The sequence below is a fragment of the Mobula birostris genome, chromosome 10, assembly GCF_030028105.1.
Source record: "Mobula birostris isolate sMobBir1 chromosome 10, sMobBir1.hap1, whole genome shotgun sequence".
Taxonomy (NCBI): Eukaryota; Metazoa; Chordata; class Chondrichthyes; order Myliobatiformes; family Myliobatidae; genus Mobula; species Mobula birostris.
The window spans coordinates 124,877,378-125,021,556 of record NC_092379.1 but is presented as its reverse complement, the minus strand read 5'-3'; the positions used below and the strand labels follow the sequence as shown (position 1 = coordinate 125,021,556).

Below are 144,179 nucleotides of genomic sequence, written 5' to 3'. Positions count from 1 at the left end.
AGGAAGCAATTTGATTAATGTTTTTACTGCCACTAAATTTAAGCCTTGTTCTTTTGATTCAGTACATAAATTTGAAATTTCGTCACTGGTGTTTTTAACTTGTATTAAAGTATTCATGTTACATGTTAGATTTTTCACTTATCAATGACGCAATCAAAGGTACTGCGTTTATCAGGAAGGGCAATATTTAAATCTTGTTTAATGAAAGCAGAATTAAAAGAAATACATAAAAGCACATTGTCCCCTTACAAATAGTCCCAAAATCATAAAATGTGATTGTCTGATGATTAATCTGAGCGATTTTAGAGGATCTTTTAAAAATAAAGATGAATCTTAGGTAAGGAATTACGTTTTTAGTAAGTATAGAGTAAGGAGAATAATTTACTGCCTCGGAGCTGAAAGCAAGTTTAATCAATTTATTCGAAAACTTGATGTTAGTTGATGTACAGTGAATGTAAATAAACTGAATGGGAAAGTACTAAATTGTGTTCTGCTGAGTGCATCATTCATATTACTTGCCCCTTTGATATGTTTATATATGTTATTTGGACACAATATGAACTACAGACGTGGTTATGGTCCTTGTTTAATGGATAATCCTTGTGCAGCAGCATTTACTAGCCATCGCCTTTTGCCCTGAGAATATTACGAATTGTCTCATTGTCTAGAGTGACGCAGGTTTTCTTCCCAGTAATTGACCAGTTAAGTTTATGCAGTTATTCAACAATTTTGTGCTTTGTTTTTCTTACATATTGGCAGCTAACAGAAATCTTAATAAAGTCCCATTCACAATTTACACTTACCAAATCAGGTTAACTGCCATCAATAATTAATGTGTTTAGTGAATTATAGAACAGAATGCTATAGAGCTAATATTTCATTGTCGTAATGTATTGGGTTAGCAAATTGTTCCCTAAAATGAATGTAGAACAATTTTTTTTGAAACTGCATATTGCATTCTTTGCTATTAGTTACAGCATTGTCACTCCAATGACTTGTGTTATTCTCTAGATCTTCTTAATGGTCAGAATGGGTTGAGAATGATGCCTACAAAGAGTTGAATATTCTATCAGCAATATTGAGATACTGAAGCATACTGCAGTGTTGTATGACTTCCTGGATATAAAACATTTGATTAAAATTTGTAAGAATAATTCAGGTTTCTTTAAACTACCAAGGAAACGCAAGCAGGATGGCAGGATGGTAGGGTAGGTGGGGGAGGGGGAAGATGGGTGGCTGGAGGAGGGGTGGTGACAGGATGTTGGGTTGGGGACAGGGGAATATTATTCAAAAGCAAGCACTGAAAAAAGCATAAAGCAATTCTTAAAAAAAGAAAATCTGCAGAAGGGTTTCAGCCTGAAACGCAGCCTGTTTACACTTCCATAGACGTTGCCTGACCTGCTAAGTTCCCCCATCATTTTGTGCGTCTTACTTAAAAAAATTCTTGTAGTTGAGGTTCTCCTTGTGCTTCAAGTCCATGCAGGATTGTTTAATTAACTGAAAAATTGCTTCAGTACATTATGAAAGTACATTATCTGTGGATATATATCAGAGTTAGGCATAGGGGCGTAGATTGCTACAGTACAGAAATAGACCCTTCTAGCCTATGCTGAACTATTATTCTGCTGAGTCCCATCAACTTGTACCTGGACCATAGCCCTCCATATCTCTCCCATCCATGTACTTATCCAAATTTATATGAGTCACGAGATTATTTTCTTTTGAACAGAGGAGACGGAAAGAAGGCATAAACGATTCTTACAAAATTATGAGACATGCAGAACAAGGAAGAGATTGGTAGACACTGTTAATTGGGGTTGTAAAAATTGGCAAGGAAAATTGCTTGTTGAGTGTTCATTGACTGGAGGCCGTAGATCTATGTAATTAAAAGCAAGGGGGTGGGGTGCGGTGCAGTAGTAAAGAAAACATCTTTCACCCAAGGAGTGGAGAGGGTCTAAAAAATTTATTTGAGAAATTCTTGGATGACCACCTGGTACGATGTAACCTACAATGCTACAGGCTGAGAAATGGAAAGCAGAATTAATCTCATTATCTTCCCCTTGGCTGCAATAGATATGATGAGCTAAGTAGCTCCCTTATATGAAGTAAATTTCCATGACTCTATGCTGGGGTTTAAGAGGCGGCAATGCATCTACACACAGGAAGCATGCTTCACTCAAGCCATTAGAGTACGAAGTATCGAATGTGATAAGACAAATGATAAAGTTGCACCTAACATTTTATTGATCTATAGATGAACAAAGTAGAAGCCAATAAGTAGGTCACTGCTTAGAACTCTAACTAAATATTTGTTTTTGTTGAGTTATTGGGGGATCTTATCAAGGGAACCACGATCTAGCAGAAGCCAGTTGGCATCTCCAAGACCCCTCCTCTTCCCATGCACCAGGACCCCACCAATGATACTGTGGCACGTATCATCACATACCTCACCACCTCTGTGAATCACCCCACCACAGTCTCCAACTTTACTGTTCCCCAAATGCGCACTGCCCATGTCTACCGCCTGTAACCACAAAAAGGCATTACACCAGCCCCTACATGTCCTCCTTCACCACCATACAGCACCTCAAGCAGCCCTTCCAGATGTGGCCAGAACTAACGAATATACCGAGGGATATTGAAAGTCCTAGGTAGAGAGGGCAATGAGAGGATGTTTCCAATAGTGGGGGAGTCTGGGACCAGAGGGTTCAGCCTCAGAATAGAAAGATGCCCCATTAGAACAGAGATGTGGAAGAATTTCTGTAGCCAGGGGGAGATGAATCAATGGAATTCATTGCCACAGATGGTCGTGGAAGCCAAGTGTATATTTAAAACGGAGGTTGAAAGGTTCCTGATTAATTAGGGTGTGGAATGTTATAGGGAGAAGCCAAGGTTGAGAAGGAAAATAAACTGGCCGTGATGTAATGGCAGAGCAGGCTTGATGACCTGAATAGCCTTTCCTCCAGTGCTTTGCGGTTTGCTCCAGATTCCGCGTCTGAGGGCTCTTGTGCCTCTTCTTTGTGGAGTTAGTGGGTTAACATCCCCAGTATTGACTGGGACTGCCTTAGTGTAACGGCAACATGCACAAAATGCTGGGGGAACTCAGCAGGTCAGGCAGCATCAAAGGAGGGAAGGGGGGGTGGGGAGGAGGTGGAGTTTATAAACTGTCCTAAAGAGGGGTGTAAAAGCAGTAGGTTTACAGTTCTACTAGTGACAGGGATTTACTGGATCTTGTTCTGGGGAAGGAGAATGGACAAGTTGCAGCAGTGTCTGTGGCAGAACCCTTCCCTTCGGGAACGGCAATTAGAGTTCGGCAAGTTACAAGGTATCCTGGAAACAGGTAAAGTTGGTCCGACATTGTGGGGGAGGGAGGGGTTGATATTAACAGTAAATGATAGGATCTGGCAGCAATAAATTAGGGCCAGTGCTAGAGGGAAAAGCAACATCTGATAACTAGGTGTAGACAAGATTGTAAGAACCCCGAGGCAGCATGTCCCTGTAAGATGCAAAGATGGTAAGATTAGGGAACTTTGGTTAACAAGGGAAATTGAATGCTCGACTAGCAAAAGGAGGTCAACATATCGGTTAACAACAGGAATTATGCAGATGCTGGAAATTCAAGCAACACACATCAAAGTTGCTGGTGAAAGCAGCAGGCCAGGCAGCATCTGTAGGAAGTCCTGACGAAGGGTCTCGGCCTGAAACGTCGACTGCACCTCTTCCTACAGATGCTGCCCGGTCTGCTGCGTTCACCAGCAACTTTGATGTGTGTTGCTTCAACATATCAGTTATAAGCGTTCAGTATGGAGCAAATCTTTTGATGCTTTTTGGGGATGCAGGAGAGAACGTGAGAAATTAGGAGGGCATGGTTAGGATATGAAATGGCTCCAACAACCATGATTAAAGAGAATTCAAAGCAAGGAGATGGCCAGGGAAGGTGTAGGCCAAAAGGAAAACCTTGCATAGAGCCAGAAGATATGAATGGGATTTTAAAGGCATGCTTCTAATCACCATTCACCAGGGAGAAGGATGTGGTGGGTGAAGAAGGAATGCTGATATTTTGGAGTTTATCTCCATCAGGAAATATGAAGCATTGGAGATATTGATCCAGATAGAACCTGGCAGGATCTATTCCAGAAAGCTATAGAAAGCAAGGGAGAAAGCTGCTGACACTCTTAACAGAGATTTTTTTGACCTTCATTGGCCATTGGTCAGGTACCAGAATACTAGAGGATACCTGATGTCAATCTCTTATTCAAAAAGGGCAATGGGGATTAGCCAGGAAACTACAGGCCAGTGAGTCCTTAGCTTCATATCAGGGAAATTGTTGGGGTAAAAGATGTCTGGGACAGGATTTATGTTCACTTGGAAAGGCAGGGACTGAGTGAGAGGAGTAAACCTGAGGCTTTAGTAAGCAGCAGAAGGATTGCACTGCCACACAAAACTGCCCAATAACTACCCCAGCAAATATCACTTGCCCCTTATGTGTTGGAGCCTGTGGTTTCTGTGTTGGCCTCATTAGCCACCTCAGAACCCACAAAACCAGAGTGAAAGTATGTCAGCCTCAGTCCTGAGCACCTCCCTAAGAAGAAGAACAAGGGAAATTTCTTTAATGATCCCCTTGAATCTGGACCACCATTGTGACAGACAACATGGAAAGCTTTCACTGCTTCATAGGTTGGAAGTGATATAGTTATGTGTTACAACAAATGGGATAAAATGTGTCCTATGAAAGAAAAACTATAGGATTAGGTCCAGCTTACGTAATCACGTGAAAATGATTACCCTCTCCAATCATTGCTCTCATCATGACAGTGAAATATTTGCGCAGAGTCAGAATCAGAACCACACTCAATATCACCAGCTTATGTCGTGAAATCTGTTGTCTTTGCAACAGCAGTACAATGCAATGCATAATGATAGAAAAAAGTGAATTGCAATAAGCATGTATAGATATTAAATAGTTAGATAGAACCATAGAACATTACAGCACAGAAGCAGGCCTTTTGGCCCTTCTTGGCTGTGCCAAACCATTTTTCTGCCTAGTCCCACTGACCTGCACCTGGACCATATTCCTCCATACACCTCTCATCCATGTACCTGTCCAAGTTTTTCTTAAACGTTAAAAGCATTTACCACTTCATCTGGCAGCTCATTCCACACTCCCACCATTCTCTGTGTGAAGAAGCCCCCCCCTAATGTTCCCTTTAAACTTTTCCCCCTTCACCTTTAACCCATGTCCTCTGGTTTTTTTCTCCCCTAGCCTCAGTGGAAAAAGCCTGCTTGCATTCACTCTATCTATACCCATCATAATTTTATATACCTCTTTCAAATCTCCCCTCATTCTTCTACACTGAAGGGAATAATGTCCTAACCTATTCAAACTTTCTCTGTAACTCAGTTTCTCCAGTCTCGGCAACATCCTTGTAAACCTTCTCTGCACTCTTTCAACCTTATTAATATCCTTCCTGTAATTTGGTGACCAAAATTGTACACAATACTCCAAATTCGGCCTCACCAATGCTTTATACAACCTCACCATAACATTCCAACTCTTATACTCAATACTTTGATTTATAAAGACCAATGTACCAAAAGCTCTCTTTATGACCATATATACCTGTGATGCCACTTTTAGGGAATTTTGTATCTGTATTCCCAGATCCTTCTGTTCTACTGCACTCCTCAGTGCCTTACAATTAACCCTGTATGTTCTACACTTCTTCCAAAGTGCAATACCTCACACTTGTCTGTATTAAACTCCATGTGCCATTTTTCAGCCCATTTTTCCAGCTGGTCCAAATCCCTCTGCAAGCTTTGAAAACCTTCCTCAGTGTCCACTACAGCTCCAATCTTTGTACCATCAGCAAATTTGCTGATCCAATTTACCACATTATTATCCAGATCATTGATATAGATGATAATAACAATGGACCCAGCACTGATCCCTGTGGCACACCACAAGTCACAGGCCTCCACTCAGAGAAGCAATCCTCCACTACCAGTCTCTGGCTTCTTCCATTGAGCCAATGTCAAATCCAATTTACTACCTCTCCATGTATACCTAGTGACTGAATTTTCCTAATTAAATAAGCGAGTGGAACTTAATTAAATTAGTGCAAAAATGGAAATAAATAAAGTAGTGAGGTAGTGTTTGTGGGTTCAATGTCCATTTAGGAGTCGGATGGCAGAGGGGAAGAAGCTATTTCTGAATCACTGAGTGTGTGCCTTCAGGCTTCTGTACCTCATTCCTGATGGTAACAGTGAGAACAAGTCACATCCTCGGTGATAGGGGTCCTTAATGATGGAGGCCACCTTTTTGAGGCATCACTCTTTGAAGATGTCCTGGGTACTACTGATAATACCAAAAAGGCTTAATTTCTGTCTGATGCAAAACTACAGATAAGGGAGAACATAGAACATAGAATACCACAGTACAGTACACCCCATAATGTTGTGCTCATCCTATCACTTCCTCTAAGATCAATCTAACCCTTTCTCTTAGATAACCCTCCATTCTTCTATTATCCATGTGCCTATCTAAGAATTTATTAAATGTCCCTAATGTATCTGCCTCTACCACCTTCCCGGTGCAGTGTTCCACTTGCTCAGCACTCTCTGTGTGAAAAAGTTACATCTGACATCCCCCCCCCGCCCGATACTTTCCTCCGATCACCTTAACATTATGCCTTTTCATAAGGGCCACATCCACCATGAGAAAAAGCCTCTCGTTATCCACTCGATCCGTGCCTCATCATCTTGACCACCACTATCAAGTCACCTCTCATCCTCCTTCACTCCAAAGAGAAATTTGGAGACGTTATAGATAAACTGAATGCATCTTTTCTAATGACTAGCAAGGCTGCTTGTGAAATAAATCTTTTCCTCACACTTTACATGTGTTTTGGAATAGAACCTAATATTTGGTCAACTGACTAGGATTTAGAAAGTTAATATCAAAATTAGCTTGACTTTTCTCTAAATAAGTAAATTGATTTCACACTCAAAGTATCACTTTATTTCAGCCTAATGAGAAACTCTGAGCAGATCTGATTTAAATAATAATAATAAATTAATTTTTGTCTTTTTGTCTTAATAGGCCAATTCACCGTAGCTTCATAGAACATACAGACTGCAAGGTCCTGATTTGATAGAAAGTCTATGCTGACTTAGCTGATTTTAACAGAAAGGATTTTAAACAACAAATCTAAAGCTAGCACTGATTCTTGAGTAATTTTGCATTGGTTTAGAGGGTTTCATGTTTTGTTAAGTGACAGCTATTTTTCAATGGTCAATTGTTAATTGTTCCTGATTAAACTGAAGTTAAGCATGTTGCAGTCACTCATTCACAACATCATGGCTCAAACGGTTCGTACTGTGTAATGCTCTACGTTCTTTGTTCATTATTCAGTTACAATATCATTAAACTTCAACCAAATGTTTAACATTTAACAAATGTCCAAGATAGAAATTACTGAGAGTCTATTTTAGCAAAACTGTATGTTAAGAGTCAAGGGACGGGAAACCTGGTTAACAGAAACTTGGAAACTAGGTGCTGCTATTTTTTCATTGCTGAAGACATTCAAACATTCCCACACAGCAAGTGCAGCATAACTTATTTTAATATTGTTGGAAAGAACCTTTTCATCGCCCGAACGAAACAGAGGCTTGAATCGGAAAAGGGACACATTCCCTAGTTGAAATGCAAGCTCTAAATGACATGGGAGAAAAGGGGACAGAAGGGAAAAGAGGAGGAAGTTCATATTGGATTGTACAACCTCTGAAGAGACAAGCATGTTAGACAGCCTATGGGTCACCTGAAAGCCAATGTGAAGATTTAAAAATATAGAATAATGTACAAAATGGTAAGGAGACAGAAGGCCTGCACTGAGATCTGGAATTAAATAAGAAAATGCTAGAAAGTCACTGTTGAAGAAAAAAGGAAAAATAATAAATATTGGAGAACAAAAGCCCAGGTGGAATTGTGCCTTGGTGATAGATCCACATTGATCAGCTTACCTTTGCTGTTCTGCCATGACAACAGACCTGTTCCCTGTCTCCTGAACTTCCTGGGGAAAGCAAACACTACAATTACGTCAGAAGGCAGATGAATAGCTAAACAATATCAGTAATCATGCAATTTCCTCGCAATAAATGCCCACTTCTCCTGCATTCCTTTTCATCCTTTTCCTTTTGACAAACCAAATGGCATTTTAAGTATTGTGTGTCCCTTGTACATCCACTAATGTTTTATTGAAAAGGTGCATGAGAAAGTTCATACCTCTCTGTCTTCCAGTCTTCAAATCATGTACCCCATTCATTCCCTTTGGTGATAGGGGCATCTGAAACCAATTTTCTTTTCTCTTTGTTTTCCTGATGTATTTGTTTTCTTTTCTTTTTTTTCTGATTGGAGCATGGATCAAGCTAATGGGATATTAACCCCTTTACAGTTACTAAATGGCCTGCTGTGCACTAGTTTCTCTCCATGCTTTTATATTCAGTTCTCAGTGATTTCCATTTCTCAGGATTTACTTTTTGTAGAATCTACTGTTCTTTTGAATGGTTATATTATTAATTGGAGCTACTTTTCTGATTCTCTGCAAATTGTTAATGTTTTCCATGGGCTTAGAAATATTTCCATGACTGACATAATAAGTGGTTCGTAAAAGAGTCTGTATTTATTATCAGAAATAATAATAAAACCACCAAAACTATCTGCAGTTGAAGAACTAAGTGTTTAAGGACACTGTCTTAAGGTTTGATGGAATGTGGCTTTAGACAGAGGATGGAGAGTCCCTGCCTTTACTATATAGAGAAAGGCTTTTGTTCCAAAGGAAGGAAATGGGGGTGGGGATTACTTTGCGTTCCTCTTCTTGACAAAGGTCTATAATTGTTTTTATAACGTTTATCTCAACTAGAATGAGAAAAAAAAATCAAAGAAGCAGTATGGAAAAAATAATGGAACATTTATGAGAAACTTTAAGTAATTCTTTTGACAATGTCCCGCTAAGATAGGAGCTTCTAATACCTTCAAATATTGATAATGGGTTAAAAGGCTGACACAACATTGCACGCCGAAGCGCCCGTGTTATAATGTCCTATGTTCTAAAATAAATCCAACCTCAGATGGAATGTATAAAAATATGGAGAAGGAAAAAGTGAAGTGTGATCTGATTCTGTTTGCAGTGAGCTCCAATAATTCTTGAACATGTTTTAGTTCATGATGTTTTTCAAAATATACATATTTGGATAAGAATAATCAAAATCATAAATAGTAATCTTTTATGATGTTAAGCACGTTAAGAGTGTGGTGACTGCAGTGCACCAGGTTTGATTCCTCCTATGGCGTGAGTACTGCAGAAAATGTGCTTTTTTAATGTCAACTTCTTGTGGTAATTATTTTTAAAAATATTTCAAACTTTTTATAAAACCACAGAAGAATTGAAACTTACTGACTGGGACTATACACTCTTAAAAAGAATGGGTAAAAATATCCCCTGATGTTGCTAAATGTGTAATGAGAATTTCCATTGATTATCAACTGAAAGATTACAATCTTATGACAGATATGCCCGTGAACAAAGATCAGATGAATAACACAGACGAAATATACACGCATTGAGAGTTGGACCGCAAAGATAAACTTTTTGCTAATCTGAAATAAAAAGAATGTTTCATCAGTTTTGATGGAAGCTTGTCAACTTGTAAAGTTATCTCTCTCTCCCTCTCCCTCCCCTCTGTCTCTCTCCATCTCTCTCTATCCCTTTCCCCCTCTCTCTCCCACTCTTCCTCTTGTCTCCCTTCCTCCCTTTCTCCCTCTCCCTATGTCTCTTTCCCTCCTTCCCCCTCCCTCCCCTCCCTCCCCCTCTCTCTCTTTTCTCTCTCTCTTCCTCCATCTGTCTCCCTCTCCCTCCCTTTATCTCTCTCCTCCTTCCTCTGTCCCTCCCCACCCCCACCCCCAACCACAGACACTGGCTGACTTTGTGAGCATTTTCAGCACGTTCTGCTTTAGATACCCAGCACATGCAGTCTTTTGTTCTGCATTCTTTTTCATCCTCCTGCTCAAGGAGAGTAACTACTACTTCAAAAATAACTTGCTTTGTGGGATACAAAGCAAGTTATTTTAGATTCCTTTAGCATACATTGGGGTATGAGACCATGAGTTCAAAGTCAGAATCAGAATCATGTTTATTATCACTGACCTTGTTGTTTTGCAGCAGCAGTACAATGCAGTAAACAAAAAATTAAGATACAATAAGAAATATCAAAAATAAATAGTGTAAAAAGAGAGTAAAATAATGAGGTAGGATTCATCCAGAAATCTGATGGCAGGAGGAAAGATGTTCCTAAAACTTTGAATGTGTGTGTTCAGGTTCCCGTATCTCCTCCCTGGTGGTAATAAGGAGAAGAAACCATGTTCTGTATGGTGAGGGTCCTTAGTGGTGGATACCTCCTTTCTGAGGCACCATCTTTTGGTGATGTCCTCGGTGGCAGGAAGGCTAGAGCTCATGATGTACTGGCTGAGTTTACAACCATCTGTGGCTTTTTCCAAATCCTGTGCGTTGGTGCCTCGCCTCCATACCAGACATACCAGCCAGAATGCCCTCTAGAAATTTGCTAGAATCTTTGGTGACATACCAAATCTCCGCAAACTCCTAATGAAACATAGCCGCTGGCATGGCTTTCCATAATTGCGTCAATATGTTGGGCCCAAGGTAGATCTTCAGAGATGTTGACATCCAGAAACTTAAAGCTGCTCACTCTTTCCACTGCTGACCCCTCGATGAGGGATGGTATGTGTTCCTCCTTACTTCTCCTTCCTGAAGTCCACAATCAATTCCTTCGTCTTGCTGACATTGAATGCAAGGCTGCTATTGTGACACCACTCAACCAACTGACCTGTCGCTCTCCTATGTGGCAGCTCGTCACCAACTAAATTTTGCCAACACCAGTTGTGTCATTGGTGAATTTATAGATGGCGTTTGAGCTATGCCTAGTCACACAGTCATGAGTGTATATGTGTATATATATATATATATATATATATATATATATATATATATATAGAGAGAGAGAGAGAGAGAGAGAGAGAGAGAGAGAGAGAGTAGAGCCGTAGGCTAAGTACACAAATTTGAGGTGTGGCCATGTTGATTGTCAGTGAGGAGGAGATGTTACTTCCACTCTGTACTAACTGTTGTCTTCTGATGAGGAAATCGAGGATTGAGTTGCAGATGGAAGTACAGAGCCCGGGTTTTGAGGCTTGTTGATTAGTACTGAGGGGAAGATGATGCTGAATGCTGAGCTGTAATCAATAAACATGGTATTGCTATTGCCCAGGTGTTCCATGGATGAGCGGACAAGGAGACAAATTGGGGCCAGAATGCACATTGCTAGGAATTGATCAGATTCCCTATGTGATAACTGTAACTTCTTAGAGCATAATCCAGGATAGATAATGAAAAGCTATCTAGCAGAAGTGGTTGAGGCAGGTTCGATGTTGTTATTTAAAGTTACATTGGATGGATATATGGACAGGAAAGGAATGGAGGGTTATGGGCTGAGTGCGGGTCAGTGGGACTAGGTGAGAGTAAGAGTTCAGCATGGACTAGAAGGACCGAGATGGCCTATTTCCATGCTGTAATTGTTATATGGTTATAGCTTTATGTGTCACTTGTACATTGAAATGTACGATGGAATGTCGTCTACATCAACGACTACCACAGACTGAGAATAAGCAGGGGATGGGCAGCCCACAATGCTTCTGGCACCAACATAGCGTGTCCACATCATTACTAATCCAAATCCATATGTTTTTGGGACGTAGGAGTTCTCTGGAGCACCTGGAGAAAACCCATACAGTCATAGGGAGAACTTATAAACTCCTTAAAGACTCTGATGGAATTGAACCCAGTTTTCTGTGCTCCTGTGCCACACTACATGAACTCTAGCCCCTTCAATTCTTTCCTTCAGTGAGTTCCTGATTTTTTTCTGGTGTTCCATTGATGACCCTATCATTAATTACCTAGTCAGCTTTCTTAGTTTCTTGCTGTGCCTGCACAGGAGCACCAATCCCGCTGAATTTTAGAGATCTGCAAACTCTCAGCATTAGCATGGAAGGTTCAACATAGAACAGTGCAGCACAAAAGCAGGCCTTTCAGCCCACGATGTTGTGCCAAACCAATAAAACTGTTAAATGTCTAACAGTTAAATCTTCCTGCCCTGGCAATGGTTATGTCCCTCCATTCCCTGCACATGCATGTGCCTTTCTGAGAGCTTCCTAAATGCCTCTTTGATATACGTCACCAACACCATCACCCCTGGCAATGTATTCCAGGCACCCAAAACACTCTGTGTAAAAAAATCTTGTCTTACACATCTGATTTGAATTTAAATGTATGCATTCAAGTATTCAGACAATCTGACCCTGGGAAAATGATATTGGCTATCTACACTATCGATATCTCTCATAATCTTCTAAACTTTTATCAGGTCTTCTCTCAGCCTCCACTATTCCAGGAACAGCAACCCCAGCTTGTCCAACCTCCCCTTAGAGCATGCACCCTCTAATCCAAACAGCAAACATCTACCTCACCCTCTCTGAAGCCTTCACATTCTTCCTATAATGGAGCAACCGGAACAGAATGCAATACTGCAAATGCAGCCAAAATAGGGTTTTATAAAGCTGCAACAAAACACCTTTTCCCTTTGCTTTTTCCGTCACCTCCCATAATCAAAGATGGAATAGGACTAAAAGAGGTGTGGTTCAGCATGTCTTTCAAAAGAGGTCTACACAGAGAGAACTGAAGAACAAAGAAATAGATTGCAATAAATAAATGCAGCAGTCACATTGAACTTCTGAATTATAATAGTTTTTTGAAAAAGTTGTCTGGAAATCTTTAGTTTCAAATTTTACTGGTAAATGGTTAACAATTTGATGATGTTTCCTATTGAAAAAATGTAGGCGTTATTCTGTTGATTGCAGATCTGCTAATTTCCCCTTATTCTAGGAGAAATTAATATGATGCTGAATCTTTGCCTCATACTTCATTAGTAGGCAGGAAAGTGAGTCGGAGTGTTATTACCAGGAGATATTTATACTCACCCTTCCTTAAAGTGAAAGACAACAGACACTATTTAATCCATGTGGCAAATGGAACCTAAAGAGGGTGTGTTGAGGAATAGAGCTCAGGGTTGAGGAATGGGGCACTTCATATTCTGAAACCAAGGGCACTATTCTAACTCTGTCAGTCATTCAACAGAATTTCCGATTATAAATCTTGATCTGGACTCGGACTGTGACCCAACTAAGGAAAAGTCAGTGTCTAATTTATTCCGGCACCCAGATCCTCTTCTGTTTTGCTAAGTGGCCAGGGGCCAAGTCTGAGACAAGTCACTTGACTGCCTTCTGAGTGACAGAATATACTTGGACAAGAGAGGGGTAAGAACCATATTTGTGACCATCATCATTTCAACTAGGCTGTTTCCATTTGGGGGGATGGTGTCCATCAGAAGGAAATGGAGCCTTTATTAGTATTAAACCCAAGAGGTTCTGCAAATGCTGGAAATCTTGAGCAACACACATAAAATATTGGAGGAAACCAGTAAGTCAGGCAGCATCTCTGGAGGGGAAAAGACAGTTGATGTTTTGGGTCAAGACTCTTCAGGACTCAGCCAGAAAGGTCTACTGTTTATCCCCCTCCATAGATGCTGCTTGACTTGCTGAACTTATTAGTATTAAATCTTCTGATCCAATTATTTCATTTAGATGTGATGATAACACAGGTTACTGCCAGTATTAATCCTGTCATTGAATTCTGGTAGCAGATGGTATTGTGGCCTGAAGAGGTCATGTTATCAATATCTAGCTTCACTTACAGTAAGTCTCTCTCCAAGCCTGAAGGAAGAGTTGTTCCTTGGAGGTCACATGCTAAACCTGGGAACTTGGGCTTCCCTCTTTGTTAGTCACCTGTTAACTCATGAGAATCCTTACTCAGGTGAGTTTCTGTGTTTCTGGGTGATTCCTTGCACCTGGTCATTCCGGCAGAGTTTGGGTCAAAGATGATCTTACGACAAGGATTACAAATTAAACTGGCCAGCCCACTTGCTAACACTGTCAAGGGTGTCCCCCTCTCTCCTCAACTCATACACTCAACTCACCCTCTAGTGGTAATCCTAGCTCTAATTTCCAGGTGAGTTGTAGCATAACTTAGTACACTATATTCTTCATCCCATTCTCTCCAAGTACTGTGCCTCAGATCTAATATAAGGAGGTGTGTGACATTTCTGAAATCCTGTTCTGTTGTGTTATCATTATTGCATGAAGCATTGCCAAAATAGAGACCATTTATTATGTGTGTAGCTGTGTGTAGCACACCACTACAATACCTCCATTCAGACTGAAGTCACTCAGTCTGATTTCATTTGGGACCTTGAAACCAATGAAGATTCTGATCTTTTTTTTCCTTGGCTTGCATTTGTTCCATGTTCCTACTCATGAAAAGTTACTATCCAAAAGTTGCTATCAGGACTTTGCAGGGTCCTGATGTAGGGTTTCGATTTGAACCATCAACATTTCTTTATCCCCCCAATAGAAGCTGCTTGACCATATGAGTTCCTCTACCTTCCAGCATCAACAGTTTTCTTGCTTTTTGCTCCAGATTCCAGCATCTGCAATCTCCCATGTGTCTGAATCCCTTTCAGGGGCTTTCTTCGGAAGGTATGCAGGGTGCAACAGTGAGAATAGGTTAGTTGTTTAGCTTCCTGGTGAATGAATGGATTCAGGAAAGAATTATTAACAAATAGAATAATAAAACAAATTAAAACTTCAGAAGAAACTTCATAACCTCGAGAAGTTAAGAGGTAAAACTTACTACTTCAAAGAGTAGTTATGGTGGATACTACAAAGCCCTTGAAGGCAACATTAAAGGAAAAAGCACCAGAACCCTATTCTTTTGGGGTTAGATTAATTAAGTTGAGAGAAGGCTTGAGTGGAGCGTAGTCACCAATTTTGATCAAATTGGCTGATCGGCATACTTGTGGTCTGTAAATTCTAAGCTGACGTAAAGCCTCTGTTGAAAAAATGTCTGACTATTTGATAATAGGAAAAGATAGTTTCACTAATAATTAGTTAAAAAAGACTGAAACTCAAGTGCCACCTTGTATTTTTATTGAAATAGCTATACTACTTGGCTAGATATACTGTGCATCTGTGTTACAAAACAGGTTATCATTTAAGATAACCTTTAACATATCCTTTCTTTTAACTACGTATGGAATATACGGTAAAAGTAAGGTGGGTTTTCCCCTTAACAATCTTTTTACTGTAATGGGAAATAACCAGTTACATTGGTACTCAAAGGAGCAGTTGTTTTAATATGTAAGCTATTAAAACTACGGTAAAATCTTGCAGCATCTATCTCTTTTCTGCATTTAGCAGAACAGAACAAGTGTCTTTCTGTCAACATCCCAATTCTATGTTAAGTGGATTTTCCATAATACAGCCACATGGTTGTTTTCCTGTAACGTATATTCACACCTACGTGAAACACTGTTGCAAGAAAGCATCGTCCATCATCAAGGACCCTCACCACACTCACTTCTTGCTGCTGCCATCAGGAAGGAGGTACAGGAGGCTTAAGTCTAAATCACCAGGTTCAGGAACAGTTATTACCCCTCGACCATCAGAGCCAGAGTGGATAACTTCGCTCAATCCAAAACTGGACTGATTTCACAACGTATGGACTCATTTTCAAGCACTCCACAGCACATGTTCTAATATTTATCTTTTACTTATTTATCTTTTCTTTCTTTTTGTATTTCCACAATTTTTTGACTTTTGAGATTGATTGTCCATCTTTCTTTGTGTGCAATTTTGTGGGAATATTAGCAGTAAATACAGACACCAGATGTGCCCATGAGAAATGCAACATTACATTTCCAGATTAATCTTAAAATCACCCACTATTAACTGCAGGCCGCATTCTCCTATTTTGGGCAAACGTATTCTGATCCCTTTACAGTCTTCGTGTAGCCATCAGTTGTTTTTCAACCCTCTTTATTTCCAGTGTTGCTGACTTCAAAATTAGGCTGGTTGGAAATTCAAGGATCTGTAGAGAATCTGGTTTATCAGTTCTGTAATTAAAAATTTTGTTATACTTTGCTTAGGTTTGGATAGTTTGAGTATAATGAGTAAGCCCCTCTTCTACTTCCATTCTAGATGTGAATTGTGTTGTCTACAATGAAGAATATATGACGTGTACATGGAACCTCACTGGAGGGAAGATAAATTACAGGATGTACTTCTGGTGAGTATGCCAACCACCTGAAGTCATCTGGGGCCTTCCATGAATTCATTCTGGGAGTATTTAATGTGGAAGTACTTTGGTAATCTTTGGGCATTAAGGATCACAGAATTAAAGATTAAAGAATGGAAGGAAGCTGGCCCATCAAATCTATACTCCCCCTCTAAGTAAGAACAATCCACCTTATCTCACTCCCTGCCTCCAAACCATCCCATCTTACCCCAACAGCCTTTCAAATTCTATTTTCTAACGAAATATTTATCCAGCTTCCTTTTGAAAACTACAAGTGAATCTGCTTCCAGGATCACCTCTGGCAATGCATGTCAGACCCTACCATGTCGCTTTTGGATTCTTGGCTAATCACCTTCAATGAAAGCAGGCTCTCCCCATCCACGCCCTTTATGCCCCTTCATCGCTTTAAATACCACTATCAAATCTCCTTGCAACTTTCCTGTCCAAGAAGAACAACTCCAACTTCTTTTGCCAATTCACAGAACTGAAGTTCCTCATTGCTAGAGTCTAGACAGAATGTTCCACAACTTTTCCAGGGCCTTTATATCTTTGTTATAATGTGGCTTCCACAGCTACATAGTTGTAGCCAAACCAATGCCTTATATAGGTTCAGCGGGCTTCCTTGCTGTTCTACTCTGCCCCTATTTATAAAATCCCAATATTCTTTATTTTTTTCTTTTTAACTGCTTCTTGGACCTTCCTTACCTCTTACAAAATATAATGCACCTCCTTCCAGGTCCCACTATTCCTGCAACCATTTTAGAACTGTGCCCTCTAGATTACAATACTTCATCTCATTCCTCCTACCAAAACATAATGTGTCATATTTGTCAGCATTATAAGAGAGTCAAGCAAGGTGGACATCATGATGAATTGTCCACGAACTGCTCAATACCAGGATGAGTTCCAGGGGCTTTCATCTTTATTTAAAAAAAAAATTTACATATATGTGTGAGATAGTGAGAAAGGTGCCTGCTTCTAGTTATACAGACCATGGTGAGATCACATCTAGACCATGTGTAAAGATATGCGCTCCCTGTCTAAGGAAGAAGACACCTGTGATTAAGGAGGCACACTTTTCACCTGACTGCTTCCTGAGAAGGCATGTTTTTCATAATGAGTAGAGATTAAATGGACAGGGCCTTACGCTCTGGAGTTTAGAAGAATGAGATGAGATTTTGGGGCTTGATAGCATGCATACAGGGTTGATATTTCCTTTGGCTGAGATGTTTAGAACTAATGGATACATGTCAGAATAAGGATTTGACCAGCCAGGACAGAGATGAAAAGGAATTCTTTCACCCAGATGTAGAGAATCCTTAGAATCCCCAAGCCAAAGGAGAATGAGGAACATTGATTAGGTATTCTTAGATAGTGGCATTGGAGAGGGATCAGAGAACGATTCTGGGAATGAAAGGGTTATCATACGAGGAACATTTGATGGCTCTGGGTCTGTACTCATTGGAATTTAGAAGGATGAGGTGGTATCTCATTGAAACCTTTAGAATATTGAAAGGCCTAGACAGAGTAGATGTGGAAAGGATGTTTCCTGTGGTGGGGGAGTCCAGGACAAGAGGGCACAGTCTCAGGATAGAAATTTGTCCATTTAAAACAAAGATGTGGAGAAATTTCTTTAGCCAGAGGGTGGTGAATTTGTGGAATTTGTTACCACCGGCAGCTGTGGAGGCCAGCTCACTGGGTGTATTTGAGGCAGAGCTTGATAGGTTCCTCATTGGACATGGCATCAAAGTTTACGGGGAGAAGGCTGGGGAGTGGGTTGAGGAGGGGGAAAAAAGGATCAGCCATGATTGAATGGCGGAGCAGACTTGATGGACCAAATGGCCTAATTCTGCTCCCTTGTCTTATAGTCTTATGGGTGTGGTGCAGTCACAGTCCTACTGAATGTTGGAGCAGTGATAATAGACTGTATGGTCTAATACTGCTTCTGTTTCTGACGTTCTCATGCCCTCCAAAATGACTGAGCAAGTCACTCAGTTAAAGGATTCGCAAAGGAAATGCTGATATTGCCAATATCTTGAACAGGAGCATGGTCTTAAACCCTCAACTTCATGAGTCAGAAGTAGAGTGCAACTAATTAAACCACCTAATGCATGGCTGACGCAAAATGAAATATGGTGGGAGGAAATGAATTAAAGGCGTGAAACATGTGGGGCAAGGTATCTATTTCAATGTTGTAATAATTCTCTATAACTGTTTTGATGCCACATTGTGAGAAAAATTTGGATTATTAAAAATATTTTCATTTTTGTCAAGTATTAGGTATTCTTAGATAAGGTACAGTGCAAACTTTGATGTAATTTATAGAGCTCCTTTCACGGCAGAACACAGAAGATTTAGACAACAACTAAAGGACAGATTTGGTTTGGAATAAATCTTCCTTAATACCAACTAAAGGTGATTTCCATGCAGTTTAAGAAGCAATCTTTCATGATAGAGTGATTTCTCTTGCTCAGTATTAATCACATTTGATCAACTGGAACTATCTCACCTCCTACACAAGTATATCTTAGTAATTAGCCCAGTTTTGCTCTGCACAATGATTTAGAATTCCATATATTAATCTTGTTAAAATGATTCATTCATAAAAGGTGGACAACACCAAGAGAAACAGCATTTATCACCCATTCCTTAGAGTTCAGAGGACAGACAAGAATCAGCCATATTGCAATGTCTGGAATCACAAGGTCTATGGTGAACGAGGTGGAAAGGTGGAGATACATCTCCACCAAGGGAGGTGTAAGGCACTCCTTCCCTCCGCTGGCCTGCAGGTTACCTTTGGCCAAGGTGTAGTACCTGCTTAGCCCCCACAATCGGGGTCACATGAAGCCATGGGAGCAAGTGGTGGATGGTCGTATGAGCAGCTGGTGCAGGTCACAAGTCATGTTATGCCTCTACTGACGCCAGGCAGATAATCTCTGAAATATATTGATACTGACTGGGGTCACCCATCTTGTAAAGACACTGCCCAGAGTAAGCGACTTCTGTAGAAAAATTTGCCAGGATCAACCACAGTCATGGAAAGACCGTGATTGGCCATGTCATGTCACATGGCACATAATCATGATGACGATTATGAACTAATTCTATGGTTACCATAACTAACAAATATTTTTATTCATTTATTTACTTAGAGACAGTTGAATTTAATTTCTTCAACTTTTAAAGTTGAAGTTATTCCTTTCCTGGTGCATTGGGTGACAACCTTGCCGTTTCTTTAGCATTTATCTGTCTTTTATGAGGCCGAGTTGCCAGCTCGATGCTCAACCCAGCACGGATGGAAAGCGTGCAAGGAACCAACCTGATTAGAACCCGGGACCAGTCGTCTCGAAGTCCAGTGCTAATGCCACTACACCAGCAGGTTTAAAGATTAGCTTTAATAACTTTATTTCTCACATGTACAGTACATTGAAATATACAATGAAATACATCATTAGCGTCAACGACCAGCATATGTGAGGACTCTTCCGCAATGTCGCCATGCTTCCGGTGCCAACACAGCATTCCCGCAACTTACTAACCTGTTCTGCTTTGGAATGTGGGTGGAAACCAGAGCACCCAGTGAAGACTGTCATGGTCATGGGGAAAGCATTCCAGCTCCTTACAGACAGCAGAGGGAATAGAATCTCATTCTCTGGCACTATAAAGCTGCATGCAAACCACTACGTTACTGTGTTGTCCTGATATATATACACACACACACACACACACACACACAACCAAACAAAACAATGTTCCTCTGGAGCACGGTGCAGCCACAAAACATATAACACACAAGCACATAAAACAAAATATCACCACAAATAAATTAATAAAATATCATTAAAAATGCACGAGAAGTCCACAGCACAGCTAAACAGTAAACAGCTCACTGTCCTATTGACCAGACCTTAGTGGTGGCAGGGTATTCGTTAGTCTCACAGCCTGAGGGACTAAGCTGTTGCCCAGTCTGGCAGTCCTAGGCTCGATGCATCTGTAGTTTCTGCCTGATGGTAGTGGGTCGAGGAGATTGAGCGATAAGGGGTACTGATCCTCAACAATACAACACTCCTGGTAAATGGCACAAATAGTGGGAAGGATACACCCTGATAATCCTCTTGTTTGTACTAACCTCTCTAGGATCTTGCGTTCTGATGCCTTGCAGTTTTTGTACCACACAATGATGCAGCCAGACAGGACACTCTCGAGATGCTCCTGTGGAAAGTTGTTAGAATAGGGGCGAGGAGCTTTGCACACCTCACTCGCCTCAGAAATTGCACCTTCTTGACTAATGAGGAGGTGTTGTGGGTCCAGGTGTGATCATCTCTTATGTACACGTGAAGGAGCTTTGTGCTCTTCACTCTCTCCACAGTAGAATCATTGATTGCATTGGAGAGAGCTGACCTGAGCCTCACTGAAGTCCACAATCATCACTTTTGTCTTGTCTACTTTGAAACTCAGGTCATTGTTCCCACACCATTTGACAAGTTTCCCTACCTCCTTTCTCTATGCTAACCCATCGTTGTTACCGATGAGGACAACCACTGTCGTATTACCTGCAAACTTGATGATACAGTTCGAGCTGGATTTGGCAATGTAGACGTGAGTGAACAGTGGGCTGAGCACCAGCCCTGGGGGACGCCAGTGCTCAATGTGATGGAGCCTGAGATGTTGCTACCAGCTTGGACATACTGGAGTGTATCCATCAAGAAGTCCTAGATCCAGTTACAGAGTGTTGTTGAGCCCAATGAGGACAGTTTACCCACCAGTCTCTGAGGGATGATTGTGTTAAATGCCGATCTGCAGTCGATGAACAACATCCCGTCATATGTTGCATTGTTTTCTAGCTGCAACAGGATGGAGTGGAGGGCCGAGGCAATGGCTTCGTCAGTAAGCAAGTTTGAGAGGTAGGTGTACTGGAAAGGGTCCAGTGTAGCTAGAAGTTAGGATTTTAAATGATCTATTACCAGCCAATCAAAGCTCGTCATGATTGTTGAGGTCAGTGGCATTGGGCAGTAATCATTTAAGACAGTTGCCATCACCCTTGGGCTCTGGAATAATGGTGACTACCTTGAAGCCTGCAGGGACAGTGGACTATTGCGAAGAGAAGAATCTCTCCTTCAACTTTTGGCCTATGGGTAATAGACTAGTGACTATGACAGCATGCTGCTGCACTCTGTTGGTGCTTTGGGTTAACATATTGGACTGTTTACTCTGGATGGCACCACCAAACAGTGCGACCAATGGTGACTATCCTGCAGACAGTTCATGAAACTACTTCTATTATTTCTTCTTTCAAATACGATTCTATTCCTAAATGATTGTAATACGTAATTTACATTTTGATGGTGTGTTGTTGGACCGATTGAGTGATCTGGCGATTTGCTGTCTCTGAGCAAGTTTGGTGAGGTTTGGAGTGGAGCGTACGGTCTGGAGGCACGGAACCCTGCAGCCCATGATCTACTCCATTGTTTTTTACTGATTGAGGTGTCGAGGGAACGAGCCCATGATCTACTCCATTGCTTTTCTTGGGTTGAGGCATTGAGCAAGGTTGAAGTGAACAAGGGTGAAAGCAGAGGAGGGGCGTGTGTTCAACGCCATTTGCCTATATTCGATCGGTCTTCCTCTTGCTCTTGCTAGCTGCTGCTGGACGAAAGTGCAGGAATCTTAGGATCCACATTGCAAGGATCAATTAGAGAGGCTGTGGACTCATTTTGGGGGACTTTGAGGTTCATGTTGCATATGTTCCTAGATTTTGGTTACTCTTTTTTTTGCAGTTTTTGGACAGTTTGATCAGGGTAATCAATGCATTTTGGAGTCTTTAGAGAAGAATGCTTTATCCTGTGGCCTGAGTGGGCTAGCAGCGCAACGCTGAACTGAGCTAAACTGAGCACTACTTTGCTCCTGGTTTGATGTTCGATATTTTATGTTGTTCATTTGCTTTTTGTCATTTGTGCAATTTATTCTTTTCTTGCGCGTTGGATGTTTGATGTTTTCTTGAACAAGTTCCATGGTGTTTCTTTGTTTCTTTGTTTGCAGGGAGATAAATCTGTATTCTATATACATGCTTTGATAGTAAATGTACTTTGAATCTTTGGAAGAGTTGAACAGACTGGTTGACTATCCATTCAAACATTTGGCAGTCAATTCTTTTCTATCTAGAAATTACAAAATGCACCCTATGCTATTTCAGTTGAGGAGTTGAACACAACATGTTCCAGCAAAAGTGTCTATTCTTCATTGTATTTCATCATTGTATTTCTGTAGCAATCTAATAAATTAATGGTTGGATCTTCCATTCTTGCAAGTCCAAATGGGAAAAGGGCCCCACAGACAGCAGTTCAACGTTTGCTCCCATGCTGTATAAAACAGATGGAATTTTCTGAAGACTGTGCAAACACATTAAAATGTGGCAATGCAAAGCTGCTTTCAGTAATCTCCCGCAATTAGTGTAAACTCAAAGCAAGAGCACTGAATTGACATGAACTTGAACTTTCACTGCAGTTCATTTAGGATGAAATAACCAATAATAATATTACATCTCTGAATCCTAATTAAGATGCTAATGCCACACTCCAGAATTGTTTCCGTTCAACCTCCTCTCTTGTCCTGAGAAACTGTGGCACAGAGTCATAGATCCATATATCATGGAAACACAATATTTGATACATCAAGTCAAACATCCATTGACATAACACCTACACAGATCCTATTTTATTCTCCCCATTTTCCCATCAACTCCCCCCAAATTCTATCGTTCACCTACTCACTGGCTGCACCTTAAGAGGAGTCAACTATGGTACCAGGCTGCACATCTTTGGGGCTGATGGAGGAAATGGGAGCATCTTGGGGAAAGCCAAAAGGGGAATATACAAACTGCACACACACAGCACCTGGATCATTGTAACTCTAGATCTGCAGCTCTACCAGCTGTGTGCTTTGCTACCTACTACTTATCAGAAGACCATAAGATATAGGAGCAGAATTAGGCCATTTGGCCCATCGAGTCTGCTCTGCCATTTCATCATGGCTGATCCATTTCCTTCTCAATCCTATTCTCCAGCCTTCTCCTCATAACTGACTAACCAAGAACCTATCAACTTCCACCTTAAATTCACCCAGTGACTTGGCCTCCACAGACACCAGTGGCAATGAATTTGACAGGTTCACCACTGTCTGGCTAAAGAAGTTCCTCCTCATCTCCATTCTAAAGGAACGTCCCTCTATCTGAAGCTGTGTCTTCTGGTCTTAGACTCCCCATAAGGACATAAGAAGATAGAAATGTAAGAAATAGGAGCAGGAGTAGGCCACCTGGCCCATCAAGCCTGCTCTGCCATTCAATAAGATTATGACTGATCTAGCCATGGACTCATCTCCACCTACCTGCCTTTTCCCCATAACTCTTAATTCCCCCTACTATGCAAAAATCTACCCAACCTTGTCTTAAATATATCTACTGAGGTAGCCTCCACCGCTTCATTGGCCAGAGAATTCCACAAATTCACCAACCTCTGGGAAAAGCAGTTCTTCCTCATTCCAGTGAATACAGGCCCAAAGACACTAGAATCTCTTCATATGACAATTCTTTCAATCCTGGAATCATTTTCATGAACCTCCTTTGAACATTCTTCCATGTCAGTACATCCTTTCTTAGATAAAGGTCTCAAAACTGCTCACAATACTCCAAGTGAGGCTTCACCAGTGCTTAATTAAGCCTCAGCATTACGTCCTTGCTTTCATATTCTAGTCCTCTTGAAAATAATGCTAACATTGTATTTACCTTCCTCACCACCAATTCAACCTACAAATTAACCCTTAAGGAACCCAGCCTGAGCATGAGTATTCAATCCACAATGATCCATATATTTCCTATTCTCATATTTCATATTTCTTTCTGTTGTAGAAGGAGGCCATTCTTCCCATCAAGTCCATGGAAATTATCAGATCAATCCCATTAATCCCACAAGGCCATCTAATTCCCTATAAACTATTCTGTTCACAAGTAAAATAGACACAATGAGAATTCCTGATGTAGCCACTTCAAACATCACAAAGGACCCATTATTTTGGATTGAACATCTAGTACTATTTTGTATAAGGTCAGGATTACTTTTCCATAGATCTCGAGGAGTATTTATGCCAAGAACCAAGTCACAAATAAGAATTGTATGTGAGTATTAGATTCATAGAGGTTGGAAATAGGCTGCTCAACTCAACAGGTCCATGCTGACCAATGATCACCCATCTGTATCAATCCCACCTTTCAGCATTTAGCCCAGGGCTTTTAATGCCCAGGCAATTTAAACACTCATCTTGACACCTCCTTAATGCTGTTAGTGGCTCTGCTTCCACCACTCTCCCTCGTAGTGTGTCCTAGGTGTTCATCACTCTTGGCAAAAAAGCTTCCTCTCAAATCCCCTCTAAATCTCTGACACAAATGTATGTCTTATCCACCTCCAAAAGGGGAAAATATTCCTGCAGTCTGTCCTTTCTATACCGTTCATAATGTTAATTTCAGTGGATTCCAGTTAATTGGGACATATTGGGATCAGTTATTTTGGCCCAATAAAGTGGCTGCCCCAATTAGCGGAAGTTTCATGGAAATAGTTTAAAAGGTATAAAAAAGACAAACTACCATTTACCTGAGTAAAAATTTATATATTTAAATGAAATACAGAGCAAGTTAGAAGACTATCAATACCTCTACACTACTATAAAACTGTGCATTAGTTCCTAATAGTTTTAGTGGGGGGAATTCATCCAGTGAATGCTGTTGTGTTCTTATGACTTCTTGTAAATGAAGTTTGCTCCAATAGACAGAGCAGATGAGATCTACAATGTGATCTAACGGCCAAGAAGGCAGTTCTGCAATGCCCCACAGAGAGCAAAGGGCATGACGTGACACAGAAGGAGTTTATGGTCAACTTCTGCAACCAAGGAAGATCCCAGTTGTGAATCTACTCATAGCATTGGATCCGGACTTCTAAAGTCAAGAGGGTGGAACTGCCCCAGTGCAGCAGCTTTTCCACTTTAAAAACTCTCCTGCTCAGGTTTTCCTGTCATCATCGGATATGTACAACCACCACCAAATGAACAAAATCAGTGTAGCCACCTAGGACGCCTTCATAGAATGCTATTGATTATTGCATTCTCAAAATCTTAATTTTCATTGTGACATTCAAGACGTTTGTCCATACCTTCAAATTCTTCATCGTGCCTAACTCGTTGAAGTGGAGAAATCCTTTTATTTTCATTCCCAGCTGTTCCTGACATCTTAAAACCTGAATGCTTCCGAATTATATTACTGCCTATATCTTGCCAACTGTCAGTGACAAAAATCACTGCTTTTTAAGACAAACAAATGCTACTGATGACAGATAGAAACTGTTCAGCAACAGTATCCTATCCCAATTAAGCGGCATAGTGTTCCAAATTACTGAAGGGAATCCCGACTATTGTTTTGATTTCTTTTTGTTCTTTAAGAGTTGATCCAAATAAGTGGCTGCCTCAATTAGCTAATGGCCCAAGTAACTGGAATCCACTGTACCTGAATCATGTACCCCATTAAACTCCTCCACTCCAGTTAAAACAGGCCTAGTTTGTCTAGACTCCCCTCATGAATAAATTGGTCCATCCCAGGCAAAATCCTGGTAATCTCCTGTGTCCCATCTCCAGCATGGTCACATCCTTCCTATGTGGGGTGACCAGAAATATATCTGGTACTCCAGCTGAGGTCAGAGCAAGGTTTTATAAATTTGGAACATAACCCCCTAATCTTGTATTAATGAAGGCCAGCAAACCATATGCATTCCTCACAACTTTATCTTCCTGTGCAGCCACTTTCAAAAATCTATGGACATCCACACCAAAGTCCCTCTGTTCATCAATATACTCTAGGAGCTTAACTTTTATGTTTTTTAACCACATTCTCCCACATTCTCACATGGGAGGCATTGATAACTTGGATGTGAATGCAGGAAATATGATTGGCAATTCTGCCTTTGACACAAAGTTGATGGTGTTGTGGACAGTGAGGAATGCTACAGCAGGATTCAGACCAGAGGGAGAGCTGGATGTGGCGTTGGCAGATTGACTTTAAACCCAACAAGTATGAGCTGATGCATTTTGAGAAGTGAAGTGGGTTAGGACACATACAGTAAATGGCAACACTGAAGAGTCCAGATGAACTGAAAGACCTTGACGTTCAATCCATTATTCTCTGAAGTGTCAATACAGACAGCAGAGTGGTGAAAAGGCATAGGGCATGTGTGCTCTTGTAGATCAGGGCATAGAATATAAAGATCCGGGACATTATGTTGAAGATTTACAATACTCTGGTTTGTCTGATTGGTGCTAAATTCCAAGAGAGGGAATTTGTTGAATGTCTTTGAGATGGATTTTTAGAGCAGCATGTGGTTGAGCCCACTAGGGGAAAGACAATTCTGGACTGGGTGTTGTGAAATGAACCAGATTTGGTTAGGGAGCCTAAGGTAAAGGAACCCTTAGGAGACAGTGATTATAATATGATAGAATTCACTCTGTAGTTTGAGAGGGAGAAGATAAAGTTAGATGTATCAGTATTACAGTGGAATAAGGGGAACTACACAAGCATGAGAGAAGAGCTGGCCAAACTTGGTTGGATGACGGCAGAACAGCAGTAGCTGGAGTTTCTGGGGCCAATGCTGAAGAGGCAGGATGAATACATCCCAAAGACGAAGAAGTATTATAAAGGGAGGATGAGGCACCCATAGCTGACAAGGGAAGTCAAAGATAGAATAAAAGCAAATGAGAGGGCATATCATAGAGCAAATATTAGTGGGAAGTTAAAAGATTAGGACACTTTTAAAAATCAACAGAAGACAACTAAAGTACATAAGGAGAAAAATATGAAATATGACGGTAACTTAGCCAAAATACAAAAGAGGATACCAAAAGTTCTTTCATATATGAAAAGAGTATAAGTGAGATGAGAGTGGACATTAAACTGCAGAAAAATGATGCTGGAGAAGTAGTAATTGGGGACAAAGAAATAGTGGATGAACTCAATAAATATTTTGTCTCGGTCTTCACTGTGGTAGATAGGTCCCCTAAAGTACACTCCAGGGTTTTGAAAGAGATGGCTGAAGAGATTGCGGAGGCATTAGTAATGATTCTGGAATGGTTCTGGAGAACTGGTAATTGTAAATGTCAGTGTACTCTGTAAGAAGAGAGAGAGGCAGAAGAAAAAACATTATAGGCAAGTTAGCCTGACTTCAGTGTTTGGGATGATATTCATTATTAAGGATGAGGCTTCAGGGTACTTGGAAGTGCATGATAAGGTAGGCCAAAGTCAGCATGGTTTCCTTAAGGGTAAATCTTGCCTGACAAATCTGTTGGAATTATTTGAGGAAATAACAAACAGATTAGCAAAAGAGAGTCAGTAGATGTTGTTTACTTGGAAGTGAGATTGCTTAATAAGAGAAGAGCCATGGTATTACAGTAAAGATACTACCATAGAAAGAAGAGTTGCTGAGGCGGCAGACGGAATATAGTGTAGGGAAGAGTATGGTCATGCACCTTGGTAAAAGGAATAAAGGCATACACTATTTTTGAAGTAGAGAGAAAATTAAAAAGCTGGAAAGGGAAATGAGAGTGCATGTACAGGATTACCTAGAGGTTAACTTGGCTGTTTGAATCAGTGACAAGGAAGGCAAATGCAATGTTAAGATTCATTTCAAGCAGACTAGAATATAAGAGCAAGATTATGATGCTGAGGCTTTATAAGGCATTGGCGAGACCGCACATGGAATATTGTCAGCAGTTTTGGGCCCCCTATCTAAAAAATGATGTGTTGGCATTGGAGAGGACTAGAGCAGGTTCATGAGAATGATCCCAGGAAGGAAAGGGTTAATGTATAGGAGCATTTGATTGCTCTGGGCCTGTACTCACCGGAATTTAGCAGAATGAGTGGGATCTCTTTGCAACCTAGCATATATTGAAAGGCCTAGATAGAGAGGATGTAGAGAGGATATTTCCTATCATGGGTGAGTCTAGGATGAAAGGGCACAACCATAGAAGAGAGAGATCTCCATTTAGAACAGAAATTAGGAGGAGTTTATTCAACCAGCGGGTGAGGAATCTGTGGAATTCATTGCCACAGTCGACTATGGAGGCTAGGTCATTGAATATATTTAAAGCGGAGATTGACAGGTTCTTGATTAGTCAGGGTGTCAAAGATTAAAGGGAGAATGCAAGAGAATGAAGTCGAGAGGGATAATAAATGAACAATGATGGAAAGGCGGAACAGGCTCAATGGGCCGAGTGGCCTAACTCTGCACCTGTGTCGTCAGGTCTCATTGTCTTATTGACTGGACTTGGAGTGCTGTGTACAGTATGGTTGCCACCCTACGGGAATGGCATGGATACAGTGGAGATTCACCAAGATATTGCGTGGTCTGGGGGACTATAGATATAGGGAGAAGTCTGCTGAGAGGTAACTTTTCCACAAGTTCAAAGTTCAAAGTAAATTTATTTTGAAATTACATATATGTACTTTCAGAATTAGAATCAGAATCAGAATCAAGTTTATTATCACCAACATGTGTCATGAAATTTGTTAACTGAGCAGCAGCAGTTCAATGCATTGCATAATATAGGAGAAGATGAATAGATCAATCAATCAATCAATCAATCAATTTACAGTATATGTACATTAAATAGATTAAAATCATGCAAAAACAGAAATAATATATAGTAAAGAAGTGAGGTAGTGTTCGTGGGTTCAATGTCCATTTAGAAATTGGATGGCGGAGGGGAAGAAGCTGTTCCTGAATCGCTGAGTGTGTGCCTTCAGGCTTCTGAGATTTGTTTTCTTGAAGGTATTCACAGTAAAAAGAAGAAACAATAGAATCAATGAAAGACCACACCCAACAGGACAAACAGCCAATGTGCAAAGAAAACAAACTGTGCAAATACAAAAAAAATAAGTCAGTCATTCAATTAATCAATCAATCAATCAATCAATCAATCAGCAATAAAGGTCATGGACATGAGGTGAAGGTGAAAGTGAGTCCATAGGTTGTGGGATCAGTTCAGTGATGGGACTAGTGAAGTTATCCCCACTGGTTCAACAGCATGATGGTTGAGGGCTAATAACTGTTACTCAACCGAGTTGTGTGGGTCCTGAGGCTCTTGTACATGCTTCCTGATGGGAGCAGCAAGAAGGGAGCATGGCCTGGATGGTGCGGTCCTTGGTGCTGGATGCTGCTTTCCTGCAATGGCACTCCATGTAGATGTGCTCAATGGTTGGAAGGGCAGTATCCACTACGTTTTGTAGGCTTTTCCATTCAGGAGCATTAGTGTTTCCATACCAGGCTGTGATGCAATCAGTCAATATACTCTCCACTACACATCTATAGAAGTTTATCAAAGTTATGGATAACATGCCAAATCTTTGCAAACTTCTATGATAGTGGAGGTGCTGGCATGCTTTCTTTATAACAACAGCTATGTGCTGGACCCAGGACAATACCTCGGAAGTGATAACACTGAGGAACTTAAAGTTGCTGAGCCTCTCCACCTCTGATCATCTGATGAGGACTGGCTCATGGACCTCCGGTTCCCTCCTCCTGAAGTCAATTATCAGCTTCTTGGCCTTGTGGAACTGAATGAGATGATGTTGTTGTGGCACCATTCAGCCAGATTTTCAATCTTCCTCCTATATGCTGATTCTTCACCACCTTTGATTCAGTCAATGAGAATGGTGTCGTCACCAAACTTAAATGTGGAATTGGAGCCGTAATTAGCCTCACGGTCATAAGTGTAAATCAAGTAGAGCAGGGGGCTAAGCACACACCCTTGTGATGCACCCAAACTGATGAGATTGTGGAGGGGATTTTGTTGTCAATCCGAACTGATTGATGTCTGTAAGTGAGAAAATCGAGAATCCATCTGCTCAAAGGGGTATAGAGGCCAAGGTCTTGGAGCTTATTGGTTAGTTTGGAGGGGGTGATGGTATTGAATGCTGATCTGTAGTCAATGAACAGCATCCTGATGTATGCATGTTCACTGTCCAGATGTTCCATGGTTGAGTGAAGAGCCAACGAAATGGCACCTGCTGTTGCCTTGTTGTGATGGTAGGATAATTGGAGCAGATCAAAGTCACTTCTCAGGCAGGAGTTGATATATTTCATCATCAACCTCTCAAAGCACTTCATCACTGTGGATGTAAGTGCTATAGGCATTTCAGGCAAGCTACCACATTCTTCTTAGACATCAGTATAATTCAAGCCTTCTTGAAGCAGGTGTCAAGCCTTCTAGACAGTCAAAGCGAGAAGTTAAAGATATTGGTGAACACTCCAGCCAGCTGATCAGCTCAGGTCTTCAGTACTCGGCTAAGTACCCTGTCTGGGCCAGATGCTTTCCGTGGATTCAACCTCCTGAAGGATTCTTTCACATCAGCCACAGAGACTGAAGTAACAGGGTCATTGGGGCCTGTGGGAGTTAGTTCGTGAAGTTTCCTCCATGGTCAAGGCAAGCATAAAAAGGCATGTCGCTAGGAAGAGGACAGCCAAGTGATCAGATTTCCCGAAATACACTCTAGGCATGGAACGGTAGTCATTCTTTATCGTAGTATAGCAGTGGTCAACCATGTTCAGACCCCTGGTGCTGCGGGTAATATGTTGTCCAGATTGGTAAAGTACTTGGTAAGTAAGTGCTCCAGCATTGACCTTCTTGATCAACCATGGGTCACAGACTTTCAATTGCAAAGACAACCCCTTATCCCCTATCACCCAACTAATTTTAAATTCAATGCACTAAATTGCCCTGGATGAGATAGGTTCCTCCCATGCAGGACCTTACTAAAGCCCACATAGACTCCGTCAACTGCAATATCCTCATCAACGTACTAAATTATCTCTTCCAAAAATTCAAATCAGGAATGCCAATTTGACAAAGCTATTTTAACTGTCCTTGAAAAAAATCCCAAATCTCCAAGTACAGATTAATCTTGATACAAAAATCCGGAAAGATGATGATGTTCTTGGACACATTGGCCAAACCGGACCCAATCAAAGGTGCATTTGTTCGTCCCTTACGTCTTTTTTACAATCGCAAGTTAGTGTGGATGGTATTAATGCAAGTGCTGCAGTACTATCCCATCAGTGAGTTGCTCAATAGTGATGGAGCTGGATTTATTGCATACAGTTGTTGTGTTGTCGCCATGGTGCTGAGAAGATACGCGGTCCAATAAAGATAGCGAGTGATTGTCTTGGAATTTTTTTTATTGGTATCAAGACCCCGATGGACATGGGTAATTCACAATGCCACATGTCCAGTTCACTGGTTCATTGACGAAAGCAATGGCAGGGGAGCTGCGTTGCCACGGTGACACCAGTTGCAGCTGAATAGGAGACAAGATGCCGAGGCAGTCTGCGAGAGTCTCTGTGGTACACACTAGAATCCTTGCAGGGTAGAGAGCTGGCCACTCCTGTTGGTCCAGCCCTCCAGTGTTCACCCAGAGGATGAACGAGCTGGACCAGGACCATCTACAGGCATGCCACTCAGGGCCTTGGTCTAGATTTGTTTTTCTTTGTGGCTGTATGTTTTTTTCTGAAATCATAACTATATTTGCTATTTGTGCTTTGTGCAGTTAGTAATGTGTTTGGTACTTGGTCCTGACGGAACGCTGTTTCATTTGGCTATATTTATGTATTGTTGAATAATAATTAACCTTGAACTTGAATTTGAAGAGACTGAAGACACTGGAATCTGGAGCAACAATATTGTGCCACAGAAACTCAGTAAGCCAAGCAGTGTCTGTGGAGAATAAAAAATTTTCAACATTTCAGGTTGAAACCTTGCATCACAACTGAGATTAACCCATAGTAACACATACAGAATGCTGGAGAAACTCAGCCGGTCAGGTTGCATCTATGGAGCAGCAGAAAGAGCTAATGTTTCGGGATGAAGCCTTTCCTCAGGACTGTGAAAGGGGGGGGACGAAGTCAGAATAAGCAGGTGGGGCCAGTGGAAGGAGTACAAGCCAGAAGGTGATCAGTGAAACCAGGCGAGGGGGAAGGCAGATGGGTGAGGGAGAGGAGATGATGTGAGAGCTGCGAGGTGATCAGTGGAAAAGGTGAATGGCTGAAGAAGATGCATCTGCAGGAACTCTTGTGTTTCAGATTAATCAATTTCTTCAGAATGTTATCAGATAATCAGATGCTGAATTCTCATTATCAATATGGAATAGATCATGATCAGATGCTTTCAGTTAATGCTTCAAAGTGGCGATGATTCAACATGGAATTTATCTTATCAAGTTCCATTCTGAAAATACTTGTTTTTCAAACAAGTAGCACTGATTAAAAAAAACAGTACTATGTGTATGAATCTTTAAACTATCTTTCTTTCTTTTTATCATTTCATAAGTATAACTTTTACAATGTTTAATTTCCCACTCATAACAGAAAATATGGCTACTTGGTTTTCTTTGCAGGTATTTCTCACAACAACCACAGGAATGTAGGAACTACATTCAGCAGGGTGGCTATAACATTGGATGCAATTTCTCGGCCGATGGCATTATACAATTCAAAGACTTTCACATTTTCATAAATGGATCCAGTGATTCAGGAAACATTATAACAAAAACCAAAAAGTTTCAGCTCCAGGACCAAGGTAAGAGTATTTGTTAACAAAGCACTGGCTGAGATTGGTAAAGCCAAAATCACACAAGAAGTTGACTTTGGAGAAGATTATTCTATTTATTTATATTAATGTCCAGTGACTGAAGAAGTGTGTCAAAAAAAAGTTCCAGCTCAGGTCAATGCTGAGAGAACTCAGAACTAGTATAACACTTGGAGCCAGTGATGTCAATGTAAGTTAACTGATGGGTTTCCGTAAAGTACTTAGGTCCTGGCAGTATTATTCTTGTAGGGCATGGTGCTGTTAAAGATATCGTAGATTGAGTTAATTGGGCATATTACACATAAATCTTCAAAGGTGATCATAGATGTTGTTGACTTGCGTGTCATCACATTAATTTCTGCTGATAGCATTCTATTATGTAATGGTTTGCTTTGAATTTTAAGGCAATCTATCCTCAAATGATCAATGGTGAGCTCAGTTGCAAAACTAGAGTTTTTGCTGGTTTGGATTTCAATATTTGGCTGATTTGCCAGTTATCTTTATTCTACCCAATTCTCTTAATTTTATCAATGGTTTCTGATTTGTTATTGTGACTCTGAATTGCTGCACTAGGTCCGACCCCAGCAATGACCATGGCGTTAAAACCATTAATTTACATTCAAAAAGTAAGTCTGTTATTTATTTAGTAAGAAAATAATTCAATATAAATGATGAACTAATAGTTACACATACTTTAATAATCATATGAAGAAATGAATCTTTGAGAAAAAGCTTCAAAGAGATGTTTTAGGCAAGTTAATTTTGAGTTTTAAATCTCTGATCAAAGAGAGACCAACATTTAGTTTGAAAGTTTCAGGTGGGATGGTAGAGTAGTGCTCAGCGTAACACTTTAGAGGGCAAACAACCCACATATAATTTCCTCCACTGTCTGTAAGGGTTTGTACATTGTCTCTGTGGCTGTTTGGGTTTCCTCCAGGTGCTCTGCTTTCCTCCCACATTCCAGAGACATGTGGTTAGTGTTAGTGAGCTGTGGGCATGCTAGCTTGGCACCAGAATCATGGTGACACTTGCAGGCTGCCCAGAACAATCCTCGCTGATTTGATTTGATGAAAAGTATGCATTTCACTTTGTGTTCGTTGTACAGGTGACAAATAAAGCTAATCTTTTATCTTTTGAACGTTTCATGATCACCATTGTTGACTCCAGCTTTTTATTTCAGATTAATTCATATCATCTGGACAGTATGCAATCAAACACGTCTACAGATCTGTAACCAATGTGTCTAGATACTTAATAACGTAGCAAATTTTCTTCCATATCCTACAGATGAGGAAATTGCAATATGCAATCTTTGAATTGAATTTGAACTGATGCCCAAATTCTTCTGAAGAAGCTCCACTGTGATAAGCTTGGATTAAGCTCCTTTTCTAACAGGACTAAAATTCTTTGCTACCTTTCAGTGCAACCCTTTCCACCTGCAAACCTGACAGTGAATACTACAGAAAACAATGGTCTCCTCTTGGAATGGGATGCTCCAATGGGAACAGCGAGATGTTTGGAATATGAAATCAGGCACCAGAATAATAAGGACAAGGAGTGGCAGGTACAGAGTGGCAGTGACTACACGATGAACATGAGTTTCCTATCGAGGCTAATAACTAACTTTTAAGAGTGGGTTAGAGCAGCAGAAGTGGTGTAACACCTGCCACTGTCAATTAAGATGAAGGATTCCTCCCTCTGGCAACTTGAGTGGATCAAGCTCCCCTCTGTTGGTCTTTCCTCACACTGAAGGAAATCTGGTTTTCAGCTGGTAAAATAGACATAGAGCTATAGGATAATGCACATAAATCAGCCATGATGGAATGGCAGAGCAGATTCAATGGGTGAATGTTCCTATGTCTTATAGTCTTATGGCTCAGCTTGTACATGGCAACCAAGATATCTTCCTAAGCTGGTTCCATATGCCTTATTTTGGTCATATGCCTTTGCAACTTTCCTATACAAGTATCAACCTGTCCAAACGTTGATACATCCAGATGCTGGAAATTCAAGCAACACACATCAAGGTTGCTGGTGAATGCAGCAGGTCAATATACCCTGAGGTGTTGGAGCCGGCGAGATCAATGGCAGAGGCTTCAATCTGAAGTTCAATGCCTGCTAGCACCCGGGCCAGCAGGCTCTGGGGTCTGCAGATGTAGGATCTTGCGATCTTTGCCTAACATGACAAAGTCAAAAAAACGGCGATTGCAGGCATGGATCCGACATCTGCAATCTGAAATTCATGCCTGCTAGCATCTGGGCCAGGCCGCAATCTGAAGTTGACCTGCTGCGTTCACCAGCAACTCTGATGTGTGTTGAAGGAGAGAAAAGAAGTTTGTTAAGCTGCGGGAAAGAGAGGGGATGGAAGATGTCTCCAATTGGGTAAAACTAGGGTGGCCATGGAGTTAAGCTGTAAACAGGGTATCTAGTTAATGAGTGAATAGTTTTCTGGTCACTCATTGACCGTTTTCTGCATTTGGTGATAATAATGTGGCTTTCTCTAACTTACTGAAACCAAGTATAAACTAAGCAACTGTTCTGCAGAGCCCCTGTGCTTTGCAATGGGCATCTTGAGTTCCTGACTGCATACAATTTCAGCTCCCCTACTCACTCCCATGTTGCCCTAGTGTTCTTGTCCCATGCACACTCATGCATCCATGATGAAGGTTCTCGAATTGAAACATCAGTTGTCCATTTTCATCCATACATGTTGCCTGACTTGATGAGTCCTTCCAGCATTTTATGTGTTGTGTCCATCCACCTTAATTTTCCACTTCTTTTTTTCACCTTTCCTAGTCCCCTCAATCACCTGATCCCCCCTGCCCATCATCCAATCCCCACCTGGTTCAACCAGCTTCTATCCCTTGCACTAACCAATCATCTCTCCATTCCATCCCTCTTATGGTTATACACTGGCAGTCTTTCCTCTTCCATCCCAGAGCTGATGTAGGATCTTGATCCTAAATATCAGCTTTTACCTTTTGCCTCCACAGATGCTACCTGACCTGCTGAGTTCTTCCAGCATTCTGTTCTTTGTCCTAGGTTTCAGCAGTCTCATTTGTCTTCAGACTATAACTGATAACATCAGAATCAGGTTTATTATCACCGGCATGTGACGTGAAATTTGTTAACTTAGCAGCAGCAGTTCAATGCAATACATAATATAGAAGAGAAAAAAATAATAATAATAAATGAATAAGTAAGTCAATTACAGTATACTTATATTGAATAGATTAAAAATGTGCAAAAAAAACAGAAATACTGCATGTTAAAAAAAGTGAGGTAGTGTTCGTGGGTTCAATGTCCATTGAGGAATCAGATGGCAGAGGAGAAGAAGCTGTTCCTGAATCACTGAGTGTGTGCCTTCGGGCTTCTGTACCTCCTACCTGATGGTAACAGTGAGAAAAGGGCATGCCCTGGGTGCTGGAGGTCCTTAACAATGGATGCTGCCTTTCTGAGACACTGCTCCCTGAAGATGTCCTGGGTACTTTGTAGGCTAGTGCCCAAGATGGAGCTGACTAGATTTACAACCCACTGCAGCTTCTTTCAGTCCTGTGCAGTAGCAACCCCCCCCCCCCCACCATACCAGACAGTGATGCAGCCTGTCAGAATGCTCTCCACAGTACATCTATCGGAGTTTTTGATTGTATTTGTTGACATGCTAAATCTCTTCAATCTCCTAATGAAGTAAAGCCACTGCCTTGCCTTCTTTATAACTACATTGATATGTTGGGACCAGGTTAGTTCCTCAGAGATCTTGACACACAGGAACTTGAAACTGCTCACTGTCTCTACTTCTGATCCCTCTATGAGAATTGGTATGTGTACCTTCGTTTTACCCTTCCTGAAGTCCACAATCAGTTCTTTCCTCTTAGTGACGTTATGCCAGGTTGTTGCTGTGGCACCACTCCACTAGTTGGCATATCACCACCTGAGATGGTTGTATTGTCAGCAAATTTATAGATGGTATTTGAGCTATGCCTAGCCACACAGTCATGTGTATATAGAGAGCAGAGCAGTGGGCTAAGCACACACCCCTGAGGTGTGCCAGTGTTGATCGTCAGCGAGGAGGAGATGCCATCACCAAACCGCACCGATTGTGGTCCAGTTAGGAAGTCAAGGATCCAACTGCAGAGGGAGGTACAGAGGCCCAGGTTCTGCAACTTCTCAGTGGGGATTGTGGGAATGATGATATTAAATGCTGAGCTATAGTCGATGAACAGCATCCTGACGTAGGTGTTTTTGTTGTCCAGGTGGTCTAAAGCCATGCGGAGAGCCATTGAGATTGCATCATTGAGACTGAGAACACATTGTTAAGTTCTGTATTTTGATATTAAACTCATCATCACATTTGACTACATTCCACTTTTTCATGATTCCTCCATGTAGAAAGCATCGGTCACTGTACAGACAAAGTTTAATTTGGCTAGTGTGGATCCAGAGAAGTTCTACACCTTTCAAGTGAGAAGCAAGATTAACATGTATTGTGGCACAACTCAACTGTGGAGTGAGTGGAGCTTCCCGGTTCACTGGGGTAAAAGTGATACCCAAACAGGTAAATTAAACATGCAAGTAAAACCATTGACAAGATCTTCATAAAACGTGTCTTAAGGATGTTCTATTCTAAAGTTGCTTCTGATGACGTGGGCTTTCCACCTGCTGGGAGCCAATAGCAAGTGTTATTTGGAGTTGGAATGCTTGGGAGGAAAGGTATGCAACTTTTAGAGCCAAAGAGCACTGCAGCACATAGACAGAACTTTCAGCCCATCTAGTCAGTGCCACCCTGATCTTTTGCCTCATAGAATTGCCTGGACGCAGACTATAGACCTTCACACCTCTCTTATCCATGTACCTATCCAAACTTCTCTTAAATGTTACAATTGAACCCACCATCTACTGGTTAAATGAATGGTACTAAATGAGATGAAAGAAACCCCTCCTCCAAAAAAAAAATCATTCCAGGCGCTCCTCTCCATTTCATTATAGTGTGAACAAACTTAACAAAATCCAAGATTCCAAGACAGTTCATCATGGTGATTCTCAATGAGTGAATCTAGCAAGGCAGATAATTCTCACATGGTGATGGAAGTTTGTTCTGAGTAGGTAGAGGTCCACTGGCCCAGCTCTAAAAATCCCTTCATTAACAATAGTGCTCAGATCTCCCAATATCTCCCAAAGCCTGTCCAACTGGATAAACCAGCAGGTGGCATTAGTGATACCAATTCAGAACTCTCAATTAGTACTATACACCTTCTAAAGTTTCTTAATTTCACATGAGAAGCTCACATGGTGTGGCAGTAAGAATTGTTAGCATACAGAACAGACGCAGACAGGGAGAAAACATAAGTGTTTCCTGGTGAAATGTATAGTCGATCAAATAGTGATCAACAAATGGGGCAAAATACTTATTTAGGGATGGAGCTAAAGCATTGTAGGTGGCAGGGAATTTTAAAGATAATAACAGAATTATAAAGAAAATATGAAATAATGAAAAGTATGTGTTGTTTTATCTTGCAGAAAATTCAAAAGAGACTTTCAAAACCTACATCACCGTGGTTTCCCTATCGGTATTAATTTTACTTGTAATCTGTCTCATAAGGATAGAAAGGTAAGGTCCCAAAGATTAGCATACATATAAAATACTACCTCATGCTGTGCTGCATTCCTCTGCTATTTGTACATTAACAGGGGCATGCTGCTCCACGATAGGCCACAGAATGCACACAATATTATAGCCACCTTACCTGGCATAGAGTCCATTTCTATGAAGGGCTGCTCTTAGAAACACAGTCAGTGAAGCTCAATAGATAGGCGTGACTCTACAGTTCCTTTGGATCAAAGCTATGTAATTTTCTGATGTGATTGAGGGGAGGTCAAGTGGTGGGATGATGTTACACCAGGCTAGGAGCCTATGTAGTAATATCCTACTGGTCGGGACCAAAATCTGAAGAAACATGAACTTTCAAAGATGAAGATTTAAAGATTACTTTATTTGTCACATGTACACTGGGTAGGAAGATGGAGGTATGTCTCTACCAAAGGAGGTGTAAGACGTTCCTTCCCTCCGTAGCCTGCAAGTCGTTTTTGGGCAAGATGTAGCACCTGCTTAGCCCCCCCCGATCAAGGTCAGGTGAAGTCATGGGAGCAGCTGGTGCACATCACAAGTCCTGGCTAGGATCAGTTGTCTTGTAAAGACACTGCCCAGAATGGGAAGCCACTTCTGTAGCAAAATTTGACAAGAACAATCATAGTCATGGAAAGTTCATTTTCGCCAACATCACATGACATGGCACGTAATGAACGAATGAATGTACACTGGAACATTGAAGCAAACCTAATTGAACTAGACAAAATTCAAACTTCAAAGAAAGATTTGAATTTCTGCTGTGTGCCTTTTTTAAAATCTCAGAATGTTCCAAGTATCGTTGTGGCCAAGGATACTGTGTTTGGAAGTACAATCTTTGCTGTCATCTAAAGGATGTTCAAAGTTCAAATTAAATTTATTATCAAAGTGTGTATATATATATTGCCAAATGTCTCCTTGAGACTTATTTGCTTGCTGGCATTTACAATAGAACAAAGAAGTACAATAGAATCAGTGAAAAACTGCACATTCCAAAGACTGACAAGCAACATGTACAAAATAAATTTTGCCAACACACAAAAGAAACAAACAAATAAATAAATAATAGAGGTTGGTTTGTACATTAACTAGATAACCTACTATAATGACGTTGATTATTTATTAATGTTATGCTTCAGTTTGTGGTTCCCACATTGGCCTCACCAGATACATCAGAATCAACAAAACCAGAATGGAAGCATCCTCCCTGATTCCATGAGACTGTTAAAGAAGAAAAATAATCTCATCACAACCCAGTCCATCACAGGAAAAGCCTTCCCCACTATTGACCACATCTACACAGAGCACTGCTGCGGAAAAGCAGCATTCAGCATCAGGAGCTTACACCATCCAGAGGCAAGCTCTCTTCTCACTGCTGCCATCAGGAAGGAGGTACAGGAGTCTTAAGTCCCACACCACCAGTTTCAGAGATAGTTATTATCCCTCAACCATCAGGCTCCTGAATCAATGTGGATAGCTTCACTCACCACAACACATCACCCATGGACTCACTTTAAAGGATTCACATTCTCAGTACTTATTTATTTATTTGCACAGTTTGTGTTCTTTTGCATATTGGCTGTTTGCCAGTCTTTGAGTGCAGCTTTTCATTGATTCTACTGTATTTCTTTGTTCTACTGTCAATGCCTGCAAGAAAGGTTGCACATGGTGCACACTGTATAAGAACTTTGTTAATAAATTTACTTTGAACTTTGGGATGGCGTGGGTCTCCAGGCACAAAGCAAGAGGAAACACGAGGAAATCTGCAGATGCTGGGAATTCAAGCAACACACAAAAAATGGTGGTGGAACGCAGCAGGCCAGGCAGCATCTCTAGGAAGAGGTACAGTCGACATTACAGGCCGAGACCCTTCGTCAGGACACTAGGATAACTACACAGTTCTTCAAAAGAAGTTCAAAAACAGGTTATAGCTGGCACTGGTCACAGTTTATCATCTAGGTCAAAGCATGTTATCTCAGGAAATGAAAATGTGTAGCTTTGCAGTTAATTTAATTGTTCCACTCCCTTACAGGATCAAATATTCTACTACTGGGGTCATTTAGTAAGCCCAACTGAAAAATAGTTGATAGTTGCATTTTGACCATCAGTTTGGTACCAAAATTAACAATGGCATTGCCTATTCAGTGTCTGATTGTCTGCTCTGGGCAATGTATGATAATGTCCATTTTTATTTTTTTATTTGCAGGTTTAAGGTGATTATCATCCCAAAAATTCCAAATCCAGGCAGAAACTTTGACCCTCTTTTCAACAATCACAATGGAAATTTCCAGGTAAGCAAGAAAAGAAATTGTTTTCCATTCATGGAAGCAAAATCATTTTCAATCTCTTGGCATTTTGGCCAGTAGCGATTGGATGCATAGCTGACAGTGATGAAGAAAGAAACAGTGGAGCAACCATCCTAATCAACTCCCAGCTCTCCACTGAGAATTAGGGTAGATCCTGTTCACTCTCTAAAGTACAAAATAGTGAATAGATTCGATGAGTATTGGGTGGAAATGTAGGGATAGGTTAGGAGCAACGCCTGAACAGATGGAAGCAATGGTAACAAGAAACAGTGGTAATCTGTTCATTAGTCACGTAAAAGTCTGCAACACACACAAAATGCTGGAGGAACTCAACAGGCCAGGCAGTATCAATGGAAGGAAATTAACAGTCAATATCTCAGGCTAAGGCTCTCAACTGTTGTTTCCCTCCATAAATCCTACCTGATTTGTGTGTGTGTGTGTGTGTGTGTGTGTGTGTGTGTGTGTGGCAGAATCCCTTGTGTCTCAGGTTTGATTTTATAATTGGAAGCATGATACGGGTGTTATTGTGATCTGGTGTAGAGTTAGTTAAGTTAACCTAAGGCTGCAGTGTTGAATGCCTGAAAGCTCTTAAGGTCAGTAAGAGGCTGATTAGTCTTAGGATGATTGGTTAGACTATAGCCTAGAAGGCCACAGATCTAATGTAGGTTACTGTGATTAGTACAGCTAGGTAAAATGGTCATAGTAGGCCAAAGAGACGTTTCCGCATGATACAACTTTATGGCTTTGTAGCTTTCTTAATGTATGCTGAGCTTAGAATGTGACATAGGAGTGTTGTTGTGGATATACTGTAGCTTTAAACCCCTTCGTCTTTTCTTAACTTTTGAAGATGATGATTTATCCTGAGGAATGATTCCTTAAGTTCATCATAATTCCTCTCAGATGAGCAGAGGACAGTTTGTGCCATATACAGTTCTGACCTCAACATCTTCTACTGAGAGAAATTATAGTGACTGCAGCAGAAATTATCATTACTATTCAGGGATGTTAAGGCCAGTGGTAATCAATCTGCCATCATCAGTCTTTTTCGCAGTGAGTATCAGAGATCAAAGCTGGGATGGTCAAGATGGGAAGAATAGTTGTCAAATAGTCTTTGAAAAGTTTATAAACTGAACCAGTAAATAACAGTTTCAATTGGTAGAAGTTTGAGTAGCAAAGCAAAATTGGACAAAAGGAAAAAGGAAATAGTTGATAGTAGTTTAACACGTGGTTTGGTAGGCTGGGAGAAGTGCTCAAGGAAGCATGGTAGGCAGATGAAAGGAAAGCAAGCAGGCTTACTCTCCAAGGATTCAATTCCCTCACTAGTCTGGCATTCTGACAGATGTTCTCCATCCCAAACATCATCTCAGCACCTCGATTCCCAAAAGCAAGTCCATTCTGTATTGTAAGTTCTATCCTGTTTAGAAAGTAAATCATAATTAAGATTGGAAGTTATGAAGATTAACATCAGGGCAAGAATCACAAATTGCTTGGGATTCATTGGAAAGTTGCCAAAGGCTGGACTGGAGGTAGAGAAATAATCTCTAGATCATAGCCGTAGTGTTGAAAGCTGGCCCTTTGGCTTACCAGTCTGTGCTGAGCAACAACTACCCATTTAAGTGAATCCTACGATAGTCCCTTTTTTATTCGTATCAGCTCACTTACAAGCTAAGCACAATTTACAATGACCTACAATGTTGGATGGTGGTGTAGTGGTATCAGCACCAGACTTCGAGACGAATGGTCCCAGGTTTGAATCTGGCTGGCCCCTTGCAGACTTTCCCTTGCTAGCGACTCAGTCTTGTAAAAAACAGATAACTGCTAACGAAACGGCAAAAAAAAGGCCCCCAATGCACGACAAGGCTGAAAAGGAACAACAACAATAATAATTAGTCTACAAAGCTGCAGGAATATGGGAGGGAGCCACAGCACCCAGGAGTAACCCATGTAGTCACAGGGAGAATGTATAAACTCCACAATGTCAACACCAGAGATCAAGATTAAACCCATGTCACTGAAGCTGTAACACAGCAGCTCTGTTAGCTGTGCCATTATGTCACAGGGGGTAAGTGATACAAATCATAGTGTGACTTGTGGGTGTGACAGAGGTGTCAATGAATCAGCATTCAGTTTTCCCAAGTGTGCACAGTGACAAAAAAAAATGTGTAGTCTGACGCAAAATGAAATTCTGCTTGGAATTTCCTTCACTTATAGCAAATACGTCCTCCCCAAACCTCAGCTGAATGCAACCACTGTATGTGGTTTTGGTACTAGACAATATGAATGTCAGATGCTTTTACAGACAAGATTCTGTGGACGTGATAGAGACACCCAGAGAGTATGTTGCCTCCCAGGTGCCAGGGTCAGGGACATCTCGGATCAGGTCTACAGAATTCTAAAGGGAGAAGGTGAGCAGCCTTGGTACATATTACATAGGTAGGAAAAGGGAGGAGGTCCTGAAGAGAGAATTTAGGGAGCCAGGTAGAAAGCTGAAAAGCAGGACCTCCAGAGTAGTAACGTGGTTGAGGAACTGGTGCAATGGGTAGGGTTTCAGATTTCTGGGTCATTGAGATCTCTTCTGGAGAAGAAATTACCTTTACAAAAGGGACAGGTTACACTAGATTCTGAGGGGGACCAATACCTTGTGGGAAGGTTACCAAGGGCTGCTAGGCAGCATTTAAACTAAGTTGGCAGGGGATGAGAGTGTATGTGATGGGGCTGAGTATGGGGCACTTCCCATACAAGTACAGGTAGCGTGTTGTGGAACTGTCAGGAAGGACAGGCAGATGATGAGGCAAAATTGCAGGCAGTGGGATGAGTTGCCATGCAACGTGGGGACAAAATCAAAAATGGTGATGAATACCTACTGAAGGTGTTATATTCAAATGCACGCAGTATACAGAATAAAGTAGATAACCTTGCAGCACAGTTAGTGATTGTCAGGTAAGATGCTGGAGGCATCACTAAGTTGTGGCTCAAAGAAGATCATAGCTGGGAGCTTAACATCCAAGGATACATGTTGTATCAAAAGGACAGAAGGGTACCCAGGGGAGGGGTGGTGACTCTGTTGGTAAAAAAAATTGAAGTAAAATCCTTAGAAAGAGATGAATAGGACTGGAAGATGTAGAGTCCTTGTGGGTATAGTTAAGGAACTGCAAGGGCATAAAGACTTTGATGGGAGTTATATACAGACCTTTGAACAGTAGCACGGATGTGGGCTACAAATTACAGCAGAAGATAGAAAATGCACGTCAAATAGGCAATGTTAAAATAACCATGGGGGAGTTTCAATATGCAGGTGAATTGGGAAAATTAATTTGGTGCTCGATCTCGAGAGAGGGAATTTGGAGAATGACTGCGAGATGGCTTTTTAGACTAGCCCACTTGGAGATCAGCTATTCTGGACTGGATGTTGTGTAATGAATTGGATTTGATTAGGGAGTTTAAGGTAAAGGAACTCTTAGGAGACAGTAATCTTAAAATGACACGACACGACCCACCCAGTCAACACAATTTTCGTCCCTCTTCCCTCCGGGAGAAGACTCGGGAGCTTGAAGACTCATACGGCCAGATTTGGGAACAGCTTCTTTCCAACTGTGATAAGACTGCTGAACGGATCCTGACCGGATCTGGGCCGTACCCTCCAAATATCCGGACCTGCCTCTCGGTTTTTTTTGCACTAGTTTACTTTCCCTTTTCTATTTTCTATTTACGATTTATAATTTAAATTTTTACTATTTACTATCGATTTGTACTCCAGGGAGCGCGAAGCGCAGAATCAAATATCACTGTGATGATTGTACACTCTAGTATCAATTGTTTGACAACAATAAAGTAATAATAATGATAAAATTCACCCTGAAAATTGAGAAGGAGAAGCCAAAGTCAAATGTATCTGTATTGCAGTGGAATAAAGGGAACTACTGAGGCACGAGAGAGGAGTTGGCCAAAATTGACTGAAAAAAAAACACTGGCAGGGATGATGGCAGAGCAGCAATGGGTGTAGTTTCTGGAAGCAATTCGGAAGGCATCAGATATATACATCTCAAAGAGGGAAAAGTATTCTAAATGCAAGATGACATAACTGTGGCTAACGAGAGGAGTCAAAGCCAACGTAAAAAGCCAAAGAGAGGACATAAAATAGAGCAGAAATAAGTGGGAAGTCTGAGGATTGGGAAGCTGTTAAAAACCAACTAAAGGCAACTATAAAAGCCATAAGAAAGGAAAAGATGAGATATGAAGGTAAGCTAGCCAATAAAATCAAAGAGGATACAAAAGGTCTTTTCAGATATGATATACAGTATAAAGAGTAAAAGGGAGGCAAGAGCAGAGATTGGACCGCTGGAAAATGATACTGCAGGGATAGTAATTGGGGACAAGAAAATGTCAGAAGAACTGAATTAGTATTTTCCATTAGTCTTCACTGTGGCAAACACTAACAGTAAGCCAGAAGTTCGAGAGAGTCAGGGGGCAGAAGTGATGGCAGTTGCTATTACTAGGGAGGAGGTGCTCGGGAAGCTCAAAGATCTGAAGGTAGATAAGTCACGTCGTCCAGATGGACTACTCCTGAGGGTTCTCAAAGAGGTAGCTGAAAAGATTGTGGAGGCACTAGTAATGATCTTTTAAAATCATTAGGTTCTGTCACTGTTCCAGAGGACTGAAAAATTGCAAGTGTCACTCCACTCTTCAAAAAGGGAGAGAAGCAGAAGGAAGGAAACTATAAGCCAGTTAGTCTGACCTCAGTGGTTGGGAAGGTGTTACAGTCGATTATTAAGGATGAGGTCTCAGGGTACTTGGAGGCACATGATAAAATAGGTCATAGTCAGCATAGTTTCTTTAAGGGAAAATCTTGCCTGACCAATCTGTTGGAATTCTTTGAGGAAATAACAAGCAGGATTGACAAAGGTGAATCAGCGTTTGTTGTGTACTTGAATTTTCAGAAGGCTTTTGACAAGGTGTAATGTTGAGGCTTTATAAGGCACTGGTGAGACCTCACTTAGAGTATTATGAGCAGTTTTGGGCCCCTCATCAGAGGAAGTTCACGAAAATTATTCCAGGATTGAAAGGCTTATCATATGAGGAGCGCTTGATGACTCTTGGCCTGTACTCACTGGAATTTCAAGAAATGATATGGATCTCATTGAAACCTATCAAATGTTGAAAGGCCAAGGCAGAATGGATGTGGAGCGAATGTTTCCTACAGTGGGGGAATCTAGGACCAGAGGGTACAACCTCAAAATAGAAGAATGTCCATTTTGAAAGGAGATGAGCAGGAATTTCTTTAACCAGAGAGTGGTGAACCTGTGGAATTCATTGCCACAGGTGGCTGTGGAGGCCAAGTCATTGGGTGTATTTAAGGTGGAGGTTGATAGGTTCCTGGTAGGACAGGGTGTGAGAAGGTATGGTGAGAAGGCAGGAGAATGGAGTTGAATGGGTCAGCTGTGATCACATGGGGAAACAGATTCAATAGACCAGGTGGCCTAATTCTATTCCTAAGCCTTATAGTCTTATGGTCTAAAACAAATAATTCAAAGTGATATACAATCCTTCCCCTTTTCCCTCTCTGCCATTAACTCAGGATTTCTAATATTGCATTGAACTGGTGAAAAACTTTCTCAAAGATACATTTTGCAAATGCCTGTGGAGTTAATAGAATGCACTTTGTCTTTATTTGATTGGACATCCTTGACACTCTGGACATCAGGTCTCAATTGGGGTATTTCCAAGGGACAATAATTGCTTTTAAAAGTACAGATGATGGTCAAAAGGTTATGCGTTGGTCTTTCCAAATGGTCTTAAGGGATTTTAGAGGAGATAATAGCTCCCTTCCTCCAGATAAGGATGGGATCAAAATGGGGGATTACTATTTAGCTTATCACTTCTGATCCCTATTTTTGCAGTGGCTCTCTGTTGGTAGCCTAGATTTCTATCTGAATCAGTCCAATTCTTGCCAGACTCAATAATCAAACCAAAATGGGACCTAAAAGTTAGCCTCAAAACCCTCCCATAATTTTAATTGTCCATGGAGCAGACGAATGTTATACATTGAAAGACCCTAGATTAGGGCCAATGGATTAAATTACATTATTAATTGCCAAATCTCTGGATTTACAAACGGAAACATCTTGAGCCCAAAACTCCATTGGCCGGTCTATCTATTTCCAGCTGGAATGGGCTTCTGTCTTCCTGCTGTTAATTTAGCCTGAAGCAACTGCTCTGGGACGCCCATTTATTTGGAATGACAATATCCACAGGTTAGGTTTCTTTAGGACGTATTTTATTTATTGATTTTTTGGGATAGGAATGTCACTGACAAGGCAAATAAATATTCTTATCATTACTTGGAGTACTGTGTCCAGTTACTTGGAGTACTGTGTCCAGTTCTGGTCGCCTCACTATAGGAAGGATGTGGAAGCATTGGAAAGGGTACAAAGGAGATTTACCAGGATGGTGCCTGGTTTAGAGAGTATGCATTATGATCAGAGATTAAGGGAGCTAGGGCTTTACTCTTTGGAGAGAAGGAGGATGAGAGGAGACATGATAGAGGTACAAGATATTAAGAGGACTAGATAGAGTGGATAGCCAGCGCCTTTTCCCCAGAGCACCACTGCTCAATACAAGAGGACATGAATTTAAGGTAAGGGGTGGGAAGTTCAAGGGGGATATTAGAGGAAGGTTTTTTACTCGGAGAGTGTTTGGTGCATGGGATGCACTGCCTGAGTCAGTGGTGGAGGCAGATACACTAGTGAAGTTTAAGAGACTACAAGACAGGTATATGGAGGAAATTAAAGTGGGGGGTTATATGGGAGGCAGGGTTTGAGGGTTGGCACAACATTGTGGGCCGAAGGGCCTGTAATGTGCCGTTCTATTCTATGATCTTTCATCATGTGCTGTGTTGTATGACATCATCATTATGTGCCAAGTCATTTGACGAAAGCGATCATGGTCTATCCATGTCCCTGATTGTTCTTGGCAAATTTTTCTAAAGGAGTAGTTTACCATTGCCTTCTTCTGGGCAGTGTCTTTCCAAGATGGGTGACCACGGCCATTAACCAATTTCCCCCGGGATCAATAAAGTGTGACTATGACTATTACTACTATCAACACTCTTCAGAGATTTTCTGCCTGACATCAGTGGTCACAAAACCAGGACTTGTGATAGACACCAACTGGTCATATGACCTTCCACCACCTGCCCCCATGGCTTCATGTGACCCTGATCAGGAGGCTAAGCAGGTGCTACACCTTTCCCAATGGTAACCTGCAGGCTAGTAGTGGGAAGGAGAACATTACCTCTCCTTTGGTAGAGACATATCTCCACCCACCACCCAAAAACACATGTTGCCCATCCCAAGATGCCTCAGAGAGTGGTACTGAGCTACCTTTTGGAACCATTGCAGACCACCTGACAAAGATCTTCCTACTGTGCTAATGGGCAGGAAGTTATAGGATTTATACTTCACAACAGAAAATGGATAGTATGTGACTTGGAGTAGAATCTGCAGATGTTATGGCTCCCAGTCACCTGTGAGGCTTTTCTTTCTCTTGGGTTAGAGGTCACAGATTTGGGAAGTGAGAATGTAATAACCAAGGCAAGTAATTTCAGAGTATTTTGCAGACGATACACACTGCAGTCAGAATGTACTGGTGCTGGAAGCAATGAAACTTTACAGTGAGCCAATCAAGCAACCTCAGCATCTTCCTTTGTGAAAGTACATTCCAAACCTTGGAGTATCTTCACTTTGATGTCCATTGACTCAAGTTTTACCAGTGCTCATGGAATATTTTATTTAGGGTTTCAGTCTAATAAGACTGAAAATTAGACATGGGTTGCTAGACAGTGTTTCAGGATACTTAACCATGGATTTGAAAAAAACTTGCAGCGAAGATAAAGCAAACATATTGGAGCAATATACACAATATTTTGGAGGAATTCAGCAGGTCAGGCAGCATCTATGGAGAAGAATAAACAGTCAGTGCTTGGAGCTGAAATCCTTCACTAGGACCGGAAAGGAAGAGGGGAAGAAGACAGGTGGAGAGAGGGGAAGGTGGAGAGAGGGGAAGGTGGAGAGAGGGGAAGGTGGAGAGAGGGGAAGGAATACAAGCTGGCAAGAATATTGGATGAGTATCGTACCAGCTGTTAGGAACTGTAACCCAAGCAGCTGGAGTTTCAATATTCCATGAGCAAGCTAATTGGTTTTTACTGTGCTGTGATCATCTAGTTATCCTACCACTCAAAAGCAAAGAATGTAAGCACTTTACATGGTCTGCGATCTCTCATTCATTATAGGATTGGCTTGGCGTCTCAAAGGACACACTGGACGGCTTCAAATCAAGCTACTATGAGAACGTGTGCATTGTGAGTGAATCCCCACCTGATTCCATCCCGAGTAGCATGCACGATGGGTCCTATGAGCATCTTGGAAGGACAGAGATCCCGGGAAAGACCTTCAATCCTGACAACAAGGGAGACGCTCTTCCGAAATTCACCTCTCCTGCAACGATGTTTTCTGATATTACCGATTTTGTAGAGAATAGTAGGTATGACATTAATGAAAACATTTACGTGAGGGTCTAGTCCTTGTGATGTTACAACATGGGGAAATTCCCAATTATAGCAGAGAAAGGTCTATCGTTCAGGAATAAAGTTAACACGATTATCAATTTTCCAGCAAACTCCCTAAAAAATTAAAAGGATATATCTTAATAAGTTCAGTTTGTATCTGGAAGAGAAAGCTGCCAATATTTTATCTTAGAGATCTTATGGTCCCTTTTGTTCTTTCCCAAGATTTTATACTTATGCTTTAGATTTCTGACAAAGTATGTATTTTCTATCAGTCTCTCAAGTACACATAATACTCAGAGAGATGGACAAGATTAAAATACTTTGTGTGTCAGGGGACAACTTTTCCCTTCCTCAGATACTTAACATTTTTAGGATTTTTTTGTCTTTATGTTTGCATTCCCAGGCTTAGCAGCATTTTGATTCTGGACAAATTAAATACCATTTTACTTTCCATTTTGCAGTTGAAGGTTGAGTTGCAAACTGAAGGCTGTTGAGAGGAAAGGAACAATGGTCTTGGGATCTGTTGATCCAGAATTGCTAGGCCCAAAGCCTCAAAAGCCTTCAACTATTTATTTAGATAGTCTGCTGGCCAGTGACCGATTGCTCACTGTTCTCTGTGACTACCATCAATTGCTAAAAGTTACCTAGTGGGAAATCTGCCATTTGCCTTCAAAATATTGAATGAGTATTTTATTGTCTCTTAATAGACATAAGTATAGAATAGACACTTTAATGGAGAGACTTATACTTCATCTTTCCTGTTATAAAAACATGGAAAGTGGGACCATAGTGGATTAAATATAAAGTAGCAAATAGTATGCTTCTAGGCTACACCATATCTCACTATTTGAGCAACCTTCTAAGCTATGTGAAGCTGTCAAATATTTGGTTTGATTCATGAAATGTGTCACAACCTCAACGCATATTGGTACCGTACTGTCATAGTGTTTGTATGTAACGCTTATACAAAACTGATCTGAGAGTGTTGTTTTTGCTTTATTTCATTCTTTGTTGAGGCTATAGCAACACCAGGTCTGGCTGAGGAGCAAAAGAGTGAGCAAGAACTGGCCGAAGGCAGAGAGAGAAAGAGAGAGTGAGAGGGAGAAAGACAAAAAGAGTGACCAGCAGCCTGAACATTTATAGCATGAGAGTCATTTGATTGTTACTGTGTTGTGGTGTCACAAGTGACTTACAATGGGCTGTTGCAGCTTTTAACATATAATTTGATGTTAAATTAAGAAAGCTTTTGTTTTGCATTTTTTATTTTTCTGTATTCATTATACTTTAAAAATGATTATGCATTTGAATATAATTTAATTTCCGCCTGAGCTGTGATCGTAATACTTTTAAAAATTTGCTTTTGAATAAGCCATTAGTTGATGCGTTGTCGCTAATTTCCATGTGACATAGATGTTAGCTTATAGAATGGGAAACAGTGAGAAATTTTTATTTGCATTGACTTCAGGAAAGTTTATAGCTTAAAGCCCAAAGTAAACTTATTATCAAAGTACATATATGTCACTATATACTGTACTGCCCTGAACTTTATTTTCTTGCAGGCATTCACAGTAAATACAAAGAAACACACTAGGATCAATGAAATACTGCTCACAACATACCAAATTAGCAATCTTGATCAAGTATAGGGAGAATTCAGATCAAGAAAACTGAATTTGTTAAAATAATGATTGTAAATAGAAGCAATCATTTTAAAAGTTGATTGTCATCATAAATCACTAAAAATTACACTATTTTCCTCACCTATATCACCTTCATTGAATTGGAAAAATTGCTTGAAATTACTGGAGTCCAGATTTCGAGTTTGTACTTAAATCTCACAGGCACGCCATATCACTGAGTAAAGCTGAGTAATGAGGCAGATTTGTTCTACGTTTCCACAATCAGCTTAAGGAAGAGGTTTGGAGAGTCATAACACACACCAACCAGGCAGGCAGCCAACAATGTTCCATATATTAAATTACTCTTTCCCTTCCAATAGTCACCTTCCATAGACTTTACCTGGCATAGTACAGAAAGAGAAGTCGGTGTGTATTGACAAGAGGGTATGAATGACATGCTTAAGCTGAAAAGAAAGCAATAGAACCTGCTGACTAAACAAATTTTCAAATGCCTATAATGACAAAGGATAGGTTGAGAAAATGTGTTGACGTACTATTAATGAAAAGCCCTTGTCAGAAGTCTTACTTTTCCTATGACTGTGTATTTTTACCTAACACAGAGAACAGAACTCTGTTATGATCAGAAGAATAATTCTTTAGATGTCATCTTCCTTTTGCGGTGATTATTTTCTGCATTTTGGATTTCCCCTGCCCTGTGTCTTTCTAACTGTGATCATGGTAATTGACTAATTCAATACTGTGGTGAACGGAAGGACTTATGCTTATATAATTTTGATGTAGGGTTTCAACCCAAAGCATCAACAATTCCTTCCCTCTCAAAGATGCTGCTTAATCTCAAAGTCAAAAGTTCAAACGTTGATCTTTTTAGTCCATCCACCAAACCTCTTTTTACATTTATATATCACCCTTTATATCTTTCAAAGAAATTTCACAACAAAACGTGTGATGAAGTATTTATGTGCTTGCAGTTCCAAGAAGTTGTGTGTGGGTAGATCACTCTTTCTTTCTACGTCACTACCATTCTACTTTCTAAGCTGTTCAAAGCACTAGGGTCATTTATTGTCACTCCTTGTTAACAAATGTTGAGCTTTAACCATTCATTTTCTGGGAAATCACCTTTGAGAACCACATTCCGTTGAAGCTAAAAGCTGCTGCCTCACCACACCTCTTCTTTTGGACTGCCAGCTGCACTATATGTTTTTCCGCTATTGCGTTAACAAATTAATTCAAGTATTGTGATCTAGATTTTTTAATCACATAAACTGTGTTTGTGTTATGGCTTGAGAGAAGGTTATGAATTTTTAAATAGATTCCACATCCAAATCAAGCCCCTGTCAAGGTGCCAAACCTTCAACTGCCCCAGATATCACAGAATCCGCTTGCAGACACTGCTCAGTTGTTTCAACTGGATCGGGGCAAGGGCTGAGATGAGGAAAGCCAACTTGACTCTTCCAGACTGAAATATGACCATGATAGTTCTGTTTTTGCTCCAGGCTATATTTTTGAGCATATCCTATAGACATTGACAATTACATTAATGAATTCAATTGCAAATGCCTATGATTATTTTCTGGTGTTTCTCTCCTTGAGGTAAATCAAGGATTACACTAGTTCACTGCTCTGCGTTGTACTTGGATTATACTGTATTCTGTAATGAATAAATAAATAAAGACACACAAAATACCAAAGTCTTGCTTATTGGTTTGCTACTCACCCACAGGGATTACAACTGATCAGGAAGACAGGATCTTTTTTTTACCTTATTCAGAAATACATTGGGGATCAGGCCCTTCTGTCCCAAAGAACAGCGTCGCCCAACCAGCAGTCCAACTACTTAACACTAGCCTAGTCACAAGACAATTTACAATAACCTATTAATCAATACGTCTTTGGACTGTAGGAGGGAACTAGGACACCCAGAGGATAACCACGTGATTATGGGGAGAATGTACAAATCCTTACAGACGGCTCTGGAATCGAACTCTGAACTCCGATGCCCGGAGCTGGGATAGCGTCATGCTAACCTCTACACTACCATAGCACCAGAGGGATGGTGCAGACAAGGATAGATAATACATTTCCACATAAAAATAATGGAAAGGGAACATGCAGGGAAGTTTCATAATTGAAAACGTTAGCTTATAGTTCAGCAGAGCACTAGGTTAACAGAGGCAGCTTTGGCAGCATTGGAGATAAGGAGCTGCCGGGATTTGGCTGAGTGGTGTAACATGGAGCTGAATGGTCTGGTATTGTTTATGTCTGATGTGCCTCGGGAATTATAAAGCTTAGTAGCCTTTGTTGGACTTAACATCAACCTTCCTAAACTTATAAAGCAGGAACTGAAATGATCTGTATGAAACATTTTTTCACTATACCTCAAAACATGTAACAATAAAAAACTAATGCCAGTTCCAATTTCTGCAGAACGTATTTTCTTATCAAAAGCATCCAAAAAAAAAAGGAAAACCCTGCATTATAAACACAAAGGATTCTACAAATGCTGGAAATCCAGAGCAACACACGCAAAATGCTCAGTAGGTCAGGCAGCATCTATGGAGGGGAATAGTCAACTCTGCATTATGGTCTTTTTCATGATTTCCGAAATGCTTTACAACCAAAGTTTATAATGAGTCCTGATGAAGGGTCTTGGCACAAAATGCTGACTGTTTATTCCCCTCCATTGATGCTGCCTGACTTGCTGAGTTGCTCCAGCATTGTCAAGGTTTCCAGCATCTGCAGAACCTTTTGTGCCAATGGTTATAACCATTGACGTGATGTAGGAACTGCAGCAATTAAACACAGTGCAACAATGCCCCTAGTAATGTCGTAAAGACCAGTTAGCATGATGCTAATACAGCTCAGGGCATTCCGGAGTTTGGAATTCAGTTCCGGCACCATTCTGTGAGGAGTCCCTGCAGAATGTGTGGGTTTTCTCCCGGTCCTCCAGTTTCCTCCTACAGTCCAAAGATGTACCATGTAAGTTAAATGGTCATTGTAAATTGTCTCATGATTAGTTTAGATTAAATTGGGTTTGCTGGGCTGGCGTGGTTTGAAAAGCCAACTCTGTGCTGTATTGCTAAATGAAATAAATTAAATTAAATTAAATTAAAACTAGGAACTAAAATAGGCTTGAACTTTGTGAAGTGTTCCTCTACTTTTTGTCCAAATAGAGCCAGGCGGAATGACAAACAGGTTTATTACCTTTGATGATGCATCTCTCCCTCACGACAATACACATTATGGAGATTGCCTCTCTGGGCAAGTCTCTGAGGTGAGATCTGAACCCAGAACTTCAGCTTTGAAGGCAGAACAGGCAATCAGAATCAGTCAGAGGAAATAGTCTCAATTTATAGATTGGATGACAATATTCAATTCCAATCAATTTAATGGTGGAAAAATATCTGAGATTAACTTCCCTTTGCCAATACTTACAATGTATGAGAAAGCTCAGAAAATGACAGCTTCTTGTTTCAGAAGAATTGGAATGAGTGTTATAGAGGTTAAGTGCAAGCAAGCCACATCACTGATGCCAATGTCAACGTAAAATAAGTGGCACAAAGGGGTGCACAATAACACTGATGGGCCCATTACATGTTTTGTTCAAAAGATTATCAGATAGAACAACTGCTGATTTAACTTAATGCCACAGGAAGTTTGAGGGACTTGAGGTCTGTTCACAGTTGTGAAATCGAAGATCTCACAATCCCGTTGGTTAGTACACCTGTATCGTTCACTTCTTTAAAATGTTCTTTATTCTTGTTAGAGACCTAGCTAAGGGGGGCAGTTACTCTTTACGGCAGAGATTGGCTCATTATTGGAAAGAGTTACAGGACCAGTTTGCAAGCAATGGGAATGCCACTGAACAGGGTGCACTATATATACCAACAACATTTCATATACATTTTCATTCCCTGCCAGAGCTCCTCTGTGCCATATCAATTTGGCTTACTTTTATAACTGAAGAGGTGGCTGTCCATCGTGTCTGACGATGACAGGAAAGCTATGCAGGAGAGGCTTTAAAGTGGAAAAGCCATTGCACTAGGGTAGTTCCACCCTTTTGACCTCAGAAGTCCAGGAACAGACGTCACAAGCTGGGGTCTTCCTTAGTTGCAGTGGATGACCATGACACCTTCTGTGGCTTGCATTGCCCTTCGCTGTCCACAGAGCATGGCAGTATCACCTTCCTAGCCACTGGATTTCACTGTAGATCTCAACTGCCCAGTCTGCTGGAACCAACTTCACTAGCTGGGACAGGCATGTCCCCATCTCACCAGGGCATGAGGCCGCCGGCTACCCTCACCCAGTTTAGCCCACCCGTCAAAGCGGTGTACCGGGGTGTGGCCGCTGTTGCATGCAGACACCGACTTGGAGCCACAGGTGAGAGCTGAGTGTGTGGTGGGGACCAAAGGTGAGTGAACTGCCCAGGTATGGACACGAGAAGCCCCCTCCCTGGACACCCCATGCATCCCATAACTGAACTACTATATTATTAAAATATGGTGAAAACTTGCTGCTGTCTTTTGTCCAAACCTCAGATATGCCATAAGACAAGGAGGGCATTCACTTTGCATTTTCCTATCCATTCTACACTCTATTCAGATGAACGAAAAACATTTGCCTTAACATAATTACAAAAATGTTATTCCAACCCTTAGATATCAGTCTTAAAGCCTCAAGCAGTTTTTCCTCTACAACTAACCACAAGCTCCATATCCTGTCATGCAAAACACAATTAGCTGCAGCTCGAGGTTGATAACCATCTTTGAAACAAAACTATTGCATGTTTGTGCCTCGGTGTCAAGTTCTCATGGAGGAATTACTTTAATCAACTCCCACTAACTTCACATATCAGATCTCTGACCCTAAAACATCCCAGACCCAAAACATTAACTGTTTCTCTTTCCACAGATGCCGCCTGACTGGCTGGGTATTTCCAGCAGCGTTTTCTGCTGTTATTTCAAAATCAGGTTTACTATTACTGACATACGTTGTGAAGTTTGCTGTTTTGTGGCAGCAGTACAGTACAATACATCAAAAACACTGTAAGCTTCAATAAACATGAAAAAAGCTAAGTAGTACAAAAAGAGAGCGAAAAGAGAGGTAGTGGTTCAGATTCCCAGCATCTGTGGTTTGTCTGATTTTCTTTCTACATCTCAATAACTCTTTCCTATGAAGCAGCTTCATTCAGCCATTTTATGTACTTGTGTACTCCTGACTGGTGCCCTTTGTCCATCAAATTGTTACCACGGTAACTTCCAGCTCTTCATCCTTCTGAGCACCACTGGGTCATGAGATAAGGGAAAAATAAGACACTAGAGTGAGGTGACTCTTCAAGCTGCTGCTTACTTCTATTATAAACATTCTACACTTCTAAATCTAAATTTAAAAGGCCCAGCACGTAAGTGCAATTACAAAGAAAGCAAGGCAAGCCCCTCTACTTCCTTAGGAGTTTGCAAAGATTCAGCATGACATCTAAAACTTCGACAAACTTCTATAGATGTGCAGTGAGTATATCGACTGGCTGCATCGCAGCCTAATATAGAAACACCAATGCCCTTGAATGGAACATCCCACAAAAAGTAGTGAAATCGGATGACCTAGTCCATCTCAGGAAAAGACCTCCCCACCACTGAGCACATCTACATGAAATGCTGTTGCAGGAAAGCAGCATCCATCATCAGGGACCCCCACCACCCAGGACATGCTCTGTTCCCACTGCTGCCATCAGGAAGAAGGTACAGGACTCTCAGGACTCACACTACCAGGTTCAGGAGCAATTATTACCCCTAAACCTTGAACCAAAGGGGATAACTTCACTCAACTTCACTTGCTCCATCATTGAAATGTTCCCACTACCTATAGACTCTCTTTCAAGGATCCTTCATCTCATGTTCTCAATATTTATTGCTTATTTATTTATTAATATTATTTCTTTCTCTTTGTGTTTGCACAGTCCATGTGTTTTGCACTCTTGTTGAACGTACAAGTTGGAGCACCTTTCACTGATTCTATTATGGTTACTATTCTAGTATAGATTTATTGAGTATGCCCAGAAGAAAATGAATCTCAGGGTTGTATATGGCAACTTATATGGAATAAATTTACTTTGAACTTTAAATTCTCTGTCTCAAAGGATACACTTTATTCTGCACTGTTATTGCTTTAACTTGTTCTACCTAAATACACTGTGTAATGACCTGATCTCTATTAACAGTGTGGAAGACAATCTTTTCACTGTATCTCAGCACATGTGACAATAATAAACTAATTCGGATCCCATTTCCAAATTCACCCAGTTAACCACCTCGACTCTAAACACTAATCAGCCATTATTCCTGCTGTGATTACCAATAGGGTAACAGTTCCACCATCCTGTAGGCTTCAGTATTTATCCATGACTAGATATTGCTTATTTATCTATTTTTTATTATTAAGGTACAGTGTGGAAGAGGCCTTTCCAGCCCTTCCAGCCATGTCATCCCAGTAACCCCAGCCTAATCAGGGGACAATTTACAATGAACAATTGTGTGGGAGGAAACCAGAGCACCCGGAGGAAACCACACAATCGTGGGGAGGACCTACAAACTCCTTACAGGAGGCGACGGGAATTGAACCTGGGTCATCTGTACTGTAAAGCATTGTGCTAACCACTATGCCTCTGTGCCGCCCAGGAGCCATCAGAAATCATTGTTCTTTCTCCACGTCCAACACTTAACACTTACTGTTGCAAAAACGCAAGGCTGAGGCTGATTCCGCTGATCAACTCACTTCTACTCTTTCAGGGACTGCACCCCATCACTACAACACCACATGGCAGACTTTCCTTTGGTTATTGACACAGGGTGGAGATGAGGGTCTCAAACACTGACTGTACATTCTGCTCACTGTGCATTTAATTCCATGTTGGTTACTGTCATATGAATACTGTCTATTGAAGTGAATGAACATGAAATGACTGCTCCTTCAAGGACTTTGCATTGGAAACCAGTGAAGAATTCTCCCAGCACACAGGTTTGCAGGCAATCATACAAAATTATAATATGCTTATCCATTGCTTTGTAATTTCTCGACAGGGAATGTAGGAAGTGCTCAGCAGATTAGGCAGCATCTATGGAGAGAAATTAAACACTTCAAACTCAGAAATACAAGAGATTCTACAGATGCTGGAAATCTAGATGAACAAACACAAAATGCTGGAAGATCTCAGCAGGTCAGGCTGTATCTACGGAAAGGAATAAGCAGTTGAGGTTTCAGGCCGAGCCCCTTCATCAGGACCGTCCGTTCATTGGCACTGACCATTTCCCAGAATTTTCTGTTGTTACTTCAGGTTTGAAACAAATGTAGCATTTTGTTTTGATGTCCATCATCATCACATGTCCTGGGTTGCTGAATATTTATCTAGCAAGGCTAGTCTGGCATCATTCTTCAACTGAGCTGGTTTCTCCTGAACATTCCTTAACATTTGCTGAGTTAATCAATGGACCACATACACACAGTGACACCTGTTGTAATGCTTGGTTATTTAAGTTACAGTCACCTTTCTTGTCAGTTTGAAACAGTCTGGTCATTCTCCTCTGATCTCTCTCATTGACAAGGCATTTCTGCCCACAGAACTGCCACTGACTGGATGTTTTTATTTTTCTCACCACCCTCTGTAAACTCTTGGGGCTGTTGTAATGTAATTCCTACGAGGAATATCATTCCTACCATTTAGAGAAGAGACGAGAGCACAGCTTTTTTGGAATTAAAGACATTTACTTCACCCAGCTGAAGTCTTCTTACCCTGGTTTTGAAACTAGGGTGAATGGTGGTTAAGGCTCAAGGTTCAAAAAAGCTGAAGGTAAGAGTCAAGACCACATCGCAGTTGTGTTTTTCCAGTGTGATGTGCTTTGTCAACAAACAGGAAACCTCAAAAGTAATTTGATTACACTTATTTTTGCAGCCTTGCAGGCTAAACACCACAGGGTTTGTGCTAGAAACTACAGCACATGTTATCCTTTTTCCAGTATGCTACACAGAAATTGGAGTAACCTGGCCATTTGGCCCCTCAGGGGCTTGCTCTACCATTCAGCATTTTCTAATCCTCCTTGAACGGGATCCTGGTGCTGACTGGAATGATTGGTCAATTAATTCACTACCCTGCTCCTGGCATCTCTTAATGTCCATTAATCCCTTTAGCATTACAAAATAGATCTACTGTGTTGCTGAATATAGTGCCCTTAATTACTTGGCCTCCATTGCCATCTCAGATAGAGGTTTGTACAGATGCACTATGCCCTGGACGAAGAAATTTCTCATAAAAGGCATTTTCAATATCTTGAGACTGTGACCCATGGTTCAAAACTCTGCAACCCTCAGGAACATCTTCCCACCTTCAGGAACATCTTCCCAGTATCTTGTCTGAATGGTTCTGTTTGAATTTTATAGATTTCTGTGTGATGCCATCTCCTTCTGGTAAATTGCACCAACTATAGGTCTAAACAACCCAATTAGTGGAATAAGTCCTCAGAGAATGAACCAATAAGTGCGCTCAAAACTCCAGTCCTGATGAAGGGTCTTGGCCCGAAATGTCAGCTGTTTCATAGGTACTGCCTGACCTGCTGATTTCTTCCTGCATTTTGTGTGCATTGCTTTGGATTTCAAAGATTTCAAAGGTTTCAAAGGTACATTTCATGTCAGAGAAATGTATACAACATACATCCTGAAATACTTTTTCTTCGCAACTATCACAGTGGAGCACCTCAAAAAACGAATGACAGTTAAATGTTAGAGCCCGAAAGCACCCCACAGCTCCCCCCTCCCATGCATAAGCAACAGCAAAGCAATGATCCCCCCTTCCCCACCAGCAAAAAAAGTATCGGTGCCCCCACCGAGCACTCAAGCATGCAGCAAAGCATCAATAAAGACACAGACTTGCAGTACCCCAAAGACTACTTGTTCACCCAGTATTCGACACACCACAGGCTCAGAACCCTGAAAAGGAAAAATAGAGATATGAAAGATAGAAATAGAGTTGTTTCCAAAGATGCAAGCAAAGGAATCTCCATTAGGCGCCATTGTCTCTCCTGAGCTCCAGTATCTGGATGGATCTCACCAAAGCCCTGTACAGTTGCAGCCAGATGTGCAGCTTCTGTACTCAAATCCTCTTGCAGTGAAGACCAACTTGTATAAACTGTTGCAAGAGCTACAAATCAAAAAAAGCTGCTGATGCAGTTTAAACCAACTTGATTTTCTCTTTCCCATTTCTAACAAAGGGACTGTAAACTAAAATGTTCATCTCCACAGATGTTGCCTGATCAGCTGAGTGTATTCAGCATTTTCTGTTTTTAACTCATTAGACCATAAGACATAGGAGCAGAATTAGGCCTATCTATCGAGTCTGCTCTGCCATTCCATCATGGCTTATTTATTATCCCTCTCAAACCTATTCTCCTGCCCTTCTCCCCATAACCATTGACATCCTTACTAATCAAGAACATAAGACCATAAGACAAAGGAGCAGAAGTCAGCCATCCGGCCCATCGAGTCTGCTCCGCCATTTTATCATGAGCTGGTCCATTCTCCCATTTAGTTCCCCCCCCCCCACCTTCTCACCATAACCTTTGATGCCCTGGCTACTCAGATACCTATCAATCTCTGCCTTAAATACACCCAGTGACTTGGCCTCCACTGCTGCCCGTGGCAATAAAATTCCATAGATTCATCACCCTCTGACTAAAAAAATATCTCCACATCTCTGTTCTGAATGGGCGCTCTTCAATCCTTAAGTCATGCCCTCTCGTACTAGACTCCCCCACCATGGGAAACAACTTTGCCACATCCACTCTGTCTATGCCTTCAACATTCGAAATGTTTCTTTGAGGTCCCCCCTCATTCTTCTAAACTCCAAGGAGTACAGTCCAAGAGCGGACAAACGTTCCTCATATGTTAACCCTCTCATTCCTGGAATCATTCTAGTGAATCTTCTCTGAACCCTCTTCAACGTCAGCACATCCTTTCTTAAATAAGATTCCCAAAACTGCACACAGTACTCCAAGTGAGGTCTTACCAGCGCCTCATAGAGCCTCAACATCACATCCCTGCTCCTGTACTCTATTCCTCTATAAATGAATGTCAACATTGCATTCGCCTTCTTCACCACCAACTCAACCTGGAGGTTAACCTTAAGGGTATCCTGCACGAGGACTCCCAAGTCCCGTTGCATCCCAGAACTTTGAATTCTCTCCCCACTTAAATGATAGTCTTCCCGTTTATTTCTTCTACCAAAGTGCATGACCATACACTTTCCAACATTGTATTACATTTGTCACTTCTTTGCCCATTCTCCCAATCTATCCAAGTCTCTCTGCAGACTCTCTGTTTCCTCAGCACTACTGGCCCCTCCACCTATCTTTGTATCATCAGCAAATTTAGCCACAAAGCCATCCATTCCATAATCCAAATCGTTGATGTACAATGTAAAAAGAAGCAGCCCCAACACTGATCCCTGTGGAACACCACTAGTAACTGGCAGCCAACCAGAATGGAATCCCTTTTCAAGATTCAAGATTCAAGATTCAAAAAACTTTATTGTCGCTCTAATCCTACATCAGCTCTGCAGGGCAGAATGAGACAGCGTTTCTCAGGGGCAGTGCAATCATAACATAACAAATGCAACGCTAAATAATAAACATAACAATAAATAGTAAAACACAACAGCCACAAGTCAGTTAAATCAGTTATAAGTGTCCAGTGCAAGTTAAAAGTGTCCAAAGCAGAGTCAGGTGGAGCAGCTATTTAGCAGTCTGACTGCTTGTGGGAGGAAGCTGTTTAGTAGCCTTGTGGTTTTAGCTTTGATGCTCCTGTAACGTTTGCCTGATGGCAGAAGAAGGAACAGTTCATGGAGAGGGTGTGAGGGGTCTTTATTTCCATTCTCTGTTTCCTGCCAATCAGCCAATGCTCTATCCACGTATGTAACCTTCCCGTAATTCCATGGGCTCTTATCTTGTTTAGCAGCCTCATGTGCGGCACCTTGTCAAAGGCCTTCTGAAAATCCAAATACACAACATCCACTGCATCTCCCTTGTCTAGCCTACTTGTAATTTCCTCAAAAAATTGCAATAGGTTTGTCAGGCAGGATTTTCCTTTAAGGAAACCATGCTGAGTTCTGCCCATCTTGTCATAAGCCTCCAGGTATTCCGTAGCCTCATCCTTGACAATCAACTCCACACTTCCCAACCATGGATGTCAAGCTAACAGGTCTATAGTTTCCTTTTTGCTTCCTTGCTCCCTTCTTAAATAGCAGATTGACATTTGCAATCTTCCATTCCTCTGGAACCATGCCAGAATCTATTGACTTTTGAAAGATCATCACCAATGCCTCCGCAATCTCCACAGCTACTTCCTTCAGAACATGCGGGTGCATTCCATCTGGTCCAGGAGATTTATCTACCCTTAGACTATTCAGCTTCCTGAGTACTTTCTCTGTCGTAATTATGACTGTGCACACTTCTCTTCCTGCCACCCTTGAGTGTCCGGTATACTGCTGATGTCTTCCTCAGTGAAGACTGATGCAAAATACTCGTTCAGTTCCTCCGCCATCTCCTTATCTCCCATTACAATTTCTCCAGAATCATTTTCTATCGGTCCTATATCTACTCTCACCTGTTTTTTACTCTTTATATACTTGAAAAAGCTTTTAGTATCCTCTTTGATATTATTTTCTAGTTTCCTTTCATAGTTAATCTTTTCTCTCTTAATGACCTTCTTAGTTTCCTTTTGTAAGGTTTTAAAGACTTCCCAATCCTCTGTCTTCCCACTAATTTTTGCTTCCTTATATGCCCTCTCCTTTGCTTTTACTTTGGCTTTGACTTCTCTTGTCAGCCACGGTTGCATCCTTTTTCCATTCGAAAATTTCTTCTTTTTTGGAATATATCTGTCTTGCACCTTCCTCACATCTCGCATAAACTCCAGCCACAGCTGCTCCGTCGTCCTTCCTGCGAGTGTCCCTTTCCAGTCAACTTTGGCCAGTTCCTCTCTCATGCCACTGTAATTTCCTTTACTGCACTGAAATACCAACACATCAGATTTCGGCTTCTCTTTCTCAAATTTCACAGTGAACTCAATCATGTTATGATCACTGCCTCCAAAGGGTTCCTTCACCTCAATCTTTCTAATCACCTCCGGTTCATTACACAATACCCAATCCAGTACAGCCGATCCCCTAGTGGGCTCAACAACAAGCTGTTCTAAAAAGCCATCTCGCAGACATTCTACAAATTCTCTCTCTTGAGATCCAGTGCTGACCTGATTTTCCCAATCCACCAGCATGTTAAAATCCCCCACAATTATCATAACACTGCCCTTCTGACAAGACCTTTCTATTTCCTGTTGTAATTTGTAGTCCACATCCCTGCAGCTGTTTGGAGGCCTATAAATAACTGCCATCAGGGTCATTTTACCCCTGCTATTTCTTAGCTCAACCCATAAAGATTCTGCACCTTCCGATCCTATGTCACCTCTTTCTAATGATTTAATATTATTTCTTACCAATAAAGCCACGCCAAACCCTCTGTCTACCTGCTTACCCTTCCAATACACTGTGTATCCTTGGACATTCAGTTCCCAGAGACATGCATCCTTTAGCCAGGTCTCAGTGATGGCCACAATATCATACCTGCCAATCTGTAGCTGTACGACAAGATTATCCACCTTATTCCTTATGCTTCGTGCGTTTAAGTATAACACCTTAAGTCCCGTATTTGGTACTTTTTGTTTTGATTGCACTGCAACTCATCCCCATGGCTGCAAATTTGCTGCATCACCTGCCTGTCTTTCCTGACATCTTTACTGCTCACTATCTTAGATTTATTTCTGTTTTCCCCTTCCTCCGCTCTATCATTCCAGTTCCCATCCCCCTGCCAAATTAGTTTAAACCCTCCTTAACAGCTCTATTAAACCTCCCCATCAGGATATTGGTCCCCTTTGGGTTCAGGTGTAACCCATCATTTTTGAACAGGTCATATTTCCCCCAGAAGAGATCCCAATGATCCAAGAATCTGAAGCCCTGCCCCCTGCACCAGTCTCTCAGCCATGCATTCGTCTGCCTGATCCTACTATTCTTGCCCTCACTAGCACGTGGCACAGGTAGCAATCCTGAGATTGCTACCCTGGAGGTCCTGCTTCTTAGCTTCCTTCCTGTTGTAACTATATGTTATAATTATGTGGTTTTGTTAGTTTTCTCAGTCTTGGTTTGTCCTGTGTTTTGTGATATCACACCGGAGGAAATATTGTATCATTTCTTAATGCATGCATTACTAAATGACAATAAAAGAGGACTGCGTGTCTTCGTAATCTAAAAAAAACTCCCGAAAATCTCTCTTCAGAACCTTCTCCCTTTTCCTATCTATGTCATTGGTACCAACATGTACCAAGACAACTGGCTGCTCGTCCTCTCCCTTCAGAATATCCTGGACCCGATCCGAGACATCCCGTACCCTGGCACCTGGGAGGCAACACACCATGTGGGTATTTCTATCAGGCTCACAGAATCTCCTGTCTGTTCCCCTGACTATGGAATCCCCTATGACTACAGCATTCCTCTTCTCCCTCCTTCCCTCCTGCACCACAGCGCCAGGCTCAGTGCCAGAGACCTGGTCACCGTGGCCATCCCCTGTCAGGTCATCCCCCTCAACGGCATCCAAAATGGGATACTTTTGCTGAGGGGGACAGCCACAGGGGTGCTCTCCACTATCCGGGCATATCAACCTTTGCTTTAAATATACTCAATGATGACCTCCACAGCCATCTGTGGCCATGAATTCCACAAATTCATCACCCTCTGGCTAAACAAATTCCTCCTCACCTCTGTTTTAAATTGGCATCCCTCTTTTCTGAGTCTGTGTCCTCTGGTCCTAGACACACCCAGTGTAAGAAACATCCTCTTCACATCCACTCTATCCAGGACTTTCAATATTTGTATAGTCCTGATGAAGGGTCTCGGCCTGAGACGTCAAATGTACCTCTTCCTACAGATGCTGCTTGTCCTGCTGCGTTCACCAGCAACTTTGATGTGTGTTGCTTGAATTTCCAGCAACTACAGAATTCCTGTTGTTTGCTTTTCAATATTTGGTAGGTTTCAATGAGATCCTCCCTTCATTCGCCTGAAATTCGGTAAGTACAGACCCACACAGCCACCAAATGCTCCTCATATGTTAACCCTTTCATTCCCAGGATCATTCTCATGAACCTTCTATGAACCCTTTCAAATGCCTGCACATCCTTCCTTGGATAAGGGAGCCTTTTTTGTTGTACTTTTGATCTAGAGACTTGAGTTCCAAAAGGATTAGCCAACGAGTGCCAATAATGTGACAGACAATGGCTATAGCCCCTGGTCAGCCTTACCTTATGTTGTTTTATATCCTAAAGCTTCAAAACCTGCGAGTGGAAAGTTCTTGTGTTTTCTGTAATGACATCGTGATGCTCATTTCGAGAGGACTAAAATTCAAAATCAAAGATATAATGCTGAAACTTTATAGTGTACTTGTCAGACTGCACTTGAATATTGTGAGCAGTTTTGAGCCTCTTAAAGTATGTGCTGGCTTTGGAGAGGGTGCAGACGAGGTTCCCATGAATGATCCCAGAAGTGATAGGGTTAATACATGAGGGGCATTTGGTGGCTCTATGCTGGTACTCAGTGGAGTTTAGAAGAATGGGAAGGGTTTGAGCTGAGATAAGTAGCTTTGTTATTCAGCTTAGGAATGTGGTGTCAGCCAATCAGGATGGTAGATTTGGGAGGAGGTTCTAGAAGACGCCAGCGGCGAGATCTCTGTTGGCAGGAGCTGGAAGAGGAGAGAGGGAAAAAGATGGCTGAGGATGCTGACCCTGTTGCACAAGGTGCTTTGTGCAGATGAATGGCTTCAAGAAGAAAGAACCAGTACTCCCGTGGGAGACCTGTTTGATCAAGATGGATTTCAAGCAACGTTCGGAAGGTGGTGTGTACTTTCATGCAGACCGAGTGAGTGACAGACAAGTTCAAGATGAGCTTCAACTTAAGTGTACATTTGACTGCTGAAGAGCAATGGGCCCTTTTTTTCCCTTTCTTTCATTAAATAACTTAAATTAACATTATTAAATAATACTTCTTTTTAATCAATCTGTTGCATCTTGCCGGGGGCAGTAAATCACACAGCATTCACAATAACCGGGGTTTGGGTGGGCGAGACATCGTAACCCCACGGGTTTAGCGGGACCAAAGTTGTACACACCCTAGATGTATGAAACCAGAGAAAGGTGGGTTTATCGGCGCGGAACCCAGAGGCTGTTAGTGAGGGGCTAACAAGCCAGTTTTCCAGAGACGCCCAGTATAAGGGGGTTTCACTATCAAACATTTAAAGACCTAGTGCAACGGTCCCCAACTACCGGGCCGCGAGGAAAACTATATGATTTGGCGATACGAGTCAGCTGCACCTTTCCTCATTCCCTGTCACGGCCACTGTTGAGCTTGAACGCACGCGAGGTCAACCCGCACGTCATCGCGGGAAGGAGATCAACTCCTCGAGTTTGCAAATGACGGCAGGCTGAAAATTATGTTTGCCATAACATCTCTGCCGGCATTCTGGATCAAAGTCAAGGGCGAATATCCTGAGATAGCCACGGAAGCACTGAAAACGTTGCTTCCATTTCCAACTTATCTCTGCGATGAATGCAACAAAAACTAAATTGCGGAGTAGACTGGACATAAGGAACCCATTCGAGTATCGCTGTCTCCCGTCACCCCCAGGGCTCCCACTGATTCAGCGATATTGGTGCGTTGCAATGACTTTATATGTTCATACGGGGAAAATATGCGCTGCGTGTTTAATATCCAAACATTACTTAAAATGTTATGATGCTATTGACTTACTTATATAACCATATAACAATTACAGCACGGAAACAGGCCATCTCTGCCCTTCGAGTCCGTGCTGGACGCTACTCTCACCAAGTCCCACCGACCTGCACCATAACCCCCCATTCCTTTCCTGTCCATATACCTATCCAATTTAACTTTAAATGATAATATCGAACCTGCTTCTGCCACTTCTACTGGGAGTTCGTTCAACACGTATTTCAAGCCCCCCTGTCCTCCCCTGATAATTGACTTATCGCTATATTCATGCGAGGAAAATATGCGTTGTGTGTTTAATATTAAATTCTTTAGATAAACCCTTTTAGAAACGAAACTGAGTGTATTAGCCACTTATCACCAATATTCCGGTCGTGATTAACACCCCACCCCCACCGAACAGAATCGCCAAAAACGATTTCTAGCAAAAAAAAGGCACGTGCGCGCTTACGCAATCACGCATGCGCCCTGTGCCCGCGCAAGGCTTCATGGTCACTGTAGTCTTTTGGTAAACAACGTGTTTGGCTTCTACTGTACTCTTGTCCGTTGGCAACCATCCCCCCCCCCCCACCCCCCCGGTCGGCCGGTCCGCAAGAATATTGTCAATATGAAACTGGTCCGCCCTGCAAAAAAGGTTGGGGACCCCTGACCTAGTGCACGTATACAGAGGATATTTCTTATAGTGGGGGAGTCCAGGACCAGTGGGCGCGGCTTCAGAGTACAAGAATGTCCCTTTAGAAAACAGATGAGGTGGAACTTCTTTAGCAGGAGGATGGTGACTCTGTGGAATCAATTGCCCTGGATGGCAGGATATCGGGTATAATTAAAGTAGAGTTTGAAAGGTATTAAAGATTATGGGGAGAAGACAGGAGAATTTGGATGTGTTGGATAATAGAACATCCATATTGGAATGGCGGAGCAGACACAGCAAGCCATATGGTCCAATTCGGCTCCTATGTCTTACGGTCTTATGGTTCTGTTCAAAATGTCCTGTCCCCATGTGTTCTGTCACTGGAGCAGAAGTCAAAAGTCAAGTTTACTGTCATCTGCCCATATATACTTATGCACAGGTGCAATGAAAAATTTACTTACAGCAGCATCACAGGCACATAGCATCAGAAATGCAACATGCACATTTTATTTTCAAGAAACAACACAATGAGAACAAAACCAAATACAGAAATTTTTCCAGTCATCATCATCATTGTGTGCCATGTCTTGTGACGTACGCGATCATGGTCCTACGACCATGGTTGCTCTTGGAAAATTTTTCTCCAGAGCTGGCTTGCCATTGCCTTATGGGCAGTGTCCTTACAATTCAGGTGACCCCAGCCATTATCGATACTCTTCCAAGATTGTCTGCCTAGGGTAATGGTCACATAACCAGGACGTGCGATATATACCAGCTGCTCATATGACCATCCACCACCTGCTCCCATGGCTTCACATGACCCTGATGCAGGGGGGGATAAGTAAGTGCTACTCCTTGCCCAAGGGTGGCCTGCAGGCTAGTGGAGGGAAGAAGCACCTTACACCTCCTTTGATAGAGACATATCTTCACCCCACCTCCCCTTTTTCCCATTGTTTCCATATTATTGCTGATCTCCTGATGTAAGCCTGGGCTCCTGGATTATCACTCCCACAATGAAACAAAGGACGTGACTGCATCATGGTTAAATGTCATTGACAGTAGACTCTTATCTTCACTCCTGTCACACTGGTCGCTCACCAATATGCTTACCGATAGAATTGCTGTACAGCAGATGCCATAGCATTTGTCCTGCTCCTGGCCCTGATGCACCTAGAAAACAAGGACACTTATGAATTGCTGTTTCTGGATTTCAGTTCGACATTCGCACTATTGTCCCACGGACCATGGTGAACAAACTCCTACTCCTAAATACACCACTGTGTCGGACTCCCTAACCAGCTGACCTCAGGCAGTCAGGATGCAAAACTGATCCTCCCTCCCCATCATCCTCAACACGGGCGCCCTCCATGGTGGTGTGCTGAGCCCAATGCTGTACACTCTGCTCATACGTGACTGCACGGCTAGACACCTGAGCAGTCACATTGTAACGTCTGCTGGTGACACGACAGTGGTGAGGTTCATCACCAGACCCGCTCATAGCCATCCTTGGAGCAACAAGCTCCCTACCTTCAGCCAGTATGTATGAAAAAATGGCTGTATTGTTTGGAATGGTGATTGCTAAGAAGTTAATCCTGCAAATATGGAAAATGGACTCTGTGCCTACGGTACGATCTGTGGCTGAGAGAACTGGCAAATACTTTACTTTTGGAGAGACTGAGACTATGTAATGAGGACAGAGGGGACATCTTTGAAAGGATATGGGCCCCTGTATTGGACTTTCTCACGGGGTGAGGACTGAGGTTTTCTGGTGCGGTGAACCTCTGCTGTGTATGTTTACTTTTGCCCTTATATTTTTCTCCCTTTTGCTGCTCAATATTTAATCTGATTTTGTTATGGTTGTGGTTTTTGATGTGCTGCATTTTTTTTGTTTTTTTGTTTGTTTGTCATAAATAAATAAAAATGTGATTAAAAAAATATATAAAAAACCAATCAGATGGCCAATAGAAAGGAAATGGAAGAGCTTGAGGCCTGGTGCTGGGCAAATAACCTCTTCCTTAACGTCAACAAGACAAAGGAGATGGTTATCGACTTCAGGACAACTCGCATCACTCACGCCCCCCTTTACATTGGGCGGCTCAGTAGTGGAAACTGCAAGCCGTTTCAAACTCCTGGAAATGCACATTATATACAACGTCTCATGGTCTCACAACACATCCTACACAGTCAAGAAAGCTCATTAATGCCTCTATTTTCCAAGAAGGCTGAGAGAGCCGGATTTTGCACATCCATTGTCATGAAATTCTATAGATGCACAGTAGAGGGCATCTTAACAAGCTGGGTCATTGTTCAGTATGGAAACTGCACTGTGGCAGACAGGAAGCCTCTACAACAGGTAGTCAAAACTGCCCAACACATCACTGACACCAGCCTAACCACTATCAAGGGCATATATACAGAAAGGTGCCAGAAAAGGGCCAGTAACATCATGAAGGATCCCTCACACCCTACTCATGGACAGTTTGTCCCACTCCTATCAGGGAGGAGGCTACATAGCATTCACGTCAGGACCACCAAACTCAAAAGCAGTTACTTTCACCAAGCAGTAAGGCTGATCAACACCCCACACACTACTTTATCATTTCCTGCCAGTCACCTTCCACCCTAGTGTTGCTTCATGGGCGCAGAATCAGTCTATGTAGAAAAGCTATCTTATGTATTTATATTTATTACCTTTTTCATTATTCCTGATGTTTTGTAGGTTTTTTGGTGTTGCATTGGATCCAGAGTAACAATTATTTCATTTTCCTGTACACTTGTGTGCAGGAAATGACATTAAACAATCTTGAATCTTATTCTCCCACTATAATGGAAGAAAATGTAATTTGCATTTGCTGCCATCTACAGGTAATGCTCATACTGCAGCTTGCAACATTAATGAGGACTGAGAGTGATGCGGTATAGGGGGACAGACTAGGAAGAATGGGGAATAGGCTAATGAGGGGAAACAAAAATGAAGGTGTGCTTGTCAACTTGTGTGTCCTCAGGTGGGTCCGTCCTCAACTGAGTGCGACGACTTTGTTTGCATAAGACCATGAGGCAGAGGAGCAGGATGAGGCCATTTGCTCTAGCGAGTGTGCCCTGCCATTCCATGCTTGCATATGCGTGTGTGCACACACTGGATATGTGTGCATCTGTGTATGTTGGGGGTACCTTCATGTGTGATGTCTACTAAGGCCATGTAGATGGGCCAGATCTGTGTACATCTTGGAACCTTCTCCCTTTGGGCCCTGACCTTACTCTGTTAAGTACCTGTGGTAGGCGGCATACAGTGATCACCTCAGTCTGGAAGCACAAACAAGTAATGAACCCCACGGGATTGCCTAAGATGAGATTCTTTTGTTGCATGATTTAAGGTGAGAATTTTGATAGAGTATCAGCCTACAGTTCTGAAACGCTGACATTTAGGATGATCGACTTATTTTCACATTTTTTGGTTCTAAGTGTGCGGCTCATAAGAACCATTTTGTAATAAAAGATTAGGTCAGAAACTAAAGTGATAATGTGGCAAAATAGAAATGCTATGTACTCAAAAAAAGTCCTTAATATAGGAGTTCAAAGTTCAAAGTAAATTTATTATCAAAGTATGCATATGTCACCAGAAACAGCAAAACAGAGACAAAAGCATTTGATTTATTTAAATTCTGTTACTAGTTAATTGTTACATTAATACATTTTAGATCAACTTTAATCACCACATCCATTTACATGTATTAGTAATTTGCTGTGACATTGTAAACACAAGAGATTCTGCAGATGCTGGAATTCCAGAGCAACAGGCACAAAATTCTGGAGGAACTCAGCAGGTCAGGCAACAACAATAGAAAGGAATAAGCAGCCAGCATTACGATGATGGTAATCATCAGGTCGATGATGCGTCTTGGCCCAAAACTTCGACTCTTCATACCTCTCCAGAGATGCTGCCTGAACTGCCAAGTTCGTCCAACATTTTGTGTGTGTCACTCTGTGACATTGTGTCCTTTTCATTTTTGAAGTGTATATGCTTGTGGCTGGAGAATATTGACCCCCATCATGTGAATGCACTACTTGGATAAAAATCACCAAAAGATATAAGATAAGCAATGTTAGAACTTTCAACTTCAGCTGCCTGTAAAGGATAAACACCAGCAAGTTTCAGTCAGACCAAAAAAAAGTTGTGATCATGGTCTGTGCAGGTGTGTTAAAAATACAAGGATTCATCACAGTGATTACAGAAATAAAGTCAATTGTGCTGAGAGAAATGCCAGCTTTGTTTTTAGTTGCTAATATCTATCATGTGAAGCAATGGCCTTCTGAACTGTAAATGCAGAGAGATGGTTGTTCTTTAATACCAACATCCATTATCCTTTGGAAGCCTGTTGAAGTGATGCCCTTTGAAACCCTTCAGGTGCGAGATTGGATCATTTCTCAAGGTTCCTGTGGGAAACGACACAAGAAACGTTGAGTTAGTAACAAAGTGGTGTGGGATTCATCTCAAGATGGCATCCTGGCTCCAGGATTCTATCGCAATTTCTTTAAATTCTAGTTTTCACTTCAGAATAGTTTTGGCGAATCTTGAAGCTTAAAGATCCACTTTATTTGTCACACGTACATTGAAACATACTGCAAAATACGTCATTTGTGTCAATGACCTACACAGCCCGAGGATGTGCTGTGGGCAACCCATGAATGTCACTATGCTTTTGGCTTCAACATACAGTGTCCACAACTTACTAATCCGTATACTTTGCAACGTGGGCAAAAACCAGAGTCCCCAGAGGAAACCCATGCAGTCACAGGGAGAATGTACAAGTACCTTACAGGCAGCATCAGGAATTGAGCCCTGATTGCTGGTACTGTAAAGCATTATGCTAACATCTCTGCTATTGTGCTGCCTATGTATCTTACCTGAACCAATAAAGCAGCTTTGTTCCAAAATTTGCATTTGAGTGCTTGTAAGTTCAATGGGGAGTGTGCAGAAAAAGAACAACCCTTTTTGGAGAGAATGGAAGGATGAAAATAGACCCATCAGAGCATGGAAGCAAGCTCTTCAGCCCAGCAGGCTGCTGCTGACCCAGGTGCCCCATTTCACCCATATTCTAAGCCTTTCCTACCCATGTCCCAACCACTTCATCTGGCTCATTCCATATAAACACTGCACTTTGCATTAAAAAATTGCTCAAATTCTTATTAAAATTTTCCACTCTCGCCTTAAAACAATGCCCTGTAGTTCTTGATTCCCTAATCCTGGGATAAAGACACTGAATTGACCCTAGTTATGTCCTTCATGATTCTAAGATTATCTCAGACTCCTATAGTACAAGAAAGAACAGGCCTAGCTTATCTAACCTCCCTATAGCTTAATCCTTCAAGTACTGATAACATCATTATAAATCTCTTCTCTACTCTTTCTAGAGAAGGGGTTCCCAACCTTCTTTATACCGTGGACCAAAACCATTAAGCAAGAAGTCCATGGACCCCAGGTTGGGAACCCCTGTTCTTGATAAATAAATACTCCATGTACAGCCTTGCCTGTGCCCTGTACAGCTGCACCACAATCTCTCAAATTTATACTCAATGCCCTGATCACTGATTCACCTTCTACCTAATTTTTAACATTCAAGAGAAAACGGTCCTAGACACAATTGTTCACAATGGTTCTTGGGGTCCAAGTCCATGGGGTGCATGCAAGTAGAAAGGGTGGCAATGAAGGTTTATGGCATATTTCCCTTCATTGGTTGGGTCAATCTGAGAGTCAGAGCAAGGAAATCATGTCACAACTATATAAAACATTGGTCAGGCCACACTTTGAGTATTATGTGCGGTTCTGCTGGCCCTATAACAGGAAGGATGTGGACGCTTTGCAAAATGTCCAGAAGAGGTTTTGCCAAGATGCTGCCTCAGTGAGAGGGCATTAGCTATAAAAAGAGGTTGGACAATACTGGGATGTTTTCTCTGGACCATCATAGGCTGAGGGAAGAAATGATCATTTATAGAATTATCTGAGGCATAGATAGTGTAGACCAGGGATCCCCAACCTTTTTATACCATGGATCCCCTACCATGGACCTCAGGTTGGGAACCCCTGGTGCAGACAGTCAGAATCTTACCCCCAACCCATGTCAAGTTCCAGAGGACATACATTTAGGTGAGAAGAGGGAAGTTCAACTGAGATCCACGTTGTTGTTCTTTATTTAGGAACTGGTGCCTGGAGCAGGTCGCCAGGGGCAGTGGTGGAAACAGATATGAAAATGGCAAGTAAGAGGCTGTTACATAGACAACATGAATATGCAAGGAGTGGAGGGATGTGGGTTGTCCAAGCAGAAGGGATTTAGTTTAATTCAGCAGAATCAGAGCACTACAGCCAAGAAGCAGGCCCTTTGGCCCATCTAGTCTGAGCTGAAATATTGATCTGCCTAGTCCCATCGACTGGCACCCGGACCATACCCCTCCATACCCCTCCTATCCACGTACCTGTTGAAATTTTTCTTAAATTTTGAATTTGAACCCACATCCACCTCTTCTACTGGCAGCTCATTTCACACTCTCACCACCCTCGGAGTGAAAAAGTTTCCCCTCAAGTTCCCCTTAAGCAGTTTACCTTTCACCCTTAACCAATGACCTCTGGTTTTAGGCTCACCTAACCTCTGTGGAAAATACCTGCTTGCATTTACCCCATCTATCCCACTCATAATTTTGTATACCTCTATCAAATTTCCCCTCAATCTTCTATACTGTAGGGAACAAAACCCTAACCAATTCAGACTTTCCCAGGAACTCAAGTCCTAAAGTCCCAACAACATCCTTGTAAATTTTCTCTGCACTCTTTCAATCACATTGATATCTTTCCTGTAGGTAGGAGACCAGAAGTGGACAGAACACTCCAAACTGAGCTTCACCAACATTTTATACAACTTTAACGTAGTTCAGAGTAGTCATTGCTCTGAATATTCTAAGGTATGAAGAGGGCATATCACATTTGCAAAAGATCTATACACGCTGCCAGATATAAGAAGGCTGGAAAATCATTGATATTATTAAAATTTCCAAAATATTTTTCGGAATTACTAATGTCACTCAGACCTTGAGATCCAACTTCTTAACTTTACCATAGGCAGCTGTAAGGGTGAACCGAACCAAACTAACCTCTACTCCTCTGGAATTAAGAAAGATGGATTTATAGTGAGTCACATGAATAGATGGTGACACTAGATACTGCTATCCGTTGTGAACATCCTTGACTGAGTAAGAACTGTTCTATTGACAGATCAATAGCCAGTCATCACAGATTTAAGGTAAATCACTAAATTTAGGAGGCACTTAAACAGACAAGGCCTAGATAGATAGTGCCACGATGTTAGCAAATGGGATTAGTGTGCCTGGGTATAAAAGCCCGTACAAATGTGATGGGCCCAAAGCCCTGTCTCTGTGGTATATGATCCTATGACTCTGTGACAAAAGAACCAGAGTGATGAACTACAACCTCAGTTCCCCAATCCCACATCAAAAGGCCGAAGCCTGTGAGCCAAAAGACCACCCCACTTAAACTTGGTAACATACACAGAACGCCCGAGGAACTCAGCTGGTCCTGCAGGATCTATAGGAAGGAATAAAGAAGTGACATTTCAGGCTAAGACCTCCATAAGTCCCGCTGAAGGATCATGGGCCAAAACATTCTCTCTTTATTCCTTTTCATTAATGCTGCCTGACCTGCTGAGTCCCTCCAGGTGTTACTGTTACTCTGGATTTCCAGGATCTGCAAGAGTCTCTTGTGTTCACTTAACCTTGCCTGACTTTTTATTGGACAAAATTCCCTCCGATTATCCAATCAGTGAGACTGGTCTTTTCAAAGTCCCCGCTCTCTCCCCAAGAAACTGGGCCGTTAACCCAACCTTTACACTGAATCCTCTCCACTCCTAAACTGGTCCAGTCCAAAGTGACCACTCCAGCTGATCCAGCCTTCTTTCTATAGGCTGCTAATAATTAATTAGCCAATAACCTATTAACTAACAATTAGTTTCTTGCTGCTTTTAAAGTCCCATATAGTGAAAATCGTAAGCAAGCATCGGGACTCACCATTTTTAAAAACCTGTCCGGTTTCTGCTGGAAACACCTGCAAAGAGAAACTCAGAATTAAGTTTATTTGAGCAAATAAAATATGAATATTTCAGTCTTTGGGGAGTTATGCTTTAAATCAGAAAACAAAACTTTCTGAACTTGTGAGAAAATTCAGTTTAAAAAAAAGTTAAATCATATTCAGTAAAACAAAGCAGACACCCTTCATTCCCCAAAACGTTGACTGTACTTTTTTCCATAGATGCTGCCTGGCCTGCTGAGTTCCTCCAGCATTTTGTGTGTGTTGCTCAGATTTCCAGCATCTGCAGATTTTCTGTTCTTTGTGACCCTTCATTACATATTTAAATATGTCAAAGGTTTCAAAACATGCTTGTACTGGAGGGCAGGAAACCATAAACAGATTGACCACAGTGGTTAGTATATAATCTTAGCTGGGTCATCTTTTTAAAAAGGAAATGTCAAAGGTCTAGCTGACACAGAAGATTCAACCACAGGTCCTTCATCACACAATGTTGTGCTGACATTTTAACCTACTTCAAGATCAATCTAACTCTTCCCTCCCACACAACTCTCCATTTGTGTTTCATCCATGTGCCAGGTGTTAAATGTCATTAATTTTATGAAGGTGAATTGTAAAGTGATTATGTGCCACTGAAGCAAATGCTGTAATTCTCACCTTCTTGGGGAGAAGGGTTCCTTAGCCATGAAGGAAACAAATACAGACATATAGAAGAATTAAATTGGAGCAGATATTAAAGAAAGATGTAATTAATTAACATTAGAAGAGGAAGAGTGTGCTATTAGACAGAGGGAGCAGTGGAAGTATATCAGTATTTCAACACCTTTAAAGAGCAGGAATGAAAGATAGCAAATGGAATATAGTGCAGGGAAGCGTAAAGTCATGCACTTTGGTTGAAGGAGTGAAGGCGTAGACTATTTTCTCTATAAGAAGAAAATTCGGAAATCAGAGGTGCAAAAAAAACTTGGGAGTCCTTGTGCAGGATCCCCTAAAGGTTAACTTGTAGTTGAGTCGGTGGTAAGGAAGGCAAATGCTATGTTAGCATTCATTTCAAGAGGACTAGAACATAAAAACAGAGATGTAATGCAGAGGCTTCATAAGGCATTGGTCAGACCACACTTCAGAATCAGGTTTACTATTACTGACATGTAATGAGAAATTTGTTAACTTAGCAACAGCAGTTCAATGCAATACGTAAGTATGAGTATACTTATACATGAGTATAAGAGCAAAGAGGTCCTTCTGCAGCTGTACAGGGCCCTGGTGAGACCACACCTGGAGTACTGTGTGCAGTTTTGGTCTCCAAATTCGAGGAAGGACATTCTTGCTATTGAGGGAGTGCAGCGTGGGTTCACAAGGTTAATTCCCAGGATGGCGGGACTGTCATATGTCGAAAGATTGGAGCGACTGGGCTTGTATACTCCGGAATTTAGAAGGCTGAGAGGGGATCTTATTGAAACATATAAGATTATTATGGGATCGGACACACTGAAGGCAGGAAGCATGTTCCCGCTGATGGGTGAGTCCAGAACCAGAGGCCACAGTTTAAGAATAAGGGGTAGGCCATTTAGAACGGAGTTGAGGAAAAACTTTTTCACCCAGAGAGTGGTGGATATATGGAATGCTCTGCCCCAGAAGGCTGTGGAGGCCAAGTCTCTGGATGCTTTCAAGAAAGAGATGGATAGAGCTCTTAAAGATAGCGGAATCAAAGGTAATGGGGGTAAGGCAGAAACTGGATACTGATTGTGGATGATCAGCCATGATCACAGTGAATGGCAGTTCTGGCTCGAAGGGCCAAATGGCCTACTCCTGCACCTATTGTCTATTGTCTATAATATAGCAAAAAGAAAAAAAAATAAAATTTAAAAAATAAATCCATAAAATTAAAAAAAAATAATAAATAAACAAGTAAATCAATTACGTATATTGAATAGATTAAAAAAGCGTAAAAACAGAAATACTATATATTAAAAATAAACTGAGGTAGTGTCCAAAGATTCAATGTCCATTTCGGAATCGGATGGCAGAGGGGAAGAAGCTGTTCCTGAATCGCTGAGTGTGTTGTGAGCAGCTTTGGGCCCATTGTATGAGAAAGGAGAGGGTTCATAGGAGATTCACAAGAATGATCTCGGGAGTGAAAGGATTAACATATGAGAGTGTCTAATGGCTCTGAGCCTCTACTTGCTGGAGGTTAGAAGAATGAAGGGGGATCTCATTGAAACCTACCAAATATTGAAAGGCCTAGAAAAAAATGGACGTGAGGAAGTTATTTCCAAAAGTGAGGGACTCTAGGACCAAAGGGCACAGTCTCAGAATAGAGGGGCGTCCAGTGAATACAAATGAGGAGGAATTTCTTTAGCCAGGGGAATTTATTGCCACGGAAGGCTGCGGAGGTTACGCCATTTAGTATATTTAAAGTGGAGGTAGATAAATTCTCGATTAATAAGGGCATTAAAGGTTATGGGGACAAGGCAAGCAAAAGGGGCCGAGAGGGATATTAAATCAGCCACGATTGAATGGTGGAGTAGGCTTGATTGGTTGACTGGCCTAATTCTGCTCCTATGTCCTATGGTGTTATGGTCTTATATAAGCAGTTCTTGGTCTCAGGAAATCATTACAAGCTCATTTGCCGTGTAAGCATTTTAAGCAACCAATTTGTGCATAGCAAGAAATCACATCAGTATCAGTATTAGAATCAAATCAACAGTAGCAATAACAAAGTTTTAATTTGTTTATACAGCATTGATTGAAGGATAAATATTGGCCAAGTTCCGTAAGGGTGTCCCTTGGCATCTCCTCTCTACAGATGTTAATGTTTGCTTTGAAATATGTCCAATGTGTGTTTTATGATTTAACTCAGCACTAAGCATTTCCATCACTATTTTGGAGCTGTAGTATAGAACTGTTGTAAAACAAATTCAACATTGTGGAATGCAAGCAATTTCAGTAAACTTCATATTCTTGGCACTGATGTGTTTGGTCACCTCTCCCTTGAGAGTGAGTGGGGTTAGAAGTAGCCCATAAAGGATAAAATGTAAAAGCCTGGACAGTGAAGGGGCCTGTACATGAATTGTTGGTTCCCTTGTCCTCCTCACATCTATCAAACTGAAGTGCTGACTTTATTTTAGCTACTGTATTTTAGATGAATTTGTTCAGTGTTTCAAGTGCTTCCATTCCCAGATTTCTTATGTTCTGTTCTAACATTTAGTTACTAACACCAACAGTTTTTCTGAACTCTCACTAACTCTGTCTATTCACTGAAACTTTCAGAGTTTATTGGAATAAATAGAATGATTCTATTCTTTGAAGCGCATCAAGAGATTGGGTCCTCTAATGCTTGAAATCTCAAAAGTTCAAAGTTTAAAGTAAACTTATCATCAAAGTACACATATGCCACCATATTCATTTTCTTGTAGGCATTCACAGTAGATACAAAGAAACACAATAGAATCAATGAAAAATTACACACAAAGACAGACAAGCAACGAATGTGCATAAGACAAACTGCAATGACAAAAAAGAACAAATAATAATACCAATAAATAAATATGTAATAAATACTATTGAGAACACGAGTTGAGTCCTTGAAAGTGAGTCTATATGTTGTGGAACAGTTCAGTGCCAAGGTGAGTGAAGTTATCCACTCTGGCTGAAGTGATTGCTGAAGTGTAAAAACTGTTCCTGAACCTGGTGGTGTGGGACCCAAGGCTCCTGTACCTCCTTCCCAATGGCAGCAGTGAGAAGAGAGTATGGACTGGATGGTAGGGTCCTTTGATGATAGATGCTGCTTTCTTGTGGCAGTACTCCTTGTAGATGTGGCCAGGTTATGAATTTTACATGATTAATACAATTCTTAGAGATCCAACTAAGATGGAGGCAAAGGACAAAGTGCTTTGCTGTTAGGCCTTGCATTTTCAATTTCCCTTTCCTTATTTTTTTTTAAGAATTATACTGGTCTAGGAAAAAAGTTGAGCAGGACTTAATCAAAACAGACTTAACATATTGTGAAAAAATGCTGAAAACAAAATATTCAAGGATCAAGAATAAACGTTATTTGCGGTATACATTTACATGTGTTAGAAATTTGCTGGAGTGTTTTGGGGTAACATGCAACATCAAGCCACATTCAACACTTACAAAGAATTATATAAAAAATAAAGTTTGAGGTTAAAATACGGATATGAAATAAAATATGATTATATTCAGCAACTTCCAAGAGGACCACAAATGTCGTATGGTTTGGAGGCTTGCTTGCCTCAATGGCCCGGAGAGCTAGGGCCTTGTGCTTTGGATCTTGGTAGGGTTACCCATGCCAAACGGGTGAAAAGGTAGAGGCCAGAGTGGTCACATAGATAACAGCACATGCAAGAGAAAACTCAGTACCTCTGGTGAACAGGGTGGACTCAGAGTCAGCCAGGTAGAGACCGGGACCATGACCCTCAATGTAGAATCTCCTTCTCCCATCAAGGCACATGGTGTTGACAACCAGCACCAGCAGGTTCACCTGCCTGGGCAGCATCATTCGGCAGGATGGTGCGACCAAGAACAACATGCAGAGCAGACTCAGCAAGGCGAGAAACTTCTTCAGATCAATGAGCAACATATGGGGATCGACCAAGTACAGTGTCCACACCAAGGAGAAGCTGTACCAGAGCTGTGTTATGTCCATACCCTTGCATGACAGAGAGTGACCTCGTCAAGCTGATGTCATTTCACACTATGAGTCTCTGGAAGATCCTCCATACTTTCTGGCCAAGGAAGATCTAACCGTACCCTACTCCTTCAGTGTCGTCAAGAAGACATGGCCATGATCACCATGAGGAAACATTGAAAATGGATTGGGCACATGATGAGAGGAGAGGCCGACTCCATCATCAAAACAGCACTTCATTGGACGCCTGAAGGGCAGAGGAAATATTGGAGGCCAATGGCAACTTGGTGCTGTGCCGTAGAGGCAGAAATGGAGACGCCTGGGTCACAAAAGAGAAGATGGCTAAGGACAGACAAAGGTGGAAAAATTTCATTGCTGCCCTAAATGCCAGCGGCATAAGTAAATTCAGCAAGGTAGGTATCACCTATGAAAAGAAAAACAGAGTCAGTGCTTCTGATCTAAGGCCCTTTGACAGAACTGAGCGAGTGAGAGCTTGTTTTAAGTTGCAAAGTGTACGGGATGAGATAGGACAAAGGAGATACCACCAAAAGGGTGAAATCAGGATTACCACGGTGATGCAGTTGATGAAGCCATCTGATAGATGGGTTAATGAGAATGTGTCAAAAGAGAAGGCAGAGGAACATGTAAACACTGTGAAATGTAGATCAAACATTAGGAAATATAAAGCAGATCAGAGAGAAGAGAGGAACTGCATTAATATGGTACAGATTTGATGGACCATATGGCCTAATTCTGCTCCTATGTCTTTTGTTCTAATATCACTGATAGATGACCACAGGCAGAAATGGCCAATTCTGAGATGAAAAAAGAAAGTGAGTTACCCAAAAATGTTGATATTTATTTTAGATCCAGAAAGCTGAAACATATCCAGATGGAAGATGACAAGATGCTTCTTGAGCTTGTGCTGTGCTTTGTTATGCAAACCCATGTCCTCCTTTTGCTATTGTAACTTGTATTAACATTGCATATCTTGTACTGTACTGCTGCCACAAAACAACAAATATGTTAGCGATAATAATCCTGATTTGATACTGCTTCTGACATCCTTTTAAACCTTTTCTATCCATGTATCTGCTCGAACGTCCTTTAAATGTGGTAACCCATCAGTTCTGCAGTAGGTTATTGATCTGTAATACTAACTGTTTGTCTTTCCACTGAACTGATCTGCCAGGCATTTCTTCCCCATCCCCCTTCACCTCCCCAGTCAAATATTTTGTTTTCACTCGAGCATAGATTGAGCTGATTGAAGCAAAAAGCATCTCACCATGAATCACAGAGCAAAACAACTTGGCACATTAAGTAGTAAACTAGTGCATTGTATCACATGAGGAAGCATCACAATATGTAACTATAGTACTAAATCAAACTAAACTAGCACATACCTTTTACATATTAGGTATGTTGTCAATATGAATAAAACCAAAACTGGTACAGTGGCAAGTAATTCCAATGGATTGAAATTTCTTTGCTTAACTTCTGAAAAATAAAAGAGTCATCCATTCTTTTACAGTTTCAACCTAAGATTCTACCTCAATATGTCTGAATTGAAAACATCAAAATCAAGGTCTGAGTCGAGTTGATTTTTTATGCATATGTGTGTACAGATGCAATGAAACTCTTTACTTGTAACTCTTTCACAGGCTCTTTCACAGCATCATATAAGCAGCATACATACTGTATGTTAAATATAAACTGTACTCAATCATTACAAGACAAAACAGTTCATTTTAATCCAATTTGATCAAAGTAGTCCTAATATTGCTAAACTGTACAGATTAGGGATTTAAAAACGCAAACACGAGGAAATCTGCAGATGCTGGAAATTCAAGCGACACACACAAAATGCAGGTGGAACGCAACAGGCCAGGCAGCATCTATAGGAAGAGGTACAGTCGACGTTTCCGACCGAGACCCTTCGTCAGGACTAATTGAAAGAAGAGACAGTAAGGGATTTGAAAGATTAGAGATTTTCTGGCTGGTTGGAGAATGGACTGGTCTCGGCCTGAAACGTCGACTGTACCTCTTCCTAGAGATGCTGCCTGGCCTGCTGCGTTCACCAGCAACTTTGATGTGTGTTGCTTGAATTTCCAGCATCTGCAGAATTCCTCTTGTTTGTGGTTGAAGGCAAGAAGCTATTCTTAAACCTGGTGGTGTGGGACCACAGGCTTCTGTTCCTCCTGACTGTTGGAAGCTGCAGGTCCGGATGGTGAGGATCTTTAATGATCCTTTGCTGTTGCTGGGTCTAAATCCTGGAAATCCTTACCAAACAACACCATGCATCGGATTGGGATGAGAGGCTGGCCATGGCTCCTACAAGACAGCAGAAAGCCTTCCAAAAGCGGGAAGTGAACCGTGGCCCACGGCCAGACACCATGTCTTGAGGGGCGCTGTGGAGCCTGAACACATGTTGACCCATGAGTGTGACAGTTTCACGAGCAGATGGGAGCTTAGGGAGGACAATGAAGTGGACAGCCTTGGAGAATCGATCCACAATGACTAAAATGGTGGTGTTTCCATCAGACAGGGGCAGCCCAGTGATGAAATCTACTGAGAGGTGGTACCAGGGCAGTGGAACACAGGCAGTGGATACAGCGGACCCTCAGGATGTTAGCATGACATCATGTTCCAAGCGCAGGTGGGACTGGCAGATACAAAGTCATGGAGATCCTGGGACATAGATGGCCATCAAAATTGTCTCTTTATAAACTTTTGGGTCCGTTGAATTCCTGGATGTCCAGCCAGATGGAAGAGTGACCCCATTCCAACGCTTTGGAAAGCACCGCTGCAGGGACAAACAGCCGATTGGGAGGTCCCCCAACTGGGACTAGGTCTGACCCGGGTTGGGCAGCCCTCACCTCTGCCTTTTTTCTCCAGATCAAAGGAGCAGCAATAAACGAGCGAGGAAGAATGGGCTCTGAATTGGCAATGTCCTCAGACCCGTCGAACTACTGGGAGAGAGCCCCGGCCTTCATATTCTTGCTGCCGGGACGATAAGTGGGGATGAAATTGAACTGTGTGAAGAAGAGAGCTCGCTGGGCTTGACGTGAGTTGAGTCTTTTTACAACTTGAATGTAGGAGAGGTTCTTGTGATCTGTCCAGACCAAGAAAGGATGCTCTGCTCCCTCCAGCCAGTGTCGCTATTCCTCCAGGGCCTCCTTGACTGCCAGAAGTTCTCAGTTCCCAACATCGTAATTCCTTTCGGCTGGAGTCAAGCAATGGGAAAGAAAGGCACAAGGGGAGAGCACTGAGAGAGGACAGCTCCAATGCCAACATTGGATGCATCCACCTTGACTATGAATGGCTATGATGGGTCTGGGTGTTGCAGTAATGGGGCAGTGGTGAAACATCTCTTTAACTCCAAAAATGCTTGGTCCGCACCCTCTGTCCAATGCAATCCAACAGAGACCGTTCTGGTGAGTGCATTTATGGGAGCCGCGATAGAGCCGAAATTCCAGATGAAACAGTGATAGAAGTTTGCAAACCTCATGAAGCGATGTACCTCTTTGACTGTAGATGGTTTGCGCCACTCTGAAACTGTCTGAACTTTACTAGGGGCCATTTGAATGTTGGATGGGGCAAGCATATAGCCTAAAATGACACCTGGTCTTTATGGAACCCACATTTATTTGAGCTTGACGTACAGGTTATTTTCGAGGAGCTGCCTGAGAACTCTCCGGACATGCTGGACGTGTTCCTGATGAGAGCAGGAATAGATAAGTACGTCACCTAAGTACACAAACACAAACTGGTTCAACATGGACCTGAGCACATTGTTAACCAAGGCCTGGAATACAGCCAGACCTAAAGGCATCACCAGCTACTCATAGTGGCCATTAGAGGTGTTGAAAGCTGTCTTCCACTCATGCCCTTCTCTCATGTGAACCGGATTGTAAGCATTGCTCAGATCAATTTTGGAAAACATGGTTGCTCCCTGGAGATGTTTGCATGCAGACACCAATAAGGGAAGAGGGTAGCGGTTCTTCACAGTGAAGTTGTTCGAGGGCCGATAATCGATGCAGGGATGGAGCTTGCAATATTTCCTGCTCACAAAAAAAAACAAGCCTGCTCCTGCCAGCGAGGTTGATGGATGGATAAACCCCATGGTCAATACCTCCTTGATGTATTCTCCATGGCCACCGGTCAGGACGAGAGAGGGAAAAGAGCCGGCCCCGGGAGGACTAGTTACAGGTAAGAGGTCTATGGCACAGTCATAAGGCCGGTGTGGAGGCAGGGTGGTGCTTCCTTTTACTGAAAACATATTCAGACAGAATCCCAGACAGGCAGACAGGTCCACATCCTTAGCTGGCACAGGAGGTGATACATGGGATGGAGCTTGAGCTGGACCCAGGCGGGTAGACAGGAATGCCAGTCCCCATACTGGGAGTGCTTTCAGAGACCAATTGATCCGTGGGTTATGTCGTGATAACCAGTGGAGACCAAGTACCAGTGGCAGTTCAGGCGACTCAACCAGGTAAAAGGAGATTTCTTCACTATGGTTGCCTTTGAGCACCAGTTGGAGGGGTTGGGTGGAAAGATGGATCTGGCCAGAGCCCAGAGTTCGACCATCCTGCACCTTGAAGTTGATATTTTCGTTTAATTCCCAAGTCAGAATTCCCCATCTTTGAGCTAGAGAGATGCCCATGAGATTCCCAGCTGCACCAGAGTCAATAAACACCTTAAGTTCATGGGTCGGAGACCTCCACGATAAGGAAGCTGTGAGCATTACACAATTAGGAGAAGCTGACTGAAGAGAGAACCGACCTGTCAGGATTCCCCTCCCTGCTGACGAGTACCCTCTTTCACTGGATGCTTGGGACATGCCGCCCAGAAGTGTCCTGGATCGCCACAATAGAGGCAGGAACTTATTCTCCTGTACCACTCTCGTACCTCCTGAGACAGGTACATGCGCCCTGCTTGCATAAGCCCCTCCAACGACTGGGTGCTGAGGGAGGGGGAGGGGGTGAGGAAAGACAGCAATTAGAAAGCGCGTAGGAAGTTTGAGACATTCTTTCCCTGCGCCACTCAGTCACCCGGTCATCAACTTGAATAGCCAGATTAATCAGGTCATCCAGATTTTATTTTTTCCTTTTCTTTAACTTTGTTGTACTTTCAAACCTGTGGATGATCTAATGTGTTTTCTTTTCATTCTGTAAAAGCAATAAAGAGATGTTTTTAAAAAAAATATTATTCTCAAGTGGAAAACGAAGCCAACCCTGCAGCTGAAAGGAATAACTAAATATAGCATGAATACCACTCGTCTTCAGAGTTAGTTGACTTGACAGTCTCATTTCTCAGGCAAGGCTGAGTGTAAGTAGGCAGCAAAACGTTGCTATGTTTTGCTCAAGTCTCGACAAGTGTTACGTTGAAAAGAATGGAGTTAAATACCATCACAATGAAATAATTAATTTGCTGACACGTGCATTTTCATGAGGCAATTGCCGTACCTGCTGTGCTGCCGAATCCATGGTTGTGACAGCTTCTTTCAGAATCCCTATTTCCTGCAAGTTCCCATAGGTTACAGAGTTTTATATCAAGAGGCTTATGATTCCCCTGAACTTAACAACCTCACCAACTGGTCGCCTGTGACTCTCAATCTGTGAACTCAACCTTCCTGCAAGAACACCAATCACTGTCACCAAGCCGTTGCAGAAGGGCCAGTAACAAACCAGTGTGGACTTACAGGAGTTGCAAAGAGGTAAAGGGAAAGGATATTTTTCTACATACCATTCTGGAACCTGGGCCTCTGTACCTTCCTCTGCAACTGGATCTTCAACTTCCTAACCGGAAGACCACAATCTCTACAGATTGGTGATAATATCTCCTCCTCACTGACAATTAACACTGGTGCACCTCAGGGGTGTGTGCTTAGCCCACTGCTCTTCTCTCGTTATACCCGTGACTGTGTGGCTAGGCATAGCTCAAATACAATCCATAAAATTGCAGATGATGCAACCATTGTTGGTAGAATCTTGGATGGATACAAGAGGGTGTACAGGTGTGAGATGTGCCAACTAGTGGAGTGGTGCCGCAGCAACAACCTGGCACTCAACGTCAGTAAGATGAAAGAGCTGATTGTGGACTTCAGGAAGGGTAAGATGTAGGAACACATACCAATCCTCACAGAGGGATCAGAAGTGGAGAGAGTGAGCAGCGTCAAGTTCCTGGGTGTCAAGATCTCTGAAGACCGAACCTGTCTTGCCTTCTTTATAGCTGCATTGATATGTTGGGACCTAACCTGGTCCTAACGTTATCGTGCAGCTATAAAGAAGGCAAGACAGTGGCTATACTTTATTAGGAGTCTGAAGAGATTTGGCATGTCAACAAATACACTCAAAAAATTCTGTAGATGTATCACAAAGAGCATTCTGACAGGATGCATCACTATCTGGTATGGAGGGGCTACTGCAAAGGACCAAAAGAAGCTGCAGAGGGTTGTAAATTTAGTCGGCTCCATCTTGGGTACTAGCCTACAAAGGACCCAGGACATCTTTAGGGAGCAGTGTCTCAGAAAGGCAGCACCTATTATTAAGGACCTCCAGCACCCAGGGCATGCCTTTTTCTCACTGTTACCATCAGGTAGGAGATACAGAAGCCTGAAGACACACACTCAGCGATTCAGGAACAGCTTCTTCCCCTCTGCCGTCCGATTCCTAAATGGACATTGAACCCTTGAACACTACCTCACTTTTTAAATATATATATTCATTCTGTTTTTGCATGACTTTTAATCTCCAATATTCATATACTGTAATTTATTTATTTATGCTATATTATGTATTGCATTGAACTGCTGCTACTAAGTTAACAAATTCCACGACACATGCTGGTGATAATAAAACTGATTCTGATTCTGAATGCACTATCTGATTGCAGACTGCAGACCTACCAAAAGGATTTGACCAAACAAATAAAGGACAGAACAGGCAAATGAACAGGGTTGTACGTTTCTAAGATTCCAAGATTATACGGTAATGTTGCTTACCTGTGTTAAATTTTCCCCAGTAAACAGGGAGGCTCCACTCACTCCACAGTTGAGTTGTGCCACAATACATGTTAATCTTGCTTCTCACTTGAAAGATGTAGAACTCGTCTGGATCCACACTCACCAAACTAAACTTTGTCTGCACCGTGACCGATGCTTTCTACATGGAGAAATCATGAAAAAGTGGAATGTAGTCAAATGTGATGATGAGTTTAAAATCAAAATACAGAACTTAACAATGTGTCCTCAATCTCAACGACGCAATCGCAATGGCTCCCCACACGGCTTTAGACCACCTGGACAACACAAACACCTACGTCAGGATGCTGTTCATCCACTACAGCTCAGCATTTAATATCATCATTCCCACAATCCTGATTGAGAAGTTGCAGAACCTGGGCCTCTGTACCTCCCTCTGCAATTGGATCCTTGACTTCCTAACTGGAAGACCACAGTCTGTGTGGATTGGTGATAACATCTCCTCCTCACTGACGATCAACACTGGCACACCTCAGGGGTGTGTGCTTAGCCCACTGCTCTACTCTCTATATACACATGACTGTGTGGCTAGGCATAGCTCAAATACCATCTATAAATTTGCTGACAATACAACCATCTCAGGTGGTGACGAGAGGGCATACTGGAGTGAGATATGACAACTAGTGGAGTGGTGCTGCAGCAACAACCTGGCACTCAACGTCAGTAAGATGGAAGAGCTGATTGTGGACCTCAGGAAGGGTAAGACGAAGCAACACATACCAATCCTCATAGAGGGATCAGAAGTGGAGAGAGTGAGCAGTTTCAAGTTCCTGGGTGTCAAGATCTCTGAGGATCTAATCTGGTCCCAACATATCGACGTAGTTATAAAGAAGGCAAGACAGTGGTTATACTTCATTAGGAGTTTGAAGAGATTTAGCATGTCAACAAATACAATCAAAAACTCCTATAGATGTACTGTGGAGAGCATTCTGACAGGCTGCATCACTGTCTGGTATGGCGGTTGGGGGGGGGGGGTTGCTACTGCACAGGACTGAAAGAAGCTGCAGAGGGTTGTAAATCTAGTCAGCTCCATCTTGGGTACTAGCCTACAAAGTACCCAGGATATCTTCAGGGAGCGGTATCTACCTCACTTGGACACTACCTCACTTCTTTTAATATACAGTATTTCTGGGTTTTTTTGCACATTTTTAATCTATTCAATATAAGTCTACTGTAATTGATTTACTTATTCATATATTATTATTATTTTTATTTTATTTTTTCTCTTCTATATTATGTATTGCATTGAATGGCTGCTGCTAGGTTAACAAATTTCACGTCACATGCCGGTGATAATAAACCTGATTCTGATGTTATCAGTTATAGTCTGAAGACAAATGAGACTGCTGAAACCTAGGACAAAGAACAGAATGCTGGAAGAACTCAGCAGGTCAGGTAGCATCTGTGGAGGCAAAAGGTAAAAGCTGATATTTAGGATCAAGATCCTACATCAGCTCTGGGATGGAAGAGGAAAGACTGCCAGTGTATAACCATAAGAGGGATGGAATGGAGAGATGATTGGTTAGTGCAAGGGATAGAAGCTGGTTGAACCAGGTGGGGATTGGATGATGGGCAGGGGGGATCAGGTGATTGAGGGGACTAGGAAAGGTGAAAAAAAGAAGTGGAAAATTAAGGTGGATGGACACAACACATAAAATGCTGGAAGGACTCATCAAGTCAGGCAACATGTATGGATGAAAATGGACAACTGATGTTTCAATTCGAGAACCTTCATCATGGATGCATGAGTGTGCATGGGACAAGAACACTAGGGCAACATGGGAGTGAGTAGGGGAGCTGAAATTGTATGCAGTCAGGAACTCAAGATGCCCATTGCAAAGCACAGGGGCTCTGCAGAGCAGTTGCTTAGTTTATACTTGGTTTCAGTAAGTTAGAGAAAGCCACATTATTATCACCAAATGCAGAAAACGGTCAATGAGTGACCAGAAAACTATTCACTCATTAACTAGATACCCTGTTTACAGCTTAACTCCATGGCCACCCTAGATTTACCCTATTGGAGACATCTTCCATCCCCTCTCTTTCCCGCAGCTTAACAAACTTCTTTTCTCTCCTTCAACACACATCAGAGTTGCTGGTGAACGCAGCAGGTCAACTTCAGATTGCGGCCTGGCCCAGACGCTAGCAGGCATGAATTTCAGATTGCAGCTGTCGGATCCATGCCTGCAATCGCCGTTTTTTTGACTTTGTCATGTTAGGCAAAGATCGCAAGATCCTACATCTGCAGACCCCAGAGCCTGCTGGCCCGGGTGCTAGCAGGCATTGAACTTCAGATTGAAGCCTCTGCCATTGATCTCGCCGGCTCCAACACCTCAGGGTATATTGACCTGCTGCGTTCACCAGCAACCTTGATGTGTGTTGCTTGAATTTCCAGCATCTGCAGAATTCCTGGTGTTTGCGTCTTTTCTCTCCTTCCCAGGTCTAAGGCAAGGACTTCTTTGTGAAACGTTTCCACGGTGACAGACTGACCTTCTAAGAAGTTCCAGAATTTTCTTTTATTTTAATTTCCAGCTCATACAGTTTTGTTTTTAATTTTCATTAAATCAGTCAAATTTTGTTTAATAACATTTATGTCACATGTCTTAATGGCATTATGCAATGACAAGCTGCTGAAAGAAAGTTAATAATCAGGTGCTCCAAGTGAAATTGGGAAGCTGGATGTAGAATAAATCTCCCTTCACTCAAACTCAACGTTGGGAGTATTCTTACTTGCATTTTGAAAATAATCTGAAAATCCTTCATTTTCTAAACCCTTATGACTGAGCAGATAATGATATTGTGGAAATGCATTGTCTTTGAGGATGAATGACACTTAGGGAAGTGATAAAATAGTATTGAGAACTACTGAAAACTCATTCAATCCATATGTGGTGTATAAGAAAATAGAAAACGCTACTGAAAATAGCACAAGGAAATATGAAAAAAAAAATCAATCATGAACAGGTGAAATGTTAAGATGGACAACCAGTTCAGATGTATATAGATGCAGATGTTCCTTTCAGTTTCATGGGGTAATGTGGTGATTCCAGGCAGAGAGACCAGGATATCAAGATCTTTCCCCAAGTCTTTTTTTTCCATGAAACAGCTTTAAACTGATATCATTTCAGTTGGAATAGGGACAAGATTTTCACACAGAGGGTGGTGGATATATGGAATGAGCTTCCACAGAAGGTGAGGGAGGCAGGAACAATGACAACATTTGAAAGACATTTGGACAGGTTGATACATGTATAGGAAAGTTGCAAAGGCATATGACCAAAATAAGGCATACGGAACCAGCTTAGGAAGATATCTTGGCGGAACCAGCTTAGGAAGATATCTTGGTTGCCATGTACAAGTTGAGCCATAAGACTATAAGACATAGGAACATTCACCCATTGAATCTGCTCTGCCATTCCATCATGGCTGATTTATGTGCATTATCCTATAGCTCTATGTCTATTTTACCAGCTGAAAACCAGATTTCCTTCAGTGTGAGGAAAGACCAACAGAGGGGAGCTTGATCCACTCAAGTTGCCAGAGGGAGGAATCCTTCATCTTAATTGACAGTGGCAGGTGTTACACCACTTCTGCTGCTCTAACCCACTCTTAAAAGTTAGTTATTAGCCTTGATAGGAAACTCATGTTCATCGTGTAGTCACTGCCACTCTGTACCTGCCACTCCTTGTCCTTATTATTCTGGTGCCTGATTTCATATGCCAAACATCTCGCTGTTCCCATTGGAGCATCCCATTCCAGGAGGAGACCATTGTTTTCTGTAGTATTCACTGTCAGGTTTGCAGGTGGAAAGGGTTGCACTGAAAGGTAGCAAAGAATTTTAGTCCTGTTAGAAAAGGAGCTTAATCCAAGCTTATCACAGTGGAGCTTCTTCAGAAGAATTTGGGCATCAGTTCAAATTCAATTCAAAGATTGCATATTGCAATTTCCTCATCTGTAGGATATGGAAGAAAATTTGCTACGTTATTAAGTATCTAGACACATTGGTTACAGATCTGTAGACGTGTTTGATTGCATACTGTCCAGATGATATGAATTAATCTGAAATAAAAAGCTGGAGTCAACAATGGTGATCATGAAACGTTCAAAAGATAAAAGATTAGCTTTATTTGTCACCTGTACAACGAACACAAAGTGAAATGCATACTTTTCATCAAATCAAATCAGCGAGGATTGTTCTGGGCAGCCTGCAAGTGTCACCATGATTCTGGTGCCAAGCTAGCATGCCCACAGCTCACTAACACTAACCACATGTCTCTGGAATGTGGGAGGAAAGCAGAGCACCTGGAAGAAACCCAAACAGCCACAGAGACAATGTACAAACCCTTACAGACAGTGGAGGAAATTATATGTGGGTTGTTTGCCCTCTAAAGTGTTACGCTGAGCACTACTCTACCATCCCACCTGAAACTTTCAAACTAAATGTTGGTCTCTATTTGATCAGAGATTTAAAACTCAAAATTAACTTGCCTAAAACATCTCTTTGAAGCTTTTTCTCAAAGATTCATTTCTTCATCTGATTATTAAAGTATGTGTAACTATTAGTTCATCATTTATATTGAATTATTTTCTTACTAAATAAATAACAGACTTACCTTTTGAATGTAAATTAATGGTTTTAACGCCATGGTCATTGCTGGGGTCGGACCTAGTGCAGCAATTCAGAGTCACAATAACAAATCAGAAACCATTGATAAAATTAAGAGAATTGGGTAGAATAAAGGTAACTGGCAAATCAGCCAAATATTGAAATCCAAACCAGCAGAAACTCTAGTTTTGCAACTGAGCTCACCATTGATCATTTGAGGATAGATTGCCTTAAAATTCAAAGCAAACCATTACATAATAGAATGCTATCAGCAGAAATTAATGTGATGACACGCAAGTCAACAACATCTATGATCACCTTTGAAGATTTATGTGTAATATGCCCAATTAACTCAATCTATGATATCTTTAACAGCACCATGCCCTACAAGAATAATACTGCCAGGACCTAAGTACTTTACGGAAACCCATCAGTTAACTTACATTGACATCACTGGCTCCAAGTGTTATACTAGTTCTGAGTTCTCTCAGCATTGACCTGAGCTGGAACTTTTTTTTGACACACTTCTTCAGTCACTGGACATTAATATAAATAAATAGAATAATCTTCTCCAAAGTCAACTTCTTGTGTGATTTTGGCTTTACCAATCTCAGCCAGTGCTTTGTTAACAAATACTCTTACCTTGGTCCTGGAGCTGAAACTTTTTGGTTTTTGTTATAATGTTTCCTGAATCACTGGATCCATTTATGAAAATGTGAAAGTCTTTGAATTGTATAATGCCATCGGCCGAGAAATTGCATCCAATGTTATAGCCACCCTGCTGAATGTAGTTCCTACATTCCTGTGGTTGTTGTGAGAAATACCTGCAAAGAAAACCAAGTAGCCATATTTTCTGTTATGAGTGGGAAATTAAACATTGTAAAAGTTATACTTATGAAATGATAAAAAGAAAGAAAGATAGTCTAAAGATTCATACACATAGTACTGTTTTTTTTAATCAGTGCTACTTGTTTGAAAAACAAGTATTTTCAGAATGGAACTTGATAAGATAAATTCCATGTTGAATCATCGCCACTTTGAAGCATTAACTGAAAGCATCTGATCATGATCTATTCCATATTGATAATGAGAATTCAGCATCTGATTATCTGATAACATTCTGAAGAAATTGATTAATCTGAAACACAAGAGTTCCTGCAGATGCATCTTCTTCAGCCATTCACCTTTTCCACTGATCACCTCGCAGCTCTCACATCATCTCCTCTCCCTCACCCATCTGCCTTCCCCCTCGCCTGGTTTCACTGATCACCTTCTGGCTTGTACTCCTTCCACTGGCCCCACCTGCTTATTCTGACTTCGTCCCCCCCCTTTCACAGTCCTGAGGAAAGGCTTCATCCCGAAACATTAGCTCTTTCTGCTGCTCCATAGATGCAACCTGACCGGCTGAGTTTCTCCAGCATTCTGTATGTGTTACTATGGGTTAATCTCAGTTGTGATGCAAGGTTTCAACCTGAAATGTTGAAAATTTTTTATTCTCCACAGACACTGCTTGGCTTACTGAGTTTCTGTGGCACAATATTGTTGCTCCAGATTCCAGTGTCTTCAGTCTCTTCAAATTCAAGTTCAAGGTTAATTATTATTCAACAATACATGAATATAGCCAAATGAAACAGCGTTCCGTCAGGACCAAGTACCAAACACATTACTAACTGCACAAAGCACAAATAGCAAATATAGTTATGATTTCAGAAAAAAACATACAGCCACAAAGAAAAACAAATCTAGACCAAGACCCTGAGTGGCATGCCTGTAGATGGTCCTGGTCCAGCTCGTTCATCCTCTGGGTGAACACTGGAGGGCTGGACCAACAGGAGTGGCCAGCTCTCTACCCTGCAAGGATTCTAGTGTGTACCACAGAGACTCTCGCAGACTGCCTCGGCATCTTGTCTCCTATTCAGCTGCAACTGGTGTCACCGTGGCAATGCAGCTCCCCTGCCATTGCTTTCGTCAATGAACCAGTGAACCGGACATGTGGCATTGTGAATTACCAATGTCCATCGGGGTCTTGATACCAATAAAAAACATTCCAAGACAATCACTCGCTATCTTTATTGGACCGCGTATCTTCTCAGCACCATGGCGACAACACAACAACTGTATGCAATAAATCCAGCTCCATCACTATTGAGCAACTCACTGATGGGATAGTACTGCAGCACTTGCATTAATACCATTCACGCTAACTTGCGATTGTAAAAAAGACGCAAGGGACGAACAAATGCACCTTTGATTGGGCCCGGTTTGGCCAATGTGTCCAAGAACATCATCATCTTTCCGGATTTTTGTATCAAGATTAATCTGTACTTGGAGATTTGGGATTTTTTTTCAAGGACAGTTAAAATAGCTTTGTCAAATTGGCATTCCTGATTTGAATTTTTGGAAGAGATAATTTAGTACGTTGATGAGGATATTGCAGTTGACGGAGTCTATGTGGGCTTTAGTAAGGTCCTGCATGGGAGGAACCTATCTAATCCAGGGCAATTTAGTGCATTGAATTTAAAATTAGTTGGGTGATAGGGGATAAGGGGTTGTCTTTGCAATTGAAAGCCTGTGACCCATGGTTGATCAAGAAGGTCAATGCTGGAGCACTTACTTACCAAGTACTTTACCAATCTGGACAACATATTACCCGCAGCACCAGGGGTCTGAACATGGTTGACCACTGCTATACTACGATAAAGAATGACTACCGTTCCATGCCTAGAGTGTATTTCGGGAAATCTGATCACTTGGCTGTCCTCTTCCTAGCGACATGCCTTTTTATGCTTGCCTTGACCATGGAGGAAACTTCACGAACTAACTCCCACAGGCCCCAATGACCCTGTTACTTCAGTCTCTGTGGCTGATGTGAAAGAATCCTTCAGGAGGTTGAATCCACGGAAAGCATCTGGCCCAGACAGGGTACTTAGCCGAGTACTGAAGACCTGAGCTGATCAGCTGGCTGGAGTGTTCACCAATATCTTTAACTTCTCGCTTTGACTGTCTAGAAGGCTTGACACCTGCTTCAAGAAGGCTTGAATTATACTGATGTCTAAGAAGAATGTGGTAGCTTGCCTGAAGTGCCTATAGCACTTACATCCACAGTGATGAAGTGCTTTGAGAGGTTGATGATGAAATATATCAACTCCTGCCTGAGAAGTGACTTTGATCTGCTCCAATTATCCTACCATCACAACAAGGCAACAGCAGGTGCCATTTCGTTGGCTCTTCACTCAACCATGGAACATCTGGACAGTGAACATGCATACATCAGGATGCTGTTCATTGACTACAGATCAGCATTCAATACCATCACCCCCTCCAAACTAACCAATAAGCTCCAAGACCTTGGCCTCTATACCCCTTTGAGCAGATAGATTCTCAATTTCCTCACTTACAGACATCAATCAGTTTGGATTGACAACAAAATCCCCTCCATAATCTCATCAGTTTGGGTGCATCACAAGGGTGTGTGCTTAGCCCCCTGCTCTACTTGATTTACACTTATGACCGTGAGGCTAATTACGGCTCCAATTCCACATTTAAGTTTGGTGACAACACCATTCTCATTGACTGAATCAAAGGTGGTGAAGAATCAGCATATAGGAGGAAGATTGAAAATCTGGCTGAATGGTGCCACAACAACATCATCTCATTCAGTTCCACAAGGCCAAGAAGCTGATAATTGACTTCAGGAGGAGGGAACCGGAGGTCCATGAGCCAGTCCTCATCAGATGATCAGAGGTGGAGAGGGTCAGCAACTTTAAGTTCCTCAGTGTTATCACTTCCGAGGATTTGTCCTGGGTCCAGCACATAGCTGTTGTTATAAAGAAAGCATGCCAGCACCTCCACTATCATAGAAGTTTGCAAAGATTTGACATGTTATCTAAAACTTTGATAAACTTCTATAGATGTGTAGTGGAGAGTATATTGACTGATTGCATCACAGCCTGGTATGGAAACACTAATGCTCCTGAATGGAAAAGCCTACAAAACGTAGTGGATACTGCCCTTCCAACCATTGAGCACATCTACATGGAGTGCCATTGCAGGAAAGCAGCATCCAGCACCAAGGACCGCACCATCCAGGCCATGCTCCCTTCTTGCTGCTCCCATCAGGAAGCATGTACAAGAGCCTCAGGACCCACACAACTCGGTTGAGTAACAGTTATTAGCCCTCAACCATCATGCTGTTGAACCAGTGGAGATAACTTCACTAGCCCCATCACTGAACTGATCCCACAACCTATGGACTCACTTTCACCTTCACCTCATGTCCATGACCTTTATTGCTGATTGATTGATTGATTGATTGATTAATTGATTGATTTTTTTTGTATTTGCACAGTTTGTTTTCTTTGCACATTGGCTGTTTGTCCTGTTGGGTGTGGTCTTTCATTGATTCTATTGTTTCTTCTTTTTACTGTGAATACCTTCAAGAAAACGAATCTCAGAAGCCTGAAGGCACACACTCAGCGATTCAGGAACAGCTTCTTCCCCTCCGCCATCCAATTTCTAAATGGACATTGAACCCACGAACACTACCTCACTTCTTTACTATATATTATTTCTGTTTTTGCATGATTTTAATCTATTCAAAGTACATATACTGTAAATTGATTGATTGATTGATTGATTGATTGATCTATTCATCTTCTCCTATATTATGTATTGCATTGTACTGCTGCTGCTCAGTTAACAAATTTCATGATACATGTCAGTGATAATAAACTTGATTCTGATTCTGAAAGTACATATATGTAATTTCAAAATAAATTTACTTTGAACTTTGAACTTGTAGAAAAGTTACCTCTCAGCCTCCTGTTCGACCCCTCCCTATATCTATAGTCCCCCAGTCCAGGCAATATCTTGGTGAATCTCCACTGTATCCATGCCATTCCCGTAGGGTGGCAACCATACTGTACACAGCACTCCAAGTCCAGTCAATAAGACAATGAGACCTGACGACACAGGTGCAGAGTTAGGCCACTCGGCCCATTGAGCCTGTTCCGCCTTTCCATCATTGTTCATTTAATATCCCTCTCGACCTCATTCTCTTGCATTCTCCCTTTAATCTTTGACACCCTGACTAATCAAGAACCTGTCAATCTCCGCTTTAAATATATTCAATGACCTAGCCTCCATAGTGGACTATGGCAATGAATTCCACAGATTCCTCACCCGCTGGTTGAATAAACTCCTCCTAATTTCTGTTCTATATGGATAACCCTCTCCTCTATGGTTGTGCCCTTTCATCCTAGACTCACCCATGATAGGAAATATCCTCTCTACATCCTCTCTATCTAGGCCTTTCAATATATGCTAGGTTGCAATGAGATCCCACTCATTCTGCGAAACTCCAGTGAGTACAGGCCCAGAGCAATCAAATGCTCCTATACATTAACCCTTTCCTTCCTGGGATCATTCTCATGAACCTGCTCTAGTCCTCTCCAACGTCAACACATCATTTTTTAGATAGGGGGCCCAAAACTGCTGACAATATTCCATGTGCAGTCTGGCCAATGCCTTATAATACTCGGCATCTTATCCTTGCTTTTATATTCTAGTCTGCCTGAAAAGAATCTTAACATTGCACTTGCCTTCCTTGTCACTGATTCAAACAGCCAAGTTAACCTCTAGGTAATCCTGTACATGCACTCTCATTTCCCTTTCCAGCTTTTTAATTTTCTCTCTACTTCAAAAATAGTGTATGCCTTTATTCCTTTCACCAAGGTGCATGACCATACTCTTCCGTACACTATATTCCGTCTGCCGCCTCAGCAACTCTTCTTTCTATGGTAGTACCTTTACTGTAATACCATGGCTCTTCTCTTATTAAGCAATCTCACTTCCAAGTAAACAACATCTACTGACTCTCTTTTGCTAATCTGCTTGTAATTTCCTCAAATAATTCCAACAAATATGTCAGGCAAGATTTACCTTTAAGGAAACCATGCTGACTTTGGCCTACCTTATCATGCACTTCCAAGTACCCTGAAACCTCATCCTTAATAATGAACATCATCCCAAACAATGAAGTCAGGCTAACTTGCCTATAATTTCTTTTCTTCTGCCTCCCTCCCTTCTAACAGAGTACACCGACATTTGCAATTACCAGTTCTCCAGAACCATTCCAGAATCATTACTAATGCCTCCACAATTTCTTCAGCCATCTCTTTCAAAACCCTGGAGTGTAGTCTAGGGGACCTATCTACCACAGTGAAGAACAACAGGCATTCTGCAGATGCTGGAAATTCAAGCAACACACATCAAAGTTGCTGGTGAACGCAGCAGGCCAGGCAGCATCTGTAGGAAGAGGTGCAGTCGACGTTTCAGGCCGAGACCCTTCGTCCGGGAAGAAAGACAAGGTGGGGGGGGACCCAAAGGATGGGCAAGAGGTATATTCAGAGGGACAGAGGGAGAAAAAGGAGAGTGAGAGAAAGAATGTGTGCATAAAAATAAAGCACATCTTTCCCTCCCCCCTCTCTCTGCATTCCGCAGGGATCGCTCCCTACACAACTCCCTTGTCCATTCGTCCCCCCCATCCCTCCCCACTGATCTCCCTCCTGGCATTTATCCATGTAAGCGGAACAAGTGCTACACATGCCCTTACACTTCCTCCCTTACCACCATTCAGGGCCCCAAACAGTCCTTCCAGCTGAGGCAACACTTCACCTGTGAGTCGACTGGGGTGATATACTGCGTCCGGTGCTCCCGATGTGGCCTTTTATATATTGGCGAGACCCGACGCAGACTGGGAGACCGCTTTGCTGAACATCTACGCTCTGTCCGCCAGAGAAAGCAGGATCTCCCAGTGGCCACACATTTTAATTCCACATCCCATTCCCATTCTGACATGTCTATCCATGGCCTCCTCTACTGTCAAGATGAAGCCACACTCAGGTTGGAGGAACAACACCTTATATTCCGTCTGGGTAGCCTCCAACCTGATGGCATGAACATCGACTTCTCTAACTTCCGCTAGGCCCCAGCTCCCCCTCGTACCCCATCTGTTACTTATTTTTATGCACACATTCTTTCTCTCACTCTCCTTTTTCTCCCTCTGTCCCTCTGAATATACCTCTTGCCCATCCTCTGGGTCCCCCCCCCCCCGTCTTGTCTTTCTTCCCGGACCTCCTGTCCCATGATCCTCTCGTATCCCCTTTTGCCAATCACCTGTCCAGCTCTTGGCTCCATCCCTCCCCCTCCTGTCTTCTCCTATCATTTTGGATCTCCCCCTCCCCCTCCAACTTTCAAATCCCTTACTCACTCTTCCTTCAGTTAGTCCTGACGAAGGGTCTCGGCCCGAAACGTCGACTGTACCTCTTCCTAGAGATGCTGCCTGGCCTGCTGCGTTTACCAGCAACTTTGATGTGTGTTACCACAGTGAAGACTGAGACAAAATATTTATTGAGTTCATCCAATATTTCTTTGTCCCCAATTACTACTTCTCCAGCATAATTTTTCTGCAGTTAATGTCCACTCTCATCTCTCTTATACTCTTTATATATATGAAAGAACTTTTGGTATCCTCTTTTGTATTTTTGGCTAACTTATCTTCATATTTCATATTTTTCTCCTTATGTACTTTAGTTGTCTTCTGTTGATTTTTAAAAGTGTCCCAGTCTTTTAACTTCCCACTAATATTTGCTCTATGATATGCCCTCTCATTTGCTTTTATTCTATCTTTGACTTCCCTTGTCAGCTATGGGTACCTCATCCTCCCTTTATAATACTTCTTCGTCTTTGGGATGTATTCATCTTGCCCCTTCAGCATTGGCCCCAGAAACTCCAGCTACTGCTGTTCTGCCGTCATCCAACCAAGTTTGGCCAGCTCTTCTCTCATGCTTGTGTAGTTCCCCTTATTCCACTGTAATACTGATACATCTAACTTTATCTTCAAACTCTCAAACTACAGAGTGAATTCTATCATATTATAATCACTGTCTCCTAAGGGTTCCTTTACCTTAGGCTCCCTAACCAAATCTGGTTCATTTCACAACACCCAGTCCAGAATTGTCTTTCCCCTAGTGGGCTCAACCACATGCTGCTCTAAAAATCCATCTCAAAGGCATTCAACAAATTCCCTCTCTTGAAATTTAGCACCAATCAGACAAACCAGAGTATTGTGAATTTTCAACATAATGTCCCGGATCTTTATATTCTATGCCCTGATCTGCAAGAGCACACATGCCCTATGCCTTTTCACCACTCTGCTGTCTGTATTGACACTTCAGAGAATAATGGATTGAACGTCAAGGTCTTTCAGTTCATCTGGATTCTTCAGTGTTGCCATTTACTGTACGTGTCCTAACCCACTTCACTTCTCAAAATGCATCAGCTCATACTTGTTGGGTTTAAAGTCAATCTGCCAACGCCACATCCAGCTCTCCCTCTGGTCTGAATCCTGCTGTAGCATTCCTCACTGTCCACAACACCATCAACTTTGTGTCAAAGGCAGAATTGCCAATCATATTTCCTGCATTCACATCCAAGTTATCAATGCCTCCCATGTGAGAATGTGGGAGAATGTGGTTAAAAAACATAAAAGTTAAGCTCCTAGAGTATATTGATGAACAGAGGGACTTTGGTGTGGATGTCCATAGATTTTTGAAAGTGGCTGCACAGGAAGATAAAGTTGTGAGGAATGCATATGGTTTGCTGGCCTTCATTAATACAAGATTAGGGGGTTATGTTCCAAATTTATAAAACCTTGCTCTGACCTCAGCTGGAGTACCAGATATATTTCTGGTCACCCCACATAGGAAGGATGTGACCATGCTGGAGATGGGACACAGGAGATTAACCAGGATTTTGCCTGGGATGGACCAATTTATTCATGAGGGGAGTCTAGACAAACTAGGCCTGTTTTAACTGGAGTGGAGGAGTTTAATGGGGTACATGATTCAGGTACAGTGGATTCCAGTTATTTGGGCCATTAGCTAATTGGGGCAGCCAATTATTTGGATCAACTCTTAAAGAACAAAAAGAAATCAAAAAGATAGTCGGGATTCCCTTCAGTAATTTGGAACACTATGCCGCTTAATTGGGATAGGATACTGTTGCTGAACAGTTTCTATCTGTCATCAGTTGCATTTGTTTGTCTTAAAAAGCAGTGATTTTTGTCACTGATAGTTGGCAAGATATAGGCAGTAATATAATTCGGAAGCATTCAGGTTTTAAGATGTCAGGAACAGCTGGGAGTGAAAATAAAAGGATTTCTCCACTTCAACGAGTTAGGCACGATGAAGAATTTGAAGGTATGGACAAACGTCTTGAATGTCACAATGAAAATTAAGATTTTGAGAATGCAATAATCAATAGCATTCTATGAAGGCGTCCTAGGTGGCTACACTGATTTTGTTCATTTGGTGGTGGTTGTACATATCCAATGATGACAGGAAAACCTGAGCAGGAGAGTTTTTAAAGTGGAAAAGCTGCTGCACTGGGGCAGTTCCACCCTCTTGACTTTAGAAGTCCGGATCCAATGCTATGAGTAGATTCACAACTGGGATCTTCCTTGGTTGCAGAGGTTGACCATAAACTCCTTCTGTGTCACGTCATGCCCTTTGCTCTCCGTGGGGCATTGCAGAACTGCCTTCTTGGCTGTTAGATCACATTGTAGATCTCATCTGCTCTGTCTATTGGAGCGAACTTCATTTACAAAAAGTCATAAGAACACAACAGCATTCACTGGATGAATTCCCCCCACTAAAACCATTAGGAACTAATGCACAGTTTTATAGTAGTGTAGAGGTATTGATAGTCTTCTAACTTGCTCTGTATTTCATTTAAATACATAAATCTTTACTCAGGTAAATGGTAGTTTGTCTTTTTTATACCTTTTAAACTATTTCCATGAAACTTCAGCCAATTGGGCCAAAATAACTGATCCCTGTACGTCCCAATTAACTGGAATCCACTGAAGTTAACATTATGAATGGTATAGAAAGGACAGACTGCAGGAAATTTTTTCCCGTTTTGGAGGTGGATAAGACATAGATTTGTTAAGAGATTTAGAAGGGATTTGAGAGGAAGCTTTTTTGCCAAGAGTGATGAACACCTAGGACACACTACGAGGGACAGTGGTGGAAGCAGAGCCACTAACAGCACTAAGGAGGTGTCAAGATGAGTGTTTGAATTGCCTGGGCAGTAAAAGCCCTGGGCTAAGTGCTGAAAGGTGGGATTAATACAGATGGGTGATCATTGGTCAGCATGGACCTGTTGAGTTGAGCAGCCTATTTCCAACCTCTATGAATCTAATACTCTCATACAATTCTTATTTGTGACTTGGTTCTTGGCATAAATACTCGTCGAGATCTATGGAAAAGTAATCCTGACCTTACACAAAATAGTACTAGATGTTCAATCCAAAATAATGGGTCCTTTGTCTTGTTTGAAGTGGCTACATCAGGAATTCTCATTGTGTCTATTTTACTTGTGAACAGAGTAGTTTATAGGGAATTAGATGGCCTTGAAGGATTAATGGGATTGGTCTGATAATTTCCATGGACTTGATGGGAAGAATGGCCTCCTATATCAGAAAGAAATATGAAATATGAAAACAGGAAATATATGGATTATAGTGGATTGAATATTCATGCTTGGGCTGGGTTCCTTAAGGGTTAATTTGCAGGTTGAATTGGTGGTGAGGAAGGCAAATACAACGTTAGCATTAATTTCAAGAGGACTAGAATATGAAAGCAAGGATGTAATGCTGAGGCTTAATTAAGCACTGGTGAAGCCTCACTTGGAGTATTGTGAGCAGTTTTGAGCCCTTTATCTAAGAAAAGATGTGCTGACATGGGAGAATGTTCAAAGGAGGTTCATGAAAATGATTCCAGGATTGAAAGAATTGTCATATGAAGAGTTTCTATTGTCTTTGGGCCTGTATTCACTGGAATTCAGAGAATGAGGGTGTCCTCATTAAAATATATCAAATGTTGAAAGGCCTTGGTAGAGTGGATGTGGAGAGGATGTTTCCTATGCTGGGGGAGATGGTTCCGGAGATGAGGGGGTTAGACTACGAGGAGAGATGGTACACACTTGAATTCAGAAGAATGAGAGGAGATCTTATCGAAACGTATAAATTATGAAAGACATAGATAAGATAGAGGCAGGAAAGTTGTTTCCACTGGTAGGTGAGACTACAACTAGGGGACATAGCTTCAAGATTCGGGGAGTACACTTAGGATATAACCATATAAATATATAACAATTACAGCACGGAAACAGGCCAATTCGGCCCTTCTAGTCCATGCCAAATGCTTACTCTCACCTAATCCCACCGACCTGCACTAAGTCCATAACCCTCCATTCCTTCCCTGTCCATATAGCTATCCAATTTTACTTTAAATGACTATATCGAACCTGCCTCTACAACTTCTACTGGAAGCTCATTCCACACAGCTACCACTCTCTGAGTAAAGAAGTTCCCCCTCATGTTTCTCCTTAATTTTTGCCCCCTAACTCTCAACTCATGTCCTCTTGTTTGAATCTCCCCTACTCTCAATGGAAAAAGTCTATCCACATCAAGTCTATCTATCCCCCTCATAATTTTAAATACATCTATCCAGTCCCCCTCAATCTTCTACGCTCCAAAGAATAAAGACCCAACTTGTTCAACCTTTCTCTATAACTTAGGTGCTAAAACCCAGGTAACATTCTAATAAATTGGGACTCCCATACTGTTAGGGGTCTAGATGGGTTAGAGTTTGTAAAATGTGTTCAGGAAAGTTTTCTAAATCAATATATAGAGCTACCAACTAGAGGGGATGCAATATTGGATCTCCTATTGGGAAATGAGTTAGGACAAGTGACGGAAGTGTGTGTAGGGGAGCACTTTGGTTCCAGTGATCATAACACCATTAGTTTCAACTCGATCATGGATAAAGATAGATCTGGTCCTAGGGTTGAGGTTCTAAACTGGAAGAAGGCCAAATTTGAAGAAATGAGAAAGGATCTAAAAAGCGTGGATTGGGACAGGTTGTTCTCTGGCAAGGATGTGATCAGTAAGTGGGAAGCCTTCAAAGGAGAAATTTTGAGAGTGCAGAGCTTGTATGTTCCTGTCAGGATTAAAGGCAAAGTGAATAGGAATAAGGAACCTTGGTTCTCAAGAGATATTGCAACTCTGATAAAGAAGAAGAGAGAGTTGTATGACATGTATAGGAAGCAGGGAGTAAATAAGGTGCTTGAGGAGTATAAAAAGTGCAAGAAAATAATTAAGAAGGAAATCAGGAGGGCTAAAAGAAGACATGAGGTTGCCTTGGCAGTCAAAGTGAAGGATAATCCAAAGAGCTTTTAGAGGTATATTAAGAGTAAAAGGATTGTAAGGGATAAAATTGGTCCTCTTGAAGATCAGGGTGGGTGGCTATGTGTGGAACCAAAAGGAATGGGGGAGATCTTAAATGGGTTTTTTGCATCTGTATTTACTAAGGAAACTGGCATGAAGTCTGTGGAATTAAGGGAAACAAATAGTGAGATCATGGAAACTGTACAGATTGAAAAGGAGAAGGTGCTTGCTATCTTGAGGCAAATTAAAGTGGATAAATCCACAGGACCTGACAGGTATTCCCATGGACCTTGAAGGAGAATAGCGTTGAAATTGCAGGGGCCCTGGCAGATATATTTAAATTGTCGGTGTTTACGGGTGAGGTGTCAGAGGATTGGAGAGTGTTCCGTTGTTTAAAAAAGGATTGAAAAGTAATCCGGGAAATTATAGGCCCGTAAGTTTGACGTTGGTAGTGGGTAAGTTATTGGAGGGAGTACTAAGAGACAGGATCTACAAGCATTTGGATAGACAGGGACTTATTAGGGAGAGTCAACATGGCTTTGTGTGTGGTAGGTCATGTTTGACCAATCTATTGGAGTTTTTCGAGGAGGTTACCAGGAAAGTGGATGAAGGGAAGGCAGTGGATGTTGTCTACATGGACTTCAGTAAGGCCTTTGACAAAGTCCCGCATGGGAGGTTAGTTAGGAAAATTCATTCGCTAGGTATACATAGAGAGGTGGTAAATTGGATTAGAAATTGGCTCAATGGAAGAAGCCAAAGAGTGGTAGTAGGGGATTGCTTTTCAGAGTGGAGGCCTGTGACTAGTGGTGTGCCACAGGGATCATTGCTGGGTCCATTGTTATTTGTCATCTATATCAATGATCTGGATGATAATGTGGTAAATTGGATCAGCAAATTTGCTGATGATACAAAGATTGGAGGTGTAGTGGACAGAGAGGAAGGTTTTCAAAGCTTGCAGAGGGATTTGGACCAGCTGGAAAAATGGGCTGAAAAATGACAGATGGACTTTAATACAGACAAGTGCGAGATATTGCACTTTGGAAGGACAAACCAAGGTAGAACATACAGGGTTAATGGTAAGGCACTGATGAGTGCAGTAGAACAGAGGGATCTGGGAATACAGATACAAAAATCCCTAAAAGTGGCGTCACAGGTAGATAGGGTCGTAAAGAGAGCTTTTGGTACATTGGCCTTTATTAATCAAAGTATTGAGTATAAGAGCTGGAATGTTATGATGAGGTTGTATAAGACATTGGTGAGGCCGAATCTCGAGTATTGTGTTCAGTTTTGGTCACCAAATTACAGGAAGGATATTAATAAGGTTGAAAGAGTGCAGCGAACGTTTACAAGGATGTTGCCGGGACTTGAGAAACTCAGTTACACAGAAAGGTTGAATAGGTTAGGACTTTATTCCCTGGAGTGTAGAGGAATGAGGGGAGATTTGATAGAGGTATATAAAATTATGATGGGTATAGACAGAGTGAATGCAAGCAGTCTTTTTCCACTGAGGCAAGGGGAGAAAAAACCAGAGGACATGGGTTAAGGGTGAAGGGGGAAAAGTTTAAAGGGAACATTAGGGGTGGCTTCTTCACACAGAGAATGGTGGGAGTGTGGAATGAGCTGCCAGACAAGGTGGTAAATGTGGGTTCTTTTTTAACATTTAAGAATAAATTGGACAGATACATGGATGGGAGGTGTATGGAGGGATATGGTTCCTGTGCAGGTCAGTGGGACTAGGCAGAAAATGGTTCGGCACAGCCAAGGAAGTCCAAAAGGCCTGTTTCTGTGCTGTAGTTTTTCTATGGTTTCTATGGTTTCTAAATCTTCTCTGTACTCTCTCTATTTTGTTGACATCTTTCCTATAATTTGGTGACCAGAACTGTACACAATACTCCAAATTTGGCCTTACCAATGCCTGGTACAATTTTAATATTACATCCCAACTCCTATACTCAATGCTCTGATTTATAAAGGCCAGCATACCAAAAGCTTTCTTCACCACCCTATCCACATGAGATTCCACCTTCAGGGAACTATGCACCATTATTCCTAGATCCTTCTGTTCTACTGCATTCTTCAATGCCCTACCATTTACCATGTATGTCCTATTTTGATTAGTCCTACCAAAATGTAGCACCTCACACTTATCAGCATTAAACTCCATCCGCCATCTTTCAGCCCACTCCTCTAACTTGCCTAAATCTCTCTGCAAGCTTTAAAATTCTGCTTCATTATCCACAACGCCACCTATCTTAGTATCATCTGCATACTTACTCATCCAATTTACCACCCCATCATCTAGATCATTAATGTATATGACAAACAACATTGGACCCAGTACGGATCACTAAGGCACACCGCTAGTCACCGGCCTCCAACCTGACAAACAGTTATCCACCATTACTCTTTAGCGTCTCCCATCCAACCACTGTTGAATCCATTTTACTACTACAATTGAACCTAACAACTGAACCTTCCTAACTAACCTTGCGTGTGGAACCTTGTCAAAGGCCTTACTGAAGTCCATACAGACAACATCCACCACTTTACCCTCGTCAACTTTCCTAGTAACCTCTTCAAAAAATTCAATAAGATTTGTCAAACATGATCTTCCATGCACAAATCCATGTTGACTGTTCCTAAACAGACCCTGTCTATCCAGATAATTATATATACCATCTCTAAGAATACTTTCCATTAATTTACCCTCCACTGATGTCAAACCTACAGGCTGATAATTGCTAGGTTTACTCTTAGAACCCTTTTTAAACAATGGAACAACACGAGCAATACGCCAATCCTCCAGCACCATCCCCATTTCTAATGACATTTGAAATGTTTCTGTCAGAGCCCCTGCTATTTTTACACTAACTTCCCTCAAGGTCCTAGGGAATATACTGTCAGGACCCGGAGACTTATCCACTTTAAAATCCCTTAAAGGCACCAATACTGCCTCTTCTTTAATCATTATAGTTTCCATAACTCCCCTACCTGTTTCCCTTACCTTACACAATTCAATATCCTTCTCCTTAGTGAATACCGAAGAAAAGAAATTGTTCAAAATCTCCCCCATTTCTTTTGGTTCGACACATAGCTGGCCACTCTGATCCTCTAAGGGACAAATTTTATCCCTCACTATCCTTTTACTATTAATATAACTGTAGAAACCCTTTGGATTTATTTTCACCTTACTTGCCAAAGCAAACTGTTATCTTCTTTTAGCTTTTCTAATTTCTTTCTTAACATTCTTTTTACATTCTTTATATTCCTCAAGCACCTCATTTACTCCATGCTGCCTATATTTATTGTAGATATCTCTCTTTTTCCAAAGCAAGTTTCCAATATCCCTTGAAAACTATGGCTCTCTTAAACTTTTAACCTTTCCTTTCAACCTAACAGGAACATAAAGATTCTGTACCCTCAAAATTTCACCTTTAAATGACCTCGATTTCTCTATTACATTCTTCCCATGAAACAATTTGTCCCAATCCACTCCTTGTAAATCCTTTGGCATCTCCTTAAAGTTAGCCTTTGTCCAATCAAAAATCTTAACCCTGGGTCCAGACCTATCCTTCTCCATAATTATATTGAAACTAATGGCATTGTGATCACTGGACCCGAAGTGCTCCCCAACACATACCTCCATCACCTGACCTATCTCATTCCCTAACAGGAGTTCCAACACTGCCCCTTCTCTAGTTAGTACCTTTATGTATTGCTGCAAAAAAACTATCCTGCACTTACTTTGCAAGATCCAAACCATCCAGCCCTTTTACAATATGGGCCTCCCAGTCTATGTGTGGAAAATTAAAATCTCCCACAATGAAAACCTTGTGCTTACTACAAATATCTGCTATCTCCTTACAAATTTTCTCCTCCAATTCTCGCTCCCCATTAGGTGGTCTATAATACACCCCTATAAGTGTTACTACACCTTTCCCATTCCTCAATTCCACCCAAATAGCCTCCCTAGATGAGCCCTCTAATCTATCCTGCCAGAGCACCGCTGTAAAATTTTCTCTGACAAGCAATGCAACACCTCCCCCTCTTGTCCATCTGATTCTATCACACCTGAAGCAACGAAATCCAGTAATGTTTAGTTGCCAATTACACCCCTCCTGTAACCATGTTTCACTAATAGCTACAACATCATACTTCCAGGTATCTTCCATGCTCTAAACTCATCCACCTTTCTTACAATGCCCCTAGCATTAAAATAAATGCATTTAAGAAATTTTCCACTTCTTACTCTTTTGTTTATCACTAACGATGCAAACAATTTTACTATCTCCTTTTTCTTCCTTCTCCCCTATATCTGTTCCTATACTCTGGTTCCCCTCCCTCCTTCTATCTAGTTTAAATCCACAGAAGCCTCTCTGGCAAACCTACCTGCAAGAATATTTGTCCCCCTCCAGTTCAGATGTAAACCGTCCTGCTGGAACAGGTCCCACTTTCCCTGGAAAACTGCCTAATTATCTATACACCTGAAGCTCTCCCTCCTGCACCATGTCTTCAGCCACGTGTTGATCTGCGCTATCTTACTATTTCTAAACCCGCCTGCACGTGGCACTGGTAGCAATCCTGAGATTGCTATCCTGGAGGTCTTGGCATTTAACTTAGCGCCTAACTCCTTGAACTCACCTTTCAGAACCTCCTCACTCTTCCTACCCACATCATTGGCCCCTACAGGGACCACGACATCTGGCTGCTCACCCTCCCTCGTGAGAATACTGAGAACTCGATCCGAGATATCGCGGACCTTGGCACCAGGGAGGCAACAGACCCTGGAGATGAGGAGGAACTGCTTTTCCCAGAGGGTGGTGAATCTGTGGAATTCTCTGCCCAATGAAGCAGTGGAGGCTACCTCAGTAAATGCATTCAAGACAAAGTTGGATAGATTTGTGCATAGTAGGGGAAATTAAGGGTTATGGGGAAAAAGCAGGTAAGTGGAGATGAGTCCACAGCTAGAGCAGCCATGATCTTATTGAATGGCAGAGCAGGCTCAATGGATGAGGTGGCCGACTCCTGCTCCTATTTCTTACATTCCTATCTTCTTATGTTCTCATGGGAGTCTAAGACCAGAAGACACAGCTTCAGATAGAGGGACGTCCATTTAGAATGGAGATGAGGAGGAATTTCTTTAGCCAGACAGTGGTGAATCTGTCAAATTCACAGGTGTCTGTGGAGGCTAAGTCATCGGGTGAATTTAAGGTGGAGGTTGATAGGTTCTTGGTTAGTTAGTTATGAGGAGAAGGCTGGAGAATGGGGTTGAGAAGGAAATGGATCAGTCATGATGAAATGACAGAGCAGACTCGATGGGCCAAATGGCCTAATTCTGCTCCTATATTTTATGGTCTTCTGATAAGTAGTAGGTAGCCAAGCACACAGCTGGTAGAGCTGCAGATCTAGAGTTACAATGATCCAGGTGCTGTGTGTGTGCAGTTTGTATATTCTCCTTTCGGCTTTCCTCGGGAAAAAAAAGGCAGGAGGAGAAGATGGCGGCGTGACGCAGCTCGCGGCGGCCACTTGGGTGGTGATGTCTGTTATCTGTCAAGTAGGGTGCCGTGCACAATCCTGACTTGATGGAAGCAGACGTGAGAGCATGGAGGAGCATCTGGTGAAACTTCTGAAATGCCTGCTTCACTGTCGCTGCTACTGTGTGATCCAGAATCTCTGGAGGGGAAGGCCCCAAGTCCTCGGCTTTGCTTGTTGCTCGGCGGCCAGGGCGGGGTCAAAGCGCTCGGCAGAAGATGGTACTCGGTGCTCGGTGTCGGAGGGCTGGTCGGAGGCTCGAAGTTTTCTGACGGACTCAGAGTCTGCTGCGGTCAGGTGCTTCCAATGATGCTGCATCGGCAAGTTTGCGGCGCATGGAGGTTCATGGCAGGGAGAGTTTCTCCCTTCTACCGTCTGCATGAGATGATGGGGCTATCGCGATATTGAGACTTTTTTTTAACCATGCCCATGGTCTGCTCTTTATCTAATTATGGTATTGCTTTGCACTGTTGTAACTATATGTTATAACTATGTGGTTTTGTCAGTTTTAGTTTTGGTTCGTCCTGTGTTTTTTGTGATATCATTCTGGAGGAACATTGTATCATTTTTTAATGCATGCATTTCTAAATGACAATAAATGAGGACTGAGTGTCCTCATAATCTAATCTAATCTCTAGATTCTCCCATTTTCTCTATCAGCCCAAAGGATGTGCAGACTGGTACCATAGCTGACTTCTCTTAAGGTGCAGCAAGTGAGTAGGTGAACGATAGAATCTGGGGCAAGTTGATGGGAAAATGGGGAGAATAAAATAGGATCTGTGTAGGTGTTATGTCAATGGATGTTTGACTTGATGTATCCATGATATTAATCACCATAAACAACAGGAATTCTGCAGATGCTGGAAATTCAAGCAACACACATAAAAGTTGCTGGTGAACGCAGCAGGCCAGGTAGCATCTCTAGGAAGAGGCGCAGTCGACGTTTCAGGCCGAGACCCTTCGTCAGGACTAACTGAAGGAAGAGTGAGTAAGGGATTTGAAAGTTGGAGGAGGAGGGGGAAATCCAAAATGATAGGAGAAGACAGGAGGGGGAGGGATGGAGCCAAGAGCTGGGCAGGTGATTGGCAAAAGGGATACGAGAGGATCATGGGACAGGAAGTCCGGGAAGAAACACGAGGGGGGAGGACCCAGAGGATGGGCAAGGGGTATATTCAGAGGGACAGAGGGAGAAAAAGGAGAGTGAGAGAAAGAATGTGTGTATAAAAATAAGTAACAGATGGGGTACGAGGGGGAGGTGGGGCCTTAGCGGAAGTTAGAGAAGTCAATGTTCATGCCATCAGGTTGGAGGCTACCCAGACAGAATATAAGGTGTTGTCCCTCCAACCTGAGTGTGGCTTCATCTTTACAGTAGAGGAGGCCGTGGATAGACATGTCAGAATGGGAATGGGATGTGGAATTAAAATGTGTGGCCACTGGGAGATCCTGCTTTCTCTGGCGGACAGAGCGTAGATGTTCAGCAAAGCGGTCTCCCAGTCTGCGTCGGGTCTCGCCAATATATAGAAGGCCACATCGGGAGCACTGGACGCAGTATATCACCCCAGCCGACTCACAGGTGAAGTGTCGCCTCACCTGGAAGGACTGTCTGGGGCCCTAAATGGTGGTAAGGGAGGAAGTGTAAGGGCATGTGTAGCACTTGTTCCGCTTACAAGGATAAGTGCCAGGAGGGAGATCAGTGGGGACCATCATTGTTTTATTTTTAAAGAACTCCTTATGCAGCTAATGCCTGATCAAGTTCACATAGCCCTCACTAATAGACCTGTGAAGGACTATAGGGAGTTTCTAAAATGGCTGATAGTCTACACTCAGCCAGGCAAAGGTGCAGATTTCCTCCTGCTTTCCCTGCCTCAGTAAGCCCAGTCTGAAGGGCCTCCAACACACGCACACCCATGGCTACGAAATAGACAATGCTGGTTGTGTGCTTTTAACCACGCCGACTTTGGAATGCACTCCAGGAAGCGCTGACTTTGACCGTGCCAGCGCATCAAGACATCAGAGGTCTGTAAACTCTGTGGTTTCCAGCTGCCAGGGTCATCTGCTTTTCATTACGGTCACCCTTTCAGGGAGACGCTTCCTGTGTGACACCGGTGCTCCCAGAATTGCCCGTGGATCAGAAGGCAAAGAGTGATGAAACCTCGCTGGAGGTCGCCAATGGCAGCAGGATCCAGACTAACTGGACATGAGTGGTGATGCTCTGCTACAGTATGTTACACATGGGAATTTGTCCTGCCTAAAGTGGCTAGACCTCTTCTCAGCACAGATTTCCTGTGTGCCCAGGGGCTGTCAGTCAATTTTAAGAACTGCCAGCTTGTGGATGTCAAGGTCTTTGGGTCGTTACCTTGCTCCTCGGTAAGTTCCTCGCAACGATTCTTTTCAAGCGCATGCAGCATCGCACACGAGTTTACTCGACTGCTGAGCAAATTCCTAATCCTCAACCAAACCCTCATTCTCCATGACAGTCACAAAGCATGGGGTCGAGAACCACATACCCACAACTGGCCCGCCAATCCACGCCTGCGCGTGCAGACTGGACCCAGAGAGCTGACAACCACGAAGGCTGAGCTTGCCAATATGGAAAGACTCAGTATTGCACGCTGGACAAGTAGCCCCTTGGCTTCACCATAAGTCTGATGATGGTTGCCGCTACTATGGATTTCCTATTGCCCCGAACTACTTAAAAACTACTAGCGGTTTTAGGTATGGTGACATTCTATCACTGCTTTGCTCAGTGAGCTGCTGAACTTATGCTCCCCCTGCACATGCCTTTAAAGGGAATACACCTTATCATGTGCTTGACTGGTCAGCGGACGTGACCAGAACATTTGATGACACCAAACAAGCTCTTTCCAACGCGACCCTACTGACTCTCCGACACACCCATAACCATCGCTACTGATGCTTCAGGCTGTGCTGTGGGTGCTGTGCATGAACAGTTGATTGGAGGCTTGTGGCGGCCGCTCGCCTTTCTCAGCTAGCAGCTCCCTCCCTCTGAAAGGAAGTATGGCACATTTTACTGCGAGATTCTTGGTCTCTATCTGGCTGTTTGCCACTTTTGTTTTCAACCGGAGGGTCGCCATTTCAGAGCGTTCGTTGACCACAAACCCCCTCACGCACGCGGTGGCCAAAGTATCAGACCCTTGGTCTGCACGGCAGCAACGCCAACTGGCCTACATATCAGAGTGCACAACTGACATAGAACATATCAAAGGGAAAAATAATGCAGTGGCGGATTGCCTCTTAGGGCCAGCCATTGAAGCCATACACGTAAGCATGACAACTGACCAAGCTACTGACCCAGAGGTCCAGGCTTACAGAACAGCAGTTACACGACTGCAGGTGGCTGACATTAAGTTCAGAGAAGCTGGGGTTTCTTTCTGTGTGATGTCTCAACTAGTAGCCTTCACCCCATAGTGCCTGCAAGCTGGAGGCGGACTGATTTTAACTCCATTCATGGCCCCCTGTATCTGGCTGGAAGGCCTCACAGAAACTGGTTGCTCTAAAGTTTGTGTGGTGCGGCCTTTAGTAAAGGACGTGCGTGATTGGAGCACAGCCTGTGCTGAGGGCCGGTCGACAAAAATTAACTGTCATGTTCAGGCACCATTGGCATCTTTTGAGGTCCCTGAGCGACGGTTTGACTTTGTCAACGTGAACCTTGTTGGTCCTCTTCCCCCACTACCCGCGGATTCACGCACCTCCTTAGCACGGTAGGCCGTACCACCAGGTGGCAACGGTCGTCCCACTAACATCGACGATGGCCGCAGACGTGGCTCGGGCATTCATCAACAGCTGGGTTTGCTCAGATTAGTACCCTGACTGCAGTCTTCAACTCACATCAAACCTCTGGGCTGAGATGGCCCAGAACCTCGATGTTAAGCCATACCATGGCTTATCACCTGCAGCCCAATGGCCTATGCAAGTGATTTCACCACCCCTTAAAAGCTGCTCTGAGATCTTCCCTGACTAATGAATGTTGGCATGATCGTCTCCCGTGGGTCCTGCTGGGGCTCAGTAATGAGGACCTGCAATCGTCTGTGGCTGAGTTGGTACATGGGCAGCCTTTACAAGTGCCACGTGATTTTATTCCTGACGTTACTACCACCTTGTTGCCTTCTTCAGTAAACTCAATCCTCTGCACCTATTCCCAGCTCCCATCATAGTGCACAGCACTCTTGGGTTCCTGTTGACCTTGTTCATTTTTATCCACCATGATGCACAACAACATCCCCTTAAGCCCACTTATGAGGTTTTGGAATGGAGAGAAAGGACTTTTATCGTAGATAGGAGGGGTAAACCTGAATGTACTTTGGTCGATCACCTTATAGCAGCCTACCAAGATTTGGAGGATTCCGCTGCCACGCCCCTGGTGTTATAGCATCACCATGAGCGTGTCAACACACCTCTGGATGAGCCAGAGGAACCTGCTGTTCCTCCGCCCAGGGAACATAGGACCCAAGCCGGGTGGCTCATATGAGCTCCAGGCAGGCTCACAGTAGCAGTTTTGGTGAATTCTTGAGGGGTGGTCTGAGTAGGTTAATATAATTGGTAGAAACATATGCATAGTTCACAAACCCTGACATTGAGTTGGGGTTCACTTTAAGAGGCTTCTCTGATGTAATGATGTAATGATGTCAAGTTTTTACTGCGCTTTATGCTCAATGTTTTGGTTGACAATAGAGGAGTTTTAAGGTTTCTCTTTGACGTAAAATGCCTCTGACATTTTATTTATGAAAACCTGCAGTTTCCTTAAGGGGAAACCTAGCCTGACAAATCTGTTCGAATTCTTTGAGCAGGATAGACAAAGGAGAGTCAGTGCATGTTGTTTACGTGGATTTTCAGAAGGTCTTTGCGAGACCATGGATCTGCGCCTGGAAAATCTTCACTCTCCAGGGCGCAGGCCTGGGCAAGGTTGTATGGAAGACTGGCAGTTGCCAATGCTGCAAGTCTCCTCTCTCCACGACACCGATGTTGTCCAAGGGAAGGGCATTAGCACCCATACGGCTTGGCACCAGTGTCGTCGCAGAGCACTGTGTGATTAAGTGCCTTGCTCAAGGGCACAACACATTGCCTCGGCTGGGGCTCGAACTCACGATCTTCAGATCGCTAGCTGAACGCCTTAACCACTTGGCCACGTGCCCACACTTAACAAGATAAGAGCCCATAGTATTACAGGATGATACTAGCATGGATGGCTGATTGGCAGGAGGAAAAGAATCAGAGTAATGGTGCCTATTCATGGCTGCTGGAGACTAGTGGTGTTACCACTACTGTATGACAGTGTACCAAAAAGAATTGATGCAATTTTAAAGGCAAAAAGAGGTCACACCACATACTGATTTGATTTAGTTTCTTACTGTTTACTGCTTTTCATTGTAATTTTTTTGATGTTAGAAACTTTTCATTATTTTTGAAAGCATCTTTGCTTTACAGATTTTTTTTACACCGTACTGTAATTTATAAAGATAATTGACTTCTAATAGTTGTGTTTTTTAGTGCCTGTTCTTTGATCAGAGGACTACAATGAAGTCAGTTCACTGACTGAAATTCCCCGAGGCTGAAGTTTGCAATAATGCTCCTCCATTTATTTGACAAGTAGTAATGATCTCTCCTCCATAACAACCTAAAATAGAAATATTAATTTGCATTTTTTACTGAATCATGTTGAATAAAATGTTATCAGTTTCCATTTGCATTAATTATTCTCAAATATAAATGAAACTTTATCAATTTAAAATAATATCTGAAGCAGAATTCAGTTATTGTTTTATTTCTCTTGACTGAATCTTCTTGAAAATGTGTTGCACTATCTGAAACCTTTTTCTTTTTATTCTATACATTCAAGTAATTTATCTCAATAGAATAGCAAGCCCAGCTATTAAAACTAATCAATAAGAATTCCCTTTGGTGTCTCTGATATGAATAAAAATAAATCTCATTATGTTTTCAAATTCTAAAATGTCTCTATCAATGAAGTCGATCTCAACTCTTCTAGAAATGACACACTAACATATGTAGTAGAATGTACACTCAGTGGCCACATTATTAGGTACTTCCTGTACGTTCGGAGTGTGTGTTCGTGGTCTTCTGCTGCTGTAGTCCATCCACTTAAACATTCAATGTGTTGTGCATTTAGAGATGCTCTTCTGCACACCACTGTTGTAACACATAGTTATTTGAGTTACTGTTCTCTTCCTGCCAACTTGAACCAATCTCTTTCATTAACAAGGCACATTTGCCCACAGCACTGCTGCTCGCTGGATGTTTTTTTGTGTTTCCCCCACCATTCTCTGCTGTGCACAAAAATCCCAGGAGATCAGCCTTTTCTGAGATACTCAAACCATCCCATCTGGCCCCAACAGTCATTCCATGGTCAAGGTCAGTTATATCACATTTCCACATTCTGATCTTTGGTCGCAACCTCTTGACCATGTCTGCATACTTTTATGGATTGATTTTCTGCCAGCTAGTTGGCTGGTTAGATGCTTACATTAATGAGCAGGTGTGCAGACGTATCTAATAAAGTGGCCACAAAGTTTATATGTTTAATGTGGCAAATGTTCTTGCACTAAGGCCTAAAAGTTGAAGCCAGATTTTGAGAGGACTAAGGTGGATTTAATTAAACATGAAAACCAGCAATGAGAGAGTTAACCAATCTCTCCTATTCTGTACTTTGAAAAATATGTCGGGCTTTCAAAAACTTCACCTCAAGGTATTTGGAAGCAACTGTGTTGTTGTTTATTCAAATATCTATCACCTTTCTGCCAATAAATAATGATAACTTTTTAACTGTGAAATGATATATATAAGAAACTAATTCTTAAGGACGTGGTGCTCTGAGCCCGAGGAAGATAGGAGATAACTGCCCTGTGGGATGGGAAAGAGAAGGAGGGTTTGGTAGGTCAATATTCTGATGCATTCACAAAGAGGCTTTGTTTTTTAACCAGCTAAATGCTGAATAGTGATTAAGGCCCGTCTTGTAGCGAGAGGAATTTTCCATTCTATACCACTGCATAAACAACAATTTCACGATTCTCCCAATTGAAATCAATATCTCTTTAGTTACTGTTAGGTTTCATGTATGTTTGAACAAAGTATTTTTATGGCAGAAATTACCTTCATTTAATGTTGGAGGCTCCTTTAACCATATGCAAAATTTTCCAGCCGTGCACTGTTTTAAATGACACAGCAAATTTAGTACGATGGAGGTTTTGCATTATTTTGAGCAAAACATTAATTTAAACAACTGATGGAAGACACAGTCACTGGTCCATTTCACTTAAAAGGCAAAGATTTCAGTGGTTTCAGTGTCTGTTGCTACTGCATTCATTCCCCCATATGCATCTTCTAGATTTCAAAATAAAGCTTTTAATTCTCATGGTACTTTGATAGTCCTTGCAGTAATACTTTTGATTACAAAGGTGAAATAAGAAGATAGAAGCTCAATCCAGCAAAAGAAAATTTTAGGAAAATTAGCTCTTCAGTCAAAGGTTTGCCTCTGCATGGACTGGCTGAGGTAGAGCTGAAGTAAGAAGAAAATGAATATTGAAGAGTCAGAATTGTACAGTGATCCTGAATATCAGCTTAGATGAAGGGTGGTACGGTAATGTAGTGGTTACCATATTGCTTTACACCGCTAGCAGTATGGTCAGGTTTCAATTCCCACTACTGGTTGTAAGTAGTTCGTAAGTTCTCTACTTGACCACATGAGTTGCCTCCAGGTGCCCTGGTTTCCTCCCATTTTTCAAATATGTATGGGTGAGGGTTATTAAGTTATTGGCATGCTATGTAGATGGCTGTCCCAGCACAATGTTCAGACTGTGTTGACTGTCGACGCAAACAAAGCTTTTCACTTTATGTTTCGATGTTTCGATGCACATGTAAAAAAAAGCTAAAACTAAGCTAATCTCTCTTGTCTGTTTTAAATGTTCCCATCATTGCTGGTGCCTTATTGACATACAATCTTACTGTGGTCCTGGAGCTGAAAACTTTTGGCTTTTGTTGTAACGTTTCCTGAGTCACTGGATCCATTTATGAAAATGTAAAAATTTTTGAATAGTATAATGTCACTGGCCGAGAAATGGCATCCAATGTTATGGCCACCCTGCTGAATGTAGTTCTTACATTCCCATGCTGGGTTTAAGGTATACCTTTAAGAAGTGAAAAATAGATACTATTTAATTTTTGTCAAATATTCTCAAAGGAAGATGTCATTGTTGAAATGCTTCACTGTGCTTTCAAATTCTTCATTGTTAGACAAGAGAAAAAACACTTAGAAATTCATCACTTTGGTCACACTAAAGGTGCATTTTACCTTGTGACATTACTTCCTGATGGGTGCAAACTGTTGAAATGAAGAGGTAGAGCACGCTTCAAGCAGTAGTGCAAAATGACACAAGTCGGAAGGTGAAGGGATTTCAAGACTCTGCATTTGTTGGTTACCTTGTTGAGCAACTCCAGAAGTGCTTCTGATTCAAGTCTGAGTTTGCCAGGCAAAATTAGAACACAGTTTAGAGTCAGGAACAATCCTGTGTAATCAGGTGCACGCACAGACAAGACTAGGTGAAGACATTATGCTTCCTTTCTTGAAGAAGATTTCTGAAGCAGCTGAGTTTATACAGCAGTCTTTGACCTCAGTGCTTGGCTGAGTAACCCAGGATGATGATTGATTTGTTGTGAAATCACGTAAATACTTTGAACATAAGACGTTAAGACACAGGAACACAATTAGGCCATTAAGCCCATCGAGTCTGCTCCACCAATCCATCATGGCTGGTATATTATCTCTTTCAACCCCAATATCCCATCTTTTCCCTGTATCTTTTGATACCCCTCCTAATCAAGAGCTTATCAACCTCTGTTTTAAATATATCCAATGACTTCACCTCCATAACTGTCCACAGCAATGAATTTCACAGATTCACCATCCTCTACCCAAAGAAATTCCTCTTCATTTCTGTTCTAAAGGGATATTCTGATATTCTGAGGCTGTGCCCTTTGATCCTAGACTTCCCTGCTCATCTCCACATCCACTCTGTCTCAGCCTTACAATATTTGATAGGGTTCAATGAGATCCCTCATATTCTTCTAATACTTCAGCGAGTACAGGTCCACAGCAATCAAACACTCCCCAGTTAATAACACTTTCATTCCTGGGATCACTCTCGTGAACTTTCTCTGGACCGTCTCCTTTGGAATTGAATTAAAGTAATATTTAACACTAAATATCTGATATTTTGCTATTTATCTTTCTGCTCCACGTATCTTAGATGTAAAAAAACAAGAAGATGAACAGGGTTAAACAATAATATATGAATAAATTCTTAATATTAAAACCTAAAGAAGTACAGGAGTCCCAAGTAATTGCATCTGACCAGCAGACTCACCAGAAATACAAGGTAAAGTTTGCTTCCCCTTCACTGTGTTTCCATGTACACTCCATGAATTCCTCATTGTAGACAATGCAATTCACATCTACAGGAAAAGTGGGAGACAGGATTACATGCTGTAGCTCATCAAGGTGTTTAGCAAGTGCCCACCATACCAGTGCAATGGAAAAATATAATATTGGTAAAAGTTAGAGATATTAGGTAGGAAGGACTGTGGCAGATAGGAAAGCAGAAGAAAAATAAACAAAGGTGATAGTTTAAGTTAAAAGAGGCAGATACAATGACTCATTTCAGCCTTTAGGACTTAATACTGAGTTCAGAAATCTTAAGTGATGACTTAGATATTTCCATTTACCTCAACCTTTTGTTTTCTCATTCTACAACCATGAAAGTGTTAAATTCATAGATTAATGTCCAGATGCCTCGCCATTTCACCCAGAGACACGAGATGAAATCCTACCATCTCGCTGGGCATTTTAAATTTCAGTAATTAAATGTATTTGGAATTAAAAGCTAGGATCAGTAAGTATCCTTAAAAATAATTGATTGGTGTCACAGCCTATCTTGTTGGATATTATCCTTCTTGGGAGAAAGTCTGCCTTTCCCCTTTCTTGCTTTCGACCCTCCGAAGGAGTTGACTTTTAACAGCCCTCTGGAGATTCCCTAGCAAGCCATTCATTTGATTGAACAGTTCAAATTTAGTATTAAGTGCTTGTCTTGTCAGCAACAATCACATCCTGTGAACGAATTAAAGAATTCTTCTTTCATTTTGCACATACATCTTACACTTCACTTAATGTCTTGAGAACTGTACTCAATAACAGATAATGGATGCGGGCATTGTGGAAACATTACTTACAAAGTGGCATTTATTTTATTTTTATTTTGCCAAACGTCTATAGTAGTGTGGTGGAGAATATATTGACTGGCTGCATCACAGCCTGGAATGGAAACACCAGTGCTTTTGAATGGAAAATTCTACAAAAAAAGCCCCTCCAACTATTGAGCACTTGTACACCGTGCGTTGTTGCAGGGCAGCGGTATCCACCATCAGGGACCTCTACCACCCAGGACATGCTCGTTTCTTACTGATGCCATCAGGAAGAAGGTACAGGAGCCTCAGGACTCACACCACCAGGCTATTACTCCTCCACCATCATCAGGCTCCTGAACCAGAGGCGGTAACAATTCAAGATCACTTGCCTCATCAAATGAACTGTTCTCATCACCTATGAACTTTCTTTTAAGGACTCCTCATCTCAGGTTTTCAATATTTTTTGGTTATTTATTATTATTAGTAGTAGTAGTAATATTTCTTTTTTCATTATTTATGCATTTGCGCAGTTTGTTGCCTTTTGCACATATGTTGTCCACCCCATTGGTGGGGTCTATCATTGAATCTATTATGGTTATTGGATTTTTTTGAGTATGCCCACAAGAAAATGAATCTCAGGCTTGTATATGATGATATATGTGTACTTTGATAATAAATTTACTTGAACTTTAAACTTTTTGAACTTTGATTTCTCCTACATTATTTCTCTTGATCAACTCAAAGGTGCAGATTAAGCAATCTCTTTTCCTGTATGTTTTTCATACCCTGAGAGGGGGAAGTACAGTTTTCATGAAAAGGTTATCAGCTATTTGATTCTATTCCTCTAGGACTGGCATTCAAGCAAAGAGTTAATTATGTTCATTCAGAATGCAGAAGGAAATTAGAGATTAAGGTAAAAGAACCCTTAGGGGTAAGTGATCATAATATGATCAAATTTGAAATTTGAGAAGGAGAAGCTAAAGTCAGATGTACCAGTATTACAGTAGAGTAAAGGGAATTACAGAGACATGAGGGAGGAGCTGGCCAAGATTGGAAAAGAACACTGGCAGGGATGATGGCAGAGCAGCACAGGCTGGAATTTAGATTATGAATACACATAGTCCTCTTTTATTGTCATTTAGTAATGCATGCATTAAGAAATGATACATTATTTCCTCCGGTGTGATATCACAAAACACAGGACAGACCAAGACTGAAAAAACTGACAAAACCACATAATTATAACATATAATTACAACAGTGCAACAATACCATAACTTGATGAAGACGTCTGTGAGCACAGTAAAGTTCAAAGTTTCTCAAATGTCCCACATCTCACGCAGACGGGAGAAGGAAGAAAAACTCTCCCTGCCATGCCGACCACAATCCGACTCCGAGTCATCCGAAAACCTCGAGCTCTGATCAGCTCTCCGACACCGAGTACCGAACGCCATCTCTGTCCGAACGATTCGACCTCCTTCTCGGTTGCCAAAAGCAGGCAAGGCCGGGGATTTTGAGGACTACTCTCCGAAAGATTCCCAACCACACAGTAACAACAACAGCGAAAGGGCGTTTCAGAAATTTCTCCAGATGTTCCTCTGTGCTTTCACATCCATTCTCCATCAAATCAGAATTGTCCACAGCCCCTATTTAACAGATACGATATCATTTTTCACCGGAGGGCTGCACACGCACGGCGCGCCACCATCTTCTCCTCCTGCCAGGAAGCAGTTTGGAAGGCACAGGATACTGAGTAAGCATTTTGCATCAATTTTCACTGTGGAAGACACTAGCAATATGGTGGAAGTGTGAGATGTCAGAGTTCAGGAAGTGTGTGAAGTTACCATTACTAGGGAGAATGTTCTTGGGAAACTGAAAGGTCTGAAGGTAGATAAGTCATCTGGACCAAATGGTGTACATCCCAGGGTTATGAAAGAGGTGGCTGAAGAGATTGTGGAGGAATTGGTAATGACCTTTTAAGCATCATTAGATTCTGGAATGGTTCCACAAGACTGGAAGGTTGCAAATGTCACTTCACTCCTCAAGAAGGGAGAGAGGCAGAAAAAGGAAAGAATAGGCCAGTTAGTCTGCCCTCGGAGGTTGGGAAGATGTTGTAGTCAATTATTAAGGATGTGACTTTGGGGTACTTGGACGCACATGATAAAATAGACCATAGTCAGCATGGTTTCCTCAAGGGAAAAATCTTGCCTGAAAAATCGGTTGGAATTCTTTGAAGAAACAACAAGCAAGATAGACAAAGGAGAATGGTGTGTACTGGATTTTCAGAAGGCCTTTTACAAGGTGCCACACATGAGGCTGCTTAACAAGCTGCAAGCCCATAGTATTACAGGAAAGATTCTAGCATGGATAAAGCAATGGCTGATTGGCAGGAGTCAAAGAATGGGAATAAAGGGAGCCTCTTCTGACTGGCTGCTAGTGACTAGTGGTGTTCCACAGGGGTCTGTGATGGGACTGGCTTCTTTTTACATTCTATGTCAATGATTTGGATGATGGAAATGATGGCTTTGTTCTAAAGTTTGCAGATGATATGAAAATAGGTGGAGGTGCAGGTAGTTTTGAGGAAATAGGGAGGCTACGGAGGACTTCGACAGATTAGGAGAACATGCAATGAAGTGACAGATGGAATACAGTGTCAGGAAGTGTATGGTCACACACTTCGGTAGAAGAACTGAAAGGGTTGACTATTTTCTAAATAGAACAAAAATACAAATATCTGAGGTGATAAGGGATCTTGGAGTCTTTGTGCAGGATTCCCGAAAGGTAAGTTTGCAGGTTGAGTCTGAGGTGAGGAAGGTAAATGCGATGTTAACATTCATTTCAAGAAGACTAGAATATAAAAGCAAGGGTGTAATTTTGAGACTTTATAAAGCACTGCTGAGGCCTCACTTGGGAGTATTGTGAGCAGTTTTGGGCCCCTTATCTAAGAAAGGATGGCTGAAGCTGAAAACGGAGCTTCATGAACTTGATTCTAGGACTAAACGGCTTGTCATATGAAAATCATTTGATGGCTCTGGCCCTGTATTCACTGAAATTCAGAAGTCTGAGTGGTGACCTAATTGAAACCTATCCAATGATGAAAGGCCTTGATAGAGTGGATATGGGACCATTCCAGAGTCCCTTGGGGGAGGGGGAGTCTAAGACCAGAGGACACCGCCTCAGAATAAAGGTGTATTCTTTTAGAATGGAGATGAGGAATTTCTTTAGCCAGAGAGTGATGAATCTGTGGAGTTTGCTGCCATAGGCAGCTGTGGACACCAAATCTTTATGTATATTTAAGACAGAGGTTGATAGTTTCTTGATTGGCCAGGGTATGAAGGGATATGGGGGAAAAGCTGGAGACTGGGGCTGAGTGGAAAATTGGATCAGCCACGATGAAATGGCAGAGCAGACCGATACACCAAATGGCCTAATTCTGCTCCCATGTCTTATAGCAAGAGATTTCCATAAGATCATTTGAGCAGTTCAGTTTAATGTACAGCTCTTGTACTCAATGTGATGATTAGAACGTGTAGTGAACCAGACATGTGAGGAAGCAGGACTTTAGGTAAGAATGAAACCACAAAACAATCTGATGTACAGTAAAACACAGCGAACCTCTGGTTTAGAAAGAAGTACCACTTTTTCACTTCCTCTGTGGAAGCAATCACTCAACTCATGATCCACAATTAAATAGACATCAGTGCTTAAAATTATTGGTTTATAGAACCCAAGCTGAATAAATCTGTGACACATTTATAAACTTTATGATGTGAAATAACTCAATATGAACAACTTTGTACTATTGTCATTATCCAGTAATGATATGAATATACAGATGACCAAAGGCAGTTATAAAGTATAGAATGAATAGCTACACAATATTGTTTCTGTTACATGGAATTGGGACTTCATAGATCTGATTGTAGACAAAAGTCATTATAATATCAACCTAAATCCCAAATATCCAATATTATTATATGCAATGTTTCATGTAGTCTCTCCAGTTTGATTCAAACTGGCAGTTCACTCACGGACCCATCACTTTACATGTAAACCATTTGAGCCAAGTCTACACTCAGTCCACATGTATCTGTTATTCCATATTTAAGCCATCAGGATCCCATGATAAATCTAGCCAGGCAACATCTAATCAATGGATTACAAATATTCCAATAACACAGAACTGATCAACTGAGAAACTGTCGCTTGAAATGAAATGCAAAACTTTTGCTGTAATCTCATATGATAATAAGCTCTTGTGATTATATTAATGATTAAATAGAAACAAAACTACAATTATTATTCAGCAATGAATATCAAAAGGTACACTGAAATTTCTTTTTGTTTTGTAATTTATTTTTTATTGAATTTCATCACCAAACATTTCCATAAGATGTATTTCAGATACTGTACATATATATCATATAGTCATATTTGTCACAAATCACCACATAATATTTATCTGAGGTATACATTTATAGAAAGGAGAGGAAAGAAAGAACAATCAAAAGAAGAAAACTATGTACAGAGTAGGGAGTAATTTTTTTTACAACATATTCATTGACTTGTGAGAATAAAATCAGGCCTATGAGGTATTATATAGTTAAACTATTTTTCCAGTATGAATAAAATTGTTCCGACTTATGATTAACAGATGCTGTTATCTTCTCCATTTTGTAAATGTCCATTGTAATTTCCATCCATACATTTAAAGTTGGGCTCACCTGTGATAACCATTTCCTGGTAAGGGTCTTTTCACCAGCCACCAGCAGTACATTCATTAAATATTTATCTCTTTTCAATCATTCTTGAGGTATATACCCAAATATATGGTCTTACTCTGTAAGGGTATTTCACATTTAAAGATGTCTTGTAGGGCATTATGTATCCCACTCCAATAGTCTTTGATAACAGGAAATTCCCAGAAAATATGATAATGGTTTGCATTTTGATTTCCACAATTTCTCCAGCAAGCAGGGGAGTTACTATTATAATGGGATTTCTGAGAGGGTGTAATAAAATATCTTATCAAGTTTTTCCACCCGAACTCCCTCCATTTCTGTGAACCGGTACACTTCCATTGATACCTCCATATTATTGTCCAGTCTTCCTCAGATATTATTATCCCTCCTTCCTTCTCCCATTTTGTTTTAATGTATGAAGTCGAATGTGTTTTAAGATTTGACAAACCCTTATAAACGCTTGAAATTATTCTACTACCATTGTCTGAATTATATGCTTTTCTAAATAGCTCTATCAGACATGTACTTGCCTTGGTTACATTTTTAACTGTCCTATTAACATACTGTCGCAACTGTAAATACCAGTAAAAGTCTTGTTTTTCTAATAAGTGTTTCTCTTTGAGCATTTCAAAACTGAACAGAGTTCCTTCTTTCATTATATTGCAAATAGCTGTTATTCCTTTAGCTGTCCAGTCCTTAAATCTAGCATCCAGTTTATGTGGCGTAAAATCCGAGTCATATGCACACCATTTAAGAATTGCAATGTCTCTCTCTAGTTTATATTCTTTTATAATAGTTTTCCATATTTTAAGAGTCCATTTCACCCACAAGTTGTCAATATTATTTATGTAACTTTGTAGGTTGTTATCAGCCAAAATTGCCTGTATGGGGATGGAAAGTATCCCCTCCTCAATGTTTTTCCATTGAGCGTCATATAATGGGTTGCACCAGCATATCCCAGCTCTCAGCTGTGCTGTAAAATAATAATCTCTAACAGAAAGTAGGCCCCATCCCCCCTTTTCCTTGGCTAATTGCAAAGTTTTGAGATGAACCCTAGGCCTTTTACCTTGATATATATATCTTGATAGCATTTTGTTCCATTCATTGAATTGATTTTGGTTAATCTCTATTGGTAGGGTTTGAAAGAGATATAGTAGTCTGGGCAGTATATTCATTTTAATAGATTCAATCCTTGAACTGAGACCAAGAAAAGGAATTAGGTTCCATCTTGTTATATCTTCCTTAATTTTTTTATATATAGGCTGATAACTGCATTCTGATAATTTTGCCAAATCTTTTGGCATAATGATGCCCAAATATTTGACGGACTCTGCTTGCCATGCCCAAGGATATCTACTTTCAATTTCTCTTGGTGGGCTATAGTTATATGGAAGTAGTTGGGTTTTATCTATGTTGATCTTGTATCCTGATACTTGGCCATATTGGTCAAAGGACTGCATCAATTTAGGTAAAGAGTATGTTGGTTGCCCTAGATAGATCAAAATGTCATCCACGTAACAGGCCAATTCATGCTCTGTCTGTCCCTTTAATAGTAATTACTCTGATATTTTCATTTTGTCTGGTGTATTGAGCTAATGGTTCCAGATATAATGCAAAGAGTAGCGGTGACCATGCACAACCCTGTCTTGTGCCCCTTTCTAGGGTAAAACTATTAGATAAATATCCATTGATTTTAATCCTAGCAGTAGGATTGTCTTATAGTGCCTATATAGTTTTAATAATTGTGTCATGCAGACCAAATCTATGTAAAACTCTGTAAAGAAAATTCCAATTAACAGAATCAAATGCCTTTTCAATGTCCACGCTTATCACTATTGCTTCAATTTCATTTTTTAAAATATGATCCATAATGTGGTGTTCTTCGTATATTGTCTTGTATTTGATGTTGTTGTATAAAACCTGTCTGAACATTATGTATCAGTGTGGGTAGAAACTCTTCTAATCATTTGGCCATGATGGAGGTAAATATTCTATAATCCACATTAAGAACAGATATTGGTCTAAATGACCCACATTCCATTTTATCCTTGCCTTCTTTCGATATAGCTGAGATTATCGCCTCCTTCCAGCTGGGTGGCATTTGCACCTTTCTTAGGGTCCAGTTCAGTGTGGGGAGTAAAATAGGAATTAACTCACTTCTAACCTCTTTATACCACTCTGCCATATATCCATCTGATCCTGGTGACTTGCTTAATTTAAGCCTACTAATTGCAGTTTTTAATTCAGCTTCAGTTATGTCAGCAGTCATTGTTCTATTTTGTCCTTTGCTTAAAGTGGGTAACTCTAAAGAATTCAGGAAGGTGTCAATTTGGGTTATGCTTCCCCCTGGAACTTTGGAATATAGAGTTTTGTAAAACATTTCAAAAGCTTCTTGAATTTCACTCAGCTTATTTTTTATCACTTTTGTTCTTGGATCCCTTATTCTATGAATTGTATTTTCTGCTATCTTTTTTTTCCAGTTTCCATGCCAGTATTTTCATTGATTTAGATCCACTTTCATAGTGTCTCTGTTTCAGAAACATTAATTTTTTTTCTAATTTCTTGTGTAGCCAAACTATTAATTTCATTCCTATTTTTTAAAAATTTCCTCCAATGTTTCTTGTGCCAAACTCAATTTGTGTTTTTTTCTAGTTCCTTCAGCTTATTTTGTAATTCCTCTAATGTTCTATTCCTTTTTTTCTTATATGAAGATATCACTATAATTTTCCCTCTTAAGACAGCCTTCAGAGTATCCCATAGAATGGGAGGTGAAACTTCTCCATTATCATTGAACTCTAAGTAAAGACCAATTTCTTTTTTAATTTGTTCCCTAAAATAGGGATCATTGAGTATACTTGAATTTAGTTTCCAAGTAGTATTCTCTGGTTGTAGGTCATAATCAACAGATAAATATATAGGTGCATGATCACTTAGATCTATTGTCCCAATTCCACAGGTGATTATTTTGTCTCTATCTTTTCCAAATGTTATGAAATAGTTTATTCTTGTGTATATGGAATGGAGGGAAGAATAATGAGTGTAATTCCTTCTGTCAGGGAATAGGTCCCTCCATATATCAATTAGACCAAAATCCTCAAATAGACTGTTAACTTTCTTATGTAAGGACTTTGTTTCATAAGTTTTTCTATTGGAAGAGTCTAACTTTGGTTGGAGTTGTAAACTTAAGTCCCGTTACCATAATATTAGTAATTTTCTGGAAGAAACTAATATCACTTCCTGGGGGTGCGTATATGTTCAATAAAGTAACTGGATTTCCATCTATATTCCCTCTTACCAGACTATATCTGCCCTCCTTATCTCCCATTTCGAATACTTTTTCAAAATTTAGCTTACTTGAGATGAGAATAGCAAGTCCTCTCCTATTTCCTGATTTACATGAGGAGAAAAACAAATTAGTGAAGCCCATTCTCTTTAATTTTCCATGCTCATTATCACTTAAGTGAGTTTCCTGTAAATATACTACATGTTCTTTTTTCATTTTTGATAGAATTTTACTGTGCTTGACTAGATTCAACAGCCCATTGACATTAAAAGAAATGAATTTTACTTTGTCCTTAGCCATGTGTATTTATCTGTTAGTATATCACTGAAATTTGCAGAATATAACTTAATCGATCTACTCCCTGAACAAATAAGAGCCAAGAAACATGAATAATGAAAAAAAGGTAATGGAGGTGTGATTCCACAGCTGGGGTCTCTAGATGACCCTGGGTTGGGCTAGAAGAAAAGTCTAGCCGTGGGGGATAGCCCCTCCTACCTGTGGGATGAGGGCCCCGTTGCAGTCCCTATAAAAGTAAGTAAAAAAAAACTATGTCCATTACACAGAAATGATTTCCCTGTGTATTCCTCCCATTATATATCCTCATTTAGGTGGGGAAAAAGGAATGAATAAATAATTTTTTAAAAATTGCATAATATAAAATCCACATTATAACACACATTTCTCGAGATAGGTATATCATCATCTATTTTTGCTTTCGTTCAGTTTATCAGCACTTTTAAAGTTAGCCAAACCTTATGGCTCTTCTGGAGGAGGTGAGGGCTGCCCTCAGAGAACTGACAGTCTCTTCCTAAAATCCTTCTTTCGTCCTGTTCCCATCCCCTGCTTTCTCGGTTCTCTTACTATCTCCCAAGCAGATCGGGACAACTGCTCAGCCAGACATTTCCTTGGTTTGACCATGCTAATGGGCAGTCCTCTGTTGTTCATGTCTGTAGTCGCCTCTTCCACTGTCTGGTATAGTCGTATCCCTTCTTGGTAAAATACCCTCAGTTTAGCAGGGTACGGGGTTTGGAATTTAATCTTTTCTTGCTTTAATGTTCATTTTGCTTCGGAATATTCCTTCTGTTTCTGTAGGACCACCGGGGGGTAATCAGGATCGAAGTATATTAACTTCCCGTTCCAAAAAACCCTCTTCTTACCACAGGCCCTTCGTAGAATCTCCGCTTTGCTCTTGAATCGAAGGAATTTAAGTACTATTGAGCGTGGTTTATCTTCTCTATCTCCGGGAGGCCGCTGGATGAGCGAGCGATGCGCCCTCTCATTATCAATCTCCAGTCTGGAGAATCTCCAGCGCTTCCCACAGCAGAGCGTGTCTACAAAGTCTATCATCGACAATCCCTCCGCTCTTTCGGGAACATCATAAATCCTGATATTTTTCCGTCGCGATCTTCCCTCCTGGTCAAGCAATTTATTTTCCTCTACATTTAGTATTTTTATTGTCTTACTTAGTATCTGTTCCATGTTTTGCACGTGATCTTCCACCTTCTCAATTCGAGTCTCTGCCACCGCTATTTTCTGATTGATGTCGGCAAGCTCTGACTTTATATCATTGAGTTGCTGCTTTATATCTTTTTGGACTTCCCTATCTCTTCCAGAATCTTCATCAGATTTCCCGCCTCGCCTGCACGAGACCCAGCGTCAGCCTCGCCGCCACGCGCACGTGTAGGAGAGCCGCGCGCTGCACCTCTCCCTTCCATAGGCTCTGCAGTGATGCTTTTTTTTATCTCCATTCTTTTTCCCCATTCTTGCCCCCCTTATCAATTCAGATGTTTTTAAAAGATCTTGTATTTGATGGATTAACGGGGCAAAATATGCGTTTTTCTGGAGGAGCCGTTGATTTAAGCTGCCATTCTGAACGGTGATGTCACCGGAACTGATACACTGAAGTTTCTAATCCATAAAAACAAAGTTGCTGAAAGATTTCTTTTCTTAACTGTTTCCTTTAATTGCAGGCATGGAACCATTTCTTTCCTACATACCCTCATTGGCTTTATTAGGTACCTCCTGTATCTAATAAAGTGGCTACTGAGCATATGTTCGTGGTCTTATACTGCCCATTCACTTCAAGGTTTTGACATGTGCATTCAGAGATGCTCTTCTGCACACCATTGTTCATCACAAATATAGTTATAGGAATTGCTGTTGCTTTACATTTACCTTGAACCAGTCTGGCTATTTGCCTCGACCTCTCTCATTAACAAGGCATTTTTGACCACAGAATTGCAGCTGACTGGATGTTTTTTGGTTTTTCGCACCATTCTCTGTAAGCTCTAGAGATTACTGTGCATATAAATCAGCAGTTCCTGAGAAACTCAAACCATCCCATCTGGCACGAACAATCATTCCATGGTCAAAGGCACTTAGATCACACTTCTTTCCTATTCTTGTGCTTGTTTGAACAACAACCAAATCTTTTGACCATGTCTGCAGGGTTTTTTTTTCAAAGATTCAAAAAACTTTATTGTCATTCTAACCATACTTCAGCTCTGCAGGGCAGAATGAGACAGCGTTTCTCAGGGGCAGTGCAATCATAACATAACATTGAGCATTGAGTTTCTACCATATGATTGTCTGATTAGAAATTTGCATTAACAAGCAATAAAGTGGGCACTGAGTGTAGGTGCAAGCAATAGTTTACAATATAATCAACTGTATTATCATGAGGAATTAATTCAAGATTATGTAATTCTTTGTAAGTTTTGATGACAACAAAAAATCTTTTAACTTTTCTCCTTAGATAAGAAGCAAACCTGTGTGAAAGTCTGAAGCAAAGAGCAAGATTTATCTTTGGTTTTGGCCAAAAGAAGTGATCAGTTACTGTTTCAGGTACAAACGATTCTTTGTCAGAATGGTTAAAAAGTCAGCTAGTTGTGCGCTGTGTTGACCAGGTCAGATCTTCTTCTTTCCTGTCAAAAAGTGGGTTAAATACTCTAGAAAATTGTCAAAAAAAAATTGCTCACCTGATAACTGTGTTCTTGGTTCCACGTTGTGTAAAATCATTATTGAGAGAAGGAAAAAAATCTGCCACTTCTGAGTTTTCCATAAGCATTCCTCTCCCATTCTGAAGCTGCTCTTAACTTAATGAAATGTTTCTTTCTTTAGGTCAGTTGCTTTGTGTTGTTTTTTGTTTCACAATATCTTCTTCCTCTTTCAATATAACTCATGATTCAGCTGGCTTGGAAAATTTTGTTCCTTTTGTCTTTAGAATCAGAATTGGAATCAGTTTTATTATCACTGCTAAATGATGGGAGATTTATCGTTTTGCAGCAACAGTGTACTGTAAAGACATAAAAATCTACAAATTACAGAAGCTAATACATTCAGTGGCCACTATATTAGGTACCTCCTGTACCTAGTAAAGTGGCCACTGGGTTTATGTTCATGGTCTTCTTCTGCTGTAGCCCATCCACTTCAAGTTTCAATGTGGTGTGCACTCAGAGATGCTCTTCTGCACACCACTGTGGTAACATATAGCTATTTGACTTACTGCCACCATCCTGTCAGCCTGAACCAGTCTATCCATTCTCCTCTGAACTCTCTCACAAATAAGACGTTCTCACCTATAGAACTGTCGCTCACTGTATGATTTTTGTTTTTCTCACCATTCTCTGTAAGCTCTAGAGAGTGCTGTGCATGAAAATCCCAGGAGATACTCAAATCACCCCATCTGGCACCAACAATTATCCCATGATCAAAGTTGTTTAAAACACATTTCTTTCTCATCCTGTTGTTTGAACAACATCTGAAACTCTTGACCATGTCTGCATGGTTTTGTGCATTGAATTGCTGCCACATGATTGGCTGATTACATATTTGCATTAATGAGCAGGTGGACAGGTGTACCTAATAAAGCAGGGAGAATGAGGGAGGGAATCTCTTTGAAACCTATTGAATACTGAAAGCCCTGGAGAGAGTAGATGTGGGGAGGTTGTTTCCTATAGTGGGAGACTCTAGGACCAGAGGGTACAGCCTTAAAACACAAAGACGTTCCTTTAGAACAGAGATGAGGAGGAATTTCGGTTTTGGTGGCCAAATCAATGGCTATATTTGAAGCAGAGATTGATATGTTCCTGATTAGTAAGAACATCAAAAATTATGGGCTGGAAGCAGGAGAATGGCTTTGAGAGAGATAATAAATCAGCCATGATGATGATAATAAGGATCAGACTCGTGCTGAATAGTCTATTCGGCTCCTATGTTTATGGTCTTATGATTATATAATTGGTAGAATCACCAGCCTGATCTTTATAATCCTACATACACTTTTACTACAAAAATTACTTTAAGGAATCCTTCTTTCTTCATTTACAAATAAGATGATTACAGAAAGATTCAGTTGAGCTGATTCTCCAGTCCCAACTCTTTGGTTAGTCCTATCCTCACACCCTTTGTGTATAATTTCAGCAAATATTTCCTTCATTTAAAAGAAATTTAAAAAGTATGATTTTTTGAATTATTTACCACGTTTACTGTGGTTCATTTAAGTTCCACTTTATTAATTCCCTTTTTTCTTACATAAATTAAGAGTATAATATTTGAGCAACTTCCAGTAAACTCCTGAACATTTGTTTGACCATATCTCAGTCAGTATAATTTAGTTCTGAGCTTCCCAAGAAAAGAGAAGTCAATTGAATATGAAAAAAGGTTACACATGACATCCCTTTAATCATCAGATTGGCCAAATTATTTACTGTCAGCACTGATAGTTCTATGAAATTCACACAAAGAATAAATTCAAAGTGAATTTTCAAAGTTCAAAGTAAATTTTATTATCAAAATATGTGTATGTCACTAAATACTTTCCAGAGATTCATTTTCCTGCAGGCATTCATAGCAGAACAAGTACAATAGAATCAACAAAAACCTAAAGATAAACAAAAACTGACAAACTGTGCAAGTACAAAAAGTAGCGAGTAATAATAACTTCATTCAACTTCACTTGTCCTGTCACTGGACTGGTCCCACAACCAATGGACTCTCAAGGACACTTCATCTCATCTCGATATTTATTGCTTGTTTATTTATATATTATTATTTCTTTGTTTTCTCTTTCTTTTTGTATTTGTGCAGTTTGTTGCCCTTGCACATTGGCTGTTTGTCCTGTTGGGTGAGGTCTTTCATTTGATTCTATTGTGTTTCTTGTACTTACTGTGAATGCCCACAAGAAAATAAATTTTAGGGTTATATATGGTGACAGGTACTGCATGTACTTTGATAATAAATTTACTTTGAACTTTAATAAATGAATAAGCGAATAGATAAAACTGAGAACATGAGTTGTAGAGCCCTTGAGAGTCCAAAGGTTGTGCTCAATAACTAGGTCAGGTTGTGGAGTACAGATGTTCAGGCCGATTCAGTAGGGCAGTAACTGTTCCTGAACCTTATGGTATGGGACCTAAGGCTCCTGTACTTCCTTCCTGGTGGCAGTAGTGAGAAGTTTTCAAACTTAGATTCAAATCGGACTATTCTATTGGATGTTCAGAATTTCGATAGATATTTGTGATCATAAGAGGTTGTGATCGCAGACATGGAGAGGACAGTTGTACACCTGATCATTATACATTCAAAACTGCAAACATTTTCCTAAGTATTATGAGGGATCTAAACCATCTCCAATGTGATCCTACCACCAGATATATCTTTACCTCTGCCCACTCTCGGCTTTCCACAGGGTTCGCTCCCTCTGTGTTTCTCTTGTCCATTTGTCCTTGCCACTAATCTCCCTCCTGGGACATAATCGCTATAAATGGCTGATGTGTTACACCTACCCGTATACCTCCTGCCTCACCTCCATTCTGGTCCCCAAACGGTCCATCCAGATGAGGCAACAATTCGCCTGCGAATCTGCTGGGGTCGTCTATCGTGTTCGATGTTCCTGATGCGGCCTCCTCTACATTGGTGAGACCCATTGTAAATTGGGGGACCGCTTCATCAAGCACCTCTGCTCCATCTGCCAAAAGTAGAACTTCTCGGTGGACCAGCATTTTATTTCCCATTCCCATTCCCGTTCCAACATGTCGGTCCATGGCCTCCTCATATGGCATGATGAGGCCACCCTCAGGGTGGAAGAGCAGCACTTCATATTCCATTTGAGTAGCCTCCAACCTGATGGCATAAATATTGATTTCTCATTCTGGGGTGAAAAAGAATTCTCTCTCCGTCCCCTCTTCTCTGGCCTCTTACCTATGTCATCTGCCTATCACATCCCCCCAGTGCCACTCCTCCCTCCCTTTCTCCTACGGTCCACTCTCCTCTCCTATCAGATGCCTTCATCTCCAGTCCTTGACCTATCCCACCCACCTGGCTTCACCTATCACCTTCCAGCTATCTTCCTTCCCCACCCCCACCTTTTTATTCTGGCATCTTCCCCTTTCCTTTCCAGTCTTGAAGAAGGATCTTGTTTAGAGACCTCAACTGTTTGTTCTTTTCCATAGATGCTGCCTGACCTGCTGAGTTCCTCTAGCATTGTGAGTGAGTTGCCATGAAAGAAAGAATTAAAGAGGAGAGATACCAGGGAAATTCAAACACTTTAGTTAGCCACCTCTACCCTCCTCTGTCTATTACCTCAGTCATTGCACTGTAAAAACACTTGAAACCACTTTTTACAATGCTATTTACTTTGTAAATATATACTTGCTTTATGCATTTCTGCATATTTTATTTCATATCAGTACTTAAACCTTTACGTTTATTTCTTATACAATTTGTTCTTCTTATATTTGTTGAATGCTATTGATTTTTGTGAATGTTGCATCAATACACCACAGAGAATTCTAATAGAGTGGATTCCAGTTAATTAGGACAGAATTGTACCAGCCCAATTAATTAGGTGCCCCAATTAGCTGAAGTTTCATGGAAATAGTTAAAAAAAATATGAAAAAAAGACTAACTCCTGTTTCACTGAGTAACAATACTGCATTTAAATGAAATACAGAACAAATTAGAACACAACCAATACCTTCACAGTACGATAAAACTGTGTATTAGTTCCTTGTAGTTATCGACGGAGAAATCCACCCAGTGTACACTGATGTATTCTTTTGATTGACAGTAAATGAACAAAATCAGTGCAGAGCCTAGTGCAGTTAATGGACTCCCTTCATAAAATTCCTTCAATGATTGCATCCTCCAAATCTTCATTTTCATTGTACTGTACATCTCCAGATGATTGTTGATACCATAAAATTCTTTGTAGTTCCTAACTTGTTGAAGTACTGAATTCATTCTATTTTCACTCCCGGCCATTACTGGCAACTCCAAGCCTGAATGTTTGAAATCACAGTGAGCAAAACGGTTCTGAATTGTCTTACTGCTTTTCTTTCTCGCCAACTATCAGTGACAAAAATCATTGCTTTTGAACACAAACACATGAAACTGATGCTATTCAGTTCTACCCCTTCCCTTCTCCTGTCTTCAGCCCTCCTCCTTTTCATGGACACCCCGCTCTGGTCTTCTGCCTGTTCCGGGTCTCTTTATTGCTAACTGCCGATGGGACATCAACCATCTTGACTTCACCACACCTTGTTCCAATCCCAACCTCACTCCTTCCGAACGCTCTGCTCTCCACTCCCTCCGCACTAATCCTAACCTTACTATAAAGCCCGCCGATAAGGGGGGTGCTATTGTAGTCTGGCGAACTGACCTCTACTTTCCCGAGGCACAGCGACAATTCACGGATACCTCCTCTTACTTACCCCTCGATCATGACCCCACTAAGGAGCACCAGGCCATTGTCTCCCACACCATCACCAACTTTATCAGCTCAGGGGATCTCCCATCCACTGCTACCAACCTTATAGTTCCCACACCTCGCACTTCCCCTTTCTACCTCCTACCCAAGATCCACAAACCTGCCTGTCCAGGTAGACCCATTGTCTCAGCTTGCCCCTGCCCCTCCGAACTCATTTTGGCATACCTCGACACTGTTTTATCCCCTATTGTTCAATCCCTTCCCACCTATGTTCATGACACTTCTCACGCTCTGAATTTTTTCAATGATTTTAAGTTCCCTGGCCCCCACTGCTTTATTTTCACCATGGATGTCCAGTCCCTGTATACCTCCATCTCCCACCAGGAAAGTCTCAAAGCTCTCTACTTCTTTTTGGATTCCAGACCTAACCAGTTCACCTCTACCATCACTCTCCTCCGTCTAGTGGAATTAGTCCTTACTCTTAATAATTTCTCCTTTGGCTCCTCCCACTTCCTCCAAACTAAAGGTGTAGGCATGGGCACCTGTATGGGTCCCAGCTATGTCTGCCTTTTTGTTGGCTTTGTGGAACTGTCCATGTTCCAAGCCTATACTGGTATCTGCCCCCCACTTTTTCTTCGCTACATCGACGACTGCATTGGCGCTGCTTCCTGCACGCATGTTGAGCTTGTTGACTTCATTAACTTTGCCTCCAACTTTCACCCTGCCCTCAAGTTTACCTGGTCCATTTCCGACACCTCCCTCCCCTTTCTTGAGCTTTCTGTCTCGATCTCTGGAAACAGCTTATCTACTGATGTCTACTATAAGCCTACGGACTCTCACAGCTACCTGGACTGTTCATCTTCCCACCCTGTCTCTTGCAAAAATGCCATCCCCTTCTCACAATTCCTCCGTCTCCGCTGCATCTGCCCTCAGGATGAAGGAGATGTCTTCCTTTTTTAAAGAAAGGGGCTTCCCTTCCTCCACCATCAACCCTGAACTCAAACGCATCTCTCCCATTTCACACGTATCTGCTCTCACCCCATCCTCCCGCCACCCCACTAGGGATAGGGTTCCCCTTGTCCTCACCTACCACCCCACCAGCCTCCGGGTCCAACATATAATTCACCGTAACTTCCGCCACCTCTGATGGGATCCCACATCTTTCCCTCCCCTCCCTCTCTCTGCTTTCCGCCAGGGTCACTCCCTACGTGACTCCATTGTCCATTCGTCCCCCCCCCCATCCCTCCCCACTGATCTCCCTCCCGGCACTTATCCTTGTAAACGGAACAAGTGCTACACATGCCCTTACACTTCCTCCCTCACCACCACTCAGGGCCCCAAACAGTCCTTCCAGGTGAGGCGACACTTCACCTGTCAGTCGGGTGGGTGATATACTGCGTCCGGTGCTCCCAGTACGGCCTTCTATATATTGGCAAGACCCGAAGCAAGCTGGCAGACCGTTTCGCTGAACACCTACGCTCTGTCCGCCAGAGAAAGCAGGATCTCCCAGCGGCCACACATTTTAATTCCACATCCCATTCCCATTCTGACATGTCTATCCATGGTCTCCTTTACTGTAAAGATGAAGCCACACTCAGGTTGGAGGAACAACACCTTATATTCCATCTGGGTAGCCTCCAACCTGATGGCATGAACATTGACTTCTCTAACTTGTGTTAATGCCCCTCTTCCTTTTTGTAACCCATCCCTTATTTATTTATTTATTTATTTATTTATTTATTATTTTTTTAAATTCCCTTTTCTCTCTCTCTCTCTCTCTCTTTTTCTCCCTTTGTCCCTCTCACTGTAACTCCTTGCATGCTCTCCATCCTCTGGGCTCCCCTCCCCCTTTCTTTCTCCCTAGGCCTCCCATCCCATGATCCTCTCCCTTCTCCAGCCCTGTATCCCTTTTGCCAATCAACTGTCCAGCTCTTAGCTCCATCCCTCCCCCTCCTGTCTTCTTCTATCACTTCAGATCTCCCCCTCCCCTTCCCACTTTCAAGTCTCTTACTATCTCCTCTTTCAGTTAGTCCTGACGAAGGGTCTCGGCCCGAAACCTCGACTGTACCTCTTCCTAGAGATGCTGCCTGGCCTGCTGTGTTCACCAGCATTTTTTGTTTGTCTGTTGCTTGAATTTCCAGCATCTGCAGATTTCCTCGTGTTTGCTATTTAAGAACTGTTTTCTCTAAGTACGGTGCAGCATCTAGTGGCCATACAAGTGTGTACAGTTGATGCTGGTTAGAATCTGTTCAGCAAGTCTCCTGTCCCAATTAATTGGCAAAGTCCCAAGTAAAAAAAGGGAATCCCAATTATTTTCTCAATTTTTTTTGGTACTTTAAGATATGTCTCAAATAAGTGACTGCCCCAATTAATGGCCCAATTGACTGGAATCTACTGTACATGTAAATATATATGGTAAATCCTTGATCCTTGATCTTTCATGGAGGAAAGCAGAGTAGACCAACACAACTCTGGGACCAGGACCACACTCCAGTTAGTTTAGTTAAAAAGTAATTCTGAGACCATAGTTGCAGAGATGAACAGATCAGCAAGTTAAATCTTAACCACGCGATCCAATGCATCATAGACAACAAATGTTTACAGCTAATTTGCATAATTTCTATCAAAGGAAAATTCATTTTTCTTTTGCGTTGATTTAAATATTCAAGCTGATTATTGTTCTAACAAATACAAAATGCAAGTCTAAAGACAGTTGAGAGACGGTTAACAATGATGTAACTAACAAAAGAGAGTGTCATTAAAATATATGAAATATTCATATTAGGGGTATTAATTTCATTTTATTGTAAATTTTAACACAAGTATTAAAAATGAATTTATAGATTCTTATAACTTAGGTGTAAGTTGCATTAAAATGTTATCATGGTATTTGCATATGATAAACACTGTAACATTTCCTCACACAATTTCCCCACCCACACATAAACCTTTGAACTTTTCAAAGTTCAAAGTAAATTTATTATCAAGACTACATATATATATCACCACACACTACCCTGAGATTCATTTTCTTGCAGGCATCCACAGTAGAACAAAGAAACACAATAGAATCAATGAAAGACTACACGCAAACACTGACAAACAACCAATGTGCAAAAGAAGAGGCTCTGTGTAAATACAATAAAAAGACAAATAATAATAACACTAAGCAAATAAAGAAATAGTACTGAGATATACTGAGTACTTGAAAGTGAGTCCATAGGTTGTTTCATGGAATGTTTCATCAACAATTAACAGAAGTTACAGTAAGTACATAGATGGGAGGAAGTATCGTAGGAAAGGCGAATGATAGTGCTGAAGATGAGGTAGCTGGTTTACAAACAGAGGCAACGTCTAGTGAAGAGAGGCTGTTGTTAGGGCAAAATTGCCATCAACAGGATTTGTTGCAGCCTAAAAGGTGGACAAATTTGAAAAGGGTGAATACAGGACTGAAGGTGTTGCTTCTGAATGCACGCAGTATACGGAATAAGGTAGATGAACTTGCAGCACAGTTGCTAATTGGCAGGTATGATACTTTATACTTTATACTTTATTGTCGCCAAACAATTGATACTAGAACGTACAAACATCACAGCGATATTTGATTCTGCGCTTCCCCCTCCCTGGAGTACAAATCGATAGTAAATATTAAAAATTTAAATTATAAATCATAAATAGAAAATAGAAAATGGAAAGTAAGGTAGTGCAAAAAAAACCGAGAGGCAGGTCCGGATATTTGGAGGGTACGGCCCAGATCCGGGTCAGGATCGGTTCAGCAGTCTTATCACAGTTGGAAAGAAGCTGTTCCCAAATCTGGCCGTACGAGTTTTCAAGCTCCTGAGCCTTCTCCCGAAGGGAAGAGGGACGAAAAGTGTGTTGGCTGGGTGGGTCGTGTCCTTGATTATCCTGGCAGCACTGCTCTGCCAGCGTGCGGTGTAAAGTGAGTTCACAGACGGAAGATTGGTTTGTGTGATGTGCTGTGCCGTGTTCACAATCTTCTGCAGCTTCTTCCGGTCTTGGACAGGACAACTTCCATACTAGGTTGTGATGCACCCTAGAAGAATGCTTTCCACAGTGCATCTATAAAAATTAGTGGGGGTTTTAGGGGACAGGCCAAATTTCTTTAGCTTTCTCAGGAAGTAAAGGCGCTGGTGGGCCTTCCTGGCTGTGGACTCTGCTTGGTTGGTCCAAGTCAGGTCATTTGTGATATTGACCCTGAGGAACTTAAAGCTTTTGACCTGTTCACCTTGCGCACCACCGATGTAAATTGGGTCGTGCGGTCCGCTGCTGCTTCTGAAGTCAACAACCAACAACCTCTGCCATAGTTGGATGCATCAGCCAGGGAAATGAGGCTGAGTACAGGGCTATAGTAGGAAATTTTGTCACATGGTCTGAGCAGAATTACCTGCAGCTTAATGTGAAAAAGACTAAGGAGCTGGTGGTAGACCTGAGGAGACGTAAGGCAACGGTGACCCCTGTTTCCATCCAGGGGGTCAGTGTGGACATATTGGAGGATTACAAATACCTGGGGATACGAATTGACAATAAACTGGACTGGTCAGAGAACACTGAGGCTGTCTACAAGAAGGGTCAGAGCCGTCTCTATTTCCTGAGGAGACTGAGGTCCCTTAACATCTGCCGGACGATGCTGAGGATGTTCTATGAGTCTGTGATGGCCAGTGCTATCGTGTTTGCTGTTGTGTGCCGGGGAAGCAGGCTGAGGGTAGCAGACACCAACAGAATCAACAAACTCATTCGTAAGGCCAGTGATGTTGTGGGGATGGAACTGGACTCTCTCACGGTGGTGTCTGAAAAGAGGATGCTGTCTAAGTTGGATGCCATCTTGGTCAATGTCTCCCATCCACTACATAATGTACTGGGTGGGCACAGGAGTACATTCAGCCAGAGACTCATTCCTCCGAGATGCAGCACAGAGCGTCATAGGAAGTCATTCCTGCCTGTGGCCATCAAACCTTACAACTCCTCCCTTGGATGGTCAGACACTCTGTGCAAATAGGCTGGTCCTGGATTTATTTCATAATTTACTGGCATAATTTACATATTACTATTTAACTATTTATGGTTCTATTACTATTTATTATTTATGGTGCAACTGTAATGAAAACCAATTTCCCCCGGGATTAGTAAAGTATGACTATGACTATGACAATTCCTTCGTCTTGCTGATGTTGAGGGATAGGTTATTGTCTTCGCAGCATGCCACCAGGTTATTAATTTCCTCTCTGTACTCAAACTCGTCATTACCCGAGATACGGCTCGGGTGAGGGGGGATGTTGTAGGCATCACTGAATCATGGCTGAAAGGTTATAGCTGGGAGCGCAATGTCCATGGTTACGCAGTGTATCAAAAAGACCAGCAGGAAGGCTGAGGGGGTGGCATTGCTCTGTTGGTAAAAAATGAAATCAAATCATTAGAAAGAGGTGACATAGGGTCAGAAGGTGCTGAATCATTGTGAATAGAGTTAAGGAACTGCAAGCATAAAAAGACCTTGATGGAAGTTGTATACAGAACCCCCCCCCCCAAACAGTAGTAAGGATGTGGCTTACAAATTACAGTCGGAAATGGAAAATACATGCCAAAAGGGCAATTTTGCAATAGTCATGAAGGACTTCAATATGCAGGTAGATTGGGAAAAACAGGTTGATGCTGGATTATAGGAGGGGGGATTTCCAGAGTGCCTACAAGATGGCATTTCAGAGCAGCTCATAGTGGAGCACAGTAGAGAATCAGCTATTCCCGATTAGGTTCTGTGCAAAGATCCAGAATTGATTATGGAGCCGAAGGTAAAAGAACCCTTAGGAGTAAGTGATCATAATACGATAGAATTCACTCTGAAATTAGAGAAGGAGAAGCTAAAGTCAGATGTATCAGTATTTTAGTGGAGTAAAGGGTATGACAGAGGCATGAGAGAGAGGAGTTAGCCAGAATTGATTGGAAAAGAACACTGGCAGGGATGTCGGCAAAGCAGCAATGGCTGGAATTTGTGGAAGAAATTCGGAAGGCACAGAATATATGCATCCCAAAGAGGAAGAAGTACTCTAAAGGCAAGATGACACAACTGTGGCTAACAAGAGAAGTCAAAGCCACCATAAAAGCCAAAGCAAAGGCATATAATAGAGCAAAAATTTGTGGGAAATTAGGGGATTGGGAAGCTCTTAAAAAACCAACAGAAGGCAATTAAAAAAGTCATTAAGAAGGCAAAGATGGAAAGCATAAGTCAGAATCAATCAAAATCAGGTTTATTATCACTGGTATGTGTCGTGAAATTTGTTAACTTAGCAGCAGCAGTTCAATGCAATATATAATATAGAAGAAGAAGAAAAATTAAATAATAATGCAAAAAACAGAAATAATGTATATTTAAAAGATGAGGTAGTGTTCATGGGTTCAATGTCCACTTAGGAAGTGGATGGCAGAGGGGAAGAATCTGTTCCTGAATTGCTGAGTGTGTGCCTTCAGGCTTCTGTACCTCCTACCTGATGGTAACAGTGAGAAAAGGGCATGTCCTGGGTGATGGGGGTCCTTAATAATGGACACTGCCTTTCTGAGACACCGCTTCCTGAAGATGTCCTGGGTACCTAAGGGCTAGTACCCAAGATGAAGCCATTTAAATTTATAAACCTCTGCAGCTTTTTTTGGTCCTGTGCAGTAGCCCTCCCCACCCCACCCCAACCATACCAGACAGTGGTGCAGCCTGACAGATTTCTCTCTATGATACATCTATAGAAGTTTTTGAGTGTATTTGTTGACATACCAAATATCTTCAAACTCTTAATGAAGTATTTTCGCTGTCTTGCCTTCTTTATAACTGCATCGATATGTTGGGATTAGGTTAGGTCCCCAGAGATCTTGACACCCAGGAACTTGAAACTGCTCACTCTCTCCACTTCTGATCCCTCTAGGAGAATTGGTATGTGCTCCTTTATCTTACCCTTCCTGAAGTCCACAATCAGCTCCTTCGTCTTACTGATGTTGAGTGCCAGGTTGTTGCTGTAGCACCACTCCACTAGTTGGCATATCTCACTCCTGTACGCCCTCTCATCACCACCTGAAATTCCACCAACAATGGTTGTATCATCAACAAACTTATAGATGGTATTTGAGTTATGCCTAGCCACACAGTCATGATTATAGAGAGTGTGAAGTAGTGGGCTAAGCACACACCCCTGAGGTGCACCAGTGTTGATCAGTGTTAAGCTAGTTAATAATATTAAATAGGATCCCAAAAGTTACTTCAGGTACATCGTGTAAAAGTGAGGCGAGATTGGATTTTGGACCACTAGAAAATGATCCTGGAGAGGTAGTAATGGGGGATGTCAAAATAGCGGATGAACTGAACAAGTATTTTGCACCAGTCTTCACAGGGGAAAACGCTAGCAGTATGGTAGAAGTTCCAGGTGTCAGGTGGCATGAAGTGTGTGAAGTTACCATAGACAGAGAGAAGGTTCTCGAGAAACTGAGAGGTCTGAAGGTAGATAAATCACCCGGACCAGATGGTGTACACCCCAGAGTTATGAAAGAGGTGGCTGAAGAGATCGTGGAGGTATTAGTAATGATCTTTCAAGAAACCCTAGATCCTGGAATGATTCTGGAGGACTGAAAAATTGCAAACATCACTCCACTCTTCCAGAAGGGAGAGAGGCAGAAGAAAGGAAACTATAGACCAGTTAGTCTGACCTCAGTGGTTGAGAAGATGTTGGAGTCAATTATTAAGGATGAGGTCTCAGGGTACTTGGAGGCACGTGAAAAAATAGGCCATAGTCAGTATAGTTTCCTCAAGGGAAAACCTTGCTTGACCAATCTGTTGGAATTCTTTGAAGAATTAACAAGTAGGATAGACAAAGGAGAATTGGTTGATGTTGTGTATTTGGACTTTCAGAAGGCCTTTCACAAGGTGACACACTTGAGGTTGCTTAACAAGCTACATGGTATTACAGGAGAGATTCTAGTATGGATAAAGCAGTGGCTGATTGGCAGGAGGCCAAGAGTATGGGTAAAGGGAGCCTTTTCTGACTGTCTGCCAGTGACTAGTGGTGTTCCACAGGGGTCTGTGTGGGGACCGATTCTTTTAACGTTATATGTCAATGCTTTGGATGATGTAATTGATGGTTTTGTTGTGAAGTTTACAGATGATATGAAGGTAGGTGGAGGGACAGGTAGTTCTGAGGAAGTAGAGATGCTACAGAAGGACTTAGATGAATTAGGAGAATAGGAAAAGAAATGGGAGATGGAATACAGTGTCAGAAGGTGTATGGCCATGCATCTTGATGGAAGAAATGATAGGGTTAACTATCTTCTAAATGGAGAGAAAATACAAAAAACTGAAGTGTAAAGGGATTTGGGAGTCCTTGTGCAGGATCCCTAAAGGCTAATTTGCAGGTTGAGTCTG

The 144,179-nt window shown here is 41.6% G+C and overlaps 2 protein-coding genes across 6 annotated transcripts in view; one reads left to right on the top strand and one right to left on the bottom strand.

The window, feature by feature from the left end:
• The window catches only part of LOC140204311 (cytokine receptor common subunit gamma-like), a 53,044-nt gene extending 257 nt beyond the window's left edge, over positions 1-52,787 (top strand). The window contains exons 2-9 of one of the 4 annotated variants that reach the window (XM_072270924.1): positions 16,217-16,304; positions 32,788-32,969; positions 34,400-34,542; positions 37,368-37,533; positions 38,496-38,586; positions 40,808-40,892; positions 49,195-49,441; positions 50,494-52,787. In XM_072270924.1, the coding sequence (XP_072127025.1) occupies positions 16,217-16,304; positions 32,788-32,969; positions 34,400-34,542; positions 37,368-37,533; positions 38,496-38,586; positions 40,808-40,892; positions 49,195-49,441; positions 50,494-50,567 (1,076 nt within the window). In that variant the 3' untranslated portion in view covers positions 50,568-52,787. Of the gene's footprint in view, positions 1-16,216; positions 16,305-32,787; positions 32,970-34,399; positions 34,543-37,367; positions 37,534-38,495; positions 38,587-40,807; positions 40,893-49,194; positions 49,446-50,486 lie in introns of all 4 variants that reach the window. The other 3 variants (XM_072270926.1, XM_072270927.1, XM_072270928.1) reach the window with 3 other exon arrangements.
• Positions 52,788-71,192: 18,405 nt separating this feature from the next.
• On the bottom strand, positions 71,193-131,170 carry LOC140204588 (interleukin-13 receptor subunit alpha-2-like). 2 transcript variants are annotated; one of them, XM_072271311.1, is made up of 8 exons: positions 131,040-131,170; positions 119,220-119,307; positions 92,640-92,821; positions 91,067-91,209; positions 87,353-87,512; positions 81,753-81,846; positions 75,680-75,716; positions 71,193-72,040 (listed from the first exon to the last, which is right to left on the bottom strand). In XM_072271311.1, exons 1-8 carry the CDS (start codon positions 131,137-131,139, stop codon positions 72,032-72,034), a joined length of 813 nt encoding a protein of 270 aa, XP_072127412.1. In that variant the 5' UTR covers positions 131,140-131,170; the 3' UTR covers positions 71,193-72,031. The 2 variants fall into 2 exon arrangements, with proteins under 2 accessions (XP_072127412.1, XP_072127413.1); XM_072271312.1 differs by lacking the exon at positions 81,753-81,846.
• Between the last annotated feature and the right edge of the window lie 13,009 nt (positions 131,171-144,179).

Coding starts and splice junctions, on each gene's coding strand:
- LOC140204588 (XM_072271311.1), bottom strand. CDS start 131,139: ATGGGAGAGGAATGCTTATGGAAAACTCAGAAGTGGCAGATTTTTTTC. Junction 92,822..119,219: donor AACTTTACCTTGTATTTCTG/GTGAGTCTGCTG, acceptor TTTTCTTTGCAG/GTATTTCTCACAACAACCAC. Junction 75,717..81,752: donor ACATACCTAATATGTAAAAG/GTATGTGCTAGT, acceptor TTCTCTTTGCAG/GTGTTTCCAGCAGAAACCGG.